This window comes from Atractosteus spatula, chromosome 8 (assembly GCF_055471065.1).
Source record: "Atractosteus spatula isolate fAtrSpa1 chromosome 8, fAtrSpa1.hap1, whole genome shotgun sequence".
Taxonomy (NCBI): domain Eukaryota; kingdom Metazoa; phylum Chordata; class Actinopteri; order Semionotiformes; family Lepisosteidae; genus Atractosteus; species Atractosteus spatula.
The window spans coordinates 20,977,938-21,122,116 of NC_142713.1; the positions used below are offsets into that span (position 1 = coordinate 20,977,938).

Genomic DNA, 144,179 nt, shown 5'->3' on the forward strand with positions numbered 1-144,179 from the left:
CACTGAAGAGGCTGAGAGGGGGACTCTGATGATTGGGCAACCCAGGGTTTCCATACACTTTGTCCAGGCTTGTGCCCTGGAGTGGTTACTCCAGTGTCATTGACCACAGCGACAGAACAACATGGGAGTCACCAGTTACGAGTGATAAGCCCACAATTCACGAGGAATGACAGCAGCCGAAAGCTTGGGAGAAATTAGAAGCGTTTATTGTGATGTGGAGATTTGGCGTAACCCGCTTGGCTGAGGGCCAACCTCCCGGCCGTTGGACGGGGAGAATAGGACCCCCATGCGACCAATTGGGTAGCTGCAAAGGTGGAGAGGGGGTGGAGGAGGGATGCAGAAAATGAACGAGGAAGAGGAGAGGGTGATGTTTGATATATATGGAGACCGGTTGCTTACGTCAGGATTAGTGAGAATTGCAGCAGCTGTGTCGAATGAGTGCGGCTGCCTTCATTCCTCCTGAACTTTCATTAAAAACTCCATTTCACGAGGAATGACAGCAGCCGAAAGCTTGGTAGAAATTAGAATCGTTTATTGTGATGTGGAGATTTGGCGTAACCCGCTTGGCTGAGGGCCAACCTCCCGGCCGTTGGACGGGGAGGATAGGATCCCCAAAAGAACCAAGCGGGACCCCCAGTCACCAGTGCAGAAAAACAAAAACAAAAGATTATTGGGCCAATTCAGCCGAGGAGTGTGGAGGAGGCTCTTGCAGGTGGGGTGTGAGAAAAGTCTATGGTAAGGAAATCGTCGAGAAGGTGGACGAGAAAAGGAAGCTTATAGCTATTCAAGGGGATCCAGCTGAGAGCTTCGGCTAAGGTACCGAAAATTTCTTGGGCTAGTCCTACGTCCGAAGGCAAGGAGGACTGCGAAGAACTTGTTCCGCCAATGAACTCCGAAGAGGTGCCAGAGGTCTGGGTCGGGAGGCATAACTTTAACGGCACTGGAGATGTCGGCCTTAGCGAGCCAGGCGCCCGGACGGACCGCTATACCAATGGGATTGATGTGGTATGCAGGGAATGGGGGAGAGTCAAGTGGGCCGATCGTGAAACCATTCTCGACTTTGGATGCTAGCAAGGAATCCACGGACTGGGGATCGGCGGTGGCAGATTGCAAATTTTTGCAAAAGACGGAGGAAGAAGGAAGTGTGCACGGGCCTGGTGAGAATCCGAAGGAAAGGCCGTCGAGTAAGATGTGGGTGGAAGAGGGGTCGGGGTGACGGAGCAGGCCGGAAGCAAGAGCAGGAATGTTGATTGGGGTAGACGGAAAAGCCAGTAGTCTTTTGGGAACGCTGAAGGTGGAGCGAGCATGGAAGGGCCGGCGGGGGCAGGCAGAGCGAGCATGAGCTTTGCCGCAGAAGCTGCAAATGTGAAGGAAGCGACGAAGGGGAGAGGTACGTGTAGAGGAATTGAAGATGTTGGAAATTTGTTGGCCTCTGATCATCACGATGGGGCGACCGTGAACGTCTTTGGACCGGGAAGGTTTGAAGAAGACCTGGCGGGAGAATAGATGCTGGGGGGGAGAAGGGGCGGAGTCAGGGTTGGGCTTGCGGACGGTATCTGGGCAAAGATTTGGTGAATGTGTCCAAGAGGAACAGAAGTCGCAGGAAGGAGCTTGGACGCTGGTGAAATTGCGGCAGTAAAGCTCAATGTCGAGGGCTCCCTAGTAGGTGCGCTGGTTCCGTTGGAGTAGGCGGGCAGCGGCCTCAGCCAAGAACTGCTTATGGTAATCATAGAACAGGGAGCCCTCGAAAAGGACAGATGGATCGGGGATGCTGTGCATGTAATCGTCGAGTTCCTGACGACGTTGGGGAAAGACGGAGCACGTGATGTAGCGGAAAATGCCAAAAAGCCAAGCAGAAGTCGGAAATTCGAAGGGCTGAAGCAGAGTGAGGATCAGAAGATTTGAGAGTAACAGAAATCGAGCCGCAGACGACTGTTCTAGAATCGGAGTTGTAAGTGGAGGAAGAGAGAAGGTGAGCTAGGTTGACGTCTGCACCTCAGAATTTGCTGCCGGAGTAAAAGGAATGGGAGGAGGACTAAACTTTAGTGTGTTAGGAGGAGCTGGGAGAGGAACGGCTGTTCGGAGAGGAAAGTCCTTAGTAAAGGGGAGATTGGAATCCAGGGCCAAAGGCATGGGATGACGGATGCCGTGTTGGACACTGGGGAAGGGGGAAGATGAGGAGGGAAGAAGGGCGGAAAGCAGATTGTGGTAGGAGGGGTTTGACGGATCTGGGGCCTGAAGCTCGGTGGCTTGGGATATGGAAGCCGAAGACTGTTGAGGAATTGAAGCAGGGGCGAAGGCTGCGTGAAGGACTGAGGAGGCTGCCGAGTCGTCTTGGATGCCAGGGGGTGGGTGAGGGTAAGGGCCGCCTGCTGGCTGAGCTGGGGGTCGTTTACTAGCTGGCCTTCGGGCCGTGGAGACAGCGGCAGGGGTCGAAAGAAAAGAAACCGGGGCCGAAGACACCAAGCTGGCGGAGCTTGAGCCATGTTGGACGCCGGAGGTAGAGAGGGGAGAGTGCAGAAATTAGATTAAGCAGAGAAGGGGGGGGGGAGGGGCGTGAGCCTGGGGCCTTAGACTCGGCAGCAAGGAGTTTAGGGGAGGAGGCTGGGTGGAAGAGGCTAGGTGCAGTTGTTCAGCAGAGGAATGGATTGCTTGGGGAAGAGACACAGACACGGATATATCAGGACAAGACAAGACAGAAGACGCGACAGGCAGAGGTGCGAGCAGCCTCGGGGTCCTCACGTTGGGATGAGTGGCGGCGGCGCGGGTGATGTCATCAGAGGGCGCCGGGGGAAGCTGTGGAGCTGATGTTTCCTTGTGTAGACTGCGGTTAAGTACAGGGAAAACTTTTTTTTTTTTTTGGAAGTGTTTCTTTTAAAATGGACGCCATGTTTTCGAAATATCCTCTGGAGGCTTGCTACGGTCCGATTGGAAATCGCGAGAGATGATCCAGGAGAAGGGGGAGCCGATGTGCGTGAAGCACTGCGGCAGGGACATCCTCGAGAGAAGCGGGGGTTATTTGGAGACTTTGCCGTGGAGGAACGGGAAGGCTGGGTTTGTAATGAGAGAGGGACTACGACGGCGGAACGCAGTCTTCGGCGAGGAGTTTGATCTTGTGAGGACTGGCTGGGAGATGAGCGGCGCTAATGTGGCACGGCAGCTGAAGGAGGTGATGAGATGGAGGTGAGGGGAGCAGTGGGGGGAGGACTGGACGAGAGGGGTAGGAGAGTCTCCTGCGCTGCAGAAAAGGTCTTCGTCGCAGCGGCGGATTTGTAGATCCATGAGAAGGGAGCACGGATTCGAGTTAGGTGAAAACAAACCATGCAGAAAACGAACGAGGAAGAGGAGAGGGTGATGTTTGATATATATGGAGACCGGTTGCTTACGTCAGGATAAGTGAGAATTGCAGCAGCTGTGTCGAATGAGCGCGGCTGCCTTCATTCCTCCAGAACTTTCATTAAAAACTCCATTAATTGGCGTAGTTAAGGGCGCTACGGGTTGCCTATGCGCTACAGGTTGCCTACGGTGGGAGGGATCATCGTATCCCACTGGTCAGCTACCGCCCACCTCAAGCTGGGCCGCCCCCAACTAGTAAGGTGCTGACCCACCACAGTCTGCCTGCTTCGTTGGGTGCATGGAGCACCCATGACAAGCAGACTGAAAACTCCGCACCAAGCAAACACAGAAGTACTAAAAGTTCACCCGTCTTGAGCTTAGCAAGCTGGAACATCAGGACCATGTGTCCAGGCCTCTCTGATGACCCAGGTCAAATCGACAACTCTGGGAAGACAGCCATCATCAACTTAGAACACTGAGTGTCTACGCACCAATGCTTTGCTTCTCTGCCTGGGCCAAGGACCAGTTTTATGAGGAGCTTGACACTGTAATCACTGTAATCAGAGATGTACCCATCAAGGAGCAGCTGTACCTACTTGGTGACTACAACCCCCGAGTAGGATCCGACCATGACTCCTGGCCCACCAGCATTGGGCATTTTGGCGTGGGCAACATGAATGAGATCGGGCAAAGGCTTCTGGAAATCTGTTCTTACCACAACCTCTGTTTAATGAATACATTCTTCTCCAACACAGAGTGTCCTGGAGGCATCCCAAGTCTGGTCGCTGGCACCAGATGGACGTGGTCATTACAAGGAAGACATCACTAAGCAACATCTTACACACTCACAGCTACCACAGCGCTGACTGTGGCACTGACCATTCCCTGGTTTGATATAAGATGCGACTCTAGCACCTGCGAATCAATCGTTAAAAGCCGAAAGGCCGCCTTTGCATCAGTACTGTAAAGTCAGCAGTCCCAGACCTGCGCAAGCATTTTGCAGACTCCATCGAGAAAGCACTCCAGAATTGCCCTGTAGACAACGCCGGGAACAATGGAACCACATCCGCGACGCAATCTACGTTACAGCCATGGGCACCTTTGGCAAGAAAAAGTCCAGATTGGTGGAAAGCTCGATTTGCTGAGCTGGAACCAGTCATTGAGGCAAAGTGGACAGCTCTCATCAAATACAAGAGGGACCCCTCTAAAAAAGACCCTTGCAGCACTTAGGAAAACCCGGAGCAATGCTCAACGTATTGCTGGGCACTGTGCCAATGACTATTGGCTGAAACTCTGCGAGAACATTCAGTAGTCTGCAGACTGTGGAAACATCCGCCAGCGACCAGACTTGGGATGCATCAAGGCAGCATTAGAGTCCTCCAAAATCAAGACAGCACCACTGAAGTCATCTAGTGGTGAAATCATCACAGATAGGAATAAACAAATGGCTAGATGGGCTGAGCACTATCAATTACTCTATGTATTCTAAAGATTTATTTTAGTCATCAATTTTATTTCTTTACAAAACAAACACGACAGGCATCATATTTATTTTTTGGAACAAGTAATAGGTTTATTCCATGCTGAAAAGAGAAGAAAGAAAACAAAACATATTTATTTTTTGTCTGACCAAGATACTATAATGAGATACAACTAAAACCACAGATTATCAACATCAGAACTAATTCCAAAAGTATTAAAATCGTATCCCTTTACATTTACTGTACTGGCATGTATACACTGATAAGTAATCTACTAAAACATTTATATCATTGTACAATAATCCAATATAGTATTATATTCAACACTATAAATGCTATACTGAGTTATATGTACGTGTATATATCCATGCTGTTTTCAACCTATATTTTCACTGTGAGGTTTATGATTCAATTTAGAAAATGGTAAACTACTGTATTTTTAGTGCAAATGAGTAATGGCTACTTGATATAGACAAATATTTTGCAATACAAGTGAATAATAATTAATATTGTGGAAATATGATGGACACAACAATTGATTTCTCATATTACTGCTGCAGAAGATCTGAAAATAACCGTAACATTGGACTGGAAAAACTGATAAGAAAATTGAACCTGGGTTTCTGGCACCATAGGCAACACAACCAAATGGTCCTTGCCTGACACATGTATCCTTGGAACTGTACCAACAAACACGCTGGAATAATTTGAATGTACATGTAAAACTGTACAACAAAAGGTTTGCTGAAATAAATGAGCATTTAGGTTTTAGCAGAAATTCTGAAAAAAAGGAATTATAGTCCCCTAAAGCTACCACTTACCACTCAAAAACATTGTAAGTACAGTATACGTATCCTAAATATTATAGAAACATAGTGTGCCAAGAACTTGAACCAAGTTTGACCATGTTTTATTGGATAAGAATAACTGTTTATAATTTGAATTCAATGCTCTAAAAGTAAGTTTAAGTGAATTCTGGAGCAACATGACTGCATGCTACAGCTGCTGCTTTTCTCCTTTCACTTTTGAATTGGCTGTAATAAGTTGAAAGGCACCCCTGTACCACAGTGCTGTCCGAGAACAGATTGTATGTTACACATTACAGTATATGACTCATGATATATGTCAGTTTTCTAGTAGATTATTATTGAGATCACATATCAGATTAAAAGTGTTGTACATAAGACAATGAACAGCTGTACAGTAGATGTAAGTACTAACTATCCTAAAGAAAGCTGTAATTTAGAATTTTTAATATAAACCTTCATTTATTTTTGTAAAAAAATACATTGTAGTCTTAAACTTCAAGTCAGCAACAAACATCTTTAGCCTGCTTATAAGGAACACCTCAAGCATTAATATTTATTTAATATTTCCAAATTTATTTAAACTTCCATTGATACATCAAAATGAATGTTTCATAAACAGGTGGATAAAAACAAACCTTGAAATTATTATACTGTAAATGATTTTACAGATTCAAACTGATTTTCTTTCTGGTTTAAATAATCCAGTATAACCCAAAAACATTCTTATCAATGTACAAAACATATTTTACAAAGTTTTTATAATCAAACAAGCAGCACTATTGTACTTCTGAGGGGTAACCAAGTAGATAAATAGATGAAAAAGTAAGAAATGCAAGGGCCTTAAGATGTCACATTATTTATTTAAAAATCAGTGTATGCCCCTTATCAGCAAAGAAGTGAAAATCATCCAATTTTAAAGTATTTCAAAGTATTTTGAACAAAGAATGAAGAAAAAAAATAATTCTTAAACTTTAATGTTTGTTAATGTTAAAACTTTAATTGTGTAAATAACATAAATCATATACAGTACATTAGAAAAAAAAGTTTATATCACACAAGAAAATAAATCTAGAAATACAATGCAGGGTTCTTGGAGAATCATATATCTTATGTTCTGTTCTTTTTAAAGTAAATTAGATCAACTGTCACATGTTTAATCATTTTTGAAAGATAAGACTGTAACAGGCCAATCTGGACCACTTCCAAGTTGTATTATGTAGATCTTGTGTCCTTTGAGATATGACTCTTGATGGCTGATAAACTCACAGAAGGCAAGGTCATTTGATCTCTCAGGTGTGTCTCCTAATTAGTAGAAATAAGTGGTGTGATATAGCTTTTCAATAATACTTAACTGTATCTCTCCATTCAAGGACATATGTTAGCTTGACTTTATTTATACAGAAATGTAATCTTTACTTGGTAAGAACTTTCAGCAACTGAAGAAATATTGTTGCCAACAAATATATTATCTTTACCTGTGTTTATATTTGAGAGATTGAATATGCTTATTTCCTTTATATTTAAAATGTTTCTTTTAATGAAGAACATGTTTTGGATATGATCAAACATTTTCTTATTGACATTACCACAAGAGACATTATTTAATGGACATGTTTTTTAATTAGGCGATTGCAATTTAAATTGTCAATGGAAGGAAAATTATATTTCTTATATTGTTGAAATTACTTGCCCTCTAATCTGCATACAAGAGGCAATTCATTTAAACAATTACTGTACTTCCTTCACTTACACACATATATTTCCATTTTTTTATTCTATGTTGAGAGCATGTGCTTATGGGCTAAGATCTCATTTAAAATATTCTATATCTACACTCATCTATGCAGTACATCCTAAAGGGCAGCTCAATCCACAAGCTCAGTGGAGAACTGAGTACAGTAAATACTACAAGTGCTTTGAAATGTTATAATGGTCCACCTCAGCAGATAAAAGGCATACCTACTGTACCTGATATACTGTATATATATATACAGTATACTGTATACTGTATATGCACCTACAATTGGTTCTAATACTTGTGCTTTTTGAACAAATTGAGTAAAGTGACTAGGTCTTTTAATTAAAAAGCATTGTGTTTCAATCAATTGTACAGAGTAACCTGAAGGTCATACCCATGAGCACCTCTCACTGTAAACACCCACACATTAATTAATCATCATTCCACACGCTCATCCCTATTTATACCCTCTCACTCCACTCAGTCTCCACTATATATTGAGGTTCCCTCTTCCGAGCTCAACCCTTGCTTTACCTTTCAGGGAAAGAACACTTTAAACCTAATCGTCTTTTGGCTCAATCCCTTGACTATGGCATCGCTTTACGTTTTTAGGATTTGGTTACTTTTGGAACTTTCTGGAACCTTTCTGGGATTAATCTACCACAGCCTCGTATAGGGTCCTAACCACCCACTTCGCTGCAACTCCTGACAAAACCCCATTAAGTTTCACGGAGTAATACGTTGTGTTCTAATATTGAAATACAGTAGTCTGTTTTATGTACACTAACTGCAGGAACATTTTGGCACTAGAAAGTTTTTTTTTTGTCCTTTTAAGCAACTTCTCTAGGTATCACAAATTATACAGTACGTACAGTACATAGTAACTTTCTTTGCTGGTCTGGATGCACCATTTTAAGCTCTACCTTTCAGATGGAAGCTCTCATCTCAGTACACTACAATAGCAAGGGTGTTGACCTTTGTTGTCTCTAGATGTTGGTCACCCTGTCAGAATAAGCAAGATAGCTTGATTTGCCAGTGAAAAGGGAAATGTGAAAAGTGAGATGTTTCACAAGACATAATATATCATACATTTTCAAATTTTCCTAAGCGTGGTGTTCTGTCAGATACTGTATTTACAGTACCTCTAACCACATACATGACGTCTGTTGTGAACAGCATACACCACATTAAATTTCGAACATCGTTTTACACAATCATCATGAGTGAATGTCTGAAAGTCATTGTCATGTCATTATGAATGAATTTAATAGTGATCTACGATATAAACAACAACCATAATATTGACCCTAATTAATAGAATACTATGATACACAATTATAACATTTTACAGTTTCCAAATACCTCTCTTCATGGCCTTTTGTGTTAATCAACAATGAAGGCTGTTGAGCTTTTAATTGTTGTTAAATATTTTACTTGTTTTTTTTTTACTTTTCCACAGTTGGCTATTTGCTGGCAAACCACCCAAGCCAGATTCATGCTGAAAAACTCTATATTACAGATCCCTAAATACATTCTGAACTTAGGCCTCAACAAAGTTTTAACAAGCTTTTACACAGGTACCACAAGCATTCACAGGTGTGGATAAGCTCATCTTTAATCATACAGAGTGATTTTATGAATGTTAATATGTCAAGATTATTATTCTAAACTTGTGTAACAGGACTCTGAGCCAGCTCCAGAAAATCTGGACAGTGTAAAACTATGTCTCAGGAGAAGAGCTGATCTTGTGGAGCAACCGAATACTCTGCTGTTTAAAGAATAGAGCTGTGTGGCTCTGGAGCTTCTAGTGACCATGACTGAATACTGACAGGGGCATGTATAAATCTTCTGTGGTCCTGGTCCTGGTCCTCCGTATGGCACTTGTATCTAGAAATTGACCCAGAGCCAATGAGAAAATGGAATTGAATCCTGGAGGGCGAAGGATTGTACACTTGTACACCATGGTCAATAATATTTGACGCACAGGAAAAAAGAGACTTGATATTTTGCAGTCAAATTCCAGACAACTTGTATTGATTTAAATTTTTAATTTTAGGAAGTTAAGTAATTGTAAAGTGTTGCCAAGAAAGCTCCTTTATTTCCCAAATATGAACCAAAACCTGATTCATATTCTTTATTTTTAAAATCTTAAAACATAAAACTATTTGCAATTTAAGTAAACTCACCTCTTTCTCATACACTTTGCAAAAGACTACATCCGAGGAGAGACAGTCTAGCACTTGTAATGGAGCACATTTAAAATCCATTTGAATGCATGGGGTCACTTGTAAAGTAAAAATGTAAAATCCTTCTTTTAACTACAGATAACTGTTCTGGTAAACAATGCTTAAGACATAATGTACATTAAACTAACATTAAAAAATATCTAATTAAATCAAATATATAATTTCCAGTTAGTAGTGAATAAAAAGGATTCCCTTTAACGCTAACTTAAACCCTTTTGATACAGTATATTTACACTCTTTTATAAGCCTGATTTCACCTTATATTAAATGGTGCTGTCAAACAATTCTATGTGGATTTAAAAGAGCAATGTACAATAATACAGTCCTTTTATCACACAAAAAACATCCTGAAGTGTTTAATAATAAAGCCCCAAATGACAGATAAACAACACACCAAAGCAACACCACACTGGAGATGAACGCAGCTGTGCCATTTTTGTGCCAATAAAGAAAACACCACAAACCAAAACACAGGAACCGTTTGAGAAGAGGTGTTGGGCAGGAAACTAGTTTTAGCTCTAATTAAGGTATGCAGTAGTGCATGGCTTCTGTTTTATTTCCACATCTCATCTTCTTTATTATTATGGTGTTTCCACAAACCCTGTAATTTAAAGACACTACACTTTTTTGTCTATCTGCATCTTGTAATTATTCTTATTTTGTCTGCATCTCATGCCTTATGCCCTCTCCACAAACCCTCTAATGATTGTCCTCTGAAGGATTCAAAAATACATATCAAAGCCTTTATCTACATACTACATACCATAGCCCTGGAGATATTATAGAGTGCCATCTCAGACACTGTTAAAAAATAAAGATAAACAAACCCTGAAGTGCAAACATTTTTTCAAGCAAAAATGATGCTTGAATGAAATAAAATTATACCATACCGAAACATTAAAATTACATCTAAACAACTCAGGCAGAAATATCCATGTCACATTGTGGGAAAAATATTTTTTCTTATCTTAAAAACAGAGCTTTTTCTGTATCAAGCCATTTAATTTTACCTTATAAATGATAAAATTACCTTAATTTTTATTTTTCAAATACGAGTTAATATTATTGCCCCTAGAAGTATAATTTTCATAGTACACCAAAATATGACATGCACATGGACAGAGTCCTAGAAAAAAGTTAATGAATGCAGAAAATACAAAGGCTAAATTGAGCCTGATGTGAGTAAATACACCTGGACATAAAGTAAACATGTAGTAAAAGCACATATTCCACTCTTTGTGCAGGTGCTCTGAATGACTCACATTATGATATAGTGGTAATTTCATGAGCTATGTACAGTTTGAATTTTAGGTTCATATGCATATGTAACGCATGAAATCCAATAAATACAGTAAATGCACATTACTGTAAGTATATATAAATGAACACATCCTATTGTTTTTAATTTATAATATAGCAGTAGCATTTCTACCTTCTAGTTTGACTTAGTCAGATTTTAGAAGTTAAAAAACTTATTCCTGGGCCTAGTTAGTACTAGGATGGGCAAACACGGAGGAAAACTAGGTTTCTGCTGCTTTACCAACAAATAATATTTGATCAGTAAGTCATTCTTTAAGCTCCAATATTCACAGTGCATCAGAATTTTCAAACCAGGTGTACAGTATGAGACACTTTGCTGTTGAAAGTGCTATTTTTCAAATGAAACATCACACCTTGGTGGTACTTGGTAGGTAGCACAATTTACAAGAGAAGGGTGTGAATTTTAATGTAATATCCTCCTTAATTAAAATGGTAGATCGATTCATTTTTCTCTCCTCAGTCTGTTGTTTAACAGGACTGACTTGATTTATTAGGTTGTTGTTTCTGAGGTGGGTGTTGTATTGCAGTGGTAGATGAAGTGGGTATCTTTCTCTACTGTATGTGAAGTGCTTTGGGGTGAGGATGCTAATTATGCTAATGAACAGAGTTATTATTAAATTAAGTATTATAATGAAAGTTAGTGTCAGTAGATTAGAGCATTTTATTTTAAAAAAAATCTTACATCTGCTATATTTGATTTAAAATAAAACTGAGAAGCTAGAGTGCAATGAGTGAGTCTTGGAACATAAAACATTCATTTCATTTTAAAGCTTCTCAGTATAAAAAGAAAACACCTGGACATAACGTAAACATGTAGTAAAAGCACATATTCCACTCTTCGTGCAGGTGCTCTGAATGACTCATATTATGATATAGGGGTATACATCTGTTGTAGCTAATACATTCTGTATCTTTGCCCAGACTCTATTTAATATAGTAATTATGTTCTACATTACACTAATTATACACTTTCTGTACATTTTTTTAAAATTAAAGTACATACATTTAACCATCCTGATTCTTTGAATTATTTTGTGGAATATCTACAGTCTTTATTTTAATGTTTTGCAACAACTGTATCTACTTAGGCTTTTCGGGCTTTTCTAAATAGGAAACATTATAAATTGATATGGTTCAGTGAGGTCAGTACTGTTGGGTGGAGGTTTGCTGACTCATAGTTCTTGGGTCCTGGGTTTGATTCCAGTACTGAAGCACTTTTCTGTGAGGAGCTTGCATCTATGTGGGTTTTTCTCCAGGTCACTTACTGTAGACTGGTGTTCCATTTAGGGTTTGTGCTGCTTTCATGATGCAATGATTTTTTTTGTTCTGTGTGTAATAAACCACTTTTCTTTAATTAAGGGAAATTAAATATTTGAGTAATCAGAACGGATTTTGGTTGTGCATTTTTAAACATAGAACTAATATATCATAGTAGAAAATACATTAAATAGTAAATGCTATTATTGTATGTTTATTCTGATGAAATATACTGATGGAAAAAGAAACCCAACACTTCCTCCTGCACACTCTGGCCCTCCTGTCTGCGTGGAACAGGCTAAAGAGTGAGTCATACATGAAGAGGACCTGATGTCACTGCTGAAGAGTATCGCAGCCTCTGTCTGGCCCAAGCCAGTCTGGTGTGACGCATAGGATGTGTGAGCAGAGGGCCTCTGACAGGTCACCCTGCTCTAAGGCCAGTAGCATGGAGCCTCACTGACTTGTCAGTGATGCGGGCATTGTGTCTCCTGGCAGTTTCAGCAGCAGTACGGGTGGCAGATCTAAAACAATCTCTCAAATGGACCAGTGTGATGTGTCGGTCCTGCTCTAGTGTGGTCACTTGAGGACGACCGGATCTTGGATGGTTATCGGTCCTTCTGGTCTGCTGAAACCTTTTATGCTGTCGGGACACAGTGAAGCAGCTCATTCCATAGTGTCTGGCAACAGTAGCACATGACACGCCTGCCTGTAGCATGCCAATGGCCCTCTCCCTTGCTTCTGGTGACATTCAAGGCATTATGGAATGCACAGAAAACTGACTAAGTTTGGCCTTTTTCTTGCAGTGACCTAAGCTTTGAATTAAGGCCTTTTTAAAGGTGATCTTATCAGGCATTGTTCCACCTGGATCCCGTTGGGTAAAAGTGCACCTAACGAGCTTCCGTGTGATTGGCAAGTTGCAATGCCTCATTGCACAAGCTGTATTGATGGTCAGAGGGCTTAAAATAAATTGACAACTTTTTGTGAAAGTAATAAGCTATAACTATAGTATTTTCATTCCATGTTGCATTTCTTTTTTCCATCAGTATATTTTGAGAAAGTAGAAAACAGCTAAGGTTTTGTTTCATAGATTCTACCAGTCATTTTCTTTGAACAACACATATGCATATCTGAAGACTACTGTACAGTTTTTGTCAGGTTTATACAGTTCCATCACTTGGGTTTAGAGAACTCCCAAGAGTCACACAAAGTGTCACAAAAATGGGTTATATTTACATTTTTAAAATGATAAAGAACTAGTACAGCACTTTTTGCATGTTGCATTTGCCGAGAGCGGTAATTTACTTTAAATGCTGACTTTTCAATGGTGAGATTTACTAGGTTCTATGCAATCCTATACTGTACATTGTCTGTATTGCATTGAAAACCTATTCTACCATAAAAGAAAATACTTGTAAGAGGGATAAAAAACATATTGAATAAGGACAAATCCTGCTTTTATAATGTACAGAAAACCAATACTATGAGCAAATTGTTGGACTAGGTCCACTTTGTCTTGAAAGTAGGTCAGTCGAAGCTAATCATACAGTAAATCACGTTGTAAAACTGAAGTCTATTTAGATCAGAAATGAGTTACTGGGAATAATTTAGACTTTTTTTTAACTGCAATGTAATAGCATAACAGATGCATTGAACACAAAAGACTGGTGTCATGTAAGGATTTGTATGATGGAATCAGAAAAGTGACACAAGGAAAGGCTAAATTTCATTATTTCATTTTCACTTGCAGATACAAGTCTCCTGTGGGGCAGTGAACTTAAGAGCAGAACAGATGGCATGACTGTATAAAGGCTTGTGGAATTCTAGATCTAGCTACCCAGCCGCTTTGTACATGCTGAACTGCTTTATATTGTACCTTCAAGAACTTGCAATGTTTTCAGATTAAAACATTCTGCTAATGAAGCTAATAATTTTACTTATTTTTACTTGTTTTTTATGCAATATATAAAAATATTGTATATGTTGATGAAAATCTAAATTTAAACATTCTTGTGGCGAAGTTTAACTATGAGTATGCGCATAACTTTTCTGTTTGCTAGAGTTAAGGTAATCAAATGAAATTTAGTTTTTAACAGTCGTGTAAATGATTATTTAAACAGACTATAAACAGCTGTGGTGGATTTTGGAGACTAATACAGTTCAATCATAAATTTGCACATTTTATTTAATAGTTCCAACAGCTTTTTACTTAATTTATTGTTAAAATGTGAATATTCTCAATATCAAAATTTTAAAATACAAGTTTCTAAATAGGTAGAGAGACAAAATATGGAATAGTTTAAGAAAAGAAGTTTCATAGACTTAAAATTCTAACAGAAAAAAAATCAGGTTTCTCTTTATCCTTAATTGTAGTGTCATTTTATCATGTTTGTATGCATGTTTGTCATTTATTTAGACTATAAGATTTAGTTAAATACAAATAGTGGTAACAATAGCAGGAGATGTGCGTGTGACTGTCTGCTCATGTCCATGTGTGTGAAGCAAAGAAAAGCTATAGGTGGTCAGTTTTAAAGACTACATAGCTAGGTTTTCATGCAGAATGCCTAAGGATCTGTTTAATTAAAGATGAGAACAGTCAGAAAAAGTTGTATAGAAGTGTCGTGACACTGGCCAGATAAACCCTAAGGACAAAACATTGTAATAAATCAGCTTCATGTCTTCAGTAAATGAGATCAGTGTTACTGTTGGCGTATTATTATTCTTACAATAAGGAAAATAAATAGAACATCTTGAATCATAGAATACAAATGTAATGAGTTCCTTACTATTCTCAAGGTCTCTATGACACTTTTTCATAAAAGTTCTTTCCTTCCTTTCCTTCTTAAACTGTGACAACTGACTATACTGACAGTCAGTACATTTTTCTGATCTTTTGGTTTCAAAACAATTGACTAAAGTGAGACAATTCAACAAAGTTACAACCCATAGTGCATTTTTCATTAAAGAAAATAAAGCACTTTTTTGGAGATTTTTATTCTTTTTATTTATTTTTGTAGTAAGAAATCCTGCTTATTTTAACTAAACACTGCATGATAGGCAATTTCACTTTTACTGGCGAGCAGTAAAGGAGAAGTAATAAGTTCCTCTATACCTTATGCTTTGAGAAAGCGTTTTGTCATATGGAAATATACTGTCATTAACATCTATTATGTCCATGTGTTCTTTATTATGCATATGTCACTAGTTTATTACACCATATGTTGTATATACGTACACTCGTAGTTTATCTGTAGCATTTCATCATACTGTATAAAATGGTATAATGGGAGAGTTATTCAGTGACCTCAGCTTTCCACAGAAACCTGCTGCAGTTTACTTTTTGAATTTTTCCACAGCATACTGTACTCTATGTCACAAAACCAATTCTCAAAAGCCTAATTTTTTTCAGTTTGATATATTTTTGGGTTGTAGATTATGAAGTAATATTTAAACAATTTTGCTGTTTCAACCAACTTATTTTTGTGTCACAACATGCTGGTAAAGCATGATAAATTGCCTCACAGGGTACCATGACACTATAGTGTGTTACTTGTGAGGAGGCTATTCTGCCTATCCTGCTTAGTTGGCTGCAAGTCTGGCTTAATTATTGTTATTCCTGCTATAGACAATTTAAATTATTCTATTTAAAGTAAAAATTAATCTGTTGTTCTTTAATTGTTCCTTTTTTCTTCATTCACATGTTTAGTAATACCCTGGTTTGTGTGTGTGTTAGTAGTGTGATGGTCTTCCTGTTCTGTGCCACTTGTGCCAGTAGTTGGTTGTGCAAAATTCCAGTCTGATGTATCTGATTTTAAGCAGTGAACCTATTATTATTAAAATAGTGTTTCTATAAAGCTTCATGAACTTTATTGTTTAGTTCAATTCTTTTATCTTACAACAGACACACAAAATAATTGGAAAGTACATTTCAACTCAAAGGCCTTTAAAATGCAAAATCTAAATCCTGTCTTTAAAATTGCAGCCATCATTTTTGCATACTTAGATGTTTTGCCAAACACCAAAAGAGAACTTAACTAGTTTTCATTGCAAAGAAAACCTTACAATTGCTATGATTTGATTTGCATGAAAACATTACAAAGCTGCCAGCTGTGTAGGATTGTATATACCCAAACACACTTGAAAGGACAGAATAACAGGTTATTTTAACAGATGGAACCACTTAAGAGGGGTAGCCCGCAGTTAAAGGAATGGAAGAAAAAGATGAGATATAGGATAATCATGTAGCTAGAGTAAACTTAATCCTTGTTAAGTGATACTTTTAATGTTTTTTTCTTACAACAATGATGTTTTAAAAGTTGTTGTTAGATATAGAAGGAGATATTAGCAATATACAGAATGTTAGAATGTCAGAACAAAAAAGACATCTGCCTAAAACAGACAACTTTTTAACAGTTAACAGCCCATTGTGCTATAGGTCGGTTTCATGTAAAAGAAAAAAAACATCTATAAAGTATCTAGAAATGCTTCACAGGAAGATTCTGTGTAAAAAAACAACAGACATCCATTTTTTAATATTCTAAATGTATAATAATATTTAGGTTATTCTAGTAAATTATTATAACTATATTTAGATTATTTTAGTAAATGGAAAAAAAGCTTCAAAGAATGTATTTCAATGTGTGATAATTATATGATCTGATAATGTAGGTGCCAAAGGAGAATTCAAACAACTGGTATGAAAAATGTACTGTGTAGACAAATGGAATTTAGTGCAACAATATACAGTAGGTTAGAAAACATACCGTACTTACATACCGTAAGCGTTCTCACAGACAATGACTCTCAAAATATGTAAATAGATACATTATGACCATAATTCTCTTCATAATGGATTACATTATACAATGGAGAAAACATGCAGAATATACACAGAAGCACAGTTACTAAGTCATTTTTTTCTGTCACTGAAAATCTTTATACTGTATGTAATATACTGTAATCATATTACTTGTGATACAAAGTAGTGAGTGTGTGTCTTATGTTAGTATTTGACTTCCCTGCATGTGGTGCTAATAGCCAAACTATCAAGAAGACTACCCCATGGCCACAGGGCAGTAATTATTAGGTTGTTGTTTAAGGAAAGTGAGAAACAATGTGATAATCATAAGAGAATGACAGCATAATTTAGTAAGAACTGCATATTCCAGATGAACAATTCTGCATGGCGTTTTATAAAATCAAGTTCTGATATGGTTTTCTTAGCCTAAAAAAAAGGAAAAAATGTATTACTATTATTATTATTATTATTATTATTATTATTATTATTATTTAGGTTAATAGTATAGCTTATTTGATCTTCACTTGATTGGCAGACAAGCAAAGGAAAACAAATTTGACCCTGGCACCTATAAATCTCCTCTAAATCTATAAATAAAAATCTAAAAATATCTAAAATTACAATAAGAGGAGAGGAAAATAAAAGCAGTATTTTTCCTTACATTTTCTCCACACTATTAACTGCTACCATATAGCAGTGCTGTTTCAGGTATCCTTGCCTGTGCCGCCAATTGTGATGCCATGGGGGACACAGTTATCATGTGGGTGTAAAATATAGGCAGGTCCTATTAGACACACCCAGAAGCAGTCTGGCAGTTAAATGTTTCTTTACTTATAAAATGAAGGGGGAAATAAAACTAAAATGAATCTAAGTGTTACTCTGGGTGGTAGCCTAGTCAAAAGAAAAGTGTTAAACTTCAACCGAAATCCTTTAGGGGTGATATTATAACGACAACATCTGTAAATGAATAAGAGCTAGTTAGAAAGCCTGGTCTTGGAACAGATCACTGTGAAGAGATGGAATGCTGGTCTGGTGAGAGGAGGGGGCAAGAAAACCAGGGAGTAGGAGAAGAAAAGACGAAGAGATACTGAAAAAGACCTAGCGGAAGGCATAGTGGGTCACAAAAAGGTTTATTCCATGCTAAAAAACAATTAAAGAAATACAACGGTAGAGCCTCACCTGAATAAGGCTCCATAGCTAAAATATTGTGTCTGCTTTCTTTTCATTCCAGGATGGAAAACACCTTTACTTGGTCCTTCGCAGCCAACCAGCCTTTGCATGCTGATGCAGATACTACTTAAAATGAATCTAGCTCATATTTGTGCTCTTAACTAACTTGTAGGCTTCCCTCACTAAACACTGGAGGTACTGTACTGTATGTATCGGGCCACAGGTATGTTTATATTTAATCTTCAGTTGAAAACACCATTTAGACAAAAATAGAAAAATGGCTTTCCCAACTCACACTCCATTGTTTCTGTTATTCTGTTATTCATAGCAGGTTACATTATTTTATTCAATTTCCTTCTCTGTCCTATGTAGTTCAATTTTTCTCTTCAGTCTCACATCTTCCCGTAGTCTGGTTTCTCTCTCTAGTCTCAAATCTTTCTGTATTCCATTCTACAGTTTAAATTCTGTGCTAATGCTATATCAATATACAGCTTCCTGGATGCGGCAGCCTTCTCTGACCCTACACTTCTTCCTAGTTGATAGACGCATTCACAGCCAGCTCAATAGTCGATTTATATACTGTAAGCTGGAGCATTACACACAGCTATTCCCTGCATCTGTGTGGAAATGAATGCTGATGTTCTCCTGCAGACATCTGCAGGCAAAAATGTTGAGAGAACAGGGTGACGTTGTTGGGGAACTACTGTACCATTCTTCCTGCACAATGCCCATCACAGCATCACAATATTTATTTGACATAGTATTTTTTTATGCAAATAAAAATCCATTATGAAATGAGTCTTCTAGTGTTTACACCAAAAAACAATAAAACATCCTCCCCAGACTGCTATCAAACACTCAAACATGTGTGGATGATGAATTAACTAACCCCAATAATCTCAATAAATCAACTCATTATCACCTTATGTGAAAGAGGACATTTTTGTGGCCTCTAGTGGGGGGGTAGTTACTTTATTTTCCTCTGTTGCATTTTTCATCAATCTACTGTATGTGCTTTAGTGCTGATTCTAGGGAGCTATTATGTTTCATTTGTCAGACAAAGATATTTTACTATTCCATAGATGTGTCTTACAGTTTTATGTAGCAATGCCACATTTGGTGTCATTTTATATGGTGTCATTATATATGAAAGCAGCAGCAGGCTTACTCAAGACTTGCCTTTGCCATTTCAGACAACAGCCTTAAGCAGGTGGCATTGTTAGTTCAGTGATAGAATTCATGTCTGCACATACTGTAGGCTAACATTTCTTATCCATCCAACCATTTTCTAACCACTTCATCAAATGTAGGGTCACAGGGGTGCCAGAGCAGATCTCGGCAAGCAACAGGTGTCACGACCGCCAGCCAGCAAAGACCAACTCTTAAGCGATCTAATCAGCACCAGCAGCGGGTTATTATTTACAAATGCTGCCGCATGAGTTAACCCACCTGCACATGCTCTACCGTGAGCTATTTATACCATATTAACCTGCTTCCCGCTGCTCGGTATTGAGTCTACTCCTTGAGAGCTCTGCCTGGCGTTTTTCCCGTTTCTCGTTTACTCTGGATTTTGGACTTCCCTTCTGCCTTTTCGACTTTGGACCTCGCCACTCGCCTCAGATTGTTTGCTATCTGTGATCTCCCCGGATTACAACTTACCTTACGCCTTTTGACCACGACCTTGCATCTTGATTCGGATTGTTCGCTTCTAACGCTCTTCCTGGTTACTGAAACACCCTTCTCCTTTGGACCACGTACTCGCTTATCATTTTGGATTGTTCACCTGCCTCATCTACTACCCACGCCTGCGTCTGCAAAGAATCCTTGTATCTCTCCACCAGGGATTCCTAACAGAATATCAAGCCTAAAGATAGATCCCGCAGACGCTCAAGCCTTTTGCTCATTTTTCAATCACCATTCCCAAGCTCTCACCCAGCTTCAATCTTCGCCCCAGCTTCTCTCTAACCACTCTGCTACGCTTCCGCACTCCCCTGTCTCTTTGGCTACCGCACCGACCACTGCTCCGATCCCTGTGACCCCGCCCACCACTCCCGTAACCTCACCATTTGTTCTCCCAGAAAGATATGACGGCAAAGCCGCGGGCTGTAGGGGTTTTATTGCGCAATGCTCCTTGGCTTTCCAGTTGCATCCTGAGCGTTTTTTTTCTCCCCGGGGGCAGATCGGTTTTGCCATTTCCTTGCTCACAGGCAAGGCTCTGGACTGGGCAGCTGTGTTGCTTGCTAGGGGAGATTTTCAGTTTGCTGATTTCCAGCTTTTTGCTGACCGGCTCCAGGCACGTTTTTCTCCAGTCAACCCGGACCTGACTCATCTCTGGCTTTCCTCGCTTCATCAGGGTGATGGGTCTCTGTATGATTATGTGGCTGAATTCCAAGCCCTCGCCACGGAGTCTGACTGGAACCCTGAAGTCCTGATTTGCCTTTTTTCTAAGGGTCTCTCAGAAGAACTAAAGGACTACCTGGTGCTCACGTCACTTCACACCCGCTCTTTCGAGGCAGCGATCGCTCAGGTGGTTGAACTGGACATCCGCATTAGGCTCCGGAGAGCAGAGAGTCATGCTGGAAGCAGTCCTGGCCGTCCCAAAGGTACTACCCCCACGGTGCCCACTCTGCATCATGCACCCCTTTCCTCAGAGGAAAAGGAAAGGCACTATCGGGAGGGACTGTGTCTGTATTGCGCTGCACCAGATCACCTTCTCTCTGCTTGTCCCTTGAGACCCCCGTATCCCTCTAGAACCCTTCCGCAGCCTACTGTTCTGAGTCTGTAGTGTTGTTTTTTCTCAGACCTCGTCTGGGCCTTTATTCCCAGCGAAAATTTCTTGGACTGACTTACACCTTCCCCTTTTGGTTTTTGTTGACTTGGGGGCAGCAGGGAACTTTATAGACACCACTTTTGCTAAGAAGTGGGATATTCCCCTGGCACCGGCCTCTCCCCCGATCTGTATTCAAGCTCTGGATGGATCCCCGATTGCACGTGGACAGATTACCTGGCAGACCGTTCCTCTCTGTCTAACCGTTGGTGCCACACATGTCGAGAAAATTTCACTCCTCCTGGACTCGCCTGCCTACCCGGTAATCCTGGGTCTTCCCTGGCTCAAGAAGCACGATCCTCACATCTCCTGGGACAAGAATGGGCTCATTGCCTGAAGCCACACCTGTCGTGACAACTGTTGTTGCCAGCCAGTTAAGGTTGCTACTGCAGTAACCTTTATGGATGAGCAGTCTACCATCCTGCCCCAATATATGCATCTGAAACAAGCCTTTGATAAGCAGAAGGCTCTTTCGCTTCCCCCTCACCGTACCTGCGACTGTGCAATTGAGTTGCTCCCTGGAACCCTTCCACCCAAGGACGGATCTACCCTCTCACTCAGGCAGAGAATCAGGCTTTGCAAGATTATATTAAGGAGGCTCTGGAGTCAGGATTCATTCGTCCCTCCTCTTCTCCAGCCTGTGCAGGTTTTTTCTTCATTGGGAAGAAGGACGGCTCCTTGCGGCCGTGTATTGATTACAGAGGACTGAACTCCATTACGGTCAAACATCGTTACCCCCTGCCTTTAATTCCAGCTGCTTTGGAGTCCATACGGGGAGCCTCCATCTTCTCGAAGTTAAATCTATGGGGGGCTTACAACTTAATTAGGATACATGAAGGGGACGAGTGGAAGACGGATATTTTGAATATCAGGTGATGCCTTTTGGTCTTGTTAATGCCCCGGCAGTCTTCCAGTCATTCACGAGTGACATCTTTAGGGACATTATTGGGAATTTTGTTTTGGTTTACCTGGATGATATCCTCATCTTTTCTGCCAACCCTAGGGATCATGTCCACCACGTCCAGGAGGTCCTGTCCAGACTCATCGACAACAAACTCTACACCAAGCTTGAAAAGTGCGTTTTTCACGCCTCTAAGATTCACTTTCTGGGTTACATCATTTCCCCCCTTGGTGTAGAGATGGACTTTGCTAAGGTGGCAGCTATCAATGACTGGCCAGCTCCTCGTTATTTAAAGCAAATTCAACGATTTCTAGGTTTTGCGAACTTCTATAGACGTTTTTAATCCGGAACTTTAGCTCCGTCGTGGCGCCTATCACAGCTCTAACCCGCAATTGACCAGGCTTGGGTAAATGGAACCCAGAGGCTAACCAGGCTTTTTTATGCTTAAAACAACTCTTCAGTTCGGCACCACTTCTACGACACCCGGATCCCTCTCAGCCATTCATTGTGGAGGTTGACGCCTCAGCCTATAGGGTTGGGGCAGTCCTCTCCCAGCGCCACGGTGATAAGCACATTCCACATCCCTGTGCCTTCTTTTCTAAGAAGTTCTCCCCCGCCGAGGTTAATTATGATGTGGGTAATCGTGAACTCCTAGCTATCAAGCTGGCCCTGGAGGAATGGAGACACTGGCTGGAGGGGGCTCATCACCCCTTTGTCATTATCACGCACCATAAGAACCTGGTCTACATTCAGTCTGCCAAACGCCTTAATTCCCGTCAGGCCCGTTGGTCTCTTTTCTTTTCTCACTTTAATTTTGTTATCACCTATACGCCTGGCTCTAAGAACGGGAGGGCTGATGCTCTCTCTCGGTTCCATGATCCCCCGAATCTGGATTACACACCGGAACCAATCATTGCATCTAACAGAATCCTGGGTCCGATCCACTGCTCTATTGAGGATCAGATCAGACATGCCCTCAACGGGACTACAGTTCCTCTGTGCTGCCCCCCGGATAAGCTTTTTGTACCGGACCACCTGCGTTCTGCTGTCCTGCAATGGGGGCATGACTCTCGGTTTGCAGGCCATCCTGGGTGCAGATGCACTCTGGACCTACTCACCAGGGACTTCTGGCGGCCTTCCATGTGATCTGATGCTGCAGAGTACGTCTGAGCTTGCCCGGTCTGTGCCAGGATCAAGACTCCGCGTGCCAAGAAGACCAGTCTCCTTCACCCCCTTCCGATCCTACACAGCCCTTGGTCCCACATAGCTGTTGACTTCATTACAGACCTTCCTAACAGTCAAGGTCATACTGTAATCATGGTGATATCCAATCGTTTTTCCAAAGCAGCCCATTTCGTCCCCCTCCCAGCATTGCCCACAGCCCAGGAAATGGCATCACTGTTTGTGCAACAGGTCTTTAGGATACATGGTTTGCCCAATGATGTACTCTCAGACAGGGGACCTCAATTTGTCTCGGTCTTTTGGAAGGCTTTCTGCCAAGCCTTAGGGACCCATGTATCTTTGACTTCGGGTTATCATCCTGAGGCCAATGGTCTGGTGGAAAGGACCAACCAAGCCTCCTTACCTTTTTGAGAGCCTTCACCTCCAACTCGCAGGATGACTGGTCATCGCTACTTCCCTTGGCAGAGTATGCCCATAATTCTCTTACCTCCTCCTCCACAGGTCTCTCTCCCTTCCTCTGTTCACTAGGTTATCAACCCACTCTCATCCCTGTCACCCCTCCGGACACGGCAGTGCCGTCGGTGCGACAATATATTTCCAAGCTGCAGAGGACCTGGAGAATGGCGAGGACAGCTCTCACCAAGTCAACCCAGAACCACGCCAAATTCACCAACCGACACCGCAGACCAGCCCCCCGTTTTCGGAGAGGACAGTTCGTTTGGCTATCAACAAGGAACCTACCTCTATGCCTGCCTTCCAAGAAGCTCGGGCCTAGGTATATCGGCCCCTTCAGGATCCTCTCCTGGGTCACCCCGGTTACCTTCCGTCTTGCACTTCCCCCCACCCTCAGAATCCACCCATCTTTCCACGTCTCCCTGCTGAAACCCTTCTACCGCTCGCCCCTTGCGGCTCCCCAACGTCGCCCGCCACCCCTGCGTCGCATTCAGGGGCACCAGGCGTATACGGTCCACAAGATCCTCGATTCCAGATGGAACCGCGGTACCCTTCAGTATTTAGCCGACTGGGAGGGTTATGGCCCGAAGAAAGATCTTGGGTTCCGGAGAAGGATATTTTGGACCCTATGCTAATCAGCGACTTCCACAGGGACTATCCCGATCAGCTGTCTCGGGCGTTGGGAGCCGCCCGTGAAGGGGGGGGGGGGGTACTGTCACGACCGCCAGCCAGCAAAGACCAACTCATAAGCGATCTAATCAGCACCAGCAGCGGGTTATTATTTACAAACGCTGCCGCATGAGTTAACCCACCTCCACACGCTCTACCATGTGGCACACAGTGCTATTTATACCATCTTAATGTGCTTCCTGCTGCTCGGTATTGAGTCTACTCTTTGAGAGCTCTACCTGGCGTTTTTCCCGTTTCTCGTTTACTCTGGATTTTGGACTTCCCTTCTGCCTTTTCGACTTTGGACCTCGCCACTCGCCTCTGACTGTTTGCAATCTATGATCTCCCCGGATTATGACTTACCTTACGCCTTTTGACCACGACCTTGCATCTTGATTCGGATTGTTCGCTTCTAATGCTCTTCCTGGTTACTGAAACACCCTTCTCCTTTGGACCACGTACTCACTTATTGTTTTGGACTGTTCACCTGCCTCATCTACTACCCACACCTGCGTCTGCAAAGGATCCTTGTATCTCTCCACCAGGGATTCCTAACAACAGGCATGCTTTTTTCTTCCTTGGCCACTTTTAGTAGCATAATGACCAGTTTTATCCATCAGTTAATTGTGATCTGTTCTCTGTTATGTAAAACAATTAACTTTCTTGAAATTTTAGTTTAAAGGATATCTTTCCATTTGAAGGTTAATTATGAAAATGAAAACATTGCATTTTGGACTGTAGCGGCAATGCTTGTTAATAAGACAGAATTAAGTGTTGCTGTGCTTTCCCAAATGAGGCCCCATCTCTCTCTTCATCTCTGTGGTGCAGCCACAGAGAAACTATTCATGCAGGCTGATTTAAAGATGTTTTCTTTTGATAAGGGACAGCTCCCAAATGGGGATGCACTTAGCTAAGCCTGGCTATCATGATCAATGGTCATCCATTGGCTCCTATCTGTCTAGGGAGTGCCAGATGGACATCTGGACTGCATTTCTAAGTGTTAGGAGTAAGTGACTCATATCTCACCTTGATCAACCAATCAGGAACTGGTAGGGCCGAGTAACCCATGTGGGTCTCTGATGCCCATGAAACTTTCAGCCAATGAACAAGCTGAAGTTCCTCCAGGTAAAAACAGGCAACACAGAGTTCTAAAGACTATTCTAAAGGGAATTCAAAGGAGAATTCCAGGGGTGCGAGACAATTCCAGGGCAGGACAGCCCAGGAGCAGAAAGGCTCCCAAGGGCAGGACATTCTCGCAGCGCGCCTCCTGACCATCCTGAGACTCAGCCTGGACAACCACGGAACGGCCAGTGTGTCCGAGTGCCAGAACTTTCCTCTGTTCTAAGAGTCTAGAGCGGAGGTTGCCAGAGAGTAACCAGAGGATCCACCCGAGGTTAGCATCAGCAGCAAGCCTCGTGAACAGGTCGGAACTGTGGACAGCTGAATCACTATTCAGAACTAGCGCTTCATCAGGAATGAACCGGTCCTCTTCCTGACTTGCTGGGACCCACAGTCATCTTTTCTCCTGTGCACAAACTCTTGCTAGTTTCAGCCAAAACTAACTAGCCGGTCTTCAGAGAGCATCAGCAGCGCACCATCGCAAGCCGCACAGCACAGCCTGGCACGGAGCCAGAGAGCATGGATTGGACAGCAACAAGCCTGCAACTGCTTCTTTGTGCCCACAGGAGATCTGAATCCTCAGAGATTGGATGAGTATTCAACTTCACTGCATTACTGCTCGAGAATTCAATTGTTATCCCAACCAGTTGATATCAATAAGAGTTATGTACTTGTTTTGAGTATCTAATGCAGAAGTTGTAACCAAGTTCAATTATGAAATGGTCTAAATGAATGATATACTGAACGTATGTCTTCTTGGTATGTGTAACTCTTCGTAACTGAATGAATATATATCTTTTGTATTCTGATAACCCTCACGATAAGATCTGTTAGGTTTACATGCATATTCTATGTATTAATAAATGTATCCTTGTGTATTAGTACCTGTGTGTGTGCGTTGTTTGAGTTATATCGCATAGTTGGATTCTAAGGCCATTAAAAGAATCAATTTCGTTATTTACTGCTAATTAATAATTGTCCTAGTAAATGTCCAAACCCCTACAGAACTGGTGCCTCGTGAGAGCACACTACAGGACAGTTTTAGCAGTATTGGTAACTCACTATTTTTACGTTCTTCCTCTGTTGTGTTTCAGGATACCTGTTTGAAAAAATCAGGCAATCACATACATGTTTATTCTGGATTGTCAAACAGCTATCACATTAATTAGTTCTGCTTCCGGACTTTTTCTACACTCTTGTTTTTAAGAAAGAGACATGCAGAGGCCTTTTGGTGGGCAGTGGCTCAAAAGGGGAGAAGGGGCACTTTCTGGGGCAGGATTTGTTACATTAAAGTATCCTGGACACAAATCAGTGCCCGCTTGTACTTCTACATTACCGTAGAAATGTAGAAATCGCTGTAAATACGTCTCATATAGCCTGTACAGTTTTTGTAAACAGGCTACAGGCAGTTTTGATATTCATCAAATCTTAAGTCGTACAACATTTACTGAGGTAATCATTCTTGTAAGGCAAGACGCTTCTGTTATTGAGGTGTACGTAGAATGTAGCCTAAGGAACTGGCTTTTTTGATGACCATGTACTGTACCTGTTTGTCTGCAGCTAGTTGTGACCCAGTTATGAAGTGATGTACTCCCTTTAGCTGCCTCCCTAAATTCTTTCTTTTTCTTTCTTCTTCTTTTTTTCTGAAGGCATGCTCTCCTGTTTCTGTGACTGAACAATATATACAGTATACTGTACAACTAAGAATATACATGTTAGCTGTTTATATCAAATACAAAAAGACTGGCTTGTCTACTCAGTTAACTAAATTTTCTTAAGGAAATCTCAAATCTAGCTAGCTAAGTAGCCATGCAGACAATAACGTGGTGAGTTTGTCAGTTTGCAAACTTAGAATAGGTGAATGAAAATAGTCTTTCTTAAACACAAAGTGCTCAATACGACATCCTTGGTGTGTTACTTTTGTACAGTCCTTCTGAAAACTCTGTATATTTTCTCACCATTTAAAAATGCTTATCGTGACCTCCACAGGTGTAGTAGCCTACAGTAAGTTGTTTATCACCGCTTTTTTCTCTGCTTTTTCCAACAAACAGGAGGCGGGCAGGAGAGATCAATTAGGTCCAACTTGTTTTTTTTTCTAATGGGAGATCAATACTAAATACAGAAGCAGAATCATCAGCTGGCAAAAATAAATTGAAATTGGTTGGACTTTTTTTCTACAAGCAAAAAAGGACACTTGGGCCAATGATGTCAAAGGGCAGGGTTTGAGCCATTGTAGCCACCCCACTCTATACATCCCTGACTGAGAGGGTTCTTAGAAGTGACTGACATATACAGTATATGGTTCAAGTAAAATACCATTAATAAATTATTTTTGATTCTTTATTTCTAAAACAAATAATTAACTTTCACACCCACTGAGGTAAAGTGTGAAAATAAATAATACGAGGAGCATCATCTTGGTATTTTCCCTGACACACAAATCACATTTTGTGTCTACTTTTAGTGTCTTTTTTTTGATGGATATACATTTTTCATGCAACTGAGACATAAACATTTTTTTACTGTTTAATAACCAAAGGAGGGTCTTCCACAGAATATCAAAATACTACAGTACAACGACATAAATATAAAATAATTCTCCTAATGGCAAATGAAGGAAAGGAAAATGAAGGAAAGCTACTATATACAGCCAATGAACAACCAAAGAAAGCATTCCTTTAATGTAAAGCAACTGTGCAGTAAATTACACCATAAGAAACCTCCCTTTATAAAGCAACCACGTATCGATACCAATCAGTGGATATTATAACAGGTTCACATCCACCTTGTGAGCAGTCTGACCCCTCTGAATGCCATGTCTCAGCATTGACTGAGCAACTGCAGATGATAATATAAATACACAAATTAAAATTCATTATTATCCAAAGTTCAGTAACAGCTGCATCTATTATAAGATGTCTCCACTCTACTGATCAAATTAATGATTTTGATTCCATGTTTTTCTTAATTGTACTGGTATTTATTTATTTCTTCCATAACTAGTATCATCATTCTTCATTTTTTGGACACTATTTACTGCATCATTTTTCTAGACAGTGACAAAAAGTCCCAGTGTTTGAAGAACTGTACTGTATATCTCCACTTATTAAAAGTTAGCATTAAAATTTGTATCAAGGTATTTTTGCAGAGATTTGGAAGAAGCCATTTCTGGCCTCTATTATTAAACAATAAAATACATAATGGTATATTTAAACTAATGTTGAACAATTTTTAACTGTTTTAAATCCTATTCGTTTTGGATTTTTTTTTAATTAAATCAATTCAGATGACTGAAGCACACACATCTACTGTATTATTGAACAAGGATATCTAACACACCAAGATGTGTTGTCACAACATATTACACAACTTCAGATACTCTTCACAAACACAGAACACATTCTGGTGAAGAGCTGCTAAAAAAACAAAGTGCACTGTTAAAATCACTGTAGTGAAAAAAAAACCTTGGCTGCACTCCCTGCTAACACCAGGGGATCTGGAAGCTCAGAAGAAAAAAGGGAGGATCACTGAGCGGCACGTGGAGTAGAAGTATTTCTTAAAGCAGATCTGCCTTCAATTCCCAGTGAACTTGAGCAGCAGGGACGACTGCATCCCAGCTGGTTGGAACAGTGGGATCCGAGGCACAGAGGGACAAGGAGGAGGGCGGCTGCTTTCTTCTAATTATTAGAGGTGAAAGGTGAATGAAAGCTTGCTGTAAGGCAAGTCAAAGTAAAAAAAACTGGCATTAACTAACTGACAAATATACAAAAAGAACAGGAGGAGCTTTGGATTTTTTTTATAGAAGCATCAGAAGAAACTGAAACAAGAAACAAGGGCTGTTCTACAGTATTTGGAAAGAAATCCTCACACTTGCTGGAAGCAAAAAGCAGCAATTCAATCAGGTTGAAAAGCTGGAGTAATATTTCCAAATATTTTTGTGTGTGTGTGTGTGCTTTGTTTTTCAATGATGAAAAAAAGAAAGTCACCTCAGCATTACACAAATTATTAATATTTTAAAGTAATATGAGTTTTGTTTTTTTACCATTTTAAGTTAAAGAGCTCACATTGAGCTGTACATGCTGGGTGGAGCTCAGTTACAAAATAAATCCATTAAAAATTAAAAGGGACATCATTTGGTACAAGTTGCAGCCACAGCATGACTGTAGCTGAGAAGAGGTTCATTCTGGTGCTGGTGCATCTTTGGATCCTGTCGAGTGCAGCACTGGCAACAAGAAACAGCCATCCAAGATTAAAACTGTCTCACAAAGGTAGGTGAAGAAATCAGGTGTGATTTATATCGCTCAGAGCACATTCCAAATACCCCAAGCCTTTTTGTGTGCTGAGACATAAAAAATAAAATGTAGGTGCACAAAATTCAGCAACAACAGTACTTGTAAATGTTGTGTTTAAAGAATTCAACATTTAAAGACCTATTTGTTTCACTCTTTATATTACCTTGATGAACTATAGATAATATACTCTCTTTCTGCCTGTCTAATTGTTATGGCCTGTCTGCGGTCCATTGTATGAAACGTGTGCTTTTCTTTTCTGATATGTGATAATATTAATGTAAAATAGAGCATTGAAAATTGACAAATTAAAGAACATACAGTATGACATAAGATGAAAGCTGACTTTGTAAACTGTGTGATATTTCTATATTCTTTTGCTATGCTTTATCAATTTAAGATAAGAATTCTGAATTCTGTTTTGCATTTTATTTTTTTGTTGTTTTACATTTATAGAAATGTAATTTTTATCAGCTTTTTTAAATAATGAAACACTTTTCCTTTTTTTGCTTAAGCAAGTCAATATGTGTGTGGTAAACCAAAAGAAACCAATACATTTTCTGTAATCTGTCATTATCAGACACATATACCTTTGATAATACCACACTCAAAACCATCACTGCACAACCACAGCTTATTGGTCAAAGGAACTGAAATAATCCTCAGTGGTTCCATGTTGATTGTAAAAGAAGATATTTTTCATGTTTTCTTGTCTTTTGTTTCATAATGTTTCATAATTTCTTTAGGATTCAACTTCTCTAAAGTCCTTCCTTAATAAATAGGTGATAGTAAATCTAAAACTGGTTTTCACTTTACTTACTGTATTTGGTCCTTTAATCAGATGACAACATTGACTCACACACAAAATAGGAAATAAAGAATATACAGTAGTGAGTTTTTATTTCATCAAATAGGTTTACTCAGTAGAAACATTTTGATGAGCATTTTTTTGTATTTCCAAAACCTAGTAAGTCTCACTGCTGTAAAATAAAAGTTATTATGGCACTGGATAGAAAATCAAGTACAGTACTTTTACTTTATACCCAAGACATTCTGGCCATGCCACAAATGTGGTTGCATAACTGTAATAAAAAAATCACTGTAATTACTTTTGCAGAGATAGCCTACTATAATGTACATGAGTATAGCCCTAAAAATGCTAAAAAAACAGTTTATGCAAACTGGCTATTTTGGAATGCAGAGTTGAATAATGTTACAGCAGTTTATCATTACCACATCTAGACAGAAGGCAGAATTTACACATTTAGGACACAATATTTTTTAACATTGGGTGAAAATATCAAGCAAATTGATTTTGAAGAGAATGTGAAAGTGTAAATTAAAGAATCAGATTAAATATATTTATAAAACCATGGGAACAATTTGTAACCTGTCAGATCAGAGTAAGTAACCTGTGCATTGCTGCTGCTGCATATCCCGAGAGATGTGCTGATCCCACAGTTATATACAGTTCAATAATAGTAGCACAGTATAGGGGACAGTACTGTGGATGGGGAACTACTGTATTTAGAAAAGGTTTACTCTTTTTCACCATATCTATACTGTATTAACAACTCTTAAACCATGTATTGAATAAGTGTCAATACAAAATATACTGTATTTGTATAAAAATATGATCTGCTTATGATACTTAACGAAACACAACATATCCACAACAATATTTTTTCACTTCAACAAAAGTCTACACTACTTTTTTCCATATTTTTGGTCTATGAAGATAAAATGCAAATTTCCAAAGTTTTCTGTAAAGATTTACATAATGGTTCCTTTAACCCTTAACTCAAGAAGCTTTTTTTTCTCTTGCTGAGAGTAGGTCTTTGTAATGGTTTGCTTTTAAAACCCAGGGACACTTTCTCTGGCTACTGTACATGTTGTAGCAAGCAGTGAACACTTTGTTTTCATATTGTGCCTTTTGTAAGTTTAAGAGCTTTAGTGAGATAGTGAAAACAATAAACAAAAAAGGTTTAGGTTTCAGATAAAGTCTAGTATGTGAGTTGTCACTGAATCATGAATTCCAGAGAAATTCCACACAAACTTGATTGCCATGATAATGATTGTCCAGCCTTTTGACACAGCACCACACATTACAGTACATGGTCACTACTGGCCAAATTTATAGACAGAATATATCCTGCAGCAACTGTCTTCAACAGGACAAGAGGACAGAAAATGGAAGTAAGAATAGAATAAAACTGTGTGTTTAAATATGTGGCTCAACACAACAGAATTACTATATGTGGAATTCTATTTGCTGTTGTCATGAAAGAATGAAACTATTTTGGATCTGTACTAGTGTTTTCCTTAATTAATTTCATATTAAGAAAAGAAATAACAGTAATATTTTTTAATTATCCCCTGAGTGCCTTAGGCACAAATGCCTTTATAACTGACACCTAGTGATATTGGAGAAATTGGCAATCTGATACTACCTCAAGCTTTGCAAAATTGTGTTGCCTGATACAGTGGTTCACATGTCTAGACTGACAACCAGAACAGCAACTGTCACTGAGTGAATAAACATTTAAGCCATAAATGTGATCATAGTAATTGTTGTCTGATGTTGACATATGTAAATTGCCCTGATGCATCAATGTTACAAAAGGTATTTTGCAAAAAAAGCTATGCACTTTGTGGCAAAATGATATTATGACTGCGCTTTTGCAATTTACTTAAAATGAGATCATCACAGACAGTTAAATACTGTATGTTTAGAGACTATAATTGCAAAAATAACAACAATTTTCCTCATGTGAATCTAGATTTACCATACCCACTCTTAACAATAAAAATCAACGATAAAACATGAAAATAAAGTCAAAACATTACAGACACAAAGTTTAATATTCATGTCCAGAGTATTAATTCCATGTCTTTGAAAACATCCATATATTTTTTTTATTTTTGTCAAATGTCTTCAAATATACAGAAAGTGCATTTCAAGGTTTTAATCCCAGAACATTTACACAGTAATTACTACCTATAACATGAGGAACAGGTTTTGGCCCTAGACTTTGCCTTTCTGCAAGCAGATGTTGACATAAACCTTTGATCTCCCTGTCCAAATAACTTGTTTGTTACTTCTGACAGGAGTAAAGGCTTCTAACTGAATGAAACAAGCACTTTGATGTTGATGACCACCTGTTGTCAACATACTCAGTCTGTCAAATAGTCAACTCCTGTTTTCTGAAAATGTATGCGTATTCAGCTGATTTGTTTAATCTGAAAATGTGTTAAATATTTAATTATTATACAAGAATTGAAATTACATAATGATTAACTGAAATTCAGAAGCCAGTGCTAAAAAGGAAGGTACTGAAACTGCAATATACAGCACAGTATTATCTAGTATGTACATACTGTAGATAACATGCCAGCTTCATGAAAAGCTATTCGTCATGTACTCTCTTTTTATTTGATTTGTTACTGATGATACTGTTATGATTCGGCCCATCAACAAGAAGGGGATATTTCTCTAGACTACACAGTTCCTCTGTGCTTGTACATTGCCTGGTTTATTCACATATGCACAGTTAAATCTGTGATCACTAAAGAGGAAGTGCTATTTCACCAAAGTGTCCAATTTTGAAGTTTTGTGGAGTGAGATGCTTGATTCTTAACACATCTTCATACAGTATGTGCGATGCCCACATAATGCCCACATGCTAACATGGTACCATACAGTTTGCTCCCATACAAATTAAATAATATGTTTCTGGTAATTCCGAAAACCATTACCTCAGTGAATATGGAGGAGAACAGTTATTTTGTTTACTTGGTGGGGATTCTGAATTCCACTCAGTAACTCTGATCTTTTACCACCATTCAGTGAGTGAGCCCCTAAGTCTCTATTTACTTACGTCTAGGCAGTGTGTATTTTAGGTTCCAGTGTGAACCATGACAACTGGATGTAGGCCAGGAGCATTGCTGTCTGTTCTGTGCAGTCTTTAACCTGAACAACACATATAAAACATAAGAGACAAACTATAAGACTCCCTGTCATTTATGCTAAATAAGCAATGATCTTTGTTCATTACTAAAATTCCACTACTTTCCCTACTCATCATTTGTCCTCTAAACCTGTTTAAAACCTATAATATCTATCAAGACATAAAATCACAAAGATTATTCACAGACAAGCTAAAATGATCCTTGTATTGTCTCTCTTGCACGTGCACTAATTCTTGTCCATGGAAATCTCATGACAAAATTGTACAAAATGTGTTATATATTATACCACAGCTTTCCCATGGTCTACGTACTCTACAGTATTAAGATTCAGTCAATGTATCCTGCAATTAAAGAAGACCACAGCAAAACTATTGTAAAACCATGGTAAAAGTGAAAGCAGTCATTGGTAAATTTACCAGAGTAAACATTCAAAAGGGCAATACTGCCACAACAATACCATCAACCATTATTCTGCTTCAAAAATGCCTTTATCCAAATGTCCTTTTCATAGGTAACAGTTTAAGGTAACCATCATCCTAGAACAAAGTATTTTGGCTTTCGTAACCAACACATTTCTAAGATTTAAATCTGATTGAGCACCTGTGGGATCAGAAGATTTAACACTCGTCAAAATGCCCCATCCCAACACATGGCCTTGTCAAGTTATGAATCACTGTCATGCAAGCATGGATTGCAGTGACCCTAAATCATGCGAAGATTATGAGACATTTTACCAGGCTGATGTTTTCTCACACAATACTTATAGTTTATTCAATTTTCCATGTTTGGAGAGTTGGATTGCCTTGTGCAGTGGTCCATATCTTTAACATCACTCTTATGAGTCTATTGTATGCAAGCTTACTGTCAATAAGCAGTTTTGTCTTTTTATCTGGACAAAAGAACTAAACAAAAATGGAAAACATCCCAGAATTATTATGAGAAATGCATTTAATGGCAGGGATGAAAAGTATTGTGCTATGTATTTAATAAAACAAATTAAATGTATTTTATTTTGTCAAAACTGCTATATGTACCTATAGATTAAGTTTTGTTATTTGAACTGTAAGTACCAGTCATAAAGATTGTTTAATGGTCTTGAAATCTTTCAGAACTTCCATCATTTTTCCAATGGTAATACATTTCAATTTTAAACCCACTCCAAATGATTGTGAGAATTATCTGACAATCTTAAAAACATCTTGAGACTAAAATGGATTATCATTTATCCAATATTTTCAAGAAAACTAAAATGAAATTCTCTTCACATGATGTTAACTTGTAGAGAAAATAAAAAAGGTCATCATGACCTTTGATAATCCAAGGCAATGTTCAAATTAATGTTCTGAAAATCCTCAAAGTGTGCATAACTAAAGGCAATTAATAAAACAAATAAATATTAGAATGTAAAGGGCATGCATTGAATGCTTTGTGCTATACAGTATATGATTATACAGAAGCGGGAGTTGTGAAAAGTGAAAGCTTAATTAAAATAATTATTATAACTTGCCCAGAAGAATCATTATTGAAAGAAAGTACACTTATTTATAAGTCATATGTATAACATAATTTATCTGAGAAGTTTGTTTGGGGATTTATTTTCTTCCAGAACATTTTACATTCTGCATACAAATTATTTATCAGGTGTTCCATGAAATACTTATTGTGACGTTCTGGTTAGAATCTAGTTCTGTTGTTAATCTTTCTGTCCTCAATGACTGTGAATAAATAGATTTTTGGCTAATTCTGAATTTTCTATTTGTTATGTATCATTCCATACTTTGTAACAACTGAAAGTCATTCTTTTGAAGAGTGGATACTTTAAGGATGCAACGATTATAATTTGAATGTGATTTTGAATGTCCATTCTATCTCAAAGAGTTTTTATTTTCTTTCTTATTTCTTCTCTCGGTAGTTATTTATTTGAGCAGAATTTAATTGCCTCATCAATGTGCAAAATATTTCATTTAAGAGGATCTGGTTGAGGGGAGGGCAGAATACAGTATTGTAGATATCGATCTGTATTTGATGTCCTTTCTGTAAACTGTATTTTGGTGCCATCTGGTTGCCTGATGGTTAAGATGATCAGGGTGATTAGTTTTCTCTGCCTTTAAAATCTAACAATTCACAGGTTCAATGACAGTTGTTAACCACAGGCAGTCCCAAGGTTTACAGCATTCCTGAAAGGTCAGCTGCCCCGCTGCCCCCCTCCCACAACCTTATTGCCTTCCTCATCTTGAAAAGGCTAGTCTCTAGAAGGCAGGCAATATGCTTAACTCAGAACAGCAGCAGACAACATGTCAGGGGGATACCACACTTTGGATATAAGGGAATTATGATATTAGATACACATTATTTTTAAGAAGCACATAAAGAAACTTTTATTAGGCATAGTTCTGTACCTTTTTTTACATTTTATCACATTTTACATTTACTCTCACACATTTCTGAAAAAAAAATATTCACAACATATGAATGCCTTTATGATATGGGGACATTTGACAGAGACATTTCTATAGAATAGCTGAATCTGTCGTGAAAATGGAACTTTGGAAATGCTTTGGAAAATTAAATGAAAATCAAATATTTTCCAAGCAGTAGGGCAGCAAAGCTACAGAAATAACAGTAGTTAAAAAACAGTGATAACATTTTAATTGAATGCAGCAATAACTAATGAGGAGCAGGGAACTTGCAATTGTTAAATTGCAAATATAAAAACAATATGCTGCTGAAAGTAGCACTACAGATGCTTTCAGATATGAAAAGTACAGATTCGTAAATATTTTAAAGCTTCTCAAACAATATCTGTGAATGAACCGAGGTTTTGAAATAACATCCAAATGTTTTGATGGGTGAAAAGTCATTATCTTTAACTTGGTCAAATAAACATACTTCACCATGCATATTTTTACAGTAATTTGTAGCTCTTAAAAATTCAATCCAATGCTACTAAGAGCTCTCCTGGGCTATATACTGTGTCTGAGTTACATACTGTAAATACAGTTCCAGTTTGTTCACCATAATCATTGGAATTCTTCAAGCAATTCAGCTTCTGGTAACTTTTGTGTTTGACATATACTGTAACTTAGTGGCAGTTTTAGAATGCTCTCTCTCTATATTTATATAACATGCTGTATATATAATATTTATATTTTATATATAAACAGCAGATTCTTTGAAATAAGACAGTGGCCACAGGAGGAACATATATAAAGATTACTTTACATTCAACACATTCAATTACTTAATGTTGCTGTAATATACTATATACTGTACTGTCTATAGTCACTCAAGTGAGTTACTTGCTTTAAGCTAAGATAGTTATTTAAACATTTTCAGAGATGTACTTTTTCTTGCCTCAGACATCAGATATACTCTTCAGAAAAGAAGTAAAAGGGTATTTTTTACATTCTAATAGAACATTCTAGAATACAACAAAAGTAAATGGAGAAAAACAAAGCATCATAAAAGGGAAGCTCACAAAAATGAGGAATAGGGGCAAATGTAATAAAAGGTTATTTGAGCAAAGCTTCTAGGTCCTAAGGTGGACAGTAGCACATGTGGATTTCATAATTTTTTGTTTATATTGGAATGTTTTGTTAAAGTATATAAAATTTCAAGAAAAATGTTGGTTTAGAGCTCCACTTAGCTTCAGGTAAAAATTTCAAGGTTACTATATACAAGATTTTGATTCTGGTGTAATTTTAGACCTGCCTGAGAGGTGATTTTTTACTCTGGCTTGTGGGGCAGAGGATGCGCAATTTGTGATTACAAAGAGCAGAGCTCGTGTAGGATACTAAAATGTTCTTGTTGAAACATCACTGTGAATTTCAAAACAGGTGTAATTAAATTCAAATACAATCTATAAATATAGTTTAGGAGCTACATACAACACATTAACAACTAAAGCATTTGTCTTAAATTAAATACGAATTTGAGAATATGTCTGTTGCGGACAAGTTCTGCAATCCATGTCGGGTTTTGTAGTAGACCCTATGCGATGTGATAAGAGCTGGAGGAAACAGGAGGCGTGGTGTGGGAAAACACACAGGGTTTTAATGATGCAAAAAATAACAGTGACAGTCCGTGATACAGTGAGTGGGGGAGACAAAGAGTGGCATCCAAATCCGAGCAGGTCCGAAGGAGGGTCAGGGTACAGTCCAAGAGTCCATTAGCAGTAGATCCATCTTAAGACATGACAACGTTAAAACCCCCAGGAATGGGGAAAACACGAACAGACAACCAACATGAAGATCCTGGGATAACGGGGCGAGGTCCTCCAGACCCCAGGCTCAGACCACGGGAGGTCTCGGGGATGAGACCTATGCCCTCAGGAGACGGACATACGGTATCCTGGTGCTAGGCGGGCCTCGTGACTTCTGTACCTTAATGTTGAGCCCTGAGCCCTAGAGGAGCTAAGAATAAATAGGGGGAGACACAACAAGGCACACCTGGAACACATATAAACGATCACAGGGAACCATTGACTGGAGTAAAATGGAACGCCCTCTAGGGGAGGGATGTCAACCGTAACAATTTCTTGCTTGGCTTGAGAAGACACTATGGCCATGTGGAGTTCTTTCTGCATTAGTAGTGGTGAAGGGTCACTTCATTAAAGAAAGCTTGAAGCTTACATATTATTTTTTCCTTGCCCCACCTAAATGATGACCTATCTAGACATCTGCAAGCTCTTTGTTCCCGGTATCACAGGCTGAGGGACCAATAAGCAAAGTTATGCCACTCCTAGGAGAACTGAACCCAACTCCCTGTCATATCCCTTTTATAACTCAGCTAGAAGCTGCAGGCACACCTCCCTCATGTCCAGACGATATCTGCCTGTTGCATACAACTAACAGATTCTGACATCTTAACCTCACACCACCAGGCTGTATCAAACCCACTGCACTGTCAAAGAATTGGGAATAAACAGGCAGCCCCCATTTATCTCCTCATACAGCAGCAGTGCTCCTTTTAGTCTCATCTCCTGCCTTCTTTTTTTCAGCCACAGGTTACTCCTTCACTCTAATATGTAGCTACTGGTTCACGTCTCTCGAATGTGGTTATCTTACTATCACAACAGCATGTATACACCATACTTAAACACTACCAGCAGCCAGCAACTAGACAGACCCTCCACCACTCTTCATGTACAGTGTTGGGGCTTCAAGTACAGCCTCAAACCTGCTCTCTGGTTTTCCAATGAGTTTCACTAAGTCTGGCATACCAAACAGTAGAGAGGTCTTGAAGCCAGTAAGGCCTGTTTGGTCAGAATGCCTCTGGAGCTTCAGGCTGTCATTAAGTACTCACAGATGGATCCCTTCCAGGTTCCTAGCTTATAAAGTTGCTTCCCTTCCACGGAAAACTGCAGCCTCCTCAGCCTGCTGTCTTCTTGCACACCATTCAGTCTAAAGCAACTGTCAGTTTCCTGTTGGATACATGTCTCCAAATCTCACAGAGGCCTTGCCTCTGTGGCTTTCATGGGTTGGCAACATCTCAGGTGCCACTGCCTCACAAAACCCACATCTCATACAAATGCAATTTCATAGCACAGGGCTACGGCAGACTTGCTGCCAAGACCTTAAATGTGCCAGTGAACATATTAACAACACAGCCACAGAAGCATGCCATTTTCACAACTCACGGCATACCACAAAGGAGAAATAGCTCTTCCTTCTTTCACCAACCTGCACAGGAAAAAGACTGCAGTCCCTCGTTCTGCAGAGGAGTAGGCAGGCCATATACAGATGCAGCCATTCAAAGTGCGCGGCACAGACACGTACCGCAGGTAATTGGCTACGGCGTCGTGCATCGTGACGCGCGATGACGCAAAATACCGCGGTGCGTGATTGGTTGACCGACAGGGGCACTCGTGGTCCGTTTGTCTGTCGTAGAAAGACTTACTGTAAACGTCTTTACTGTGCCCGTTGTAGATATTGAATTTTACCACTGAAGGGAAATCTTAGTAGCTGAGCATAAAAAGAATAGGAGCATACTGTAACGCGTGTGAAGGCCATAAACGATATTAATTTTGGAACATAAACATACAGTATATAGCTGGTCTTGGTACTTTAAAGAAAAACATACACACCAGTATTCCATTTCTCCCTAAACATTGTAAGCTTCGAAGTCTTTAACTAACGTGATACCGGAGTCAACAAGCATACTTTTAGAATTTGATTAAAAGGGAATATAATATGGAATCGCGTATCTAAAGAATTTAATAACGGTATTCGTGTGCTGCGACAGGGCTGTGTAGGGCTGTTTCGCCTGCCTGTTCATGCGAGCTGTCTTGTAGCCGACTGGTCTAGGTGCGTGACTACCAACTGGCAGGTTGTGTGTTCAAATCCAGCTTTTAACAAACATTAAACATTTAACAAACATTTCTTCGAAAAAATAGAATAGCGATATTATGGACAATCAATTGACTTTTATATTTCAAAATATCGCAAACATGATCGATATTTGCGATATTTTGAACATATCTTCCCTTCTGACAGCGGTTCCTGCTTCTATTGTGTGTGTGTGTGCAACAGAGTAAATTTTTATAGAGAAATGGAGGCTGGACAGTATGCGTTACAATATAAACATTTATTAGGTAATTAGATTGCTCATAAACCTAATCGCTTTTTCTACATAAACACAGCGTGATTGCTCTCTGAAAATGCTTTTCCTTTATTTTTAAAGTAGGCTCAGATTTCAACTATAGATCGTATTGCTTGACTAATTTTAAAAACTAAGTTATAAATGCAGACGCCCCCTCGGTGCCGCGCCGGGTGTAAATATCAGATTCCTGTTAGACAAGAGGAATTGAAAAAAACCAATTTTGTCAATGAAAACCGGTGTGTGTGTCTCTCCCTGCTGGATGTCCCTCTCAAAAACTGCTGAATGAATAAAATAATTTTATTGAAAATGCGTTTGCGATTGTCTGGTCTTTAAATTCTTGAGATACGCGATTCCATATTATATTCCCTTTTAATCAAATTCTAAAAGTATGCTTGTTGACACCGGTATCGCGTTAGTTAAAGACTTCGATGCTTAAAATGTTTAGGGAGAAATGGAATACTGGTGTGTATGTTTTCTTTAAAGTACCGAGACCAGCCATATACTGTATGTTTAAGTTCCAAAATTAATATTGTTTATGGACTTCACACGCGTTGCAGTATGCTCCTATTCTTTTTATGCTCAGGCACTAAGTAAAAGGAGATGCTTCATATTGCTTGACTGATTTTAAAAACTAAGTTATAAATGCAGACGCTCCCTCGGTGCGCTGCTCTGGTGCGCCGGCTCTTACACAGTGCCTGTCTGCCGTAAGCGTTACAATATACATACCCAACACTGCTTGTACCCATCTGTCATGCAAATAAAACACCTTGAATTGAATTGAATTGAATTGAGGGGAGAGGGGGGGAATACTAAAACCAATACTGGCGACGTGCTAATGCGTTGGTTTAACAGTCCGGGTGTGGCAGGCTTCAAATGTCAACTCGACTCGATTGGAAGACAATGAACGTATTTTAGCCCTAAATGAATTAATAGCAAACATGGTTTACATAAAATACATTTTTCCAAGACAGTTTATAATAATACGATCTATAGTTGAAATCTGAGCCTACTTTAAAAATAAAGGAAAAGCATTTTCAGAGAGCAATCACGCTGTGTTTATGTAGAAAAAGCGATTAGGTTTATGAGCAATCTAATTACCTAATAAATGTTTATATTGTAACGCATACTGTCCAGCCTCCATTTCTCTATAAAAATTTACTCTGTTGCACACACACACACAATAGAAGCAGGAACCGCTGTCAGAAGGGAAGATATGTTCAAAATATCGCAAATATCGATCATGTTTGCGATATTTTGAAATATAAAAATCAATTGATTGTCCATAATATCGCTATTCTATTTTTTCGAAGAAATGTTTGTTAAAAGAAAAGTCCAGCACCAGCTGGATTTGAACACACAACCTGCCAGCTGGTAGTCACGCACCTAGACCAGTCGGCTACAAGACAGCTCGCATGAACAGGCAGGCGAAACAGCCCTACACAGCCCTGTCGCAGCACACGAATACCGTTATTAAATTCTTTAGATACGCGATTCCATATTATATTAGCAGAAAAGCTTAAAACTACCACTTTTTCATACGCTATTTCACATGCTAGTTAAATACTTCGATGCTTAAAATCGTTAGGGAGAAATGGAATACCGGTGTGTATTTTTCCTTTAAAGTGCCGATTCCTGGAATCTGACTGGCTGACACCCCTCTGAAGTGGTTCCATAAAATCTGGTATACGGAAAAGAAAACATTGATAAATACAAGTGTCTTTTAATACACTCTTTGCTGTGCTCTTGAGGATCCTTGTGATATTTTAAGCTCTAGTTGAATGATAGGTGTCGCATTTTAAATCATTTTCGTAGTTAGAAATTATGAAACGCCCTGTTAAAAGCAAGGAAGTTTTTATGCCCGTTGAAGTAAAACAAAATGCCTGACAAAGTATGGCTTGGACAGATTCCAAGTGCTTGTACAAATGTGCTAAAGAAATTATACTTTGAGTATACAGCTTGTCCAAAGTCATCCATTATTAATACTATTAGTAATATCTTCAGTAAAGGCTTTGATGCATAAATATTTCTGATAAAGGTAGGTTGTGTACTTTTGTCCAACTGAGCAATCTTGCTTTCATAAAATATACCAACATTTTAATGACTGATGATTAACATGCTGTAATACACAGTTCAAAATTAAAGGCTCAAATGCTGTACATGAGAGGTTAAGCTCCCCCTGGCGGTTTTACAAGGCGACGCCGGATAGTTAACCACGTGACACCACGTTAACTGCGTCATACCGCGTGATACTGTGACACGCCCACCGGGGTATGCTGCGAAATACCTCACGCATTTTGAATGGCTGCATCTGTAGGTAACACTGCCCTCAGCTGTAGCTTGTCAAATCACTAATTCCAAACAGATGTGATCTTTTAAAGGCAAACTCTTCCTTGGGTGACGTACTGTACCGCCCTTCATGGACCCTGCCCTAGCTGGCATTACAATATATTAAATCACTTCTTTCAAAGCATGTCCAGTTGGGAGCAAGTGCTACATTCAGTTAGAGATATTTCTGGGAGTGTCATTCAATCTTAATCTTAAACAAATTAAACTTTTCCTGAAAATTCCACAAATTTTCTTCTTTTATGAAAATAAAGAAAATTTGTATCTATACAGGCTTAGTTGATAACTAATGAAATATCAGGAGATCTTTGGCACCTTGTAATTTCCAAAATGATCTTTAAATAATTTTCTAGACAGAAGTCACAGATGTACAGTGTTCACTCTCCCAGCCAACTGTTATTTTCTCAACATGTCAGAAAGGAGCTGTGTTTAATTGAATGAGGTGTAGTGGTGGGAACAGAGTCCTTGTCTGTTAAGAAACCAACATTTTGCAGTAGGCTGATGAAATCTTTTATACTGCTAAAGCAGCATCTGTCTTAAGGTCTAAAATTGAATAAAAACTCACAACTATTGTGGTACTGGAGGACCTATGCCTGCCCTAAGGAATATGAAAATTCTGAGCAGTAGAGAATTTCTGTATTACTCCTTAAAAATGTTAAGCTTTGTATAATGTGTCTGAAGATTAAGCAAACCATCTTTCTAACACATCCTAACTTTTTGCACTCATTGCACTGCAGTTCTTTCTATAGTGCTGTAAAGCTAAGATACTGTATAATATTCCTTATAGCCTGTGTAAATATGTTAAGTCAAAATCACAAGAATTCAAGTTAACTTAACTGTGAATTAAGATCAATTCATTAAGATTCAAATCATCAACCTATCAGTGTAGGGAATTCTCTTAATCTGCAGAGTATCTGGGAACTGTGTTATATACAGTATGTACTGTTTAAATTTGTATGTAAAGTTCTACAGTTTGCATACTGTCCATCCTCTCTCTGATTTTACATTTATTATTTGGGTTACACTGTTGTCCAGAGCAATTTATATTTGTATTCATTTATAAAGGCAAGTGTTTTAGTAGAACAGTTTAGATTAAATAAGTTGCCCAAGAGTACTACCAGTACTGTCTCAGTGGGGATTTAAACCCACAACCTTCCAATTACAACTCCAGAACCATGACCACTACTCTACACTGCTGGGATGTATGCTACTGCATTTAATCTTTTTCTCCGTTTTTTGTTCTAAATTGCAAAAACATTGTGAGTCTCACCATAACCCAAAGAATTGTGTGTGGTTTTAGTTTTTGTAGTGGTTTCCTTAGCCTATAGTCTAAATAGGACAAAGACTATATAATGATGTTTAAATCTGGTGTTCAGTCAAGGGCAACTGAGCTATGTAGATCATCCAGGAGTAAATCCACCAAGGAATGCAATGTTCCCAACTGTAATCTAATTATAGTTTTGTCTAATGCATTTATTTCTATCTTTCTTTTTATGGTCTCAACGTCTTAGGCATTAATACATTTACACTAGAAAACAAAAAGAAGAAAGAAAACCAAAAGGGGCACTTCAAGTTGAACATGATTTACAGTGGTTAGTATGTTCCCCCATGCTTGTGTGGGTTTCTAGGTGCTCTGGTTTCTTCCCACAGTCCAAAGACATACTGTACTGGTAGAGTAGGTCAATTGACTTCTGGGAACATTGGCCTTGTAATGAGTGTGTGTCTGCGTCTTATACTGTATGTCCCATGGTAAACTGCCATCCTGTCCAGGTTTTACCCCGCCTTGTATATTTCACTTGTCCAGTTAGTCTCCAACTCCCATGCAACCTAAATTTGGCAAAAAGGTTAGGAAATGGATGGAAGGGTGGATCAGCAGTGCTTAGGGTATGATGCTAAAAAACACTAAACTACAAACAAAATAAAATCCTTTTTATTTTAATATAGTAAAAAATAGTTTGTCTTACATATCCTTTGATGAACCTCACTGAGTACTTAAATATGTTTTTATTGAGCATTTTCTTGGATTATACTACATTCTTGTCAAGTCTCTGTGACTTTCTATTTCAAAAATGTGCAAATGGCAACACACTAAGATGTACAGTAGAGAGAAGTGCTGGTCACACTAATCACTTCCGTAGACTAATACCTTGTACATCCTTCAGATGTATTGTAAAAGCAGAAAGGAGACAAAATAACCATCATTTTCATTGGCGGATGTAAGATTAAATAATGAAATAATAAATTGAACACTATGAAATGAAAATCAAAGAGAAAGCGATAAAACGAGAAAACAAAATATTTTAAAAATTATTTAGCCTTATTATTTCAGTTCAAAGTTCTAGACAGATTTATATTATAATATTCTAACCAGAATTGATTGCACTAGGAATTATTTTTTATGTTATGGATTTCATAGATAAATGTCAAAACAAGGTACATTTATAACTGTAAAGACATTCTCAACTGTATTTAATATGTTGACAGGAATTTAAAAAGCTGAAATGTGTCAGTGTATTTGTGTATATTTGAAAGTGCATTTGAGATGAGACAAACTGTGATATTTGTTTTTGTTTAGGGAGTTAATAAGACCTCCCTTGTTGCTTTTCAGCTTCTGTTAAGTGACAAGTCTCGGCAGTTCTTCCTTTTCTATTTGCTTTTCTATTTGAATTCAACAACTCTTTCCCATTGAACAGCGAGTTTATAAAGGAAAAGTTTACTTATACTAGCAGAATAGATAAATATCCTAAGGTCTTACAAGCAGAATTAAACACGAGATTAAAGAGTTTATTTGTGTTCTACTAAATCTCTTCTGGCTTTATTCGACACATCTACAGCCAGTAGTTAATTTAAGAAGGTACAATTTTCCATTTGATTTTCAATTCACATACAAAAAAATAAAATATGTTTAGTAAATATGTCAAAGCTGGTAGCAGGAAGTTCTATTTTTAGATTACACCAGCTGGGAGAGAACTCACACAAAACAATTAATTAGAATTCATCACAAAAATCCTTTTGTTTATAGAAGGATGATGATGCTAAATCAATGTGTTGTAGTTCAAGATATTCAGATAAATCACACAGTACGGAGTAATTCAAAGGATGAGAAATCTGAGATGTTGCTTTGGCTTTGACCTATTGGGCTGAAGGAATGACAGTCTGGCCATAAGGATGACATTTCTCTATGGAATGAGCCAAGGAGCTGCTATAGGAGTAAAGAATGAATGTTGTGTGAGGAGTGTGGCACATTTGGAAAGAAGTTCTTATGTGGATCTACAGTATATTTAGGCTGCCGCGGTTAAGGGGTGGTTATCTCCCCTTAAATTTAAAGTTAAATAATGACAAACTATGTTTAACTCATAAGTCTGTTCTTGTAAGTCAGAAGCATAAGTATTTTTGTTTTCTTGTTATTAGTATGACATTTTGCATTGGTCTTACAGTATTTTGTTGATCATTCTCAAAATTATTATAGTGGTCTAATTTTTTAACATTTTAGTTCATGCACTCACATTATATGAGAGTAACCAGTGCAACTAACTACTGAAGGGCATGTAGAAATGGAAAACATTCATTCATTGAAGCACAATTCTCTGGTGAAATATTTTATCACTAAGGTCAATGTTTATCATGCCATTGCATACATTAAAACACTTATTTGCATATAAGGAGGTCAATTCAAGCAAAGAAAATGTGCCTTTTAAAAAAGGCATTGCTCTTTTACAAGTTAATCTTCTAACCACTGTGTGCTTTTCACAATGCATTAGATTAGGAGGACACATGTTTCTACAAGTGCAGTATGCTACAATTAGGCTGAATCATCGTCATTAAAAATAAGTTTGTAAATATGTGGAAATGTTTTCTACCATTGTCTTTAAAGCTAAGCTACACCTAAAAACAAAAACAAAATGCAATTAATTCAATTATAGAATATGACCCCTGGTTATTTCAAAGTTCAGTCTTTTCAGAAGTCCACAATCTATGACATTAAAGACAAGGCAAGTTGCAAATTCAGTATGTAAACTTAAATTAAAAATGTTTTATATTGCACCAGTAAGAAAGCTCTCCTCCCATCTGAAACTACATGGAAGCTAGCTTTCAGAAAAAAGAATTGGAAATAAAACAGAAGAGCTTACCAAATTGTTTGGCTAGGTTGCTACAGTACAAGGATAGTATAGCTTAAGACTGGGTGCATGGAAGCAGTGTTCTTTGCCACTGATATGAATTAACCTAAAGAAGATTTTCCCAAATATACATTACTTTTAAAACTCATATGTTGCTTTTAAGGAAGTAGCTACAGTTCCATTTTAGATGTTTATTATCCAGTATATACTGTGATTATTAACTATACAGTGTGTGCAAACATTATTTTATTATCTGAAATGATTTGTTATATCAGCAAGGCATTTAAAGTATCCCTACTAATACATCAACTAACAAAAATCACCACTGGAATTTTTACTTCTTTTATGTACTTTGTTTTCAGTACTATATATGATAAGAAGAGTTCTTGCACTGGAGTATATATACTGTATATACTCCAGTGCAACATATATGAAACAGTACTGGTTTTTAAAAATACTAATAAATAATTTATTTAATCTTTTCTTTTAATCACATGCCTTGCTGAATTGTGTTTGGGAGGCACAGCAATACAGTTTGTAAATATTTAAAAACATAAATATTTTAATATGTCCATTTAATCAGAAATATAAATAGAAAAGCTTATTGCAAATTGATTTCTTGCATTCTGACCTCAAAACGTATGTTTCTGTTCATGCTGGGATTGAAAGTAGCTGTTTCTGCCACCCCTTTTATTTATAACTAGGTTAAACAGAGCATGGAAAGTATAACTCTCCTAATAGTCTCTTGTCTCCCAAATGCAAATATTGTATGACTGAGTGGTTTGACATACCAAATCCATGTTACTTCTTCTGACACAGCAATATTAAACAACATTAAAAATAATCCAGATGCTATAGAATTTGCCAAATGTGAAGGTTTCCTCTGTCAATCATATTGTGGTCTGAGACAGTTTTATATTCGAAGCAAGTTCTTCTCCTCAAGGGGGTTCATAGGTTATTCTTTCCCAGTTTATATGTTTAAAGCTTGTCTCCGTTCAGCTGCCACTCTTCATTAGTTCAGGATAGAGAGCCAGGGGCTAAATTGTTTTAAAAAATCATGCAGAATGTTTCTTCACTTTGTACCGATAGAAATATGCAGGTGATTCAGATGATAGTATTCCACTCTAAAAGCCTTCACATTGTATATTAAATGAATTAAGGTACATCATTTGTCTGCCTCATCACTGTGTTTGTCCTTCTCTAATATAGCAATTATTTTTAATTAATACCAGCCATCTCTTCTGTGTTTGCTTTGTGAATTACAACTAGTGCATTTTGTTCTCTTAGTTTTTTTTAGTTTCTTTCCTTGTCTTTATACAAGACAATTGTTACATTTCTTTAAGCATTGGCATATGCAGTCCTTCTGAGTCTGAGAAAGCATGCTTTTTATGCAAGATGTGGTTGAATTTGTCTAAAAATATATTCAATATGCAGTACATGTATATGGTCATATTATGACTTTTGATTACAGAAGGTGAATGCAGAAACAAGACGACCCTAGAGAGGTATTAAATTTCATCCATTTGATTCTACAGGCCATTTTATGAAGTGAGTTTCTGTAGTTCTACACTATGCTTTTCACTCCCCAATCCTAGCCAAGTGAAACACATGAGTTCTGTTTTTCACAATTCCTAGTGATCTAATTCCCTCTATCCTTAACCTTTAACCCTCCAGGAAGCTCAAACTGTAGGACTACAGTCCTCCCTTCACTGTATTTTATAAGGTACAATATACCTGAAAAAATACCTCCCTAGAAGACTACTGGTTTGCAACAGCTAGGATGTTTCTGCAAATACAGTATACGGTACTGTATATCATTGTGACCATATTGAAAGGTCTGTTATTATATTAACATTTCAGGTTTTATGGACTTTGGTCCTGGTATTTTGTACAAAGCTGATATCAAAACCTATTGTGGAGAAGACTAAGCAAATCAGTCTAAGGTTATAGAGTGTACTTGAAACTTCAGTCATGATCAATGTCATGAAACAAAGAGAGAACTAGTTTTTGCAAAGATGTAGGAAACCTCACATTGGCCGTGTTGTAAACTGTAATCCTGATCAAGGCTGATTGTTGTTCCTTCAAACTACCCTGACCGAGGAAGCATTTTTTATTATACTCTAATTTTTATTATAATGTTTCTTCACAATTCAGAACTATCTCCAATACAGGTTTAACTTAATTGCACACAGCAGGCTGAAGCAATAGTTCTAACCCCTGGCTAATGGTAAAATAAGATAAAACACTTAGGACACCGGTGACAACAATTGCATCAATTACTTTGTGGGCTGTTGAGTGAAGCCAAGAGTTTACTGAGAACCTTAGAACCAGCTGCCAAACCTTGCAACTCTGTTGCTGAATATTTCTAATCTACCAAGTTGATTCTATGGCTTTCAGAAGTTACTTCATTTTATTTTCTTGGTCCCATTCGAGAGTAAAGACCCTGCCACTGATTATACAGTATATTTCAAGTCACAGTTTAAAGTTTTGCTGTGAGCAGACAGTACTGTACTGTATGCATTGATATTTTTCATTTCATACTTTCAGACACCCTTGGACATTTTACAGTCTGTTTGACAAATAGAAACTGTAAATGAAAGTAAACCCTTTGAACTGTTTTTAATTGTTATGTCATTTACTGTATATATTATAAACATATATAAATGAGCTGTGTCTAACTTTAGTATATTTAGCATCACACCCCGATTTTAACTCCCTTGCCATACAACACTCAAGACTCACTCCCTCAGATAACCTAAAAGTAAGTCAGTTAATTTGTATTTTTTTCTAAATTAAATGGATTAAAAATGCAACCATGCCTCAAATCAGTGTGAAAGAAAAATAAATGTTATATTTTGCTATTTTGACACAACAAAACCAACACCATATATTTCAGAAGCTTTATGTCTGAGAAACAAACCAGACCTTTTATTCTTAGAAACATACTGCGCAGTTCTAATAATAAATTATTTATATTAAAACTTATTGTGTCATTGTAATGAACAGTGCATGACATTCCATATATTTAAGTTTAAAGAAATTACAGTGTGGTTATTATCCTACACTGGAACAATACATTTTTGCTGCTTGATGCAGCCAATTCTTTTATTAGGCTGCCCTTACATCATGGGAATCTTTTAGTAAAGTTCAAGAAGCAGTCACTCATTGTATAAGTATAAAAAAACTAGTAGTTTTGCATTTTTCTTATCATTGGTATTCATGTAGAATAACAGTATAGGTGATGTGGTGCTAAATTAAAGAAACTAGCTCAGTGTTGCCACTTTGCCACATTGCCACATTGCCCTAGCCAAGCTTAAAAATGAAAGCCAAGACACCCACTGTTCTTCACAACAGAGGTTTTGCAGTGAGTCAGCTCTGGACATGCTAGAGAGTGTATTGTGAAGGAAATGCCAAGAAAAATTACTACATATACATATTTGGAATGATAATTTGATAATTAAAACCAAACGAGAGGGATAAACTGTAAACTGTATAACAACAGTGTTCTAGGAGGTATTCACATTGATTTCTTTAACTGGTTTGAATTCTTTTAACAGGCAACAGTAGTAATTGATAGAAAATAATGAATGCTGATATTACCAGGATTAGGCAACTAGTTAGACAACGAGTTAAAGGATATAAAACAGAGCACAGTAGCTGGGCAACTAAATTGCTTGCCAGAGCGCAGAAGTTAACTGACCCTGGAAGCCTGTGTTTTTTGTTTTTTTTTTAATGTCAATTGGTTAATTGTCTTCCTTCAATTAATCGGATGATTGAGAATATAAGGTCCTTGTAATATGATTCAGACAGAAATCAATGTCTTGTTTCCAGCTTCCAACATCTTGCTGAAGAAACAAAGTGTTGTGAGAGCCAGGAACAAGCTATCCACTTATGTTGTTGAAGCTGATACCCATCTTCCAATAAATGGCTACATGAGATCCTTGAATAATTAGCTGCCAGTAATCATATAGAGTGGCTTTCTTTCTTTTAAGGGAATGATGTTTGAGGGAATCCAAGTTATATCCATATGTTCTGGAAAGCAAGCAGTAACAATCTCCATATGTTTGGTGTTTTTTTTTTTTAAACCAGAATGCTGATATACTTAACATACCATATTCTAGCAGTAGAATACACTTAACCTTGGAAGCTGGGCTCAGACTAAGTCAATATCATTTTTATCTACCCCTAGACCCTTGATTCAATCTGCATTTCATAGATGGTTAAGCATAGGTAAGTAACAGATATACTGACAACAATGTCTACCAGAGAGACTTATATGGCAATGGTAGCTTAATCAAATCATGAGCATAGTTAACAACATCATGAACCCAGTGCTGTATAACAGGGCTCATTTGAGCCTGTCACAATGTGACATAATCCTCCAGGAAATTGGATAGGGTTGAATTCTCCCACAGTGGGAAGCCAATCACTACTGTCTGAAGAGGCACTGTGTTACTTTGGGATGGGATATGCCTTAAAGATAGCAATTAAAATCTAGCCAGGACAAGCTGAACTCATCACACCTGCCATCTCTCTCTCACAGAACGCAAAGTCCATTTTTCCAATTTGTTGAGCACAAGTCAATGCTGCATCAAGCTAACATAATCTTGGACTAAACATTATCTGAGTTAGACTAGATTTATTTATCATCTTAATTCCTTAGGCAATGAATAAAAAAAAACTATCCATAAATCATTGTCACCATAAAATCTTAACTTTTAATAAAAAAAAGTATTCCCTTTTCTTAAAAAATACAGATAATTTGCTGCTTTTACTTCATATGTACAACTCTGCATAATGAGAAATTATAATAAAAATTCAAGGCTTTCTTCTAGTGGATTACTGATATGGAAATCATAGATAAATTAGGGTACTTTTTTTCTCCTGTGATGATATACTGTCATTTTTATCAGAAGGGCTAAGAGAGTAGTTTTATTAAAGGTTGTTTCAAACAAAAATTTAATTAATTCAATAATCTTCTTTTATGAATAAAATCTCCAGTCTTTTCGAAGCCAGATCTCAGTCATTTATAGTTCATAAGAAGCTTATATTCTACTGAACAAAAAACATTTTTATGCTTGAAGAGTGTCTAAACTAACTGATACGCAAAACACATATTGTCAAATAAAGCTATATTTATAACTTAATTACCCATGTATTTCCTGCAGATTTTCATGGTATACATCAAAATCAAAACTATGCTGCTAATGTGTTTCATTATTGCATAGATTGGTTAACTACAGAAGCTTTCTGCTTTAGATTAATGCTTACTGACAAGTTTACATTTTTTTAATAGAACCATAAATAAAAACTATGAAAATATATGGAATCTTTACATTTAAAAAAATACTGTACCACCTTTTAAAGTACTGTTGTAATAACATAATGTCTGCTGTCATCATTTTGGTTTTAATATACTGTATGTTTATACATTTCTTACAAAGGTATAAGAACCAATGTATTGTAAATTGTAAGTCATCCATACACTTCCCAGGGGATGGTTAAATTGGAGACAAAAACATTTTGAGAGACCAGTTGAATGGTAGCAGTTAGGCAGCTCAAGAAGACACATGATTGCAAACAATGTGGCAAATTCAATTTAAAGTTAAAAATGGAAAACATAGGAACCCTGTAACTTTATGTTGAATGCGTGCAAGGTGATCGGAGTAACAGCTGCAGTGTTCATATCTGAACTGGGGTTACTCAGATGCTCAAAGCTGCGGGAGATTAATGAAGTTATATATTTAATATACTTGAAGGCTTAGAACAGACAGAACTTTTATATATATATACCTGTATAACCCATATCACCTGGCTGGTAACTGGATGGAAGACCTATTGGGAAAGCTAAGGTTGCTGGTGGAAGAGGTGTTAGTGAGGCCAGTAGGGGGCACTCAACCCGTGATCTCTTTTGGTCCTCATGTCCCAGTATAGTGACGGTGACACTATACTGTAAAAAGGTGCTGTCCTTTGGATGAGATGTAAAACTGTGGTCCTGACTCTCTGTGGTCACTAAAAATCCCAGAGCGTTTCTCGAAAAGGTAGGGGGGTTACCCCGGTGTTCTGGCCAAATTTCGCATTGGCCTTTACCACTCATGGCCTCCTAATAATTCCCATGTATGAACTGACTCTATTCTTCAACCCACTGATAGCTGATGTGTGGTGAGTGTACCGGAGCACTATGGCTGCTGTCGCATCATCCCCATTAGTCCCCATTAACGGTAAAGTGTTTTGAGGGGAGTGTCCAGAAAGGCTCTATATATGTGGAAGGAATTAATATTAATATTTAATATTTAAAAACATTTTATTGAGAATTGTCTCATTATATGACATTCCAACTACAGCATCTACCCCATGGAAGGTCATCTGGGTTACAATAGTCCACATTTATAAGGAGTGTTGAGACATTTAAATTTAATTGGTAAAAATATTTTAAAGACATTATTTTGTGCTATTTTAGAAATTAAATACTTCATATTCTTAGACTTTGTGCATTTCTTTTAATTTACAAAATTATTAAATTTTCCTGTGGAAATTTAGAAATGTACTGCTCTAATATACAGTACTAACTGATCATTTATTCTTTCATGAACCATCTTACATCTTTTTATGAACTGGAGATCAACAGAAGTTCGGCAGGAGGTCAAATTGGAATTTCATACGTCCACTCTCCTACAGTTAATTACTCACTGTAATGAACAGTTCTTTCCGGACCCTATGCAGACAACAAAATCCGAAATAGTGAGGAAACACTGGGGAAAAAGTCATGCAGGATAATGGGGATGAAAACAGGGGGGCGGGTCCGAAGTGCATTGGTGCATGGGGGAGGTGTGGTGGAGGCAAACAGTCCAGTAGAAATCCAAAGGGGAAATCCAAAATGAAAGCAAAGGTCCATGGCCGTGTAATCCATCCAAAAACCAGAGATTAAAAACAGGTGCCGGGTCGGGACCGGCGGGGGGAACAGGAACAGGAGCAGGAAGCTAAAAACATAACGGAGCCAGGCGCAACCAGGTCCCGGGCTCGCATGATGCGGAGATCAGATGCAGAGCCTCGAGTGAAGTGAGCGCCTGGTTAATAAAGGCGAACTGAAACGGGGTAGGAACAAGGGACAGGTGAGGGGAAAGAGGCAAACGAGGAAGGGCTGGAGCACCCTTAAGAGGAGGGGTTTGCGATCGTGACACTCACTGGCTCTCCACAACTCTGCCTTTTTTCGTACCCCTACTTCCACCTCAGGTGCACCCTTACAGCAGCTCCCTGGTTCATTCCTTATTAGTAAGTTGTGTCAGCACTGATCTTCAGTTGGTTCTGTCGTTTCCCCAGCCAGGCAAGTTAGCAAGTATTAAGGACTTTATTCCTTTATATCCATTGGCTTGTTTTGTTATTATTAGAATAGATAGAATCAGAAAAAGGCAAATCTGTAGCAGGATCTAAACGGAAGTTTATAGTTACATTGATTTGAGGGTGGCACAGTGGCTAGCATAGTTGCCTTACAGCGCTTGTACCCTGGGTTCAATTCCCATGGTGCTATCTCCATGGAGTGTGTCCTGTATGTTCTCCTGTTGTTTGTGTGGGTGTCCTCCCATAGACAAAAGACACACTGGTAGGTTGATTAGCTTCTGTAAAAATGGCTGTGGTGTGAGTGTGTGCATGTCTGAGTCTGTGCGTACCCTACAGTAGACTAACATCCCATACAGCATCTTGCTCAAATTGCTTACTGGGAGAGTCTCCAGCTAATCTGCAAGCTAATCTGCAATGCTGCATTGGATAAAACAGTAAGAAAATGGATGGAGGGGCTTTCATAGGGAAACCTACATTAATTAACTGGTCTAATTGATATGTGTTCAGAGTGAACAATATTTAGTAAATAAAAAAAAACTATACTTACAATTAAAACTGTACGGAAACCCCAGAGACCTGCTCATCACCTACAGGATGTATCCATCAAACAATAAATGAAATACTGTATACAGACCAGACAGTAAGGTAACAGCAGACACAAAAGTGCTGGTAGGGATTACACTCTATAAGTGTTGTGTTATACTGAAATTGGTGAAGGTATTTTCACAGGAATTGTATCTCTTAGTTTATTATTATAAATGAGATCTTAAGAAATATGTTCATCAGAATGTTTGATATGACAATGAATATTTCAACTTTTTTTTTCAAATAAATAAAATTGTACTACAGCCGTAACTGTAGTTGAAATACTGGTTTTATGGACTTTTCATTCAATATTAGCATAGAAAAATTAGACTTCAAAATTAAATCACCTATATTTGTATATATTTGCCATAAAATAAATGCAGTAAAATGTTGTGTTTACTAAATAATAGACATTTTAGAGTTCATTGCAGAAAAATATTTTAAACATGCTACAATAAGAGCCCTTTTGTGTGTAGAGTTTGTTTTTATCCCACGTAGCTTTCTCCATGCTTATATCAAAACTCTACATTGAGAGGTCATTGAATAAGCTGAAACAGATGTGTTCTTATGCCCCGAGAATGTGATTCAAGACTCGTAAATATAGAGTAAACATCCTTTTTGGTCATCACATGGAAAATGAGCAGCAGAAGAAATAACTACTAACTACTCACTCAAGCTCAGTAAATGTACAGTTGTTTTTTTTTTTCATTTACAAAAGAAGGAAAAAACACTTTCTGTGCTATGTCATTTGTTTTATTTCCAACAAAATATAACTACATTATCTTTAATAATACTGATGAGGTTGGGTGATATGTTAAACAGCAACTGATACCACTTAAAGCACACCTAGATGGAACGTGTTATTTCAGTTCACATTCCCTTTGGTTAGTTGTTGAAATAATTGAAGGAGTCTGCAACAAGCAAACCAGTCATGTTGTCAAAGTTGATCCATTTTTAGTTATTTAGTCTGAAGCACTGGTTTAATTTCCTAATTTCTAAGGACACAATCGGCTGCCCTTTAGCAATGGCAATATCAAATACCTGAATCCATTATTTCAAAGCTAAGTATTGAACAAATTCTATCAGAATAAAGACTATGACTGGATCGGACTGTCTCAAAAATATTTCAGCATTACCGCACCAGCCCAATATACCTCGACCTCTTATACCACTTTTAGATACAGCACATTCAAGTTATGCTTCTCCCTATTGCACTGACAAACAAATACAGTAATATGGTGAATGAGGAATGTAGAAAAATGTGTCCTTTTCGCACTGGATCAGTCAAGTTACAGATCATATGTCTTCTAAAGTACACAACCGATGTGAGGCAAGATTTTGTATCTGCCTGTTTCTTCCATTTCTAGATATAAAAAAAATCTGAAACCTGACATCTTATTGTCATTTCAGTATCCAAACTGAAATAAAAACACCACATTTGGTCATGGCCTAGAAATATTAATTTTCCATGATGCACTTTGATGAATGTTGATATTCAAGAATTTTACTGCTGTCAACACTGATCATTTTTAAATTGTTCTTATTTCAGCTTGTTTCTCTTTATTATTCTTTTTTTCCTTTTCTTTATTCTTCTTCCCCTTTGCATACTGTACCCTGCCAGTCTGAAGAATATTGTTTAAATGTATTTCTTATACAATATATCAACATAAATAGTAAAAATAAAAGTTACTATTAGAGCTAAAAGAAGTACAATATTCACAAGGTTTAACTCAGTTTTTCATCCAGCAATGAAAGCATCCAATACAAGACAATGCAAGATGTAATTAAATATAGCCATTCTCATTGTACTGCTTTCTTTGTAATTGAAAGTCTATTTTCAGGTTACAACCTTTTATAGCACTTTATAAACTCTTCACAGCGGTTCAATAACAACCCTAAAGATAAGTAAATACTGCACAGTATATGACATAAACTGTAAATACTGAAATATCACTTTAAAGTAATTAATGGTACTCCAAATTAAGTTTTTCAATCTCTTAATTAGATTTAGGACACTAACTGATGTGTAAGGTAACCACTCAAATAGAAAAACAGTGACATACTGTACAACATTGGCAGGGAATGTTCCATGCAGAATGTTGTATTTACAGTACTGTATAAGCAGTTCTTCTACTATTGTACATTTATAGTCCAAACTACACATAACAACGACCAAGCTCATTTTTACCTATTTGTAAATGCAAAAACAAACCATCCAATTTCTAGTGTTACTTTTCCTCTATGAATAAATTAACAAATAAAAAAACTTGACAGATATTTTTTTCTGATTGCACTCTTTATGAATAATAAGCAAAAAGTACTATAATGTCTCAGTCAAGGTATACACATGCACAGAAAGCCCCAAAGATCATGAGCTAAACTGTGGAGACAGTTTAAGTATCACTTTCTTTTATTATTTGACCTTTCCCAGTTTTTCTTTTTAAATCCCATTTAAAAAAAAAACGTTTGAAATTGTGTTTTCATGCATTGCTGTTTTATTCATCCTGACACATCACTTGCTGTCTTGCCGATCAAGAAGGCTTTTCAGATTGCTGTTCTGTCTAAAGTGTATCTTCTAAACCAGATATAAATGAATCTTGTTCAAAGTAAACAACTAAAGGGGTATGATAATTGGTATTGATCACTGAGAGATTTCATGTAATGGACCTTCTGAACTGATAATTACCCAGTGGCCCCTGCTGCCAGTGTCATGTTTCCACTCTGACCTTTTAACAAAGAGCACAATGATATCATGGTTCTTAAGGCTAGGAAGATTTAAAAGATATGCATTTAGAACCTAAATAGCTTAAGGAAACGGAAATAGTATAAATGAGATTTTTAATAGAGCCTGTTTAAAGTTGAAAACCTGTTGTATGATCCTTTTGTTCAGTTGTGTCAACATACAGTATCATGTGTTTTTCATACATGATCATATACGAAATTTGTAGGTTACAATTATTACAGTTTGATTGTGTTTTACCACAAAAGATAAACAGGTGTTTAAAAGCTGATACGAGTTATAATATCTGATGTTTCAGATTTTTTATAGATTTAATTTAATCTATTTTTTCTGAACATTTCTAATGAAGAAATAGAGATGTTCACAGTATTGTCTTTTGACCTTGGCTTGTCTATTGGTATAATGAGGGGAAAATACATCTGTGATGAGGGTTAACATCCAAAGATTTATATAGCTATCTTTAATTCCTAGATGCAATGGAGTATCACAGAATAATAAAAGAAAGGTGTTTGTGAATGCCAATATGAACCCACTTACCAGCTATCTGTGTTGAGATTTCTTCTTTTATCACATTTTTAAAGTGATTTCTTTAATGGGGTAGTAATTATTGCCGTCATGACTATATCCTTAAAATATAGTGAAATTCAGGAATTATGAGTCTTCTGCACCCTTCTGTCTAACATTGCCTCTGTTCTGCTGATCCCAAATACAGGAGCTAACTCTGTGAAACATTCGAGCAACATGGGAATTAGGTGCCCTTCAATGCTCCTTATTCACATTCTTGTTACTTAAATGTTATTTACTGAAGACTAAAGCAATTTTTAACCATACACTGTCATACTGTACATGTGCCAGTCTTTACACCTGTGCTTTCACACTGTGGAACAGGTATTACATTTACCACAAGACAGATTTTAAGAAAAGTTATATTTAAGATATACTGTCTCTTGTTTTTTTTCCCTAGTTTAAATTAAATCCCTGTTATTTTAACAGTAACACAGCATGAAATAATACGAGTTTCTATGCTCTTTCCCCTCTATTATAAAATGTGCCTTATGCAAACTATGTAAGGAATTTTATAATATTTAAAAAAGTAGAAGTGTTAATGACACTATCCTGGCTATATTTCACTTTGTGCTTGAATATGGTATACCTAAATTTACCATTTGATTTACCTGGTGATGCGATCACTACAGGTGTGTAAGGAGGATGGTGGTGCATAATACAGTAGCTGTCAGCTTAGTGGATGCTGCTTTTCAGTGAAGTAGGTCCTCTTATACATATGCCAATCTCTTTTGGAAGCTTTGGGATGAAAGTGGTACAATTACAAATAAAAAGTGGTCAATATACTGTAATTGGTACTATAATTAATCATTTTAATTACTTATTATCCAGAATATGTCTTAATGTGTTTAACGATTTCCATCTTAAAAGAAAATAAAGGTAAAATGCCAGGATTAGTGAATCATGCAAGATTTGGGATTTTTTAAATAAACTTTTAAAGAAAGAAATGTTTCCAGAATAAAACAAATGAGAGATTAACTGCAGTATATATTTGAGACAAATATCCTGTGTATGTACTGTACATTTTCTGTCCTAAGAGCAATAGAGAAATGAAAATCTTTCTTTAAATGAACATCTTTTTTAATCTCTCTCTCCATTTTTGCAAAAGAGATTCTCACAACATAACATTCTGGACATTCTGGACAGGGCAACACTGATAAAAAATTATAATGTAAAAAAACATAACACCATAATAACCATATGTGGTTATAAAAAGATAAACAGAATTTATATTAACATCTTCAATCATCTCAAGGTTATGAGGTTAGAGTTCTAACTGAAGAGTATATGTGATTTGTAACAGCTTGGAGGAATTCCACAGATTTATGAACTGATAAAAACTGAGTCTTCAAACTTCCAAGTGCTAACACGTTGAACTTCTGAAGTGCTTTATTGTACTTTTGTTTGAAAGAATTTGTATGCATTTAATGAACAATAGAGCGTTTTAGATCATTATAGATCTTTTGAGGTCAGACAGCATGGAGAATTTTTCAGTGGGGCACAGTTATAATTGGGTGACATCTTACTGCAAGTTGCCTTGACATGTCTTAAATACATACAGTATATGGATGCTGAAGTGCAGTATAAGTCAGAGGGCAAGTGTGTCTCACTGTTTCAGAGGGCAGGTGTGTGTGCCTCACTGTGTCGAAGAAAAATGTAGGGTGAGTACTTACTGGGCTCAAGTGTGAATTGAGAGCCAATAAAGCTAAGTGTAAATATCTCAAAAGTGAAGTCTCATATTGTGGTCATAAGATTAACAAAGATGGCCTTCATAAGTCACAGGAAAAAGTGGCAGCAGTGTTGAAAGCGCCACAACCACAAATTGCTTCACAACTATAATCAAACCTGGGATTGGTAAACTATCACCACAAGTTTTTACCGAACCTGTCAACAGTTCTTCATCCCCTAAATGCTCTTCTCCAAACAGGAGTTACTTGGAACTGGTCTGAAAGCTGCAAAAGAGCTTTCCAAGAAATGAAAAGATTGATCACATGATTCAAATTCCACCATTACCTTTATGGTAAAACATTCACCTTGGTGACTGACCACCACTGGCAGAACTTTGGTGTCTATTTTTCATGAAAATATTGATGGCTTGTCACAACTTTCCCTTATGACACTGCAGAAAACAAAAACAACAGATCCACTGGATATGTTTCAAACAACACTGGTAGAACAGCTGCCAGTGACCAGTGCAGTTATTCAATAAGAGACTAGAAATTATCCTCTACTGTTCAAGGTTTATGGCATTACAGTAAAGGGATGGCCAACTCAGGGCGATTGAATGTTTCCAGTTTTTTTTCAGCTTGAAGGGAACAAATCTCTGTCTGCCAAGGAATTCTGATGTGTGGATCAAGAGTGGTGATTCCTTTAAAACTCAAGACTAGAGTGTTGAATGTATTGCATGAGGGACAATTGGGGACTGTTAAAATGAAAAATGTCTCACGTACCCTATCTATGTGTGGTGGCCTGCCATACTGTAGATACAAAAATTGAAGACCTTGCCAAAGCCTGTGTTGGGAGCTAGAAATTGCTAAATTCACCACCAACAGCTCCCCTACACCCTTGAGAATGGCCTTCTGCGCTGTGGCAACAGATTCACATAGATTGTGTAGGTCCATTTCTAAACAACATGTTCCTCATAGCAGTAGATGCACATTCAAAATGGCCTGAATTGACCTGTATGAAGTCAACAACCTCAACTCAAACTGTTGCTGTCCCGAGAACAATTTTTGCTACAAATGGACTCCTTGAACAAATTCAGTAGTAAGTGACAATGGACCACAGTTCACATCAGAAGAATTCAAGATGTTCTTGAGGAAAAATGGTATCAAGTACATTACATCTGCTGTACATCATCCTGGCACTAATGGCTTAGCAGCACACTGCATCCAAACATTCAAAAAGTTGATGAAAGCAATGGAAAAAAAAACATTCCACTACAACATAGAATTGACTATCACACATGATACCAAATCAGACCCCAGCAATTTTGTTTCTGGGCAGAAACCTAAGGTCTCACTTGGATTTTTTGAAGCCAGATGTGCACAGAGTAGTCCAGGACAGGATAGGCCATTAAGGACATTCCATGAGGGACAGGAAGTTCTTGAAGGAACACAGAGGTGGCAAACAGGAAGAATAGCTACAAGAATTGGTCCACGGATGCATGCAGTAGATGTTGGAGACAATACCTGGAGAAAACACGTAGATCAAATCCTTGATGCTCAAACCAACACCAGATCTCATTGAAACAACTTCACAGTTGGGGGAGCCAGTTTCAAACAAAACCAGTAAGAGCTCAGTGATGTCTAGGGATTCACTTGCCCCCCAGGATGTTCAAACTCAGAGATTACCCAGAGTTACCCAGAAAGACAAAGAAAACCCCATAATAGGCAGAGCTTTTAATGTAAAAAAATATTATTATTATTAAGAATTATTGTGTTAAAACCTTGAGTAATAATTCTTAATTAAAAGAAAAAATAAGGGAAGAGGAAATGTTGGGTCTTTGTTATACAGTATGCATATGTTTGGAGGGACTAGTTACTTTGCACTTCATTGTTCTTTTGTGTGTGTGATCAAAAGTTTATTGATGACTCAGAGAAAGGTCTAGTATAAGTGGCACTAACAGCAGCCCCATCTCTTATGTTTTTTGTGTAGTTATGTAAGTGAACAAACATAACAGATATAAAACTAACAAAAATGTTGCAGTACAAAGTTGTATGTTTCTTTCAAAAAAGTTAAAATTTGATACATTATATGAAGAATAGTAGCAATTTTTAACAGTTTTTGGGTGCACTGAGGGTTTCTATCCAAAAGTTATGCCTTAATAGCTCATAAAACACCAGCAGGAAAAATGCCATTCTAAAAGAAAACTGGTCAAGTTTGGATCGATGATCTCATCCCTAAGCACTTTATGATTTTATTGTAGCAAGGGCGGACTTAAATCCCATGAGACATTTCACAGCCAGGCACGAGTCACAGAGGGTTCTGTTTCAGTTAAAAAAGACCAGCAACCCGCTGTACAGTAATTACTAGCTGTACTGGATGGAGTCTTAGTGGGTGGGGTGCAGGGGCATTAAACATGGTGTCAGAGCATTTGACTTGAAGTCATCTGAGGCCTTCAAAATCACAAGCAGATTGTTGCTAAACATGACTCTGACCATTGGACTTTTATAGACAAACAGGAAGTGAAGGTCTGAATCCTGATATCTTGCAGATGGTATTGCAAGGATTCAAGCAGATATGGTCAGTATAATAATATAGTGTGAATTATTTATACATGCAGCATGTATACCGGGTATAATTTCACAGTGTTTAAGTTTATCTTGAAGTCATCATAAAGAAAAGAGGAAGAACAGTATTCTAAAATAACAGCTGTTGTTTTTTGTATAGTTACTCATAGATCACTCACAGGTTCAGCAAGCTGCTTATTCATTCATTTAACCACAAAAGTTACATTCTTGTATCAGGAAATGGTGAATGAAGGTAAAGCATGAAAATAAAGCATTTCATAGTCTGCTTATAACCTGCTTACAGATTATAAGTCTATAAGCAGTCTAAGTATATAAGTATAAGTCTGCTATATGTTATTATAATAACCTGTAAGCAGGCTTCTGGATGCTTTATAAGCAGGTAAGATGGCCAATTGGGTGAGAGGGAGATAACAAAAGAGTCAAATAATCTCAATTAATGTGCATTTAAGGAAAAGAAAATGATACAAAAATCATAATACTTTGATGTTTGTCATGTTTTAGTAATCCAAAAATGTGCATTTTTTTGCTTTACTATACTGTAAATTTTTCAAAACATCTGTCAAGTAAATATGCTTTCAGAGTGAGAGAAATGTGTTAGATCTACAATATAAGCTTTTATTTTCACATTCACGTGATCAAATGTGGCATTAAATTTATAAATTTAATTAATTAAAATACAATTAAAACTCCATCTTTTCTTTTCTTTGAGGTATACTGTAATAATGAAACTGAATATAACTAAAGATTAAGTGATGATAAGTCTGATAAAGTTTTTTTTTTGTAGTCATCATGCCCTTCATTATGTTACTACTTATTTTAAATGAACTCTCACATAATTTAATTTGTACTTCACAGAACTCTGGGACTTGAACAGAACATCATTTTTTTATGGGTCACGGGGCTCTCTGGAGCTCAAAACTATGCTGTTGGATGAGTATCAGGAGCGCCTGTTCATAGGAGGACGAAATCACCTATATTCTCTGAACTTGGACCGACTTAATGAGGAGTACAGAGAGGTATGGCTGTTGACAATGATTCTTGGATTTTAATTGACCCCTGCAACACGTTGTTTTTCTTTTATACAGTTTTTAAACTTTTTATTTTGGCAAAGACTAAAACCTTGTAAAATACCTGGTGATTTTATTTCAGTTAGGCAGTTTTTAACACAATTTGATATAAACAACAAATACTTCATTTTCAGTAATGGTAATGTACAGTAACAATTATTATTAATAAATAATAGGGGTGTAACACATCTATAATTGATTGAAATTAAAATTTTAATGGATACACATGACACAAATTTAAAATAAATGCAATGTGTTTTCAATATACTGTAAGGAAAATGTTATTGTTTCAATTTTTTTAAATGAAGAAGCTTCATTGTTTTCAAGATTCAGGTAAGTCTAAGAATTAAAGTTAATAGAACATCTAAAGCAGTCTGTTTAATTAGATTTTGATTATTATTATACTATGTAAATTTCAAGCATCTGTCATTAATCTATTTTATGTAACACGTTTTTGTTTCTTTTTAGCTATGAGTTACATTAAGACATTTTTTTAAATTAAAATAAAGGATGCTTTTTTATTCATCTGTTAAGTGTGAACATCTATGTTACATCATTTGTTATCTTTGAAGAAAAGAGCTCAGATTTTGTTTTCCATGAAAATGGACTGAATACCACAGAATATCTGAGAACAATAACTGTTAAAATGAAGTCATACATTGTGACTAAAAAGCAGTCTATGAAAAGTGGAAATTGTTTAGTGTAAGTTCATTACTTACAGTGTCTGTTCAGCAAACTGGAATCAATTAACAAAAGCAGTAGCAGCTATAGCCAGTGCTAATTTGTTAAATGCTCCGTGGGAAATGAAAAGCAAGGGGAAAATTAAAGGTTTAAGCAAAAATAAAATCAATGAGTAAGCCAGTTGTTATACTGCATTCACAGTGAATTCAGAGTGAAGCTGTCTACTATTTAACAAATACTGTACCTCACATTGTGTGGGTAAAATATACAACATTCTGTGGGAGAAGCCCATTCTTAGATCAGAATCTGAAATAATATTCTTGTTTTCTGAGAATTTGCTGGTAATAATCTATGGTCATTGTGAGCTTCCTTAAAATACATCTTCAACTCCTTTTAACGGTTAACATTTAGCAAGGCAAAATTTCCTCTTGGACAGCCTTGAACTGTCTAGTGTACAGTTCCTTCATAGACCACCAGTATAGATCCTTTAATTCTTCAACAGACACCAGAGTCTGGGTATGGCAGCCTTTCCATGTCTGGTTACTCTCTGGACATTTTCCATAGAGCACACCTGTGTTAAATTTGATGGATCCTGACAAAATAAAGATAGACAGAAAAGTCAGCACTGTTGTCTGCCAAAAACTCCAAGCGAACTGTATAAAGACGTCATACAGAAATGGGCACAAACATTGGTACAATATGTTTAAGATGAATAAATGTAACATATTCTGACAATCAAATTCTTCGATTAAAGAAAAGAAAATGCACAAGAAGCTGATTCTGGAACCTAGAAGTAAACTGTAAAGCAGTTTCACAACCATTATAGGGAAAATTGTTTATAAAACAAAACAAAGAGATGTTAATACTGTATTTGCAATAATTTGCCAAGTTATTTTGCACAATCCAGTATGCTGGATTCTTTCAGAATTAGTCAGTGTTAGAACTGCTTTGAATAAAGGACTAAAGGAGCAAACTATATGACAAAGTGCCTGTAACATTCATGTATAAGCATATGCATGTTAGAATCTTTCTGCAGTGAAATATCTACTGCACAGCTTGTACATCTTACTTAATTCTTTCATACATCAAATTACATTAGTTATTACAGACTAGTGAGCAGAAAGGGCCACTTCATGTCACAATTTGTGTGAACTCTCACTTTTGCCTGTGGCAAAACCAGGGGTTTATGACAACATGATGACTTATAGTACAGTATTTTCACAAAATTCACGATTTTGTAATTTGAATTTGTAAAATTTTCTATGTCATTAATGAATTTATTTAATAACTGGTCTGAGAAACTGGGACTGCAGTTCCCCTTTAAAATAAATCTGAAATGGTTGCTGCTTTCTTTCATATTTTTAATTAAAAATAATAACATTTTTCTTTAATATTTGCTAGTTTTCTCCCATCTAACATAAACTGAAGAATATAGTGTAATAAAGTGCAAGCAGAGCAAAGTCTGCAAAACAAAATGTACCTGAAAGAAGACACATTTTATTCCAAACTATTTTACAATGGTTTAGATATTATTTAGCTCTCAGCTCATACAATCAACTCAGAATGAAAGTCATACCTAACCTAACATCCAATACAAACATTAAATGGAGCTCTCTTTATGAAAATATTTCTCTAATTGAAACCTTGTAATGCTAACGTGAAGAATGAATGTAGGCATTCTAGTTAATTAGGAAGATTTCCACTTCAGTTCTTGCACAAACAATTATTAACCAAAGTAAAGATGTTAATTTCCCTAAGTTAAACAGAAATAAACTTTTGCACAAAAAGAACTCATTGTCTTTTGCAGTACTTCAAAGATATAGTATATTGTCTGCATATGTAACACTTAAACAGAATTTCCTCCAGAGGGCCAAATGACCTTACCATTCAGGAGACATATTCTTTTTGAATTACAGATACACTGGTCCAGCACACAAATACAGGTTGAGGAATGTCAAATGAAAGGCAAAGACAAGGTAAGTTTATTCAGCCTGAAAAAATAGCTAAAGACGCAAAGTATCAGACATATTGTGCTGTAGAAAGCTGATATGCATTGTAAATGGTATTGTTAGTCACAAAGATTGTCTCATTATTAAAACAGACAATTTTATGGTTTAATAAAATATTTTGTTTCTCCTGCAATATATTGACATGACTGATGTGTATTGTTAAAAAAAATTAATTTAAAAAAATAAGAAAACTGCATAAAATATGGATTCTATGGATTTTCTTAGTGTTCCAGATTTAAAAATAATCAGTGTATTAAACAAGAACCTTATGCCATTATATTTTTTCAGATTTTTCTATGCAAGTGTCACTAGTTTTCCAGAAGTACATACTGTAGGTCTAGATTTGATCAAATGTGTATTCAAACCAAAGCATTGCAATGCAGTGAGACACACAGTAAATAATGTACTGATTTTTTTTCCTACATTTGTAATCTCAAGTCAGTTATGAAAGAAGTCTTTTTTGTGTTTTGTTATGTATTTTGTATAGTTTGAATGTGCAAATTTCATCAAGATCCTCCACCCTTACAACAGAACACATCTGTTGGCATGTGGGACAGGGGCATTTGATCCTGTCTGTGCCTTCATACACATGGGACACCGGAGGGAGGTGAGACCACAATTTGACTATCATATGGATTCCAAAAAATGTACAATGTTGTTTCAGAATGATAAAACAAAGCTCAGGACCATTCATGACTTTTTGGATTTTTAATAAAAAAACAATATTTTATTACATTTTATTCACATTGGCCCATTTTACACTTGCATTGGTCACTGACGTATGATCTAAAACGTAAAATGTCAGATATTAATTTTTGATAGCTTACAGTTATAGGTTTTTATAACATTGTAGTGACTGCTATTGAAATATAGGTGACACTTAAAAGACAATGACACTTTTGTAAAGGAACTACTCCAAACCACTCAGACAGCCAGGGCACTCCTGTTTGTAAAGCATCAGGTCATGTTCTGCAGCACAACAAGAAAACAAACCTGAAAAAAAAACATAATGGAGTGAAACAGCTGGACTCAGTACAATAGACTATTCATCACTCTGCACATACCTAATCCCTCACCCTTCTCCCGGTTTGCCCTCATGGGAGCACTACCATATTGTAAGGCTGCATCTAAATGTAACTATTAAGTGGTAAGTACAGTAAGTTTGCTTTAAGATACAGTGGGTACTGTATTTACAGTAGGTATGTTTCACTGTGGCATAAAATGGAAAAAAGAGTTTGGTAAAAATGGTAAAAAGTGAATTAGAAAAAGATAAGAAGCAATTAATTTAAATGCTTATTTCTTAAGAGGAAAAAAATATTTTGCAGGTAATCTCTGCTTGTCATCTGGGCACCAGTAGAAAATAATCATTTTACCATTCGTAGTGAGGACTTGAATGAAGAACCCTCTGTTCCTCTCTGAGGGATTCTGTAGCTACTGTACAAAGTCTGTTAAGTATCTGAGGACAAATTATTCAGAATTTCTAGTTTCACATTGATTATGCAAGAGAGAATCAGGAATTCTCTTTTTTTCAGAATGTACAGAACATTATCTCTTAATGAAATACAACAGGTAGTTATTATAAACAAATTCACTTTTAGCACATTTCCTTTTGTGCAAGTTTCATATTGAGTCACCATGTGTATTTTAACAGGGGCTTTAAACTTTTATCATTATAAAAGCCACAATGTACAGCTATTAAAAATAAATTGGCAGTCTTTTAGCAAGTCTAAATTTGGTGACTGACCATAAGCAAAATAATTATGTTAAATACTACAGGAGTGAAAAATGTATAAAAGAACTCTATTATATATCTTCCGAAGGTCAAACCTCCATTTGTGTTTCCTGACATTTAGTGAGTTTGTTTTTGTGCTCATTTTTTCATTATTCAAGAAGAGGATTTGCATCAACAGGCACAGAATGAAAACAAACATTCCAGGTCTCCCATAGGAACCCACTCCAACTGAGAAACATTTCTGAAAGACAAAAAGAACTTCCTCAGAATGTGCCTCATGAATACATCTGCTTCGGGGGTCAAGTGCATTTTATGTGTGGTCTTCTAGCAATGTTTTAAGTGATTACTCATTCAGCAAGTGTCATAAGACCATCAGTATAAGACCATAAGTTTAAAGTTGAAACTCAAGTTGAAATTTTATTATAGTGATCTTAATAAGGAAGACATTAGAAGATTTACAATTCTATCCTTTTTAAAGTATAAGTAAGACAAATAAATCTTAAACATAGAACTAGAAACATCTGCTTAATAAAATGAAAATAAAACAGCTGCTGGCTCATTTTGTGACTCAAATTTATATCTTATTTTTTACATATGAACAGTTTTACAGTTTTAAATATATTTACGATATAAGAACATGACAAAGATTAAGAGTAATGAAAGTGTAAGCCAATCTGACCATTATACTCATTGGCATTTTCAAGCTATATCATTATGAGCTCTGACATGCTCGGCATTTTTCTTCTAGGGAGTAATAGGCCAATTGTGGGACAGGTTGCGTATATGATTTAGACCAAAGTAAACATAACATTCAATTGTTGAAATCATGAATTTTTAAGATCCATTTCAGTGGTAAGCTATTGGAATGTGCTGTGCTACGGATTTTATTTGTATGAGTCTTCTAATTACATTGCTTTTACATTTTTGTTTTCCGATAATACAGTATGCATATTTTGAAAGTTTATTTTCCTTAATGTCTCACATAATAATAGAGTAACTCCACAGGATTTTAGAAATGCAGTAAAACCTTTTTCATACATCCATTAATGAAATGCCTACATTTTTATTTCATTTTATGCTATGTCTGAGCAGTACAGTCAAAGACATCTGAGTGATGAAAAGAGACTAGTAAGGAAGAGGTCAAGACTTTCCAAAAAACTGATGAGCTAAAAAAGTCCATTAATCTATTAATAGAAAGCCACTTGTTCCTTCAAGGGTTACTATTCCATATTCCATCCCAAGTCACAGGTACACAGGAGGCAAGGTTGGGCAAAAACATGCATATAAACAGAGGGATAATTTAGAGACCCCAATTAACCTACTGTAGGCATCATGTCTTAAGAAGATGGAAGAAAACCAGTATGACTACAAGGAGTACATAAAAAATTTCCACACAGAAAGCAATTCAATTCATAATCGAACCTAAGACCCTAGAGCCAGCAATTCTAGCCACCACATTAATGTTTAGTACTAATGTATGAATGTCACATCACCACAGAGCTCTTTTTTCTTAAAATTTGAGAATTTTGTTTTGAACGTCATGTACAGTATCACTCATTTAGCCTCTCTCACAGTTGACGATGACTGTCTTCCAAGATCATCATATCTGTTGGATCCAATGATGCCTCATGGAGCATGTTTAGATCAACAGTTTAAGTCTTTAAAGTAGTGCTATGAGCTTCTTCAAACAATAGATAACAGCTTCTACATCTAAGTTTTCATTTTGTATTTTTGTTCTTGTTTATATCAGCACTGACATAACCTGCAGCTGTGAAATTGAAATTTATGTTAATCTAACTTGCATTCAACTAATTGCATTCTGCAATTTCCCTCATGGGATCAATAAAGTATCTGTCTATCATCTATCTACAGTATCTGTATTCAACCATTCTGATATATTTTAACAATTTTCCAAATAACTCTTCCTAGAACAGTTGTGGCAAAATGCATAAATATTGATTTTGTTTCCTTCCAGAATGTAGTCTTTGAAAATATAATTATGAAATCCCAAACCTGATATTATACAAGGTGAATCCTCAGTACATGATTTAATCACGCTAAAAAAATCCATAAAAAGGCATGTTCAAAGACATATGCTCAAAACCTGAACATTTAACAATGATAAAAAAAATAGTGAGGTCAGGCATTACAGAAAAAAAGGTTTTATCTACTCTCTAAAGAATAGAATGGATATTTCTAAAGGTTTAAAACTAACCAGGTTTTCCCCCCAATCACTGTGTGCATTGGTGGGCTTTATGAAATTCAGGTGCTGCATTCTATCATGTTAACATGAAAAAGACCTTTCCAAGCACCATAATCCAATTGAGCTGGAAATTTCACCTTATAAATGTGAACCATATTGGCTTGAAAGCCCTGTGTGAAATTGATGAATGTTCTTGTTTATTCTTTAAATCTCTAAATCAGTGATGTGAAGAGTACAAAATTAATTAGAAAATAATTTCCTACTCCATGATGTGATATTTACCATAAAGAACTGATTGCCGATTTTTTCAGATTTTTTTTTAATTTCTTGGTAGACCCAGACAATGTGGATCCACAGCTGAAATGTTGTGTTTTCTTTTCTTATCTATTCAGCATGAAATAAACCTTTACTTGATTTTCTCTGAATTTAAGTACCTTAAATTAATGGTGCTAATTCTGAGCACCATTCGATTCAGAATTAATAGCAGGATTAAAAATATTATATTTTTTCCAAAACTGGTTAAAGTTCACACAGGGCTTTTGCTATGTATTTTATATTATGCTACAATGCAAAAAGTTCTCTGGCAAGGAAATTAAACAAGTCCTGATGTCATTATGGAAATATGAAATACTTAAATGTAGATGATTGATTAAGACATTAAAATCAATGACCTAAACATAATTTAAGATCCAAATAAATTTCTATTTATGGATTCTTGACGTAATATTTTATTGAATAATACCATACAGACACTTGCATTAACCAGATCCACTGCTGTCTCATGTGAAGAGATAAGATTGTAATGTTCCGTCCATTTCATTTTATGAGCAATACTGTATGTAATAAGTTGAGTGATTACAGAGTGCAACTGCTCAGCAGTGGCAACACTTATAAATCATTATCCATATTGGGTTAGAAGCTTAACAAGAATATACAGTACTTTATGCTAAGCAAGCACTTAAGCTTTAGGAAAAAAATATAATTCAAACTACTAGATACAATAAGAAACTCTTTTATGACCTATTCTCTCTTATTAAAGTTATGATGATTAAAAACATAATTATCAATTTTTGTGAAAATATTAAATCTTCATTTTTTTTTCAAATTTCCATGAAGGCCTGTTTTGAGGTTAACCCAGACAACAGAGATTTTTATTTTAAAAGGATTTCCTTTTCATTATGTCTCTATTGGAAAGATTTCTCATTAGTCACACTCTTGTCTCTGAAGAGACGTTTGGCAAAAGGACAGTCATCTGGCCCCAGCTGACTTTCATTACAAAGCTCCATGAAAGACTGGATCCAATATAAACCATTATAGATCAACATGCTGTTCATGAGGTGAAATGACATGCATGGTTATTCGAATTATCTGTCATTAATTTGTTGTTGGGCTCAGAGCTTGGTATGGCTGTGCTATTGATATCAGTGTGTGATATGGGAATTCAGATATTGACCTAAATGTACTAGGTGCCTTTACTTGATGTAAACAGTAATAAAGGAGTGGAATGATTCACAATTATGGAACATTATTTTTCTCATACAACCCTGTATTGATGTGTAACCTAAATCAATGTTTATCAGTCCTGTTCATCGGGGATCACTGTGTCTTCTGCTTTTCATTCCAGCTAAATTATCATTGGCTTAAATGAACCTTTAATTATTCAATTTCAGTAATTAAAATGGAGATTTTTAGTTAACTTGTAAAATTATATGGGTTATTTGTGTATTGAATTTCTGGACCTGAAAGCAATTCAAACCTTACAATTAAGCTAATTATGAGTTCAATTCAGGACTCAATTAAGTCTTTGTTAGCTCAATCAGATTGAAAAAAGTGCAGCTTTGCTCTCCATTATAGTACAACACAATCTTAAACTTAAAAACAGTCAATTGCAAGCTGTTGTATGACCTGAGTGTTGGGAGTAAAAAAAAAGCACATCACCCTCTGGCTCAGTCTATATAGTACTTGACTGTTAACATTCTATAAATAATATTCTGCTCTACAAAAATAAATGGCCAGTATGATGAAGTCTCAACAACTAATTCATTCAAAGCTAAAGTATATTTTTTTGGTTTTCATGGCTGTCATTATTGTTTTAGGCCAAAACATTATTTTTTATTGCCAGCTATTTTACAGAAGAAGAGAGTTTGGCAAAACAGTTCTACGTTGATCCATTATTGCTTACACTGACAACAGGTCAACAGCATTAAAAATGGCATAACTTCTTAATGTATAAACATACATATTCTTCTTTAGGACAGATTGTTTAATCTTGAGACCAACCACATTGAAAGTGGAAGAGGCCGCTGCCCCTTTGATCCAAATAGCCCGTGCATTTCAACATTGTCAAGTGAGTATTTCTAATTTCATTTCTACTCAGAGATACAAAAGAAGAATATATAGAAGTGACATCCATGGTTATAACAGCTATATATTCATACTGTATATGGTGGTATAAATAATTACATTATCATATTTTGGTCATTATTATTCTGTCTTTCGGGTTTTCATGTCACAGAATTCTGGAGTGCATCTATGGGTGAAAAATGCTTTATTTGTGCTTCATTAATGACAAAATATGCTAAAGAGTTTAATCAAGTTCCTAAAAAGCATATACATTTTGTACATGCAAAAGTCATTTTGGGAGTGTTGGGTGTATCAGGTCTACTTCTGCCATATAAGAGTTTACCCCTTAGCAAACTGGAAGGTAATGAGGTACCACAAACAAATTCAAAACCTTCCTTAATTGGAAACAACTTGGAACAAGGAGTCACTTTCACTTGCCTGTGGCTAAGGGCTGAGTCTTCTAAGACGTTTCTCATTACAACACTCACACCACACTTATTGGGATTATTTGCTTTACCATTAAGATCACACTTTAACATTTATAATGTGGTAGACAAATTATCTACAACTCTGAGGAGATCATAAGGACATAAGAATGATTACAAACCAATGGCCCATTAAACCCAGTTGATCCCACATGCTGGATTTGGAGTTCTAAATTGGTTTTTATCACATCTGTTATTTGTTGTGTTGGTATAGACTATGGCCAACAGCACTCTGTGTTATTATTGTTATTATCGGATGTACTGTCAGTTGGAATATTTTGTTTTAGAAGTTTGCTGCTTGAAAAGTCTCTAATATTACAAGTCACGCATCCAATTATGCATGGGGGCAGAGTGGTACTGTGGCTAAGGATCTGTGCCTGTGGCTGGAAGGTTGCCTGTTCAAATCCCGCAGCTGACAGAGAAATCCTACTCTGTTGGGCCCCTGAGCAAGGCCCTTAACCCCAACTGTTCCAGGGGTGCTGTACAATGGCTGACCCTGCACTCTGACTCCATGCTTCTCTCCCTGTCTGTGTCTCATGGAGAGAAAGCTGGGGTATGCGAAAAGACAAATTCCTAATACAAGAAATTGTACTGTATATGGCTAATAAAGTGATCTTATCTTATCTAATTATTTTGACCCTAAACATCCAAAAGGTTTTCTTTCTTTTGGATTCTGCCAGTTAGCTAAATAATAGTAATATCTTACTTGGTATACTTTGGTATATCGTCTATCAATTTACATTCATCAACAAACATCTAAATACTGTACTTTCAGCCATCTGGCAAATTCTGCCTGAAATTCATGAATATTTACTTCTGTCAATAACATATTATTTTGCGTTTTTAGTTAATTAACAACACTTTCAACAATATAATACCTGAAACAATTCCTCTGAAAGGTTTCACATTAGCTTTAAACATACAGTACAATTGATCAAATGCCTATAGCTTAGTTTTCCATCTTATCACTGTGGTTTGTTTCTCTACAGTCAAATTAAGGAGCTGATTTCATAATTCAGGGTCGTTTCATGCTGTATCTTCAAATGTGGGGCTTCTGCATTGTTCTTACCCACTTTTGTTATACATTTTATGAAAAACCTTGATTCATGCTCTACATTAAAAACCTGAATATATCAATAAGATGACATGTAAATTGATTTATTTTAACAACATGATTTTGTTTTCTAGGGGGGGAACTATTTGTTGGACTTTACACTGATTATTGGGGAAATGATGCTACTGTCTTTCGAATGAGCAACCATTCTTATACAAGAACAGAGACTGATGACAAACAGCAGCTGAATGGTGAGAAAAGTGGCCTCTAACTATTACCAGTGAGGCAAATTCAAAAGGGGGAAAAAATACAGCTATTTACCTTTATGGGTTCTGTCCTACTCAATGACGGAGCTGTTATAAACCTTGCAGATTGTGAGATCTAAAGGTTTTACAAAATTTATATCAAAGGATAATGAAGTCTTTTTAGTATGAAATGTCAGACTGTCAAAATTAAACTGTTACAAATTTCTCTCACAGTCACTCCACTTGTCACCTATAGCAATCAAGCAGTTTCATAATACTGTACAAGCAGGACTTGGTTGTGTTTTTTGTGTTTTCATTATTAAAATTATGTCTTCTTAAATGGCTGTTTTTACAAATTCTTAATTATATATTCTTATTTTAGTTATTTTAATTCAACTAAAATCTTAGAAATGGCTGTTGTTACTTAATTCCATCACCATCTTGCATAAAACTGAAGAATTTCAGTCAATGTTTAGAGCTGCCCATAGCACAGGAGCTGCATTAGTCAGGGTGACTAATGACTTGCACAAGGCTGCAGATGCAGGGCATCAAAATCTGTTAATTCTCTTGGACCTCCCTACAGCATCTGACACTACAGATCATATTACCCTCTTAGAGTGTCTTAGGAAAACCATTGGACTTTCAGTAACAGTCTTAAGTCTTAAACAGTAACTGTTTGCAGTTATATCTTTTTAATACATGTGAATATGTTACTCTTAGTTAGTGTAAGTCATCTTCTTCTGAGGTCTCCTCACTACCTGCTCCTATTGGATCAAGTTACCAGGAAGAGCAGTATTAGTTTTTATTGCTACACTGACTACACCCAACTTTATGTAAGGAAAGCTCCAAATGCATTTGTAGCCTCTGACAATCTTACGAGTCTGTCTTGAGGAGGGTGGGGCTTGGATGAAGTGTAATTTTCTAAAATTAAACAGTAGTAAAACAGAATTACTGCTGGGCACCCCTCGCCAGATCCAGCATGCCAATCTCATATCTCATCTCATAACATTCCAGTAACTACTTCTGTCACTTACCTAGATGCTAGGATGAATTCTTACTAGGCTTTTGATGGTCACATCCAAAATATTTGTAAACATTATTTTTCTTCACCTCCAAAATATTGCTAAGATCCTGCCTGTTCTCTCTCAATCTGCTGTCTGCGAGTTTCAAAGACTGTTTTTAAGATTTTGCTTCTCATCATTCTCATCATTATATGTGCTCATGGAACTGTCCCTCCCTATCTTAAAGGACTGCTCCAACTCCAGACTTCCTCCTGGAACGCCAGGTCTACTTCACAATTTAAAATCTATGTCCCAAAGATTAAGCTGTGTTCTATAAGAAGCCTTGCCTTTTTTCCATTGCTCCCTGTCTCTGGAATCACCTACCTCATGATATCAAGCCAACCCAGTCCTTTGCTGTTTTTAAACCAAGCTTTAAAACATCTGTAATTTTGGTACTGCCTGATTTTATCCTGTTGTACTGATTTAGATTTGTTTAATTTACTTGTATTGTTCTGTACATCTTGGTGTCTGATATTATTCTGTATTTTGTCTTGTTTATTAATTGGGTGGCATACAGTATATTCAATTGTATTGTACTGCACTTTGAGACTGATTTACAAAAAGTGCACTATCAATAAAATCTGCAATTATATGTTCACTGTTCAACATTTCACAACATTATGATGGAAAACATGTATTTTAGTAGTCAGTATGCATACATAAAATATTCCTGTTATGAGCGCTGTCTTGCTGCGTCTCTCACCCCACGATTGTCATGGGAAACTGGAACATTTTCACAAGGACTTACGGTTTTCCTGGGCTTGCCCCTCAGACCGGGTCCCCTTTTAGGAGATCTGTTCAAATTATTAATTATCTCAATTATTAATTTCCTCATTTTCCCTTATAATGCCGAGGCACCTCTATTGCAGTACTGCCCTCACATATCCTGTTTCCCTTGTTGCTGCGGACTGAATCTTCAGCAGCTTTTCCGGGCTGTTCCTCCTCCCTGGAAATCCAACCACTTTCCGTTGGCCCCCACCTTTCATTGATTGCTCGACTTCATTTTTGGGGGTAGCATAGCTGTCCAGTTAACCAGGGCTCCTCTACAATTGCCCTCACCTTGTGCCGCAGAAGCAACGTGTCTCATTGGCCTGACAACACTTCCCTTCGAGCCCTCAGTATGACAGCGCTTCCCTACAAGTCTTTACCCTGCACTGCACTCCAGTGTTCTTTTCTCCACATGGTGCCTACTGGTCTTCATCCTAGAACCCTGGACTCCATTCTCCTGGCTCCCCCTTTTTCTGTTGGTGGACCAAATTCTCTCCAGGGGCAGCATCCCTCGTCCAGGACCTTTGTTTTAGGACTTTTTTTCTCTACAGTGCTACCTTGATCACTTTTTCTTTGTCCTTCCTTGCCACCTTCCAGCAATCCAGTGGAGCCTTATCCTTTTGTTCCCAGGGAGCCAGACATTAGGAATCCACTCTGAAGCCTGGTGAGTGAAACCCTGTTAGCCTGAGTGTCCTGAGGATTCCAGTGCTCTTGGGCTCTGGCTGGACGATTCCCGAGCAGCTGTGTTGACCCAGGGCTCCAGAAGATGTGAGGGGGCTAAAGGATGGGTCATTTTGTCACCCGTTATTAGAAGATGTCTTTTCTGGTCTGATCCAAAGGGTGTTTGGGTATCTACCAGCTTGCTGACCTGCATCACTGGCAACTCAAGAGAGCTGCTCCTCAGACCCGTGTGGCCCCCCTTTTCTGCTAGCTCGGCAACAGGAATCTTCTCCGAAGCCGAGAGAGTGACAGCTCAAGAGCCAAGGCTCCTAGATTCTGGTTGATGGGCTCTGTGGCACACGCTTTCTCTTTTCTTGCCCAGAGAGCAGAGAGCCGGTTTCTCCTCAGACGCTCCCACCTCACCTATTCCACTACCAGTCTGCCTGCCTGTACCCCAGGCTACTCAAGAGCTAGGCTACCAGCTATCTCTGCTGTGCCCCCTTTTGGGGAGCTCGACAGTAGGAATCTGCTCTGAAGCTGAGAGAGCGACATCCCAACAGTAATTCCGATCAATGAGCAGAGGTGGACAATTTCTCTGAAGACTGGCCTTCGCCATGCCAGCGTTTTCCCTTTTTTCGCCTGGGAGGTGGACAACTGGCTTCTCTTCAGACTGTCGCTTCTTTGCCTTTTTTTGGCTAGGGATGATTACGCCCCACCGGCCAATAATCTCTTATTCTATTGACACTTTACTTTCCCTTCATCTCAGTGCACGTTTCCACCACGCTTCAGTTTCTTGCGCTTGGGTTCAACAAAATCACTGTCACGAATGTTGGAAAGGACGAACCGTGGAATGGCAGGAGAGCGAAAAAGACCCTATGCGTATCGGCGAGACGGGGGTTAGACTGGGCTCAGCTGTTCAGGAAATGCCATATAGAAACCTATGCCTTCAGGTAGCGGATGTGGGCGACCTGGTGCTAGGCAGGTTTCAGGACATCCGAACCTTGATGCTGAGTGAGGAGCAGAGCAGAAGCAGTAAGTAAATAGGCTACACAACAAGACACACCAGAAAGACATAAATACACAGGAAACTAGGAACAGGAGAGAAGTAGAATGCCCTCTAGGTGTACTGGGCATGACAGTCCCCTCTCCTTTAAGGGCGGCTCCTGACGCCCCCAAAAAAGAGCTGCACAGCACTGGGGGGAGGAAAACCTCATTTAACTGAAAGGAAACCTCCGGGAGTCCACGGCTGAGAGGTACCCCCTCCTCTGGGGAACCTTTATTGAGTAGAGGAGGGGGGGGCTGGATTGGGCTCAGGAGGAGCACGACAAAAAAAAACAGACTGAACAAGCAAAAGTCAAGAAACAACGAAAATAAACCCTGACGGAACAGGGGAACAAATAACACATAAGGGCATGGAAGCTAGACCAGGGGGCGTGGGAGCCTGGAGCCAGGGAGACCAGGGGCCGTGGGAGCCCGGAACATGGAAGCAGCAGGGGGAGTGGGAGCCCGGGACAGAGACAAAACACACAATAAGTATAAACCCTGACGGAACAGGGGAACAAACAACACGTAAAAGAAACAACCCACAACAGAGAGGGAGGGCAGGGGGCGTGGAAGCTTAGACCCAGGAGTAAAGAAAAAAAAATACCAAAAGCCAGGAAACAAAAATAATTTTAAAAAAACGCACGTGGGGTCTAGAGTAGGCTCAGCATTCTGTCACGAATGTCAGAAAGGACGAACCGTGGAATGGCAGGAGAGCGAAAAAGACCTTATGCGTAGCGGCGAGACGGGGGTTAACCTGGGCTCAGCTGTTCAGGAAATAGAAACCTATGCCCTCAGGTAGCAGAGGTGGGGTGACCTGGTGCTAGGTGGGTTTCAGGACATCCGAACCTCGATGCTGAGCGAGGAGCAGAGCAGAAGCAGGAAGTAAATAAGCTACACAACAAGAAACACCAGAAAGACATAAATAATCACAGGATACTAGGAACAGGAGAAAAGTAAAGCGCCCTCTAGGTGTACTGACGTGGCAATCACTATGCCCATGCTGTATTCAGCCATGTTGTAATTCAGCGATTTCCAAAACATCATTACAAAGAAATTAATGTAAATAAACCATTTAAGGTTTAATGTATCTCATTACTTTTATACATTTAAGATGTGTTTATATTATTCTTTTTCCAGTGGGGCTAAATTTTTGTTTTTGTGGACAACGTTGGGTTGTGATATGAGGATTGTGGTATGATAGCAATCTGATGTCTACAGTTTTTAGTGTGAGAAAGAAAAAGGATGTGTTTCTCAGCAATGGTACTGTATCAACACCTTTTTCTCAGTATACACAATGCACAGTATAAAGTAGCTTTGCAGAACCTTCATTCACTATATAATCATTCTTATAGTGATTTTCATTTTCATTCTTAGTAATGATCTTAGATCATTCTTAGTGATTTTCTGTTCTAGCAGGAAAAAAACTCTTTTTGCTTCTGTTTATTATTTTTTTCATCAGCAGGAAAGCATTCTACACATCTTTTATCCATCCATTGACAACTAATCATACGGTCACCCTAATGACTCTTTGGAACTGTTTAGCTTATTTTCCCTGCAATCATTGCAAATAAAGGGTTATGGGAGTCTGGAACAAGCTACGCTATTGTGTTGCTGAAATTGATGCCCTAGCTTTTAAGAAATGTTTGGATAATATTGGTGTGATGGGCATATAAATTAGCTACTAAACATTAAATGTGCCAGACATGCTGAATTCCTTCTTCTTGTTTATAAACATTTTAATGGTCTTATGTTCTTTAAGGCCCTGTTCATTAAACTAGCTCAAGGGACAGTGCAGAAATATTCGTTTTAGAAATATCTATTAGAGTAGAGACTATAAACTTCAGCCTATTGTTGATAGCTGTTGATGGCAGCTGTATTACATCCACTTACAGTAGTCACTGGGAAGTTTGTGCTCATTGTTTTATTTTAAAACAGATCTTAGATTATTAATCTAAGATTAATATGGCCTGTTTTATGTTTTTGTTTTTTCAGATCCAAAATTTGTTGGCTCTTTTGTAATTCCTGACAACAATGACCATGATGATGATAAAGTTTATTTCTTCTTCACTGAAAAAGCTATTGAAAAAGAAAGCGGTATTAATGCTGTTTACACTCGGGTGGCAAGAGTCTGTGCGGTAATTTTGACATTTTGATTTATTTTTTAATTTTTTTAAATACATTTCAAATAAAATAATGAAAATGTCAGTCCCATTAAAAATAAATATTCTTTTTCAGATTTTCTGTAGTTGTTGTAACTTTCATTAATTGCAAACACAAGTTTAATAAACATTTCTGTCAGCATGAAATTGATCTAATATATTGTATCTTAAAAGCACTCAGACGTTGAAGTCAGAAAGTCACTGTAATGAATAAAGATGCAAAAGTATTTTAAAGATATGCTGAAAGATATGTTGCTTTATACTGAAGTATATTGCTACCACCAAGGGAAAAAAATCACCCCCTTATCTCGTAATTACAAGTATCTCGTAGTTACGAGATAAAGAATTATCTCGTAATTACGAGATAGCAATGATTACTTCAGTGTACAGTATGTACAACCTGTGCACTGAACGCATCTAGAAGCTAGCATGAACTTGGCTGGCACTTTCAGTTTAATGATCGTGTCAATGTCCAGCGCTGCAGAATTTTTATGGATTTACTTTCAACTGGGCTTTAGGCATAATGAAATCTTGCAAGTTTTAGCAAATATGAAGAGAATCATTATAAGCATGAGGACAAGTTTTGTGGGATTTAGAGATCAAAGCAATGATGACTGAGTTATGAACAGTTATGCAGTATGTGCAATGAGTTCCACTGCTTAAAACTGTAAGTCCGCACATAGCGATATAGGTATTATATGACAAATGTACTATCGCATGATCACATTAAGTATGCAATAATTACTGTCTCATAATTACAAGATAATTCGCTATCTCATAATTATGAGATAATTTTCTCAGAATTACGAGATAACTTTGTTGTAATTACAAGATAAAGGTGAGGTTTTTTTTCCTTGGTGGCAGCAATGCTGTAAAGTAAGATTTAATTCCATGTTGGTTCACATTCAAAGGTGAAGGTACAGAACCATTATTGAATAATAAAATATATAACTATACCAAAGGCTGGTATTCCAAACTGTCAAAGCAGTAGATCATTATATGTGGTAAGTTACAGAAGGAAAGATTAGCATACAGTATATCATTATTAGAAGCTTTAAACAAGGGATTCTATTTCTAGGGTACTATCTGTGTTGTACATGTATGCTCTCCCCATGTTGCGTGGATTTCCTCCAGGTGCTCTGGTTTCTTTCAACAGTCCAAAGACACACTTTTCATACTTGTAGATTGATTGGCTTCTGAGAAAATTGGCCCTGATGTGATCATGTGCATGTTTGTGTCTTTGTTTGCCCCCCGTTGGACTGGAAGGCTCTATCCTGCCTTGAGCACGTTGCTTGCTGGCACTGGCTTCCCCGCAACCCTGAAGTGGTTAGAAAAAGGATGGGTGGATAATAAATTGATAAGAATTACATGCTTTACACAGGTACAATGCCAGAAACCAGACCACCTTACTATTGCTGTCATCTTTCAATTTTCAATCTTCTGTAGATGTATTTTACACATGATCTTTGTCCTTTCTACTCAGAATGACCTAGGAGGTCAGAGGATGTTGGTGAATAAATGGACCTCCTTCCTAAAATCACGGCTAGTCTGTTCTGTGCCTGGGACCAATGGGATTGATACATATTTTGATGAGCTTGGTAAATGCTGTTTTTGAACATAATATGGAGCAAATTCACTTTAAACGCCGTTTTCATTTTGCTCTGACAGTCTTTAGTTTGAAAATTAACCCTTTATTTCAACAGAGTAAATTCTCATTCACAATTATATATTGGAGAGTACCTGTTTACACAGCAGTGAATTTGTTATAGCATTTTACTTTGAAAAAACATGACTCAAAGGCACAGTAGCATTCCATTCAGGTTTTAAACCCATGACTCTCCAGTCTGGATTCCAGAGTCATAACTACTACACCCCTCTGCTACCTCTGAGTCAGACATCTGTTGTAATTTCCAATGATTTAATGAAACTCCAAGTTCTTAGTAAGTCTAGTTGTCAAAACAAATATTAAGGAAAATGTAATGTGTGAATACTGATATTCTATGGCATAGTTCTGACAAAACATTATGTTATGCTTTAGATATATATGGATTAGACTTAGTCAAGACTTCCATGGCAGTCAGCACCCTACTGTGCTGTCACATATCTAGCAAGGAAGAAATAGAAAACACCTGTTTAGCTCATTTGGGTCAATGCACATGAAACATGAATTTAAATGCATACTTTTTAAAGCTTTTTCATACATGTCTTTTAGAGGATGTGTTCCTGCTGAAGAAGAAGGATGAAAAGAATCCTGAGATTTTTGCTTTATTCAGCACAACAAGGTATCAGTACTTTTTCTCACGAGTTCATGTACAACTACATTATTTTGCTTACCTTTCAACAAATAGAAATCCATTTACTCATTCATTATTCTGAATGAAATTGTCCTATTTATATGTCGCTCATGCTCAGAATAGATCTCCTTTTAATTATAATAATGTTTTTACATTTCTTTTTTTCCCATAGCAATGTTTTTAAAGGATACGCTGTGTGTGTCTACCACATGAACGATATCCGTGCTGCTTTCAATGGGCCATATGCACACAAAGAACAACCAGAGTATCACTGGACATTCTTTGAAGGGAAAGTTCCTTTTCCAAGGCCTGGATCAGTAAGATCATATACTAACATTTGACTGTGGCTAACTCTTTACTTCTAACTCTTGGTTTATCAGTGTAAATCAAAATTCTAATAATCATCCTGCTTTACATTATTTTAATTATTGCTATTTTATTGTGCTTTCCCTGGAACTTGAATTGCACTTCCAATTTATGCTAGCCTCATCAAAATTGTATCAAATTAGTTTATTTTACTTGGGTTCTTTCTTTTTTTGCTTAAATAGAATTGCAACATTGCATATCTTTCATGTTTCCGTGGATCAAGGCAAATGCAAATAAATAATAATGATAGTTAACACTTTACATTTACATTTATATTGTGAGGAGCAGCATCATCTAGTGGTGAGAATCAGATGTGATTGATTCTGCATGTCTTAGGAAAGGCAGCAAACATTGAAGAGTGCACTTGAAAAATATGCAGAATCGCATGTGTAGTACATAGTGAAAAGTGCTCTGTCTTCTCAGGAAAAAAACAACAACACTTTGCCCAGTTACACAGCATGGAACAGGCAACATGAAACTCACATCATAACAATTACAATCATTTTTTAAGCCAGTCCAGCAGTCTGTAGCCAAACCCACAGTTCATTGCAACACAAGCATACAGAACCTGCCAGAACCCTCTAGTATAATGTTGATTCACAAGATGTTAATAAAAGTTAAATACACTGAAAGGTTGTGGTTTCCTTTTACTTTTTAACTTTATATGCTATAGTGTAAATCAAAAGCATTTGTGTGATTGCTTACAAAATATAATCTCCCTTTTTCTTGCACTGTAGAACAGAACTGAAGTGTGACTTTGCCAGTAGTTTGAAATATCAACTTCAGTTCATATGATACACAGAATCAATCTGTTTCTGCAAGTTTAAGTATGTAGTCTGAAATGCTAGAAACATAATCCAAAATGCAATAAACAGAAGTCTTTATTCATTACGGCACTGGGAACTCACTTAACTTATTAAAAATGAAAAGCGAAGAAAAGGGGAAATGTTATGGCTTTGTCATAGATTGATCTCTCCTACCAGAGGGCTCTTTTCTTCCCCTCGGTTTCTGGTTAGATCTAGTTTCATCTGACTGATTGGAATATGTGGTTTAAAATGCAGGATATATCCAGTTTGTCATTTAAGTCAACGCCTTTAAGAACCCTGGAACGTCTTGTAAAATAGGCATTTAAGTGATATCATAATAATGTTATATTAAAAACAGACTAAAATGTTTTTTACTTTAATATACTTCATTTTCAAACAAATTTTAATCTTTTGGCAGTAATTGGAGATTTCAATCATCTCGCATGGACATTTTATGCGTTAGTACAGTCATGGTTGACAGCTGACACACCCTTTTGTCAGGACACAGAGTACTTTTTTTCCTTAAGAAACACAAGTTGTGCTCTGTGATGTTATTACTTTATTCTGTACAAATTTATTTCAATCTTCCTACAGTACATCTAGGAATGAAAAATGAAAACTTACAGTACATGGATAACTGGTGGAATACAATACTTTTTCATAAATATAGAGCTTTTTCCACACAATATTATTTTACAGAAAGCTGATGGAAGACCATTGTTTTAAATGCAGAATCAAATGTATTTATTCATTTATCTAATAAAAGTACCATATTACTGTAAGATTATACATATACTGTACCCTCTCTTTTTCACCCCTCATGTTATGCTACAGTATCTGTATTTAAGAAAACTAAGACAACAGTGGAATTTTCCCTGCCTGGAAAGAATGAGACATACACTTATACTATTTTTCTTGCAACTAAATATATTATTTTTTATTAGCAAAGATAATATGTATGCAAACACTTTAGGAAAGTGATATAATGGGCATGAAAAAGCTTAAAATCTGAAACCACAAAATAAGTTTTTTTTAAGTTTTAGATTTTTTCAGTTGGACTATCATTTTATTGAACAGACATTATATGGGCCAATTCATTATGCTTATTAATATTTGTAATCAGAATAGTCAACAGGGAGACTTATGTTAAATAATAATACCTTTAATGTATATAGCACATTTCATTGCAGTGAATCTCACTGTGATTCCCATAAAAAGCTAAAAGAGAAGTCAAGGAACTTAAAGAGCACTAAGAAGGAAAAGGATTGTTAAACAAAAATTTGTAGTACCAGAAATTGATAGGTTTGCTGACAGAGAATTGTTTCAAGATCTCTTGTAAAGGTCTCAGTTAAAATTGCTTATCTGAAATGATTGGGAGGTTATTTCACAAACAAGGAGCACAGACAGAGAAGGGACAGTTGTAGTTTGGTTCTGGGGACATGCAACAGATAAAATAAACTTGATCTGAAAGACTGGGGTGAAGTTTGAAAGGTAGATGGGACTTTTGTCTTTTAGAGCCTTAAAAAAAACCAGGAGCCATACTTTAAAACTCTCATGCACAGGGGAGCAAATTGAGCTTTGCTAGAATAGTAGTCATAAGGTATGACTTCCTTGCTTTACACAAAAGAGAGCATTACAATAATCCAGGCAAGATTAAATGAAGGCAAGCATTCACTTTTTAGCCTCTTCAAAATTGAGAGAAGACCTTAACTGGGAGATATTTTTCAAATGGAAATATGAAATTCTACAGATGTTTTTTATATGATCCCAAAAAAATTGAGAGCATCATCTCATTTCACACCCAAATTGCAGACCGCTTAAGATAGGGAGATAACACTTCCATCAATGACAGGACTGCTGTTGCTAGAAATAGCAATCTTTTTAGGCATTCCAATCAGCAAGGCCTCTGTTTTGGCACTATTAAACATTGGAAAATATTGGCTCATCCATATCCTGATCTCTGCCAGACAACTGGTTACATTTTCCAAGGCAGAGAACAACTCAGGTTTGGTATTAATATATAGCTGTGTGTCATCTGTGTAGCCGTGATAGTTAGTGTCCCAATGCTGCATGATCAAACCTAGAGGGAACACATACAGCATTGTAAATGAGGAACAAGATGGGACACAATATTGACCCCCTAGAGGACACTCTAAATCAGTGGTATCTCTCTTCTTGATTTTCCAGAAAAACAAATTGTGTTTGTTGGCAAGATAGGAGGAAAACTATTTCAGAGGTATTCCTCTTTAGTCCGACATAGTCCCTCAATCTCTGCAGAAAAAAAAACTGTGGTCCACAGTGTCCACTGAAGTCTGACTGGAGATGGTAGGATCTTATATGAAACTGTAGTTCTTGCTTTTTTAAGAGCCTTTGAGATTAAGATGAGGTTGAATATACAGCATGCCTGTAACTGGAGAGAAGGTTGGATTTCTTCAAGAGAGGAGTATCAGCAGCTGTCTTTAGCTGAGATTTCTCCAGTCTTGAATGACGTAGCAATAGGATCCAAGGAACATGTAGAGGTTTTCTTTTTTCTAAACAATAGCCAACAGTAAAACATTAGAGACCCTTTTAAAACATTCAAAGGATGAGATAGCTGAGGAAGGGGCTGGAAGTGCTACTGTATAGATTGAACTAGTTGATTTTAATGATATACTGTATATTGTAAAAGTCACAGGCCAGTAAAGTTTGTGGCTGCTGTTGAAAGAAATTACATCTGTATATCTAATATGCACACTTTGCAGCATGTAGGTGATACTGTCTTATAGAATGGTCTCTGAGCCCTAAATAAAATGTTGTCTGAACTCATTTCACAAATGTTAATGAAGTTGGTGAAGCAGGGAGTCAATGGTCCAACTATTATTTTCTCATCTCAAGAGTAAAATGTTGTTACATAACAAGGTGTGTCACAGAAGGTGTGATGTTATCCAACTAGAATTGTCATCTCAGATTGATCCTAAAAGGAGAACTGCTAGTTGAGCCAAGGACTTGATCAAGTAGTAGTTACACACTCCTGCCCTGACCATTACACTTCAGCCTCCAAGTGGTTGTTATGTTGTACAAAACAATTAGCGTATTGTTCTGCGTGCCTGCATTTCTTTTGCTGACCATCCTTCAGACTGTTTTTCATGATATTCTGCACAAAACTATAGAGGACTTGGCTGCACTGCTAGAGAGTCCCATTGATATGTTGCCCATATGATATCTTTCTGTTTTGCTGATTAAGATCTGTGAGTACTGAGATCCTGTGTGGTCATCTGACTTGAAAATGTTGACTGTTTAGCTACTTCTATGCAGTTGAATTATTGATACACATCTGAAAGTGACCGTGAAGCTAGAGCATAAAGATATTTTTATTTCAATTAATTGTCATGATTTGTGGTCTCCCTCTTTACTGTGGCACAATGCACTGGCTTAGTCCAACCTTCAACATACCGATGACACGACAGCATTTTTCTCTTTATAGGTGTGACATACTGTATTGGCTCCTTTCTCTGTTTTTTTTTCTGATTTCAACACTCACAACAATCAATGAGTTACTGTAAATCACCTCATCATCCATGTGCAATCTGCTCTCTCACTAATGCATTTAGTGCTCATGCAACAAAATCATTTGTAATGAATAATCAAAAACATCTAATCAATATTAAAAATCTGTATACTTTAGTATCTAAAACATGCATGCAAGAATGGAAATGTTTATTCAGATGTTCAGTATACAGTTAAATTCTATCTTCATTGACATTCAGCCTTTAAATGTCCAAATTTGTAGCAGCTGTTTTCTGTAAAAACATATTTGTTTAATGTTTTCATATTAAAGGGAAGTATCTCAACTTTGTCAAAGAGCTAAATTTGATATCTCCACTTAAAGTAGAAAAAATTAAATACCTTTTAAGATTATGCAACCACTTCAAAGTTCACTTCTTACTTCACTTTATTTAAAATATATTTCACTTTTACTGGTTGAATAAATGCTTCTTCTCTTCTGCACCAGTCCCTGTTTGTACATTTTCTTTTTGTGTTATTTATTTAAAAATATCTTTCATAGTAGTAATATCCTATATACCTTTTAATTGCTTTAGATATTTGTGTTTTGATATGTTCTTTCTTCACTCCTGTAAGGGTGCTTAGTTGACTGAAAGAACTTGAGTCTGTTAAAATAGTTTCATTTTTTTTAAATGATTGTTGTTATTATTGTTATTTCTCTATGCCATTTGATACAAACATTAAATTATTTGGCCTATTTCTAAAAGTCTCTTATTTTTTATTTTTCTTTTCTCCTAGTGTGCCAGTAAGATGAATGGGGGTATGTTCTCTAGCTCCAAAGATTATCCAGACGATGTGCTGCGCTTTGTACGTGCTCACCCTATAATGTACCAGTCTATCCATCCTGTACACAAAAGACCAATTCTCCTTAAGACAGATGGGGAGCAAAACTTCAAACAAATAGCTGTGGACAGAGTTGAAGCCGAAGATGGACACTATAATGTTATTTTTATAGGAACAGGTAAGCAGAAGACATAATAATCAGTTTATAAGTTTAAAATAATCAAACAGCATGTTGTCTTATCAGAATAAAACTAGATACCATAAAAAGACAATAGAGTGAAAGAACTTTGCAAAAATTCAAGCCTGGAATTAATATTCAATTTTACATTTGCAAATGATGTAGCCTAGCAAGAATAAACCCTAAACAACAGACAGACATAATTTATATCATGATTTTTTTGTTGAATCTCTAATAAAAAACAGGTTTGCTTTAGCCTACGACTGTACAGTTATTGTGATCAAAACAAAAGGAAAATGAAATATTTATGTAATTTGAACATCCAATCATTTTTAAAAAGAACTGCTGGAGTTCTCAAGTGGCTCAACCAATAAAGATGTTTGGTCTGAGTTCAGAGTGAGTGCATTGAGCCCTTTAATCCAGTTTGAGCTTGCACAGCTAGCTTACTGTGTTTCGGATTCCCTTAGCGATGATGCACAACTGGCTCAGCACAGTCTAGGGTGTGTGGGTTTTAATTAGTGTGGCAAATCCTCTTTAAGCAGTAATGTGACTTTGGAGGACCTTTAAACATTAACCCCTTTCACTATGTGGAAAATATGAAGCTGGGGCTGAGACCGGACCAACCCTGGTGTTAACAAGCTTGCAACTCTACTACAGTCCAAGACCTACTGGCCTTTATCTTTCTCCCCCAGCCTTACCCTACAGTACCTTTTTTAATATGAGCTGACAGGCACTGAGCTTAATCCATCCTCAATTAATAGGATGACTCTGAAGCTAATTTAGTTGCTATGTCTGTCCACAAGACTTTACCTTTTAACCCACCACACTAGTCTCACCATAAGACTTTACCAGTCTATCATTATCACAAGTTTAGACTTTTAACTTACAGTACTTGTGTCACCACAAAACTTTATAGAAGAACCTGATGACAATAAGCTAGATTCATTTAATCTAATAACCCTGCATTAATGCACTTTTCTATCTCTGGATCGTAGCTGTCTGCTACAGTAGTTGCTCAAACCTGCGCTGATACTCCCAGATCCAGCTGCTCTGCTGCAGTTGGCCAAGAGTTTTTTTTTAGTTCTCAGAATAATAATGACATCTGGGATTTGATGTGAACTTGCAATGACAGCTTTGACAGGTTTGAGAAATTCACTGCTTCTCCAGTTGGTGCAAATTATCCTTAAGAGCAATGTACATCTCACAGGGTGTTAGTTTATGAATGATTCTGGCTTATGAGTGTCAAAGACTCACAAGAACAGGGGTTTTAGTGCTAAGCAAAGTGTGTAAATAACTGACCAGTCCAAAATTGGGAGGAAATAAAATTTTAAATAAAATGACAATTCTAAGTTAAAGAATATATTTTTAAAAAGAAATGTTTGGTAACTTCTTGTAGTTGTAATAGCATGTTTTAAATCAGTACAAATGTGTTCTCTATCTAATGCTTGATAAATATATCAGTGTTTTTAGAAAGTATACAGTATAAGTAATGTTGCTTTGTGAGGGAATTGTATTTTGTGGCTTTGATAGGCAGTACAGTATATTTTGTCCATTTATGAACCACTATAATTTTCTTTGCTAGCTGCATAAACAAATAACAGGTGGCAAGATGGCAAAGTTGTTAGCATTTCTGCCTTGTAGCACAATGGTCCTGGGTTCAATTCCAGAATTCTGCTTGTAATATGTACACTACATTCTCCGTGTGTTTGTGTAGGTTTCCTTCCAATTGCTCTGGTTTCCTCTCACATTCAAAAGACATACTAGGTTAATTGGTTTCTGTAAAAATTGGCCCTGATGTGAGTGTGTATGTGCCCTATGATGCACTGATATCTTGTCCAGAGAAGTGCACCAACTAGAGCTTAACCCTTGACTTTTTCACAATTCCTGTTAGCACACTAAAGTCTGATACTTAGAGAGCTTTTGCTTTAATTTGCATGCTGATTGAATTTATTTTAATCTGCTGGTCTCTTTCCTAGTTTTTGATTATCGGTGTTATTTACAGTACATGTAAGAATCCCATTACAGACTCAACATAAGTAAAGTAATGCAGAAATACATTTCAGATTACACTCAATGGTATTACACTGACTGGGTAAATGATTAGGACCACCAGTTCCAATAAATGCATTCTCTCGGTGACACCCAATGTAAGGTTGAGGAGCAAAAGGCTGGCTTCAATCAAGTTTCCTGACTGGAACAATTTTCAGATCTGTCTGTTTTTCCTTTTCTCTCATCACAACCTGAACTGAAGGTAACCCTAATGGAATAATGTGACACTACGAGGTTTTTCAAAACTTGTGGAAAATATGTAATGTCTTGTTCAAACTGTTCTTGCTACCCACAGACCCCCATGCACCTCCCCCACTTTTTAGTTGGTGCATGTTCCTAATATTCAGGCCAACGAGGTTAGGCATAGAACACTGTATATAAATAATCAGACAGCATATGGAATATCTAGTAATTACTTACTAGTAATTATCTAGTATTTTTTTTTGTTTGTGATGTCAAGTACAGTATGTTTATCTTTAATGAATGTCCATGAAATCATATTTATTATATTTTCATTACTACATAGGTTACTGTACTCTATTCTTTTCCAGATAAAGGAATTGTCTTAAAATTGATAACAATATATAACAAGGAAAGAGACAGCATGGAAGAAGTTCTTCTTGAAGAGCTAAGTGTTTTCAAGGTATATGTCTGTTCTAAAGCATTTACAAGAAGGCTAAATATTTTCCTCTTGTGAGCCAGCATTTATTAGTAGTTGTGATTACGATGCTTTTCCTTTTGTAATATTTTACCTTCATTAAATATAATATTGTATTTTTTTTTCTTTGGAGAGAAGCTGACACTATACAGTGTCATTGATATGAAAGAATAAAAATCTTTCCAAGGAAAAATGAATGTTTTATCAAAAAGTTAATGCTTTATTTTGCCAAATGACATGTCATGTCATATGCCAAACTGCTTTATACCATACGGTGTCGCGGGAAGCCTACCCGGCAACCAACGAGCTCAATGCAGGGTACAACCCAGATGGGGCGCCAGTCCATGGCAGTTTTGCCAAATGATAAAATGGAATACAACTCATAAGAAATGTTATTTTAGGAATAAGCCAACCTTATACATGCAAAAACTATAATTATTGATGTTCTTTTCAGGTTCCAGTATCAATCACAGAAATGGAGATCTCTGTCAAAAGGGTATGGGCACTGACATTTCTCCTAATATCCTTGGAGATATTTCTATTTCTGCATGGAAATAAGCTGCATAAGATGTTTACAATGACATTTAAACAACAGAAAATATCCAAGTAAAGGAAATTACTGAAATTGTTACAGTATTTATCTTATTCATGGCCTAAAATGTAGTACAGTACTTGTAGTAAACTAAACTTTTTACAGTTTTTGAAGTATTTGGACTAAAAATGTTGCTATACATATGTTATAAATGAATGTACTTCTGTTCCATTGATGATACTTACAGCAACAGCTTTACATTGGCTCTGAGTCTGGAATAGCTCAAGTGAAGGTTCATCAGTGTGACCTGTATGGATCTGCATGTGCTGACTGCTGCCTAGCCAGAGACCCTTACTGTGCTTGGGATGGTATGTCCTGTTCCAGGTATTATCCAGCTGGGCAGTTCACTAAAAGGTAAGATTATTTCGACACAGTTTATTTCTGACATTTTTGGTCTGTAACAGAGAGACTTCATTCAATCTTTGCTTCTTCATCAATTTACAGTGGTGAAAAAGTAGGTACCGTATATAGTTTAAATATTTAGACATATTTGACTTTCATCCAGTCCTCATCAAGACCTAACAGTAGATAATACCAACCTCATTTGACAAATAACACAATAATTCTACATTGCCATTATATTATTTTTAAAATCCTGGCAGCGCTCAATATCTTTGTGTAAAAAAGTAAGTGCACCCTTAGTTCTACCGTGTATGTAAAATTAGGTGTACCACAGCATGTGCAAATAACCAGGAAGTGAATCATAAACTTTGTCTCAGGTTTGTGGTAACACATCATGCTCAGAAAAGAAGTAATCTGTGACAATTTTAAACAAAGAATTGTTGCTGCTTATAGTTTGGGGAGGGTTAGAAAGCCATTTCCAAACAATATGAAGTCCATCATTCCACAGTCAAAAGATCATCTGCAAATGGTAAAGTTTCAAGACCATTCACAATCTAACCAGGAGTGGCCGTCCTACCAAATTCACTCCATGATTTGACTGTATGATATTCCTTATGGCCTCTAGAAACCCCAAGGAATCCAGGTATTATAGTCTCTCACTATTGTAAATGTCAAAGATCATGAGTCCACTATCAGGAAAATCTTGAATAAGAATGGCTGTCATGGAAGCATTGCCAGAACATGACCATGTAATGTCTGGTGAAAACCACAAAAACTCAAGTGATGGTAGCGTGATGGTTTGAGCCTGTTTTGTTGCCTTAGGACCTAGTTACCTTAATAATTGAGTCTACCATGAATTCCACACTATACCAGAAGATTCTAGAAGAAATGTGAGGCTATTTGTCAGACACGAACCTGATCAGTAAGTGGATAATGCAACAAGATGATAATCCAAAGCAAATCTATGACAGAATGGCTCATAAATGAGAAATTTGAGATTTTGAAATGAGATTTTGAAATGGCCAAGTCCAGACCTAAACACATTGAGAGATTGTGCATTTTCTCCTTCACACAAATATACAGTAGTGAATACTGGCTGATTTATTTTTAAATGAGTAATAACAAAGTAGAATTTTTGTGTGTTGTTTGTCAAGGGAGGTTAGTTTTATCAAGTAGTAAGATTTGGTGAGCACTGGTGAAGGTCAAGTACAGTATGCCTAAATATGTTAAACAATGTTGTTTATATAGTTTAAACTATATGATAAATCTTAAGGAGAACAACTTTTTTTTCACCACACTGTTCAATTACTCCACTACCAAATACTAATTTTAAGCTATCGAAATGGATTTATTCCTTCTTGCCATGGTTTAATGAGTTCTACTGTACAGTATATCGAGATATTGACCTCTATTGATTTAGTTTTATGTACAACACTTTAATGTTATATGAATGTTTAGAACATTAATATATACAGTAGCATCATCTGGCCTATATTTTTTAATATATCTATATTATATCATCATTGTTTATCAACTAACATTTGTTACAGGCGTTTCCGTAGACAAGATGTCCGTCATGGAAATGCTGTTCAACAATGCAGTGGACAACAGAGGAATGGTGGGTACTCTTAAAACCGAAGAAAGGTCAATTATAAAGTATGCAGACGAAATAATTACTTTTATATTTTTCCCATTTTAAGTCACAAATTCTTACTTGTTATGCAACAGATTTTATTTTGTGTGAAGTTATGATCCAGAAATAAATGCTATTGAAACTATCAAGGTCTTCAAATCCAATGGGATTTTTATTTGTGTCCCAAAGGTTTGATTAGACTGAGTTGCTCATGGTTTCCTAGGTTCTCAGGCCCTGTCAAGCCCATTTTCACGCAACAGTGACCCCTGTGGGTCTTCAACAGTGTCAGTGAGAGAAAAGTGACACCTCCAACCAGTGTCAACATAAGAATGTTCTCTGAGTGAGTCCTCTAGTATCTTGCACCAAAGGATCAACTCTTCCAAACAAAGCAAATACTGTAAGTCACTGCCAGCTGCACGTTACTGTCAGTTTCAAATTATATAGTAAATAGGTACAGGATAGGAACTAAGAAAAGGGAATAATCTATCCTTCACCTTCCACCCATGATAACGTACTAAAGCACATACTGTACCAATGAGGTACAGTACATGTTTTGCAGTACAACAATATTATGAATGGTTCCCAGAGAAACAATGAGCTCATTTTCCATGACAGAAAATGTCAAAAGTCTGTCTTCCATAACCATGCCTTTAATATAGCAAACATCCTTCTCCATGGAGAGGGTACTTGAAAACAGCAAATCTGCTGTTTACCATCAATTTCCATCCTGTTATCAAAAACTTTGTACAACCCCCGTATTCTATGAAATGATATGAGCTATGGATAAATGAACGAATTGGTAGAAACATGAGAAAGTCAATGGTAAATTTCAGCTCATGTCATACAGAAATTCTGCGATGCTGCATAGTTCAATGTTCAACAATTTCTTGCATATGGATAAAAAATGTTAAAATAAAAACTGGCATTAATGCTCACATGGGCTCATGACAAAACAAATTAATTCTGTAACAATGATTTTACTTAATCATATAAAATGTCAACCTAATTTGTAATTTCACGTTTTGCATAGTGTTTAAAGCAATGTTGCCAAAGTGAAATATTATTTTTGTTTTCAGGAGATGAGTTGGAGAAGTCTGAGGTGAAACTGGTTTATGGAGTTGAACATAACAGTACGCTGCTTGAATGTACTCCAAGATCTCTTCAGGCCAAAGTCCTATGGTTTATACAAAGGGGCTCTGACATAAGGAAGGAAGAAGTAAGATTATTTTTTACATATTAAAAAAAACAGGAAATTTAATTCTAAAAGCAGTTTGATTTTACCACTGAATACAAGATGAGTACTGAATACTAGTGGTGTGACTGTTAATACTGTTCTACTATATTCGTGTAGGTTTTTTCCATTGCTCAGCTTTCTTTACACCTTCTAGAGATATACAGATTAGGTTAATTGGTGTCTCTAACGTATCCTTATGTGTGGGCCTGTTTGTGATGGATTGGTGCCCTGTCCTGTCTTGCACCCTATGCTTTGGTTACAGACTCCAGGTTGCCACAACCCTACCAGGAATTAGTAATGAGGTTCCTAAAGAGATTCAAAAATAGGATATGTTACAATGTTTGTATTAAAGGAAAATAGTTTGTTCTCTTACTCAATGGAAGAAAAACACTTCCTATTATATTTGATGTTGTAAACTCCCGTTATACAGTATGTTAAAAATAATCTAGAGTTATAAACACAATGTGTGCTGCATAAAGATAACAAAAGGGCAGTTACGTCTGAAAATCCAGGTGAGAAAAGTTTGAGAAAAAAAATGTGTTAAGGCAGTTAACAGAAAATTAATTATATGAATATGAACTTTTTTCTTCAATTTCTTTGAATATATTTTTAAATTATATAAATATATAACATATTTTATTATATATACTTTTAATAAGTATTTCTAACAAAGAATGTAGCTGACAATATAAGTACCAATCAAAAAATGAAAAGGTAGATTTTCCAAATCCCCCCCCCCAAAAAAAATTAAAGAGTAATTGTAGTAATTGAATCTTGTAGTGAACTGTTTTTTTGTTTGTTTTATTATCTTAGGTTAAAACAGATGACAGAATCATAAAAACAGAACATGGTCTCTTGGTTCTTGAATTGCATAAAACGGACGCAGGAACCTATCTTTGTCAGACTGTGGAGCATGGTTTTGTGCAAACTGTAACAAGAATTACCTTGGAGATCCTTGAAGAGGATCGTATTGAGGATCTGTTCCACAGAGAGGAGGAAGACGAGAGTCATCTAAAAGCCCCGTGTCCAGTACCACCTGTTATTGCTCCAGGCTCCACCAAACTCTGGTACAAAGAATTCCTCCAGCTGATTGGATACAGCAATTTTCATAAAGTGGAGGAATACTGCGAGAAGGTTTGGTGCACTGACAAAAAGCACAAAAAACTTAAGGCACTGCAACCTAAATGGAAATATACTCATCCACAAGACAGGCGACCAAAAGCAAGAGCAGAACACCATCGAATGCCTAGACACGCATTGGATACATGAAAAAATGTAATTGGACTGAAGTGATTTGCCTTGAGGACAATATCTTTGAGTTACTATGGACAGAAAAATACCTTTTTTTCGATGGACATTTTATATTTAATGTATTCAATAAGAAGGTAGCTGAGTGTGCACACTACATCCAAGTTAAAAAGTTGTACATGATCTAAAAATATCCTGTAAATTCTTATCTAATAGAAGACTAGGTACTGTACTTTGGGAGCATTAGTACTTATATTGCTTAGACTGGAAGCATTGTTCTGTGTTAATGTTAATAACTATATCATGTCATAAATTATTTTAATAGAAAAACTTGATAAACCCATAGAGGTGCATGAAGCAGAAACTTAACATTCACAAAAGTAGCTCAGCAACACTCAACACTCAAATGTATATCAGAAGTAAAATTCTTTATTTAATGTGCTCCTGAAATTTCACTAGTACCCTAATAAAGGTAATGGGCAAAATAAGGCAGTAAAGAGATTACATACTTTTGCTTTTGATATGCTGTCGAGTGTCACAGAGTTTCTTTTATAAATATTTAAACATCTTCTTAGCTCATTTTGGTTAAAATGGCATGTCTTCACATTGCTTCGTACCCATTGAAATGCAAGGAAACTGTATTGATATGATGAACCCCATTTCAGTACAATCCTACATATAAGAGACTGGATAAATAAATATATAAATTCAGATATGCTGGTTTACTTATAGTGTTTTTATGTGTTAAAACTAATTTATTTACTTAAAGCATTCTTCTAAAAGGAAAAATTTCAAATGGAAAAAGAAGTATTGAAATGTAAACTCAATAACATTTTTCAATTCTGGCTTTAGTCATAGTTTGACTCATAGGTAATACATTTTATATGTTCAGGTGAATGTATAAATGTAAAATGCTCTTGATTTAGAGACATACTTGGTACCTTCCCCATTACTGAACATATTTTTAAAAAATTGTTGACTTTTGTTGACTTTGAACAAACAAAAGTGAACACTATCTTCAAAGTGCAGGTTTGTAGATGTGGCATTAATACCCATCAAATATATATATATATTATTATTTGTAGAAAATCTGGTATGCAGAAACATTAGTGAGGGTTTTATTGTTTTGACAAGTGTTGATGTAATATTTTCTCTGTTTTTCTTCAATGTATTAATTATGACATTCATCCAGACAAAACAAGAAGAACATAAGAATGAGCATAAGACTGTTCACAAATGAGAAGAGACCTCTCAGCCTCTCAAGCTCATTTGGTTGCAAGAAGGTGTTTAATTTGGTCAAATAAATGTGCCTCAGCAGAATAAATAATGTTTATTCACACTTTGACGTACTTCAACGGATGGAGAATATTCTAGGCTACTAGCACTAGGACCAAATAAATGATCAATCTATCAGTGATACCAAACAAATCAGGTGATCCAAATGGCTTCCAGTTGCTATAAAGAAGTTGAAATGCATAGCTGCATCGGCATGTGTAGACTGCAAAGGGACATGTAAAGGTTTATTCGATGCTAAAAGAAAAAGAAAGGAGAAACAACATTTCGGCTGTGGAAGCCTCATCGGGTGTGAAGATGTAAAGCCTTCTTCACACCTGAAGAAGCCTCCACAGCCAAAACATTGTGTCTTTTTCCTTTTCCTTTCAGCATGGAATAAACTGTTACCTGGAAAATCCTGTGGGACTGTGGGTCTTGAATCTCTAATATCAGTTCTAGGCACTAACTTTACCTCATCCATTTTTGTTAAAGGAAAACAAAAGGTAATTTGCCCATCTGCATTCGTACTGTGTGATAGTAAGCCTTGAATTCATGAGTTACCGACTGGGGAAAATGTAAAAAGGTACAGTCATATGCTTTCAGAGAAAGAGTGCTACACTTCATTATCCATTCTCATTTTGAATCATCATTCTAACATTTTAATGCATTCTGTAACACACAATAATGTATCTGCCACACCAGCCTCTACTGTATGTATAAGATAAAGTATTGGTGCCATGACTGTAAGACTAGTACTTACAGTATCTTACTGTATGTAAGCATGCTGTATTTTGAGTAATTGCTGGAACAAAAAATGTTAACATGATTTCCATGATACTGGGGATTATAATACCTGCAACAACCTTAAAATGTGATTTAAGTCAGTGCTTTGCAGTCCGTGTATGTACAGTATAACAAATTTCTGTTAAAAAATAAATTTTATCTTTCATGGATTCAGTATTCTACACAGGAGCTGTGAGTAATCTAAAAATAAGCTTGGGTTTCAGAGCATGGTCAAGTCTCTGGACTTATACTGTAAGCGGGAGGAAATTGGTTTAAAGAACTGTCTTAGAATCTAAGTACGTTAAGTAATATACTGTACTTAGATTGCTTGAGCAAAATGCCCTCCTGTATAAAAGGGTATTATCTATTGTCATTGTAAATAAAAATGTTCACAATTGACTTATTTGGTTAAATAAAGGAATATTATAAAATAAGAATCTTAAAGTTCATTTGACATTGCAGTGTCTTTCTTTTTAAAGCATGTGCCATTGTGGGGCATTTGTAAAGATCTAAAGGAGCTTCTTGGCAGCCATTTTTGTGTTGTAAATTGTTATAGATGTGGTACATATAACTGGAGGCACAGTGCTATAGCCCCATCCAGTGGGATTAAAAGGAAAAGACACATAGAGGGATGTATACTGTATAAGCACAGTATATTGTGGAACTGTGAGGAGCAGAAAATAATATAGTATTTAAAATAGAAATTTGCCCAGTCTGTTTCTTCATACAAATGATATGAAACCAGAAATACACTACATCTTTGCATTGATTAAAATATTAATTCAGTAAAACATAAAAGACCACATATTTTAATGTACTTATTTTGGACATTTACAGATAAGACAGGTTCTTCGGCAAATTGTTTGGGTTTACATAGTAAAACTATTCAATTTTATCCTCAGCAAATTAAATTGAACCAAATACATTAGTTTTGTTTAAAAAGCATTATAAAAGGAGATATACATTTTAAGAAACAAACTCAAGACCAAAATCCAGAAAGATACTATTGGCAAAATTAAAAACTGTTTATTTTTTTTTCTTAGAAAACAACATATTGTATATTACAAACATTACAAACATAGAATGCATATATTTTAAAAATCAGTTAATTAGTCATAATAATAAAATAAATGATTTTTTTACAAATGTACTTCTTTAATGCCACTGTATCTAAGCTTATTGTTACATGTTCCAAGCTAAGCAGAATACTTTCTAAATAAGCTAAATTGTATGAGCACGTTTTTTAGCTTTTCAGTTACCATTTTAGTTATAGATTCCTTATACCACTCCTCACACTTTAAAGTCAAGATTAAAACACTTCTGATTTGCATTAAAATCTTGAATAGACTAGTGATGACTGTGAGCTAAATCAGTGACCTTTTGCTTTTCAATACAGATTGCAGTGATCATAAATGAGCATGCATCTTGTTACCTAAAATCTACTGAGACTTAATAGCAAATTAGTCCAGTTGGGGACCCAGCTATGTCATCCCAAGAGTCCTGCCCCTTCTTCTGAAGCTGTGACAGTAGAGACTGCTCTGTTAATGACAAATTATTTTTATTGTAATGTCATATGATTATGGATGCATTCTCACCCTAAACAGTTTCCAACAAAAGATAGTATTCTATGGGAGATCTCTGTTCTCTTGCTTCATGGCTGTGGGATGATATTCCACCTCATATGAGATCTTGCAAGTCTACAGTTGCATTTAATTCTGTTTCATGTCAGTTTTAACTTATTTTCTTCACTAACATATGCTTTTTCACTGTAGCTATATTACTGTAAAGCACCATGACATTTTTAGGTTCAATTAAAAGTGTTACATAAAACAAAGATTAGCATTATTACTTATCCTTTTCTAAGCAAATCAGCCAGTCTTCATTGATTGGTACTAAATTGAATGTTACATATGACAAAATGTTCAGCAAAAAATGTCTTAATAATTCTGAAGAATAACAGATACTGTTAATAAACAGCATGCATACTGTACTTTTATGTAATTATGTCAGGATGAGCAGCCCTAAGCTTATTCTAGGCATAAGCATCTATCGTATGCAAGCAGATGTCTCCTTAATAGGTTCATTGCCATTTATTTTCCTAAAGAAAACACAAAAATTAAAAAGTTGAAGTTGAAGACCCAGAAAGCTGGGTGTAGATGTATAATCTGTCATTCTGCATTTTTTCCTGGCCCCAGTTACAAATTCCTTGCCTTCTATATCATTTTAATTAGCATTGGAGACTAAGCATCAACATATATAGTACATACCTACTGTAAAGCACACAGAATTTACTCAACATGACACATACACATTCCAAGCAGTACAAAAAATTAAGTCTCCAATTGGGGAACCCAGCACTTATTAAATGTTGACCATATTAAAGAACATCTGTGCCATGTACAGTACATCAGATTTTAAAAACTCTGACAACCAGTATAGACTTATTTTTAACCCAGAAAATAGCCAATTATGATACAGATGCAGCCATTCAAAATGCGCGGGCGATACCGCATTATTTTCCGGTATGCTGTACGCAGTCTACCGCAAGTTACCGGTAAATACCGCAAGTTACCGGTAAATACCGCTAGCAAAATAATAGTATCCGGAATTTCCGCAAGGTGGAGCTAATAAAGCTCAACCTCTCATGTTTGAGCTGTAGCCATCAAAGTCTTTAACGAAGATATTAATAATAGTATTAATAATAAATGACCTTGGACAAGCTGTAAACTCAAAGTATTGCCCTGGTCCACAGTCTTTTTTTTCATTGACCGTCTTTGTAAAAGTAACACCACAGCATTTCGCAATCACGCATTTTTTTCCAATCATGCAAAGTACAGTAATTTTTGAGAATCGATTCACCATGCCTTACACATGCTCATAAAAGAGATTGATTTAGGAACATAAACATATTACCGTATGCAAACTGTACTGTATACAGTATGTATATGTATATTTAATGTCTTAACTGTGCCCGTTTAAGTATTGAATATTCATATCTAATTTTACCACTGAAGGGAAATCTTAGTAGCTGAGCATAAAAAGAATAGGAGCATACTGCAACGCGTGTGAAGGCCATAAACGATATTAATTTTGGAACATAAACATACAGTATATGGCTGGTCTCGGTACTTTAAAGAAAACATACACGAAACATGGTTTCATTATGACCAGAATCTGTCTTGAGATATTTTTAACTTGATTTACAGTATTTGAGAGGTATGTCTTAACACAGATACTACAGTGCTTAAGTACTACTCACGTATATGTTTCTAGGTTTATATTATGCATTTCATACGGTCAAATTACTTTTGAGCAACTAATAAGAAGCGCGAAACGGTATGCGTTTTAGTTTCGTTTCGTGCTGGGACCCGTGGATTGATTAGAGATATCAAGTACATACAAGTCATTTTTTAAATGTTGTAGTTCGTCTTGAAAAAATGTTACGAGTACATCATCTATCAACAATTACACAGGTTCTGTTTCCATATTGCGGATTTTGGTTTGGATTTCCTCTGTAAAACGTCTTCTCTAGTTGTCCTGCATATGTATTCGCTAATGAAGCTGTGTGTTCTGAGCCTGGATCTCTACATTTGTGTATGAACCAGCTTAGAGGGCTAAAGACAGCTTGTGTTTAAATTGAGTGTAAGGCAATTTATGCTTCTAAAGTCATGGTCAGCATTTTTGTACTGTGCTGTAAACTTGTTCTGTGCCAAGTCACATTATTTTATAGCGTTTTTATAGCGTTATCAAATCCGGTGGCGCAGTGTTAGTTTCCTGACTCCCATGTCACATGGTCTGTGATTGAAACCTGTAATACCGGTTTAATTCGTCACAGCCAGCACTCCGGTTGTAAAGTAGAAGCAGGCGAGATTTCCAGCGAAAAACACCTCCCCCTTCTTCAGGTGTGAGGGTCTTCTGCTCAGATTGAAACGCTAAAATGTAATGTAAGCTCTGAATGGGTTCAATTGTGATTTGGGCTTGATTAAGGTCGCTGCCTTTCATCTAAAACCCTACTTGAATCCTTCTAAACTAAAAATCAGTGTTAGTGAGTTCTAAATAAAGAGGTATCCAGGTAACAGTGAAACGGGCGGACAGTCTGGGGAGATCGCCCGTTTTCCATGTAAATAGTTCCCTGGTTCCGCACCCCTTGGTGTTTCTCTCGCTCTCTCTCGGGTCACCTGATCATTAGCTCGAAAGATTTGAGTGCTTTGTGTATATTCTAATGGTAGTGGGGGCAGGGTGTGTGGGAACAGGTTTGGTTGAAATTGCATTGGAGATCTATGTTCTTCACACCTGAAACATTTTCTCTGAAAGCATTTTCTTCGCTGTTTAACCGATCTTGTTACAGCATGTTACAGTTTACTATTATTAACCATATTAATTTTAAGTGCTTAATGTAAAATCTTGTAAAAATATATTTTCATTGTTCAAATATACATTAAGTCTGACTATCATATAATAAGTTAAATACAAAACTAAAGAAAAAATAGGGTTAAATATAATTCAAAATATTTTGCTAACAATGTTAACTGTTTATGAATAATAAAATGTATTAGCTAAGGAGTAGGATGGCACAGTTGTTAGTATGTTTTTTGTTTTGTTTCTTTTTCATAAATACAACAGTAGTACCTGATGTCTCAGTGGCTTTCAAAATTAAATTATGCATGCAAACCTGTGAACTAGAAAGATAACTAAGATATCCATCCATTTATAATGGTGGCAAAGTGGTTAGCATTGCTATCTTGCAGCACTGGGGTCCTAGGTTCAATTCCTGCCATCCTGTGTGTGTGGGGTTTACATGTTCTCTCTGGGTTACATGGTTTTTCTCCATATGTGTGATATGACTCCCTCTCGCACTCCAAAACATACTGGTAAGTTAATTAGTTTATGGGAAACCTGGCCCTGGTCTGTGTGTGTTTGTGTCTGTCTGTCCTGTGATGGACTGGCACTATGTCCAGGGTGTATTCTGCCTTGTGTCCGTTGCTTACTGGGATAGGCTCCAAATCCTCTGTACTGGATAAAGAGATTAGAAATGGAAGTAAAGGCACTGTGTGGATGGAACTATACACAGTGTTAGAAACCCACTATGAAATGGCAGCATCTCACTGAGAATAAAATATTTTATACTGCTGGCTTAAGGAAACAGCCTTTCCACCTCTCTTGCACATCAGTATCCATACCTAGTTATTTAAACAAATTGCCTCTAATTATAAACATCTTAATATGCTGGCTCTGTGGATCCGCATCAGCTATGTTTGCCCATTCCTTCAATTCATGTGCATCCAACACACAGTTCAATGCCAGCAACTACACATAATCTAAAATACAATCCTTATTTCAGTATCTATGTAAACATATAGTCTGTTAACTTCATCATCTTCATCAAAAGTATGCCTAACCCCATTAGGAAGTGTTCTTGTTATAAGTGTATTCCTCAGCTTTCCCCAAACTATCTTCTTCTTGCCAACATCTCTAGTCTTTTATCCTGCAATAACTCAGCCAACACTTAAATCTCCAAAAGCTGCTTGTGTTAATTTCTTTAAATCACAAATATCATGTGTAAATACTGGCCATGTAATACTCTGCATTGTGGAATAATAGTTTATTTTAAAGGGAACTAGAGAAACTAAGAACTAGAGAAATCAAGAAAGGCTTTTTTTCTAGAATTAATAAATGCACATCCTGTTCACTGGGGAAATTAAATCCACACTGAGCAATCTTCAATATGTTCAGAATATGACAGCAAGAATCCTATCAGGGATGCATTACACCTGTTTTCAAGTCCTTGCACTGGTTACCTATCAGATTTCGAGTCAACTTCAAAATCCTTATCCTCCTTATATACTGTCCTACAACTGGTATTATTGATCTCCGAATTATTGTACTTGACATGACTTCATTCAGCCTTTCCTGAACGTCTATGACAGGCAGAGAGAGTGCTGTTTCTGGTGCAATCTTTTACAGCTGACATTTCACTGTTTTAAACGAACAAGAAATTAGATTGCTCATAAATCACCTATTCTATATAAACACAGCGTAATTGCCCTCCGAAAATCTTCTTTTTCTTGTTCGTTTTAGAGACCTTGATCGAAACTGATTTTAGATGTCAGAAAGGATTTATTTTCTCTGTATTTCCTACATTGCTTTGTCGAGATTTTAACTTTATATCTAACTTTATATCTAGGCTCAGATTTCAACTATAAATCGTACAGTAATTAATAGCAGTAAATACTGATGTTTATACATAAAAAAGTCATGCCTTGGAGTATAGACCCCCAAAGGAATGCCATAGACTCAAACTGCAAAATAAACACATACAGAAAGAAAGTATTTGTATTGTAATTGCAAATCCTGGTACTGTATGAGTGATTGGTATGACTTTCCTCATTACAAATCTCTTATTAGAATTTAAATTTCTCTGTAACTCCAGGTCAGAACAGAGAAAATGTAACTGCCTTAAGGAGTTTACGATTATGAAAAATAGAAGGATAAGCATGATACGTATGTCTTCTGTCATTTTCTAAGTCATGTTACTGAGCACCAAATCTTATTGAGAATATGAATCCATTTAAGGTTTATACCATTAAAGTAACGGTTTATTCCATGCTGAAAATGTTTGTACCAGACTTTTTTGAGGCCTGTTTAATTGTGTCTGAAGTCTGATGTTGTAAATTTTATTGTTAAAAAGATCCATGAAAATGTCACTACTAAAGTTAGCTGGTACTGTTGGTACTGTAAGTGGCAAGTAGAGCTCATATTTTAGATTTTGTGTAGTTGCTAGCGTTGAACTGTGTGTTGGATGCACATGAATGAAGCGACGGACACAAGGCAGAATACACCCTGGACATAGCGCCAGTCCATCACAGGACAGACACAAACACACACACACACCAGGGCCAGTTTAAATCTAACCTCAGAACCTTTCTTTTCAGAAGACTTAGTGTCTGTATCTGCTTCATTTTCTAATTTTGGTAGCACCTCTACCTGCTTGTCTTTCTTATATGCATTTACTTTGTAATCTGTGGTCCTTTTATCTGTTTTTACATCTACTGTATTGCTTTGAGATGCCACCTTTAATGGTGATATATCAAATAAAGTTTTTTATTATTGTTATAGGGAAACATGATCAGATTGTCCCTGGTTCAGAAAAAAAAGATCTAAAGTATACTAGTTTGTCACTCTTCTAATTCCCTTTGCTAAATGACTTTTCATACTAATCTGATCAATCTAACTGCCAGTTTTCTGTGCTTTCTCTATCCTGCTAGATTTGCAATTATTCTGAAAATTTTCATCTTGAAATAACTCATTTCTAAATACCTTTTTCACTGTTAACATCTTGCAGCAACTCTGCGACAAAATATACACTCTGACAGTTCATCCTGCTACCAACATTAAATAAAACAAATCTTAAGATTTCTATATTTATGTCTTTATTTAGTGATTTCATTAGTGACAAAGGCTAAACTTTCTTGGAAAAATGTCTTTTATGTGTTGCGGAAAAAACTGACTTGCTTTAACAAAATATGTTTACAAATCCTTTCACCTGGCATTTTCGTAGTTAGAAATTATGGAACGCTCTATTAAAAGCAAGGGAGTTTTTATGTCCGTTGCAGTTCTTTTGCAACATGAATATAATTATATCGTTATTAATTTCTTGAGATACGCGATTCCATATTATATTCCCTTTTAATCAAATTCTAAAAGTATGCTTGTTGACTCCGGTATCGCGGTAGTTAAAGACTTCGATGCTTAAAATGTTTAGGGAGAAATGGAATACTGGTGTGTATGTTTTCTTTAAAGTACCGATACCAGCCATATACTGTATGTTTAAGTTCCAAAATTAATATCGTTTATGGACTTCACACGCGTTGCAGTATGCTCCTATTCTTTTTATGCTCAGGCACAAAGTAAAAGGGGATGCTTCATATTGCTTGACTAATTTTAAAAACTAAGTTAGAAATGCAGACGCTCCCTCGGTGCGCTGCTCTGGTGCGACGGCTCTTACACAGTGCCTGTCTGCCGTAAGCGTTACAATATACATACCCAACACTGCTTGTACCCATCTGTCATGCAAATAAAACACCTTGAATTGAATTGAATTGAGGGGAGAGGGGGGGAATACTAAAGCCAATACTGGCTCAATACCCTCGATGGGCTTTGACGTGCTAATGCGTTGGTTTAAGAGTCCGGGTGTGGCAGGCTTCCAATGTCAACTCGACTCGATTGGAAGACAATGAACGTATTTTGTGATATTTAGAAATATAAATTTGTTTGGTGCGAGTGAGGTTATATTTAATCTCTGACCAAGGGAAACGTTTCATTTTTTCAAAGAAATGTTTGTTAAAAAATAAAGTCATAGTTCTATGGGATTCAATCACAGACCATGTGACATGGGAGTCATGAAACTACTGTAACACACAGCGCCACCAGATTTAATAACGCAATAAAAACGCTATAAAATAATGTGACTAGGCACAGAAAAAGTTTACAGCACAGTACGATAATAAATGCTGACCATGACTTTAGAAGCATAAATTACCTTACACTCAATTTAAACACAAGCTGTCTTTCTGTATGAACCTCTAAGCTGGTTCATACAGAAAATGTAGAAATGCATTAGCCTGATTATGATTAAAAAACACATAATTAAACACGCGTTTGCGATTTAAATCAGAACACGATTTAAATCAATATAAATGTTTATATTGTAACGCATACTGTCCAGCCTCCATTTCTCTATAAAAATTTACTCTGTTGCACACACACACACAATAGAAGGAGGAACCGCTGTCAGAAGGGAAGATATGTTCAAAATATCGCAAATATCGATCATGTTGCGATATTTTGAAATATAAAAGTCAATTGATTGTCCATAATATCGCTATTCTATTTTTTCGAAGAAATGTTTGTTAAAAGAAAAGTCCGGTACCAGCTGGATTTGAACACACAACCTACCAGTTGCTAGTCATGCACCTAGACCAGTCGGCTACAACACAGCTCGCATGAAAAGGCAGGCGAAACAGCCCTACACAGCCCTGTCGCAGCACACGAATACCATTATTAAATTCCTTAGATACGCGATTCCATATTATATTCCCTTTTAATCAAATTCTAAAAGTATGCTTGTTGACTCCGGTATCACGTTAGTTAAAGACTTCAAAGCTTAAAATGTTTAGGGAGAAATGGAATACTGGTGTGTATTTTTTTCTTTAAAGTACCAAGACCAGCTATATACTGTATGTTTATGTTCCAAAATTAATATCGTTTATGGCCTTCACACGCGTTACAGTATGCTCCTATTCTTTTTATGCTCAGCTACTAAGATTTCCCTTCAGTGGTAAAATTCAATATCTACAACGGGCACAGCAAAGACGTTTACTGTAAGTCTTTCTACGACAGACCAACGAACCACGAGTGCCCCTGTTGGTCAACCAATCACTTACTGCGGTGCCACGCGTCATCTTGCGTCATACTGAGCGACGTCACCTGCGGTACGTGTCTGTGACGCGCACTTTGAATGGCTGCATCTGTAGCTTAGACAGATTATACTTCCTCAGATCTCCCAAGATCAATACAAAGGAAAAATATATATCTTGTTCTGTTAGGATTTTCTGATCATTATTCAGGAGATAATGTAATTGGGCAGCTTAGTGATACAAGGGTTAGCTTTGCTGTCTCATAGCACTGGGGCCCTTGGTTCAGTTCTAGACTCAATTACAGTACATCAGTTTCCTCCCATAGTCCAAAAACATAATGGTAGGTTAATTAGCTTCTAGTGAACTGGCCCTGTTATAAGTGTATGTGTGCCTTTGTCAATATGTGCCGATTTAAACTTATTGGTAAAACGTCAATATTTTATCTGCATGTTATGCGTGTTGCGTTTAGAAAATCAAAATGTTTAATTAAAAAGTTTAAAAAATACTTCTTACACAGAGATTCTAAGATTGGGCATAAAAAGTGTCAATAACTATCTAAACACATAAATAACTATCTAACCCAGTTTTTTAATGGATTTTAAAGTATTGCAATTTAAGGTAGGGACACGCTATTTCTTATTTTTGATTTTCTTTAAATTTTAAAAAATTAGTTTCCCATCGTGCCATAGACTGTTACATTTTTATGTTTTTGGTATTTATTTATTGAAGACGTGATATATAAAAATAAAATGTCAATATAATTTACAGTACATAATATTACCTACAGTACTTTAAATGTGTATTTGTAAAAGGAGAACTCGTCCCCTGAGCAGGATTCAAACCCCACCTTCCCGAATGTGAGTTACACACTGAAGCCATTATGCCAACAAGCCACTCAGCAGCTTAGGCTATAGCTAAAAAGGGCAGGCAAAATGTTTCCACGTAATCAGTGAGTGAATGAGTCATATTAATGCAGAAGTTTACAAAGAAAGTGGAATACGGTAATAATTTGAGCTACAGTATATGAATATAATTAAATCCTAAAATATCGTTATTACTTTCTTTAGATACGCGATTCCATATTATATTCCCTTTTAATCAAATTATAAAAAAGATGTGTTTTTTTACTGTGATTCGTGCAAAAGGTTAAAACATTATAACTTTTTATAAAGTATATAAACTCAATATAGTAAGGAGGAGCACATAAAATGAAAGACTTAAAATGTTAAAATGCTTTAAATGTTTATGAAGAAAGTGGAATACTGGTGTGTATCTTTTATTTAAACTACAAAATACCAGCCATATGAGGCTTACATAATATGTTTATATTCCTAAATTAATATCCTTTATGACCTTCAGACATGTTATGCTCTTCTTATTTTTATGCTCAGCTACCAACATTTCCCTTTAGTTGTAAAATTCCATATTAATATTCAATATTAAGTAGATTTAAACATGCACAGTAAAGAGATTAAATGAAGCAATCATTTCACTAACAACCAATGCACCACGAGTGCCGCCTGTCAGTCATTTTGGCCAGCTAATCACGTACTGTGGTATTCTGCGCTAATCTGCAGATAATTTCACATAGTATGGGGTTTTACAGCGCATTTTGAATGGCTGCATCTGTATAGTATATGATTGGAAATCTTTTTTATTAGTTGTTAACTGATTCAATGTTTAATATTTCAAATTCATATTACAATTATCTTTTTATGTGCTAGAACTAAGAGTTAGGACTTAGCACCTAAAATAGAACCCTTGTTATATATTATCTTTGAATACACAGTATATATATAGTTCAGGTACGTCAGCATGTGTAGGCTTCAAAGTAACAAGTAATAGGTTTATTCCATGCAGAAAAGAGAAGAAAGAAATATCAACATTTAGGCCATGGGGCCATGGGGCCTTCTTTACTGAAACGTGTTTTCTTTCTTCTCTTTTCAACGTGGAAAAAACCTATTACCTGTATGTATATATAGTTACAAATGGAGAAAATCAGAAAAAAACTGAGCAGCAAGTTTTTGTTCTCTGACACAGCTTTGGTGAAAAGAGTAATAATCCAAGCATAGTGGTTTCAAATAAATATTTAAAAATTACAACACACAGACAACAAACATTCAAAATACTCTATTTACACATTTACAACCATGGAGTTCCAGAGGCCTACACAGAAAAATCCCAGACTGCTACCAAGTATTCAAACCCAAAACTCCTACAAAGGCCAGAATAAGATAAAGCTGCCTTCTAAACTAAATAAAATACAATCTATTAAACATCTCTCTCTTTGTAAACCTGGATGACACCAAATAAATGTGAACCTGTCTCCCTATAGGGGAGTAAGCCACTTACTAGGAGAGGCTGTTTTTTAATCAAGGAATTCTTTACTCAGGAATTCAGAGTTCCTTAAAAACACAAAATACCAAGCTCTCTTAACAAGGTTCAAGTACAGTAGGTCCAATCTGGTCTTTACGGATGAACTGGACAAGGACCTATCACCGGGCACACGTGATGACAGCAGCAACATTCCGACGAGCACTCAACCTGTCAATTTAAACTAGGTTGGGACATCTTTAAATTAAACTTTCAACCTTTCAATCAGACTCCCAGTCTACAGTAATTCCCAATCACAGTAATCAGCTCTCTATTTAATTCTGTTCAGAATGCCGAATCTCTGCTCCGTCATTAGAGCTAAACCTTTCACCAGCATCTCTTTATTTCATCTGAGAGTCAGTGTCCACTCACCTTTTAAATTTGGCCCGGCCTATCTACATTATAAACAGCCTGCATTCATTCCATTACTATTCCCTGATCATTCAGACAACCTCTAAAATGCTCTAAGTCCTACGTCTGGGCTTTGACTATATCTCCTGCTGCAGAACTGTTTTTCCAATTTTCTGCAGCATTATAGCACATGCTTTATGTTCTGTGTCCTCCCGTCTCCTATTTTCTCTGTTCTTCTTCTGTTCTGATCTGTTCATCTGTGTCTCTACCAGAAGTGCCACTAGTGAGCACACTTTCTGTGGTGCTGCGGTAGAAGTTCATGAGCAGCTGCTTCCCCATACCGCATTTCTTTAGGCACCGCAGAAAGTGGACTTCCAGACTAGTTGAAGTGTTGTGAGACCAAGCCAAATTGGTGGAGATCTGCAGTCCAAGGAATCTGAAGCAGCTGGCAGTTTCCATTGTTGTGCCCTCGATGTTGATTGGGACATGACTCCTTCTGGGTCTCGTGACATCCACATGCAGTAAGTTCTTTAATTGACATTCATTGCCTGTTTTTTATCAAGGCACCATCTTTTAAGATGCTCCATCTCATTCCAACTCATCATTATTGCTGGTGAGCCCGATAACTGTAGTGTCATCAGTGAACTTAATAATGTGGTTGCTGCTGTGTATGGCTGTACAATCATAGATGAACATGGAGTATAGCTTATGGCTGAGAAAGCAGCCTAGGTGGGCTCCAGCTGTAGAGGAGGCAATCATATTGTTCCAGTTTTCACCACCTGAGGTCTACCTGTTAGGAAATGCAGTATCCAGTTGCAGATTCCTGAGTTTTGGGACCAGCTGGGAGGGAACACTTGTGTTAAAGGCTGAGTTAAAATGTATAAACAGCATTCCAATATACAGTAGGTGCCCCACCTGTATAAATATCCTAGGGCAGTATGTAGTGCTGGAGATTATGGCATCATCAACTGACCCATTTGAGTGGTAAGCAACTGAAGTGGATTGAGGGAGTCTAGGAGAGTGCAATTTATACAATGTATGACAATACTAGACTTTCCAAGCACTTTGTGACCACTAAGTGAGTGCCACTGAGCAGCAATCATTCAAAAATGATACCTTAGTCTTCCTGGGCAGTGGCAAAATTGTGGTTTTCTTAAAGTACTCTGGTACGACTAACAGGGAGAGAGAGAGGTTAAATATATATGTACTGTATATACTATACAGGACCTACACAGATTTTAAGGACACGAGGGGAGACACACTCTGGGACAGCTGCTTTGTAGGTTTTCGCAGACTTAAAGGCTCACACACCTTATTTTTAAAGAGCTGTAAAGTTTCCAGGTTCGTTGGGAGCCATGGTTGTGGACTTGGTGTTCTTGGCCTCAAAGTGGGAGTAAAAGTTGTTCAACTCATCTGGCAGAGATGCATCAGCAGAGGAAATACCACTGGTGTTGCCTTTATAGTTCTTGATAGCCTGAAAGCCTTACCACATATACCTACTGTAGAATAGCTCCCAGGTTGTTTTGCTTTTTTTATGCCAAGTTTGAAACTGTTTTGTCAGTTTGAAAGCTTTCTCGAGGTCATATCTTGACTGTTTATACAGTTCCCTGTCTCCTGATTAAAAGGCAGCAAACCCCACTTTAAGTTTATGGGAAATGTCTTTGTTCATCCAAAGCTTCTGATTGAGGTATATCTGGATATTCTTGGCAGGACCACATCTGTCCATATACAGTACTTTACAGTAATTGATGTAGGATATAACCACCTCTGCATATTCGTTTAGATCAGTGGAAGAATGTTTGAATATACATAAATCAGTCATTTCAAAACAGTCAATTAGTACCTGCTAGGCAGGTACAGTATGTCTGACCAACACTGCACAGTCTTTTCTGTAAGTAAGCACGCTCTTTAACTTCTGTTTGTAAACTAGGAGTAAAAAGGAGCATGGAGACAGGGTCAGACTTTCCGAAATATGGATGTGAAATGGAGCAGAATGCTCCTCTAATGGTGGTGTAACAGTGAGCCAGTGTATTGTGGCCTGTAGTGAGAACAGAGAAAAGGAAGTATGGTAGTACTTTTTTAACATTACAGTGATTAATGTCCCCTGCCACTATAGAGAGCATCTGGATGCATATATGCAAATGATGCTGTACACCTCTCTGAGTACAGTGTACACAGCAGTCATAATAAGTGCCGAAAACTCCATCAGTAGGTAAAAAGGATGACACTTGATAATGAGGTATTCAAGATTAGATGAAGATGTTCAGAGTAATTCTATTTCAGTGCACCAAAGGTATTTAATTACAAAACACACTCCACCTCCTTTCTCTTTGACATTAGAATAATTTATGAGGTCCATTCTGTATAGCATGAATCCAATGGGTTCTACAGCAGTATCGGGAGCATTAAATTTCAGCCAAGTGAAAGATGCAGCAGTTGCTCATGTCACACAATGTCAACACTGAGTGTTGATCTGACAGAGAAGTTAATCAATCTTACTGTTGAATAATTGAAACATTGACAAGCAGGATGCTGGGGAGTGGGGGCCAACAAGCACACATCTGGAGTCACGTTAACACACCTCTTCTCTAATCCCACTTCCTCATGTCCTTGTTTGCTCTGTGCTTGAAAAGCAAAGTCATATACTTTTGTTTCCGTTGAAGTCAGATCCAAAGCTATACATCTCAGAGTTAAATCTGAATTATGTTACTGTCCAGCTGTGACCAGAAAGGATATCTCTAAGCAATGTCATTGTCTGATTGGCTTCAGCTGTCAGGGTATCATCAGACTGCTGCTGTTCAGGGAACCGATAGGTAGAATGGGAGGATCCTTATTTGTAGCTGTGAGTCTTGCAGAATGTAGAGTAGCACAGGGACAATATCCAAAACACGTAATCCAGGGGCTTGGTCGACTGGAGAAGAAATGAGTCCGGTAATCAGGGAAATCCAAGAAACACAATCCAAAAAACGAAATCCAAAGAGCGTGGTTGAAAAAGGCAGGAGCAAAGATTAGGAACTGGGAGATGAGTCAAAAAGGTTGAAACGCACACAAGAGAAAACTTCTCAGTAGTGAGCATGTGTTGGTGCATAGGGGAACTTTAAATACAGAAGGGAAAGGGACATGGTTGGATAATTGGTCCAGGAGTGAGAATTTGTGGAATCTGTGCATGTGCATGTGAGAATCTGATGGGTTCAGTTAGGAATGAGATCGTGAAACAGTGGGTTTGGGAATGTAACGGCGTTTGCGAGGGAGAGTGCGGGGCATGGCAGCTGCTCAATAACAACCACTGGAAATTGCCAGTAACCTGCAAAACAAGAGTGCCATTAATGCGATCCAATCACTCCTCTAAACTGCTAACTTTCCTGAATGCTCAAACGGGCTTGCAATGTAAAATGTGCCAGATGGTTTGACTGCAAGCTCAGACGAAAAACAATAACCATTTCCAAATTGAAGGAGTAGTGCATTTTTTATAGAAATTGTACATACTGTATGTAAGGAAAGACCCATTCAAGAGTCTACAGATTTCTTCAAGAAGTCATCAAGAAGCAGAAACCCATCTACCAACATAATGCAGGTGATTTAGTATTTAGAGATTTTATAATTTGAAACATGCATTTTGCAAAATAAAGGCTAAGTAAAATAGCAGTGGCTTCAGAAAAGTACAATATATGCATATACTGTACTCTCTGTGTAGAAGAAATACATTTTACAATGCTCTTATCCAATATTAATTACCCTTAAAATGCAATCCTTTGGTTTGAAACATTGTAACTGGGTCTGTATTTCAATATTTTAAGAGCAATTTCCAAGTTCTTTCAAAAAGCAATTAGGCACGTTTGCTTGACAGGGGTAATATCTGGTGACAATCAATTAATGAAAACTAACCATAAACATTATAATAAGGATTTATAACTAGGGTACAGAAGTCAAAATAATAGTTTTAAAATAATTAGCATGGTATTTTAGTCTCTAAAACTCTAAGTCAGTTTTGTTAGAAATGTACTCTTCTATAAAGTCAGGACAATGGGACAGGAGTTGAAACCCAATTTTGTTTTTGCATTTGTAACATGTTTTAGTTTTTGACCTGTGATTGTAACCTGTATCTAATAGAGACTTAAGCAAAACATGAATTATCACTTTCACATGACTACACATTTGTAGACTGATGCAATATTGTTAGGTGGGGAAACTTTAGACCCTGAAACATGCCACACTTCCCCATCAAAATAACATCAGACTGCAATACAACAGTTTTACTGCAAGTGTCTAAGTGCTAAGGCGAATATAAGTCCTTAAAAGGTCACTTTTGCCTTTTGTGAATTTTTTATCTCAGGATGGTATTGTTGATCTTAGAGATGTTTTCTTCTTCGTTGTTTACCTGTGAAAATTCCATTAATGAATTAGAAATTTACAGGATAATAACAGCTCTTTCCTTGGCTCACCCATTTAGTTTGCATGGGTCATTGGATGAACACACAGGGCAGTGAAGCAGCAGAGATACATTTAGGATATACAGGATACCGAACACTTAAAAAATAACATCAAGGTAAGACTTTTCTTCTGGTAATTTGGGATGGTTTTCACATTTTCATGGAATTTCTAATACTTTTGGATCCTGGCACACATTTGCTTTGCCATTTCCTGAAATACATTTAAGAAAGCAAATCAGCAAGGAATAATGTACTTCAAACAGACAAATTAATTATTAGCTGAATTTACTTTCTTTTACGTTTGTAAAAATGCATAAAGTTTAATTGTGGAAATGGTTAGGCTCAGAGGTGAAGAAAGGAAGTTTTACCTGAAAATTTGTCTTTAACTTATCATTTCATTATGGAACATTGAAAAAAATCCAGAGTAGACCATTAAATATTTTAAATTAATAATTGTTTAAATTACCTGATTCTTTTTTATTGAAATAAAATATGTTTAAATTAATCCTTGGCATCACATTTTATTAAACTTTATGATAATGCCAAAAAAAACAATACACTTTTGCATCTTATTTTCTTCACTCTTTCAGATCCAAGAAAAATGGGACCTTTTGCATTCATGTTTTGGGTGTTTATTTGTCCTGCCATTTCACGTGTGCTTAAATCCAGTAAGTATTCAGCACCTTTAGACACAAAAGAAAGTTATTACATTTTCAGTTTTTTCACTGTCAAGTTATTAGAAGGAGAAGGAAATCTCTGGACTTGAAAACAATAAAAATATTTTATAATATTTAGAATTTACCATTCACATGTGAAAAAATTACAATACTTTTGTTTTCCTAGGTTTGATAACAGAGGATATCTGGAGTAATGCTCCAATGGATGTTTTACCTTCTAACCTGACAGCAGAGAGTGTGAGACAGTTTCCTTTGTCCTTGGTAGCAGAAAGCCAAGAACAAGAGAGAGAAGGGACAGACCAAGGAGGACATTCATTAGAGGCAAATGAAAAGATTGCAGACAACAGAACTCTTCTAGAACCAGGAATATTTCACATAAAAAGTAACATTTCAGGTGGAAGTAATGCTTCGTTTGCATCTAAGGAGCTGGAATCCAGAGTCACCCTTACCTTTAATCCAGTGAAGAGTGATATTACTAAAACTATGAGGTTGCTAGACGGATCAACACGGTCTACAAAAATCATGCACCATAACCTCACCTTTTCTTTCAACATGACATCAAATAAAACATCTTCCCAGAGGGAAGGTGACGAGCACATTGCTAGTGCTTCCAGAAGGGAGCTAATCCCAACTATAACGAAGATCAATGACTCTGACAAACATGACCAGCACTCTGAAGAACAAAAAACAAAGAAACTGAATCGAAAATTAAAATCTAAAAAGGGAGAGCGCTCCTCCCCCAGTGATGACAAAACAAATGGTAACAAATTTTCGCACTTGAAAAAAGTTAAGAAATCAAAAAAGAACCAAATGATCCACAGAAAAGGATATAAAAAAGTGAACAAAAAGAAGAAACAAAAGGCACAATATTTTCCATACTTTAAAGATAATTATTGTCCTCAAGAATGTGCTTGTTATGGAAGGTAAGATTTCTTTATATTTGACCAATAGCTATAAGAGAACTACTGTATAACACTTAATGTCAGTATTTGTATACACATTGCTACTTCTATTATGAGATTTCAGTGTTGTCATTTATTGCATTCTTTACTTCTGAAAGTCTGTTGAAGCATTCATATTTAATCTAAAAACATTTAATTAATGTATGCTATTTTTGTTTAATTTTAGAAATGTTTGTTCTTTTCTTTTTCAGAGTGGTCCAATGCTCTGACAAGGGGGTAGATAAGATTCCTTATGGCATTCCATATAATGCTAGATACATGCTTCTCATGAACAACAAGATAGACATTATTCAGCTGGATCTGTTAAATGAATACCTCTCTCTTGAATTTTTGGTTCTCAACAACAACCGCTTGACTGATAGCTCCATTGAAGGAGCTTTTGAGGGAATGGAGAAACTGAAAAGGCTTTATATTGAGCAGAACCTCCTGTGCAGTATCCCTACAGATCTTCCCAGAACCTTGGAAGAGCTGAGACTGAATGGAAACAACATTAGTGTCATGTCAGAGCAAGTATGGTTCAGTTGTAAAAACTTGCACATTGTTAGCCTCAACAATAACAGCCTGTCAAATGAGTCTATTCCTGATGGTGTTTTTGGCTCCTTGACTAATTTACGCACTCTGAGTATCAACAACAACTATCTGATGGATACACCATACAAACTCCCCACTAACCTCAAAGAACTGTATCTGAAAGGAAATCAAATAGAAAGAATTTTGAGCCAAATGTTTACAGATTACTCTGACCTGATTTACCTTGATCTAAGCAACAACCAACTCATCAGCGAAGGAATAGATGAAAATTCTTTCTGCTACATGGCTAAACTTGAAAACCTTAATCTTGGGGGAAACTTTCTTAATCAGATCCCAAAGCGTTTTCCAAGTGCCTTAAAGACCCTGAATCTTGAGGGGAATAGAATAACATCAGTAAATAAAGATGCTTTCTTAAAGATGACAAACCTGGAGCAGCTTGGGCTTTCTAAGAATAAGATTGTCAAGGTCGCAGCTGGAGCTTTTAAAAGGCTATCTGCATTGCACCATCTAGATATTAGTTACAACAATCTCCTTGAAGTCCCAAGACAACTTCCAGCTACACTACACTCAGTGGCTCTAAATAATAATAAGATTCACTTTATCCCCAGGAACTCATTTTGTGGAAACAAGAATTTTCTGAGTAATTTAGTCCTTGTCCATTTAGAGCACAATCATATTGACATGGGAAACATTAATACTAATGCATTCAGGTGTATTAGGGGTTTTCAGATAGTCCATTTCTACTAAATATCCTACTGTATTAGGTGTGAATACTGTGTAATAATACCTATTGAAATGTGGTTGTTTACACTAATTTAATTTTACATTCTTCATATCTGGCTTTGGAGAAATTCATCCATTGTTGTTTATTCCTTTGACAAAAGAATAAAAAATAACATCGAGTCAACTACAATACTTGCCTAGATCTCGTGCACATTCTTTCATTGTGTCTGCATTTTATCAACAGTTATTCAATGCATTGACAAATGTGAGCAATCTTTTCCCTATAAGAAAGTAACCTTTTTTCACTGCCATTTATCTGATATCTCTTGCAAGGTTCCAATTAATTGGATTAAGTGGTTAGAAAATTAATGCATGGATTCTAAGACTTCCAAATATTTCTCAGGAGGGTGCACAATATGTACAGTATATATATTTATTTACCTTGTACTTAAATGACATTAGGTCTGTTATTTTTTACCTGAAAACATTTTTTGATTTTATTTGTTTGTCTGTTTTAGTGTATTGTCTTGAATTCCCTGAAAATTTGACAGTTACTGGGTTTAAACTCGCTTTTTCATTGTCAGCTTTATACTGAAGATCATGTCACTATTTCACAAAAAAAATGTCTTTAAATGTCACAACTTGCATTTTGCTTTCTTAATTTGATTTCTGCCACACATAAGCATGCACATACAGGTACACCTAAAGTATTGTACAGTATGTACTAACCTTGAGGCACTTTGGAAAGCATGACTTCGATGACTGATATCACGTACCTTGACCTGCAGTATTGTGATTGCCTTAGATATTAAAGTTTCTAAAATCTATAAATATAAATAAACCTATAATAACCTATAATAGAATTTTAAGTAATTCTCCTTACGTGTGAGGATCCACAAGCTTATTTAAATTATTTCTGTTTTATTAAATAATTGTTTTTCTGGAAGACAATATTGAAATTATTTCTAAATATTAAGATTTAGCCAGGACATTTTATGACCAACTGTATACCACAAATGCAACCAATAGTCACAGAGCCATTCTGAAAATGTCAATAAAGAAATTAAACGATAACAAGAGATCTTTTACTACTTTCTCTGATGTTTGGTCAATTGTTGATTGATGATATCAGGCCAAGATCTCACCCAGTGATATGTTTTTGATCTTTCAGGAAGAGGTTGTGTATATTGTTTCTGCAGTGATTTCTATTTATAATTATTATATTGTTAGCCTGACATAAACCATTTAATGTCCTTCAAAACCTATGTACTGTACTATTTATGTTGTTGTAATAATACAGAAATGGAACTTCTTCCCAAATTATGTTCAGACACATACAGTACATAACACACGCAGTAAAAGAAAATATTTGCATAGTACAGTATGTACTAATTGAAAAGACTGAAATAATCTTTTTATGTTTTTTTTAATGTTTTTCTTACAATAACTGAAAACGGACCATAAAATTATGAAATAACCTTTTAATTAACCTATAAAATAAATTCAACTTGTTAGGACCACATTTTAAATCTGAGTTATATTGCAGGTATTATTTTTTAAGACGTAACAAAATTGTGCCTGATTCACTGGTTTTTGTTTGAACTCAAGATTAGCTCTTAACCACAGGCAAATTGATTTTGATTTTCTCTGTGACACCTATTTTTTAATCTCTTAAATAGTTGAGAGACATTTTTTGTATCAACCAATTATTGTTATTAGTAGTAGTAGTGGTGGTGGTAAAATTTGCAATGAACTAGTCCTATAAGCAATACCCTCACCATGCTTTTCAAGACATGGAAAGCCTTGTGCTCCAAGATGACACAATGTATATTTTGACAGTTGTTCTACCCATTAAGCACCGCACAATAAAGACATAAATTATTATATTTAATTAATAAATGATAGAATTAATAGACACTTAATAATAGAAAAAAGGCTGATGATAGAGGGAACACATGGGAAGATGCCCTCTTACATTTCCAAAATACTTTAAACCGGATCATTGATAAAATTAATTTGAGAGCTATTTTTAGTTCAAAGTTCAAAGTTTATTTATCAAATGTACATCAATACAGCATACAGCAGTAATTCAGGTGGGTAGCTGTGTCAGCATGCGTAGGCTGCAAAGGAACAAGTAATAGGTTTATTCCATGCTGAAAAAAAGAAGAAAGAGAACACAATGTTTCGGCCGTGGAGCCTTCTTCAGGTGTGCAGCAGTAATTGCTGGCAATGAAATGTTTTTTTTCTGCAAGCACACCGGAGGAAATAAAATAAAAATTACATGAGTTAAAAGTCCCAATACAAAATTACTGTACATAATAAATAACACAATAAGGATTAAATAAAATAAAATAAGATAGAACAAAGTAAAACTCAATATGAATAGAACTGCTATGTGTCCAAGGTGTATACAGTGTATTATGTCCAAAAAGTGCAATATACAATATGCCAAATCCAATGAAAATACTACATGTCCATGTGACCCTGACCATTTATTGGATTTGCTGATAGTGACTGCAGCTTGGCTGTTTAGAAGTATTATTGCCTGGAAGTAGAAGCTATTCCATAATCTGTTGGTCTTTGACTGAATGCTTCGATACCGTTTGTCAGACAGTAGGAGAGAAAACGGTTTATGACTAGGATGACTGGGATCCTTGAGAATTGATCTGGCCTTCTTTAGACATCTACAGTAACTGAGTAGATATCCTGGATGTTTGGTAGTTCACAGCAGGTAATGAGCTGCGCTGACTTCACCACCCTCTGCAGTATTTTGTGCTCCAGGATGGAGCAGCTCCCATACCAGGCAGTGATGCAGCCAGTCAGGATACTCTCAATAGTGCACCTGTAGAAGTTAGCCAGGATATACAGTATGACGGGATTACATTTCTAAAATATTGGGTATATTTTGACATTTATAAGACATTAGAAAATTAGAATAAAATGTGTTTTCGTGAAGGTATTATACATGAATGAGAAATACAATTTCTCAGAAAGGAAGGTACTAACTTTTAAAATTGCTTTTGTTTGTTTTATTTGTAAGCAAAGCACAAATTAATGTTTATTGATGAAGTCTTTGTTTACCTAAAAAACACTGCAAGATAATACAAAATGCTAAATTGGGCTAAACAATAACCTCCTATTTCTTATGTTCCGTAAACTCTATTTAATAATGTAACATTGAAATTTCTTTATTTACTGTACACCTGCAAGTTTATATTAAATGCTCTGTGGTTTTAGACAAACATCCAGTGATAACTACAAGATTAAAGAAAATGTTTAAGTATGTAGCATGTTTGTGAGATATATTTATCCTGCCAGTCTTCACACACTGATTTGAATTAATTATTTTATTAAGATATATACAGTATCCTCAACTGCACAGATCCATCAGGAACTGTTTTTGTTATAGTATCCACTAGATGTCACTGATGCACCACAAAGGCTGATGGGGGAATAATTAACACATACTGTACCTCGGCAAAAAAAAAAAACTGTAGTTTTAAAAAGTGTTGTGCTGTTTTTTTAATGTAAATTTAAACATTTACTTTTGACTTTTTGGCAGCCTTTATGAGGACTGTATCCATGCAGGGTGTCTATCTTATAACAAATAATACTTTTGTTACAGGTTATTTAAAAATAAACGAATAGAGGAACTGGAAAATGCTGAATCATTCAGATTTTTCAAAGAGCAAAAGTTTGAAGGTAAATTACATCCAGAAAGTAACAAAGAAATCTCAGAAAATAAGAGCTTTCTTGAAGCAATATGTGTGAGTCACTGAAATATACTGTACAGTTTTCTTTTTATCTTATTAATGGGCTTTTTTCCCATATCATCTTTTTCTTGGAGGAAAACAATTAGACAGATAAAAGGCGAAAGCTGTTTGCAAGACTTAGCTTTTAAACTATGTAAATACCTCACACTGGCTCACACATGTGAGGATCTAGAAATGTGTACAAGTGGTTGTATAATTGAGCAACTCACTGGTTTCCAAAGTCTGATGAGGAGGGCTGTAAAAAGAACCTGTGAGCTCCTGTTTCCATTTGAGGGAAAATATTTACTAAAAGACTGTGAGCAGAAAGAAAATACTGGCTACATGTGTTCAGCTGGTGAAGTGTGCTGTAAATTCCATTTATCATTCTTAAGTGTTACTCAGCAGAGTTATTCAGCAACGTGGCACAAAAAGGCACAGTAGACCTGAGGAGGCTGGAGCAGAGTTTCTGAATGTAAACTTCAAAATGCTTCAGAAATGCTATTTTTGGTACATGTAGTTCACCAATGATACCCTAAGGTCCAGTAGGACCTTACTGACCTCATCCTCCAGTCAGAATTCAAAGTATACCTGCAGCCACTTATTCTTTCATTCTTTTTTGTGAAACTAAGTATGCTACTCTTCCACTCTCCTTTCGTCTGGGCATTTCAGATGTTATCTCCTGATGTTTCTGCTTCTGATAAAAGTTAGTGCCGACTGGCAGGTGTTTCTCGTAACATACCACATTATATGCAGACGTTAAAAAATCTCAGATTGGGCTGCAGCTTTTGGAGTCCAGAGATCCTGAGGAATGTCTCCTTGGCTGCTGTAATCTCCATAGGCCCCTAGGGCATGCTCTCGTCCTGTCTGATATTCAGGAACTGCTCTTAACTCCTTCTAGACTGGAAGTGCTGAACTGCAGCTTTACTAGATTTTGTATTCATTGATACTCCGTTCAAGATCATTTTGTTTGGTGTAATCAACTCTCTGTCAGTCTCTGGTACTGTATGTGAAAAAGTAAAGTTGCTTGCAGGCTGATTTCCAAAGCATGTTGCTCAGCAACAGCGTCTTCCTATCTTCATTAAGCTAAAGTTTAAAATGAAAGCTAGCAAATGACAGTATACTGTAGGTACGAATAAAGTTAACATACACATTTCCTGTATAGTATAGCAAATGCCTTTAACAGATTAATTCGAAATAAATGTATACTTTAGTTTTTCTTTACAATTATGTAAATATCTTAAACAGCTAAAACTACCTTATTGCATACTGCAAAAGACTCAAGTGTCTTCAAATTCCTGGACATTTAAATGAAAACTGCATTAAGGTTTTCTACAAACCATTGGTTTCTGTAAGATTGTAGACTCCAACAATGACACAAAGCTATTGAGTGCTTTTCCTTGAAATTTTCTCTTTTGTTCTTCCACAGCATTCCAAAAATTACACATCACAAGACAGAAGTATAAGCCTGACAAAGATTAGAATTGTATACATTTGCAGTTCAACTAGAGGCAACAATATGGTTCTTAATGTGAAATATGTGGGGGGAGGGGAGAAGAATGTTCAGCTATTTTTTCTCTTTCACTGTGGTTTGAGAAACTAATTACTGGGATACTAATTACTAGGCATAACAAATCCCTAGAAAGGACACTTTTCTCACTTTCTCACTTTTCTCACAACTGTGATGATGGAAACATGCTGCAGGAGTTATGAACAACTCAATACTTTATTATATTCTAGCTTTATTATTAAAACATTTTCTTAGGCCATTTTTTAAACTTTGGTTACGGAATGATTATTTTAATTGTTCATAGAAAGCACACAATTAAAAATACAACAATGAAAGGAAAGAAGTCGCTTCGTGGTCTCTGTGGCAGATAGCCAGCAATCTGTTTGACCAGACTGTTTGCTCAGATCCTACATTCATATCTCTGTCACAGGCACAGGTACACATCCATGTACCCGACTCACATGACACAAACAAAAGTAACTCAGTCAAAAGACAATTTGAAAGCCTTCATTTGAAAGCTTCTGGGAGCCCAGGTGAATAACATAACCATAAAAGGATTATTTGAGGAGCTTTGCTACACGCTGCAGAGGGATATCATTGGTTGAGGATGTGAAATTCCCAGCTTGTGTACAGAAATAAATAAGAAATTCATTGGGAGATAAAATTAATTCTCTCTTATTATCACCAGTGGAGATAAGACATTTCACGTATGTGATGGGTGGCACAGTAGTTAGCATTACTCACAGTTCTAGAGCCCTGGGTTCATTTCCTGAGATGTTATGTGTGTGGAGTTTGCATGTTTTCTCCACGTTCATGTGGCTTTCCTCCTAGTGATCTAGTTTCCTTCCACAGTGCGAAGACAAGCTGGCAGGTTAATCGGCTTCTGGGAAAAGTGGTCCTGGTGTGAGTGTGTGTGTGTTTGTGTCTGTGTGTGTCCTGCAATGGAATGGCATCCTAACCACTGTCTCCTGCCGTGCACCCAATGCTTCCCAGGATAGGCTCTGGGACACTGAATTGTGGGTCACCCTGAATTGGATGAGCAGTTATTGAAAATGATATGATGTAATGAAGTATGACATACTTGACCATAAATGGTCATTGCGGTTTACAAGATATTAAAAGCTGAAATAATGTGAACAAAATAGTGATAATCTGCGATGCTGCATGTAAAAGCCCTACTGTGTTTATTGAATGATATTGTATGCTTGTTTTTTGGACTACCATGATTAACTTTAAATATGATTGATTTGTCTTGGTTTGGATTTTGAAATTTCAACTTTTTTATACTAATGGCAGCAAATGTTTAGCTATTGAGAGTCATCTAATGTTTAATGCATTGTGAACATGAGTGCTAACATGTGCTGCTCCTGTATGAATGGTCATGGACATTTCTGAAACAGCCATCTGCTGTTTAGTAAGCTAGGGAAAGACATCAACATAGACATAAAACCTACAGTACATTGATTTCTTCAGAAACATTTAACTGAGCTCAATAGTAAATACATTGTTCAAGATAGTAGAGAAGGTTTCTCATGATTGACCATTGCTCTCTGTTTATAACATCAATAATATCTTGATTATATTTTTTCTTATAATTCTTTCCTGTGTCCAATTACCAGAATCAAAGTTTTTCATGAATTATGATTTGTAAACACTACAACAAAAAGAAATGGTATGATAGTGAGGTAAACTCTTAGGAAATACAATTTAAGCAACATTTTGGATGACATGCATCTTGCTTAAGAATAAAAAGTTTAACTCCTTTTGAGTAATATGGTGCATACCTAAGCATTACAATTTATAGTGTGCTGTTCCAAAAAAGGATTAAGTGCAATTTTTCACTGCAGAGCAAGAACTTTTTTAATCTTATCAGGAATAGATCAACTATCTCTCAATAATAACAGAGAAGCTCAATATTCATTTAATCCTGAACTTTGGAACATTTCTTCTGCATTTTTATTTGCAATTTAAAGTCTACAATACAGTGTGCCATTATTTATTCATCCTCTGTCCTGTCACTCTAAATAAACCTGTTCTAATACTACACCAAATCTGTATTTATATACAACTATTATAGGGTATTTTATTTGGAAAACCAAGTAATTGTGAAGGTCACACAAAGGAAATCTTGCTTAATATGAGCATCTAAGTTCTATGCTTTTATACAGTACCTGCGTATGAATTGGGGGTATAACTCAGTGCCAGAGCACTTGGTTGGATCAAGTGGCCCCTGGCTGAAATCTGTACACCCCCTTATAACATCACATATTAAGCTTTTATCTCAGAATTGGGGGAACTGTTTCTGGCAGGTGAAATATTTTTCAATTTCATTGAAACCGTACAGGCCAAGATGTTTGTCAAGCACCAATGCATAAAGCAGGAATTGGAGGAATTGATATCAGGAAAGGGAGACATTGGGGAAATTAATAAAAAAAAATAAAGAGAACAAAATGAAAGGAAATATAAAGCAGACAGGCTTACAGACTCAGCAGAATTACAGGAAAGCTCAGATTATTTAACTTTTTTTCCTCAATACAGTTACTGCAAACAATATAAATTTAGCTTCTCATCTCTAAATTATTAATGTGCATTCTAAGAAATAACATGAGGTCTTTAAGGATAACTGAAAATGTACATACTGTATTACTATCATTCTCTTAATATTTCATAAAACATGGAGCACAAAACAGTTAAAAAAAGCATGACTTTCATTTGATTCTTTTAAATTTCTTAGTAAGACTCAAACAGCAGCAGTTCTTTCATTATAAAGCATAGCTTGTAACTGCTAGTAAAAATGAATATTTCTAAATGGATTTCTCAGAGCTGATTGACAGAAAAGTAACTGGAGTCTAATAGGGAGCTATTGTGAGGCAATATCACAAATAAATGTTATATTTACCATTCAGATTTAAGAAGCCTTTGCAGAAGCTGTTTTCTGTAGTTTCAATATCAGGGCGAAAGGCATTTCCACATGAAAGAACAACGGTCCTTCAGAGGGAATATACAATAACAGGCAATGTAATAGGTACATAACAAGATAGCAGCAACAGATTAAAGCCTTTAAAGTTAAGCATAGGTAAGCTTCACAGACTTCCTCAGGACTCAGTTACAGATGTACAGATGTTTACAAATTAAGTGTTAGACTACATTTCAAAGGCATGAAATCGTTAATGCCTGATGTGTATGCCTTTCTCTTTGTTTGAAGCTGGTAATTATAATGATATAATAATAATAAAAAAATAAATCTCATCTTGTCATTACAGTGTGTATGTTTGCCTTTCAAAAAAAACTACACCCTTTGCCTACAGTACCTCCAGGCAGTAGTTCTGAACTCATTATTAAGCTGCCTTACTGAAGTGTTAAACATGCCACCTCTTTTTTAAACAAAAGGCTGCCTGACAGATTTACAGAAAGTGCTGCAAATTCCTCTTCTGCAGCTGCTGTTACATGTCTGAAAGTGAGGTGGCGCCTCTGTCGGTCTATCTCCAGCAGGGAGCCATGGGAGCCAGACGGACCTCAACATGCACTGGCACGATCTTCAGTGAGGGAGGTCTGGAGCTCTGATGTGGCTGCTTCTCTCCACCAAATGTGGTCAGACTGAAAACTCGACCTGGTAATACATGACTGATTGTGTGCTGGTGATAAACTGCGAGCCCCAGATATGAATGTAATTGCCATATACATTCATGTGTCACAACTCTGTTTCCAGTTGAAAGATAGATGCTTTACATACTCTGAAAGAAACTGGTATTCAGTAAATCCACATTGTACTTTAGTTTCTTCTCCTTTACTAAGGGGGGCATAAAGAAATATGGCCTTACATATTCAAATAAAAATACTTTTAATAAAAGTGGCTTACCACAGCACATTTTCATTGCCACTTTGAAACATATCCAGAACATAGAACCTAGATAAGAATCATGATTCTCAAAAACAAGACCTCAGTGACTTCAGATTTCACACACTGCACAAATACTGTATGAGAAATGTATTTTTTAACTACAGTAAAAATGTTGTTATTAATGCTTTTCCAGCGCTTGATTATCAAGTAGTCTTAAATTCACACATTTTAAAATAATCAAGTGGATATTATCAGGAGCTACATTTTGTGAAGTTTTAAACTATTTAAGGTTGTAGCTATATTACTGTATTTGCTGTGTTATATATTTTTCTTAATCATAAATATTGTTACACTGTAGCTAACTACTATCTCCAAATAATGGAAAATGAAAAAAGAAGAGATTCACCAATATCCTGACCACCCTCAAGATTTTTTTGTGTCTATATATGGAAAAACAGCTAAATTCCTTAGGTTAAAAACAGTATTTCCACCTCAGCAAAGGATTTCAGTCAGCATGACACATGGTATTTGGCTTAATTTTGAAAGGTTAAGGTTAAACCAACTAATAATGCCTGCTACCCTAGGGCAGATGATCAACTGTAACTTCACAGCTAAGAGACTTATTTTTATTTAGACACACAGCATAACTTTTAAAGTATTTTTCTCCAGTAAGACAGGTATGTTTTTAAATGAATTATAAATATATCTGTTTATAAAGTATGTCTACAGAGAAAGTTGCAAATTCCTATTCAGTTAAGTCTCAGATAATTCAGACCAATGGCTGCATCATACAAAACTTCAGAAATCACCCTGTTAATCCTTTTGATTAAGGTTTGTGTTGGCTCTTTTCATTTTACCTCCATTTAACCTCCATTCTTAAGTTTAAAATATACTGATTCTTCTCATGTTGTTGTTCTATAACACATTTGATCATTTTTAATTTTCTCTTATTTCCTATTGATTTTGTTAATGTTTTCATAAATTCTTGTGCTGCTGTCTAAGTTGTCTCAAAAAACATGTGTACTCTATTATAGCGAAAATACACCCAGTCTAGAACTCTTAAAACAATAAGACTTTAGTTTTGGGTGTATTAATTGGGTTGCAATCTGTACAAAATGGCATAGGGTGTCTCTTTATGGAAATAAAAGCACTGTCTCTCATGGTGGGGGCTTTGGTATTCAGCTTCTGCCAGAAGACACCCCTTTTCTACTACTACCCCCTCCAGGGTCTATAAAAGGGAATGCCCCTGCATGAGCTTTTTTTGTTGAAGTATGCTAGTGACCTGCATCACCCTGCATGTCTGTTCAAGTTCTGTCCATTGCCTGAGTTTCTTTATTTTCTTTCAAACTCATATTGTGTCTAAAGCATTTGGAGGCTCTGCTGGGTTTGGAAGCCAAATCCTATCCTGAGAATGGCCAGACACTTCACCACAATATAAAGAGCATGTGACTCAAAACAAGCCTTGAATTAACAATGCGACAACAGCACTTTACAAAAAGGCGATCATTTCATTAGGCATACAAAAAAATAAATTTAATACCACAATACTCCCCCCCAAATGTCTAGTCTGTTTGGCTTAGAGCATTCTAGACTAGATTGGAAAATATTTCATATAAATAGGCCAAAATAATTAAAGCCAATGTTTTCTCTGTTCTTGCCTAGAAAGTTCTTATGGTTAATATTTTCCTAATGGAATAAAATGTCTTGATAATGTTTTCAATTGGCACAGACATACTCTTATTGAGTTTATAGTTAATTATTGTCCAGTTTAAAATGCTGAAATACGAGAAAAAAAACTGCAAAGTGGTGCTCTGGGCAACAAAACAAAAAAATCATGTTATAAATATGTTATGTTCTTAATTTTCCTGCAAAGTAAACTTGAAGTCAGGAATCTTTTTATGTTTCCCATAAAATCCATCCAAAATAAGCATAGTATATATTGTTAAGGTACTGCTTCTTCTACACCATCTTAAATTCTATTTAATGATTTAAATGGCAGGGTGCTGCAGTGGTTAGCATTATTGCCTCACAATGCTGTCTAAAGGTCAATTTCAGACCTGGGGTGCTATCTGTGTGAAGTTTGCATGTTTACCTCTTGTTGTCATGGGTTTCCTTTGGGTGCTCTGGTTCCTTCCACAGTCCAAAGATACTGGTAGGTTAATTTTTCTCTGGGAAAATCCTGGAAAATGGCCCTGGTGTGAGTGTGTGTGCATGTCTGTGTTTGTCTCTGTGTGTGCCCTGTGATGGATGGACTGGCATCCCATCCAGGGTGTATTCTGCCTTGCGCCCGTTGTTGCTAGGAATAGGCTCCAGGTCCCCCGTGACCCTATATTGGATAAAGCAGTTAGAAAATTGATTAATTAAGTGCTTGAGAGCTTAGCTTGAATAAAAACCACTTGGCACTGGAGCCCTCTTTGGGATGTCTGACACGCTCCTAGATGTTAAAACTATTTGGTTATTCAGTTGACCCTAAGAATATACTTCTTCCAACTCAATTCAGTAATGGCACACTATACAGTACTGTACACCTGCTTGAAAATCCCAAGCTCATATTCAGTCAATGTGTTGTTTAATGCATTTGTCATGTTATAGGGAACCCCTTGCAGAAGACGAAGTGATGTGATGAAGGCAAAACACTACTGGGTATGGATTTTATTATTTTAGTACACTTACAAAGTAATGTAATTGCCATTTGTTTTAATGTAATTAAAATTATAAGTTATATGTTGTTGTACAGTAGATTAAAATGTAAATGGGTAGTTATTTCATACACTTTAAGGCAGTTCTGTTGCTTTACCAGTCAATCCAGTTGAAAGCAAATTCATATTTACAATGATGATCTGAACACTCATTTATACAGCAGAGCATTTACTGGAACAACTGTTGTGTAGTGCCTCAAGTGTATACAGCAGCGTCCTTCCTGGGACTCCAACCACAGTCCTCTCTTCTGAAACCTGAAGGCAGAGATGACCATTTTAAAAAATACATAAACAGCACATATTAAAAAAAAATAGTTTTGTTAAAAATATAACCCCCTACAAATAGCCACATTGTGATGAAATAGAAATAATGTATACCAATTTTCTCAATTAAAGCTTTTACTCATAACTGTAATGAGCAAACTGGACCCTGTTGTACTATATGGAGGTTGAATATCAGCAAATCCTGGAGAACAATCCAAGTTTAAATTAACTGAGTTGCTAATTATTTAGCTCCCTGAACGTGATGGAAGCACTATTGGCAGCAATTACTGCTCTATTTCTTCTGAATTGTTTTACCACATTTTCACAGTGGGGTGGAATAATTCTTCCAAATTGGCAAAATATTTGTAGCTCTGCCCAGTTCGTTAAGACTTTAAGTGGCCTGCAATTTTAGTCTTTCCAAAATGTTGTTATTGGATTTAAGTCATTTTTTTTTTACTTGGTCATTAATTAATGACATTCAATCTCTTGTTGTCAATCTGCTGTGTTTCAAGTTATTGTCCTGGTAAAATATGAATTTTACTGTTAGATTCTTGAAAGATGCTCAAAGGTTTTTCTTGTAAGATTCCCTTGTAATTTGTTCCATCCATTTTCATCCCAACAAGCTTCCCAGTCCCAGATGATTAGACGCATCTCCTGTAATGTGTTGTGTTTAGTTTAGGTCAGATATACAGTAGCCATTTGCAAATAAGGCCTACCTAATTTCTTCCAAAAGCTTTCTTGACTTCTTGGTTGGTTTGTCTGTTGAATATTGAGTACAAGTAAAAAGCACCAACTAATCTGGTTATTTAAAATACATGCATTTTGTGGCATGAATCCTGTATATGAAGTCATGCATATATCCTACACCAAATATTTTACTCAAATTCTTTTTAACTTGTTGCTTATTCATATATCTCAGAAATTAGTCTTACATTTCTACTAGTAATGATAAATATCTGATGTTGAATCACAAATAAAAGACTAGCTGAGCTCAAATCATAGATTTATGATGATGCAATATATTAGGTTTTCTGCAAGTAATTTTCTTTGTATTTCAGAAATGGTAATGGCAAAAATGATACTTTTATATAATTCACATTTTAGCAACTGAAGATTAGTCTGCCTGGTCTTTGTACATAATAGCTTAACACTGTTATGAAATAAACAACTATAACCCATCCATCCATTGTCTAACTGCTTTATTTAGTTCAACAGATTTATTTAGCAAATGGCCAAGGCCTGACTTTAATTACATTTTTTGTAGTACGTGTTTGTCAGTGACTGCTGTTCTCTTCCTGTTTTGAAGTTCTAATGGAAAAAAAATTTGTGTCCTGACTCAGCAACACACTCTTTTAATGCATTAACTTCATTGAAAGTGCACAAACTGCAGCTGCTGAACATAAGGGAATTAATTTCTGTTGACTGGTAACTCCAAACAGAGTAGTGTCTTATGATCCACTATTAATTTTCACTCAGTTTAATAGTAGTTTAACATTATTCATGTTTACAGTGTACCTTTGTATATGAACTATTTATAAATTACTTTAATTGGAGGTATCCCTCTCCAACTGCTTGGGTCCTTAATAATATACATTATTAAGGTTTAAAAAAGACTGTGTTTACTGTGTTTTCAACTGATGGTCTGATTAAGTCTGAAACAGTGCAGGTGAGAGGAAGCTGAAGTTTGGAGCAGAAGAGAAAAGGTCTGAACAAAGAAACACCAACAAGCCAGGTTAGAAACCATGGTTTTGACTGAAATGTACAAACAAGTTTATTTTAATTCAAAAAGAAACTGCCCCATCTATGTCTGTCTACAAAAACTTTCCCCCTTCTGAATTATTTTAATTCTACTTTTACTTTTAGTAAATATAATTCACCAATTTAATTTTAATGGAAGGTATACATACAGTGTATAGTTTTGCCTTTATGTAGATGAAATCTAACACATGTATTTTACTGTTTTTAATTTCTTTACTTTTAAATAGGATTAATTTATTAAGAATCTTGCCTTTCCTTAAATAATCCTTGGCCCACCAAATCCATAAACAAGGTTCATTTTTCAAAATTTAGTATCAATGGATGTATTAAGTAGATTTGTGATTCCTTATAAAAGGGTGTTTTATTATTGATATTGTATAACATGGGTTAAACTGGATAACCAATGTCGAAGAAAACTCTTCACTCATGTTAGGTGTGGTTCAGCAGAGTCTTTTATTCACGAGCATGGAGAGGATACAATCATACAGATATGAGAGCAGCCTTTGATGAAGGTGTCAAAGGCAATGGTGTTTATACAGTAGGTTTATGGTAGCATACTGTAGCTTGTTCTTCCATATTAGAAGTTGTTTTTCATACAATTACTTCTCTTTAAGTAACCACTTTATTATCAAGAAATGAAATTACACCTTATTTGGCCTGAAGGAAGTATACAAATAGAATGTGTGATGTCCAGCTAAACATTCTGCGGTTATAGCATTCGCATCAGTAGATCAGGTGATGTGCCTACAGTTTCTTTCTTGCTGTCGCTAGGTGTAAAAAGGCACGTTAGCGAGAACAAATAGTTACTATGTCGCACTCTTACACTGGTAAATGTTAAAATTCTTCCTCACCAAACACCAGTGAATCAAATGCATAATTTATGAAATGACAAAACAAGGAAAGCTGGTGCCACATTTCTTTATGTAGTACAAAAACATTAGAATATACATTTGAAAATAAAAAAAACCATAATATAAATCTATATTCTGAATAATGAAAATAAGCAAACTTTTTTAAAATTTTAGGCTTAAACAAAAAGCTAGAATGTCTGGCAAAAAACTGCAGTCCATTAAGTAAGGATGGTGAAAGATACTGACTAAACCATTTACAAATGGTTTAAATTGGCTTTTAAATTAAGTGTTAAGGGGTGATACTAATGCATGAACAATTTTATTCCTTAACAACAGACTGCTTCAAAAACATTCTTGCATCATTAAGACATTAGTGTTTTGAGCTTTAATTATCTTTTTTCTTTTATTAGCTTCCATCAAAGTTTTGTGGAGTATTTTGTAAGTTAACAAACCCAACTGGTGGCTTGTTGACCTGCCAGATCTGATTTTCAAGTAAATTAATTTCCATGTTCAATATGCATCATTTATGTGATTTTCTTTCAAATTAATTAAATACCTTCTCAAAACAGTACATCTGCTGATGAAAATTCCAAATTAAACACCAATTGATTTTCATGTACCTTTTAGATGTCACAGGATGCTTCTGCTTATCTGTAAAAAAGTGAAGAACAATTCAAAGCTCTCCATTACAATTTTTTAAAATACCATTTTAGATAACACCAAACTGTGATGCACAGTACTTTATATGATCCATAAACACAACATAATTTAAAAATCAGAATAAATTAACAGACAGAAAGTGCAACCTCCTGTAAATAAAATGAAACTTCACTGAACAGATTAAGCAATGGATTTGTTTTTAATATATTGGTGTGAGAAGAAACTGCTCTCCAAGTCGAACGTTGATGTGTTGAGAAAAGATACAGTATGTTGTGTAAGCTTTAAGGCAGACTGCCTAAAACACTTTTGCTGCTGTATTTTCTAGATGGGAAAGATCTACAAAAAAGTAAATAAGTAAGTGATGAAGCCTTTGGTGAGTGTGAAAATGTACTTAGAGTGGTATTAATATAGTGCCTTATGAAAGTATTAAGACCCTTACAATGGCATACCACTTTGTGAAATTGCAAAATGAAATGTATAATGCATATGCATTTGTTTAAACTTAACTTTTTATTCAAATGTTGAATGTTTCAACTAAAGACATCTCAATTATGGTAAATATTTGCACAAACTAAAAAGAAAAGTATGAAATATGTTGATTGCATATATACTGTATTTAGACCCATGGACTCCAATGTAATTGGCAGCAATTACAGCCACATGTATTTCTGATTAAATTGCTATCAACTTAGCACACCACTATGGCTCAGTTTTTGCCCATTCGTATTGGCAGATTTGCTCAAGCTCTCTCAAGTTTCTTGGGGATTGGTTATGCACAGCTGTTCTCAAGTTTTTAATAGATTCTCAATGGAACTCATGTAAAGTCACTCAAGGACATTCAAGGACACTTTCATATTTTGAAGCTACTCCACTGTAGCTTTAGCCTTGTACATTGGATCATTGTCCTGCTGAAAGGGGAACTTCTCTCCACGTTTTAGGTCTGAAGTTGGGTTCCCTCTATGATTGGCCTGTAGTTTGCTAAATCTATGTTCCCATCAGTCTTTCTAGTCCCTGTTCATGAGAATTAGAACTATAACAGTAATGCCACTATTTGCATTATAATGCATTATTTGACAGTTGGGATGGTGTTGACAAGGTGGTGCTTTATGCTGGGTTTGTATCTGATATAGCACATTGCATTTAGACCACAAATATCTAAATCTGTCTTGTCTGACAAATAAAAAACTTGAAATATGTTTTCAATATCACTTACAGTAGGTTATTTTTCCCAATCCTGATCCTGGTGACACATACTGTACCTGGTTTTCATTCCTTCCTCCTTATATACAGTAATTTGATCTAAGAAGTTGTTTTAATTTCATTCTTGTTCCTAGTCAGGATTTTATTTCACTTACAAGATCAACTAGTAAAGCTCCAACATGTTTAAGAACTGGGAACAAATGGTTCAGATTAACTCAATGTGTTAAGGATTCGGTAAGAGAAACCGAAACCACTGAATGAACCCACTTGCAGGAGCTGATAAAGCCTAGCCGTGATCCAAGGAAAGCCGTAGTCGAAGAAACTAGCCGAGAGTCCAGGGGAAGCCAGAGATCCAAATAGGGGACGAGTTACCGAAGCCAAAGCGTGATCCGAAACCGTAGACAATAGAGCAATCCGAGAGTCCAGGGGAAGCCAGAGATCCAAAACAGAGCGTGAGTACCGAAGCCAAACCGTGATCCGAAAAACCGTCGTCAAAGGGGGAAAAACCATAATCCGAAAACCAAAAATGACACAAAGCAGAAGAAGGAGTAGCGCAACTAGGAAGCTCGAAAGGAAAACCAATACTGAGCGAGGAGGTAGGAAAAGACAGGTGTTTAAGTACAGGATGAGACGGGGGTGTGGTGGTGAATAAGAAAACTGATAGGTAAACTGATGGGGTAAGGCTACGCCTTCTTCTGCCTCTTCCGTTGCCGGGAGGCAGGGATCGTAACATTACCTCCCCTTCTACGGGCTGCTCCTGACGCCCTTGCGGGACGATCAGGGAAGTTGAGGTGGAAGTCCTGGATGAGGTTGGGATCCAGAATATCCTTCTCCGGAACCCACGAACGCTCCTCTGGACCGTAGCCTTCCCCATCAACTAGATATTGCAGGGATCCACGAGACCATCGGGAATCCAGGATCTTATTGACAGTGTAAGCAGGGAGTCCATCAATTACTCGAGGCGGTGGGGGTTTTTGTTGTGGTTTAGACAGGGTGGATCTGTGAAAGGGCTTAAGGAGGGAAACACGGAAAGTAGGGTGGATCCGAAGGGTAGGAGGCAAGGCCAGCCGATAAGTTACTGGGGTAATCTGGGTGAGGACACGAAAAGGACCAATGTACCTGGGAGCAAGCTTGCCAGAAGGTTGCTTTAGAGGAAGGTTACAGGTAGACAACCAAACAAATTGACCATGTCGAAATCTGGGTGGGATTTGACGGTGCCGATCAGTCACCTTCTTCTGCTGAGCTGCAGTGCGAAGAAGGGTGGCTTTGGCCTTTCTCCAGAAGGTCTGCAGGTTTGTGATATAGTCCTGAACAGATGGGACCTCCATGTCGGGATGGGAGTCTGGGAGAAGAGGAGGCTGATAACCTAAGGCACACTTAAAGGGAGACATGCCAGTAGATGCAGTATACAACGAATTGTGTGCATACTCTGCCCATGGAAGCAAGGATACCCAATTATCATGGGTAGAGGAGATACAGGTCCGTAAGTAGGTCAGCAGTTCTTGATTCATGCGTTCCGTCTGACCGTTGGCCTGAGGGTGATAAGCTGAAGTAAGTGAAACTGAAGCGCCCAGCGACTTACAGAAGGCCTTCCAAAATCGGGAGACAAACTGAGGGCCCCTATCTGAAACAATATCTTTAGGGATGCCATGCAGATGGAAGATATGCAGTACGAACAATTCTGCTAGTTCTCGAGCCGTAGGTAAAGAAGGCAGGGGAATAAAATGAGCAGATTTGGAGAAGCGATCTACCACTACCATAATAGTCGTGTGTCCTTGGCTAGGTGGAAGGTCAGTAATAAAATCAACTGAGAGGTGGGTCCAGGGACGGTCAGGGATGGGTAAGGGTTGAAGAAGGCCTGCCGCCCTCATCCGGGAAGACTTCATTTGAGAACAGATAGAGCAGGCCTGGACATACTCCTTGACATCTTTGGCCATAGTTGGCCACCAGAAGTCTCTGGAGATTAAATCCAAGGTACGTTGGAATCCAGGGTGTCCAGCGAAACGGGAGTCATGTCCCCATTGTAAAACTGCAGATCTGACTGGATTCGAGACGAACAATTTGTCCTGAGGGCACTGAGGAGGTACCGTCTGTCCAACCAAGGCTCGTCGAACAATTACCTCAATGTCCCATCTTACAGCTGCCAGGAACTTACCAGAAGGGATGATGGGTTCAGGAATCAATTCGGCCTCAGGAGGGTCGTGGATCCATGAGAGAACGTCTGCTTTGATGTTCTTAGAGCCTGGAGTGCAGGTGATAAGGAAATTAAACCTGGTAAAAAAAAGGGACCATCTGGCCTGGTGAGGACAAAGACGTTTGGCCGATTGCAAATACTCCAGGTTTTTGTGATCAGTGTAAATCAAAAATGGATGATGAGCACCCTCCAGCCAGTGCCTCCATTCCTCCAATGCCAACTTAATGGCCAAGAGCTCACGGTTACCAACGTCATAGTTCATCTGTGCAGGGGATAACTTCTTAGAGAAGAAGGCACAGGGGTGAGGAATCTGTTTTTCTCTATGACGTTGAGAGAGAACAGCGCCCACACCATGGCCAGAAGCGTCCACTTCGACAACAAAAGGCAAGGAAGGATCTGGGTGTTTTACGATGGGGACTGTTGTGAATAGGTGTTTCAGGCGCTGAAATGCCTCTTCTGCTTGAGGGGTCCATTTACCTTGTCTTGGTCCTTTCCGAGTTAAAGAGGTTATTGGAGCGACCACCGAGCTGAAGTTTCGAATAAACCTCCTGTAAAAGTTAGCAAAGCCGAGAAATCGTTGTATGTGTTTGAGATTCTTGGGTGTGGGCCAATCCGTAATTGCAGAGACTTTATTCGAATCCATTTCCACCCCCTCTGGAGAGATGATGTAACCTAAAAAATGAATCTTAGAAGCATGGAAGGTGCACTTCTCCAGTTTGACATAAAGTTTGTTCCTAATGAGCCGGGAGAGTACTTCTCTGACATGGAGAACATGATCCTGGAAGGAATTAGAAAAAATTAGAATGTCATCCAAATAAACCAAGACAAATCTTTGTAGCAGATCACGAAAAATGTCATTAATAAAAGACTGAAACTGCTGGGGCATTAACCAAACCAAAAGGCATGACCAAACATTTGTAATGTCCATGGGTTGTCATGAATGCCGTCTTCCACTCATCCCCTTCCCGAATGCGGATTAGATTATAGGCCCCTCGTAAATCCAGTTTGGTGAAGATCTTGGTCCCATGCACAGACTCAAGTGCTGCTGGAATTAGAGGCAAAGGGTACCGATTCTTGATTGTGATCTCGTTGAGGCCACAATAGTCAATGCAGGGACGGAGCCCACCATCCTTCTTTTCCACAAAAAAAAAACTGGCACATGCAGGTGAAGTGGATGGATGTATAAGTCCAGCCTTCAGAGAATCTTGTATGTAAACTTTCAGGGCCTCAGATTCAGAATTGGAGAGCGGAAATATACAACCTTTAGGAGGGATAGTACCTGGCAAAAGGTCAATGGCACAATCATATGGTCTATGAGGTGGGAGGGCCAAGGCCTCCTGCTCATTAAATGCTTCCTGTAGATCAGAATATTGAGGGGGTTTGGTAAGAACACCAGAAGGGGACGTTGCCGTGAGTGCAATTCTTACGGGTAGATGACAGCAATTCCTAATACATCTGGGTCCCTAAGTTAAAATTTCTTTACGGGACCATGAAATGTTAGGGTCATGCTGTTGTAGCCAAGGAAAGCCTAGTACAAGGGGATGTGTTGGGGTCTCAAGGAGATAAAACCAGATGTCTTCCACATGGGTGGCGCCAATCTGCAAGCTTATAATTTCAGTTTGCCACCTAATAAGTCCTGGAGATACTGGGGAACCATCAATAGATTGAACACGAAGAGGTGGAGTCACCAGGGTCAAGGGTAAGTTCCAAGTTCGAGCGATGGAGGCATCTATAAAGTTTCCTGCCGCCCCTGAGTTAATAAAAGCAAGAAGAGGCATCCGTTTATTACCCCAAAATAGTGTAGATAGAATAGAAAATCCTGAGGAAAACTGAGGGGATTGAGTTATCTCACTCACCTTAGGATCTTGAGAAGGTGGGCGGCGCCTCAAGGATGAGTATGAAGCAGGGCAGTCAGCTTTAAAGTGTCCTAATTTTCCACAGTACATGCAGCGACCCTCTCGTTGGCGTCTCTCTCTTTCTTCAGGGGTTAACCGGGTGCGGGCTATTTCCATAGGTTGTTCTGAGTCTAAAGTTCTGGTAGGTGATGGCCGAGGAACCTCTAGTATTGGTGTCCGAGATCTTTCTGTACTTCTCTGATGAATTCTAAGCTCTAATTCCAACACCTGGGAAATTACTTCCTCCAAGGTTCTGCCCAATTGTGGCATATTTACCAGGTGGTCCTTTATTTCTTCACTAAGTCCTTGACGAAAAAGAAAAATAAGGACCTCATCATCCCAGTGAGTCTCCGCTGCTGCTACTTGAAAATCTATGGCATAATCTTGTGCAGACATGCGGCCTGGTGGATGGAGGAGAGGCGGAAGGCGGAGTCTTGACCAACTAAGGGACGACAAAAAACCCCCTTAAATTTTCCTAAAAAGAGATCATAATCCTGAACTTCGGGGGCCCCACGATCTAGCAGGGCAGTAGCCTATTCCAAAGCACGGCCGGTTAACAGTGAAACTATGAAGGCAATCTTGTTCTGAGGAGAAAAAAAAAGTTTCCGAATGGAGCCTGAAAACCAGCGCACACTGTGCTAAGAAGCCCCGACATTTAGTAGGGTTGCCGTCAAACCTATCAGGTGGAGTAAGTGGAAGAGGTCGAGGGGCAGGTGTAGGAGCTGGCGGGGGCGGAGCCGGAGCTGCGGCTCCAGCATTGCTTTCTCGATTGCCGGTAGGCGGCATAGCCGACAGGTGTGCGGAAATCTGTTGGACGGAAGCCTGCAACTGGAGTAAGGCTTGCCAGTGCTGATCCAAAACCGAGCGAATCTCCTCTTGCTCCGCTGGGTCCATGTTAAATGGCTCAGTATTCTGTTAAGGATTCGGTAAGAGAAACCGAAACCACTGAATGAACCCACTTGCAGGAGCTGATAAAGCCTAGCCGTGATCCAAGGAAAGCCGTAGTCGAAGAAACTAGCCGAGAGTCCAGGGGAAGCCAGAGATCCAAATAGGGGACGAGTTACCGAAGCCAAAGCGTGATCCGAAACCGTAGACAATAGAGCAATCCGAGAGTCCAGGGGAAGCCAGAGATCCAAAACAGAGCGTGAGTACCGAAGCCAAGCCGTGATCCGAAAAACCGTCGTCAAAGGGGGAAAAACCATAATCCGAAAACCAAGAATGACACAAAGCAGAAGAAGGAGTAGCGCAACTAGGAAGCTCGAAAGGAAAACCAATACTGAGCGAGGAGGTAGGAAAAGACAGGTGTTTAAGTACAGGATGAGACGGGGGTGTGGTGGTGAATAAGAAAACTGATAGGTAAACTGATGGAGTAAGGCTAAGCCTTCTTCTGCCTCTTCCGTTGCCGGGAGGCAGGGATTGTAACACAATGAATCTTGATCACAAGGATCTTGATAGATTTGCAGTACACTGTGTACATGTACATTATGATTTTACACAGATGCATTAAATGCATTTCACACTATTAACTTAATGGAAATAGGAAGATCTCTAATGGAACCCGCCCCTGAGGAATTACAGCTGTCTCCCACCATATTTGCTGTTTTTATTGCCCCCCCATTTTTATATTTTCTTATTTTTATATTAGAGTTCTGTACAAGATGTCACAGACAAAAAAATCATCTTAAAACTAATATGTATGCTACTGAGCAAATGTATGTCAAAACTGGACTTTACTGTATATTGGATGTTTTGGCTCTTCAAAGAAGCAATCACTGTGGTGTCCAGCTTGGCACAATGGGACTGGAAGAGGTGATGCCACACGGAACCTGATGGAACCTGTCCTCCAATACACTGACAGATAACTACATCAGAAGGAACACAATTGACCTGGCCCCTTTTGTTCTGTAAAAGATCTGTTCTGCAATTTTGCCCCAGCTATACCCTTATGACCCTTATGACTTAAGTGTGACATGCCCTTTCAGGAGTGAGGAAATCATTGAGGGAGAATGAAATTCAGTCCATTTTTTTGTACCCCATTGTGTTGAAAGTCCTTCATGTTGATAGGCAGCATTTATATTTACTTCAGCAGAATATTCATTAGATTTGAAGGGATCTCCATTAAGAAGCATTTTATTTCTGTATTCTCCAAGCTAAGGGGCTTTATTCAAAGTATATCCCTGCAAAGAGAAATGGAAGCTTTATGTGTATTCTTCATTTGAGTTTGGGGGTAATGAACTAGAGAGACAAATTTGAAAACTAACATTTTGAAAGCTAACAGGTAAAAAATTGTTTTTGTTTTCCTTTATGCATTTACTGATGTACATTCTATTTCTTTTAACTTCTAACATATCCTTGCTGGATCTGTTTGAGGTAAATCTGGATGTACTGTAGATATGAATGAATCCTGATTCATATACAGTAGTTGACAGATAGAGGTCAAAGGAGATAAATGCCAAGTCTCTAACATCAACTGTACTGAGAAATCGTGCTGTAAATTTGGTCTGGTTGTAGTGGAGATACAAAATGTGTTTAACTCAGCCAAATAACTTACTTTTAACAGACATAAATCATACTCCAAGCTCTTGCCTCTCAAGCTATTTTTTCAGTGGTGCACAATGGTAAGATAATAAATTGAGCTTTTTCAGCTCTTTTTTCATGATTTTCACATTTTATGTGATGTACTGAAGCTTCATTAAAAAATAATTCTACTTTGCCTCACAACAGTATAAATTTCATTTCAGTGAAATTACTGAAAGGGAAAACATGTTGGCTTTTAAAAAAATACTCAGCAATCCAGTGTCATTGGTGCTACTTCATTAGAAATCAGCATTTCCAGGACACAATGAAATTTGTTGCTTAGACATTATACTGAATCACTTATTTATATTTATTGGTACAATTGGTAACTGAATGGCAGGTGACAAAGCCATTAATACGTTTTGAGACTCTGCAACAATGAACACTTCACAGATTTTTTTGCCGTTAAACTACCATGGGTAATATTACTGTCAGATCTTGTGAAACTCCACATTTTGCATTCTAAATCATTCACTTCAGACATCTGATTCAATCAGGAAAATCAGGTTCTCCAAACCTCTTCATTTACCTTGCACATGTGGCTATCCTGGAAGTGCCCATATCCCTTTCTGAGCTAAGAGAGCTGGTGAAGTGCATGGTATAATTATCTGCCATTGATAATTCCGTTTCATCTCAGTTTTATATCCAAATCAGGTACCATTATGCTTGAAATAATACATATTACCACTGAGAAGAGTTTATTTTAGAGGAATGCTAATACTGCCCAATGCAGCTCTTATAGGAAAGAGACATGTCCTACAGTTGGTGAGAACTATCATCTGATCTGTTTTAAGGGTGTTAAACATACTGTACTGTATGGCCCATTAGTTTGTTTGCCTGTTTGTCTGACTCACAAGGCAGTTGTAATCAAAGCCATCAGCAAGAATTTATTTCTTGTATTGTTTATGCCTACACAATCAACACAGGAAGCAGGAGACCATGGAGACTTTAAGATAACAGAAGTATATTAAATGTAATCATTTCTTTCATTTTACAGTAAGTTTTACAGCTACGGGAAATCCTTTCCTCGTTTCCTTGGCTTTTGTAACACCTAAAGTGCTGGCATTTTTTGGAATGGTGTTAAAACAAAAGAGAATGTCTCATGATAAAACTACTAAGTTAGCAAAATCATTAAAAAGTGGCTACAAAGTGAAGCAACTTCTTTCTAGTGAAAGTTGTTTTGTACAGGCAGGCATTGAAATAATCACTTCAGTGTAGCAAAAAAATTGTATAAATTTAACATTCGTATAGAGATGGATGGATGTACTGTATATTATATTCTGTAGTTGCTTGCTTATTTTTGCCAGAACAAGATGTTCTGATTTTCTTTTCAAAAGACAAGAGATTGCTATCCACTTTTCTTCCTTCTATTCCCTACCCCTGTTTTTAATTACAGTGTATAAAATTGATTGATCTAGGTTTGCATTATTGCCATGAATATTCACAAAAGGCTTAACCAGCTTCCCTCTGGCTGTGCTGGTGGTCAAACACTTCAGATACCATGGTGCTGAGATTGGCTCTTCTTTGCATGTTGTTACAGTAAACAATTTTTATTATTTTTTAAATAAATAGATGCTAACATGAACAGATAGTCACATTATAGCAGCTTTCTTCCAGGTCATATCTCTATGATAAATATGAATGTGCTTTTAGTTAAATGATTCTTCTCCCTTCCTAGACCGATTGCATACTACATTTCATGTGATAATGTGTTTTATTTTTTCAAAAAACGATATGATAATACAGAATTACAGCTTAACAAAAACAATCCCGTTTCTCTCTCTTCTATGTGTGATACAATTCCTTCCTTCCTTGTGTGATATAATTGTGTGTGCCGGTTCTTGGAAAATCTTTGTCACAGTTGGCTAGTGACCTAACCCAGGCATGAACCCATGATCATAGAGCTCAACTTGAACATGGAGTGATATGTATTTTTCCTGTATCTGATTTACATTCTAATGAAAAAATTCAGGAAAATGTTGCTTCTCTAATGCTTTTACACATCTGAAATCTGAAGCTTGTAAAGAATGTGGTGTATAGCATGTACGTGTACCTAGAGGGGAGTGGCTCCTTTTCTGCCACAAGCATGCATGGCAATTTTCTTTCATGCCTGTTTTGTTTCAAGAAAATGAGTGAGATATAAAAATGTCAGGAAAAAAACTGAGAGGACATTTTTTGCAGAAGCAACAGGGGGCAAATAAAAAATTAGACAACATCCACAAAAGAGAGGTAGCATGTTCACATTGGTTTCCTGACAACAGTTATGAATTGGCTGACTTGAAGGCCATGTCTGTATTATAATTACAGTGTACATGGTCGTCGGTTTAGTCAGCACATAATTCAATTTTCAAGTGAGCTTCTTTTGGGAGGTTTCTCTCAGCCAGCGAGGTGAACAATTCAGTTAATTTGTTAATGCGTGGTTTCTGTTCAAAATCAGAATCTTAGTATGACTAGGGAAGTGTCAGATTCCTTACAGTTATCAAATAAATTGGGTCTGTGTTTGATTTTATGGTTTGGAAACATTATATTTCTGGGAACTATGCTTTACATTGCAACTTGACAATCTTATTACTAATAAATTTCACTTTTAAAATTAATAGACTATCCTCAAAATTAACAAACTATTTTCAGAATAATTTGTCAATATTACAGTATTTACACATGATCATCTTGATGGTTTTATACCATTGTGTCAAATTCCCCATCCGTACTTTAAGTCATAAAGTTTAAACCACATGTGGATTAACTGCCTTGACTGCAGCTTTGAGGTTTCCAGGTTTCCAATTATATGTGGTGTTTTGATGTCAGCCAGCATTTTTCATAATTGGTCAAGATGTCACGCTTTTCACAGAGTTGTAAACTAGGAGGTCCCTAAGAATATAACTGGGACAATTGTTATTATTCCATTTGTGAATAATTTCACCAGACTGTGCCAGAAGTTAAACTCAGAAGATGTGGACAATTCAAGAAATATCATGTGGCCCAAAAGCTATACTGTATATGTATAAAACGGTGTATTGGAACTATGAATACACTAAATGTGTTTTGATTAACTAAATTCTAAACATAAGTACAAGGTAGTAATTCAGATATGTGATTTTAAATTATGGCTTGCAATATCACCATTGGTCCTAAACAGCAAGACGTGATAGTTTTCAATGTCCCTTGTAAAGAAAAACACTGATAAAATTTATCACATAAAATACAACATTTCTTTAAATTTTTCACTGCATTTGTGTTGCTAAGAACAATGATCTTGTCTATATTTATACACTATTGTATAAAAAGCTTCATCCAAATTTTACAAAAGTTAAATAAAATGCAGCAGAAAAAATTACATTATGAATTCAATGCACATCTGGAATAATTTACACTGCACAGCAATTCTGTCACAATATATTGTTTTAATGCAGTATAACAGCAGTAGAGCTAAATTAATGTTAGAATATTTGTTCTTTCTTTATTCACAAAGTTTGAACTTTTTAGATTCGAATTTAGAATTTTTAATTAGAATTTATCTTTTAAAGACATTCAGCCCTATGTTTTTTTAGGCTGCTGTTATGTAAATTGTAGCGACCATCCTGTTAAATATCTGTCTATTCCTGTTGATAAGCTTTGACTTTGGGCCACTGTTCCTCTGTTCTAATGTTTTCCTTGTTTGGTGAATGCTGTCATGATTTTTGACACTTGACAAGTTAAATAATTTCACAGTTTCTGTGACTGACACATTTGCAATTCGGGCACCAATTGACCTCTTTTAAAATCTGTTAGATCTCTCATTTTGCTTTAGAAATATGTATATGTTTAGAAACATATTAAACTGTTGATTTTAGGACATCATTTAGAGTACATAGTGGTAGTTAGTATTGAAATTTATATGAAACATGTGTCCAATCATTTTTATTTAGAATTATATGAGACATGAGACATGAGATATGAGACCTTTTTAGCTAACTGTTATTATTATTATTATGTCCACCTCCTACAGTGTATTTGAATTCCAATATGTGTTTCTCAACCCAGGAACTGTGTTCAGAAAATTATTAATTTAGCTGTATTTTCAATCTAACACTCAATTTTTCTATATACAAAAATTGTTCAGGGCATAAACAAAAAAATATGCA

The 144,179-nt window shown here is 36.9% G+C and overlaps 2 protein-coding genes across 2 annotated transcripts; both read left to right on the forward strand.

The window, feature by feature from the left end:
* Positions 1–29,441: 29,441 nt before the first annotated feature.
* Positions 29,442–95,621, forward strand: sema3e (sema domain, immunoglobulin domain (Ig), short basic domain, secreted, (semaphorin) 3E). Its single transcript, XM_088923393.1, has 17 exons — positions 29,442–29,571; positions 62,958–63,118; positions 65,767–65,826; positions 66,347–66,466; positions 72,048–72,141; positions 73,811–73,927; positions 79,447–79,589; positions 81,097–81,211; positions 81,826–81,895; positions 82,080–82,224; positions 87,361–87,583; positions 90,184–90,275; positions 90,745–90,786; positions 91,070–91,236; positions 92,775–92,842; positions 93,934–94,073; positions 94,905–95,621. The coding sequence occupies exons 1-17, from the start codon at positions 29,460–29,462 to the stop codon at positions 95,358–95,360; spliced, it is 2,325 nt and encodes a 774-aa protein (XP_088779519.1). The 5' UTR covers positions 29,442–29,459; the 3' UTR covers positions 95,361–95,621.
* An 18,944-nt stretch (positions 95,622–114,565) lies between these two features.
* LOC148829281 (podocan) lies at positions 114,566–116,881 on the forward strand. The gene is made up of 3 exons (XM_088924372.1): positions 114,566–114,632; positions 114,808–115,564; positions 115,795–116,881. The coding sequence occupies exons 1-3, from the start codon at positions 114,566–114,568 to the stop codon at positions 116,879–116,881; spliced, it is 1,911 nt and encodes a 636-aa protein (XP_088780498.1).
* Positions 116,882–144,179: the final 27,298 nt, after the last annotated feature.

Excerpts from the sequence above, each read along its gene's own strand:
- LOC148829281 (XM_088924372.1), top strand. The coding sequence starts at position 114,566 with ATGGGACCTTTTGCATTCATGTTTTGGGTGTTTATTTGTCCTGCCATT. Across the intron at positions 114,633-114,807 it reads TTCACGTGTGCTTAAATCCA|GTTTGATAACAGAGGATATC; the intron begins GTAAGTATTCAG and ends TTGTTTTCCTAG. Across the intron at positions 115,565-115,794 it reads GAATGTGCTTGTTATGGAAG|AGTGGTCCAATGCTCTGACA; the intron begins GTAAGATTTCTT and ends TTTCTTTTTCAG.
- sema3e (XM_088923393.1), top strand. The coding sequence starts at position 29,460 with ATGACTGTAGCTGAGAAGAGGTTCATTCTGGTGCTGGTGCATCTTTGG. Across the intron at positions 73,928-79,446 it reads TGACAAACAGCAGCTGAATG|ATCCAAAATTTGTTGGCTCT; the intron begins GTGAGAAAAGTG and ends TTGTTTTTTCAG. Across the intron at positions 94,074-94,904 it reads CTGACATAAGGAAGGAAGAA|GTTAAAACAGATGACAGAAT; the intron begins GTAAGATTATTT and ends TTATTATCTTAG.